Here is a 143466-nt window from a genome sequence, read left to right as displayed (position 1 = left end):
CCGATGGTGGCAGAGAAGACTGGTGTTTACCAGGGGGGTGCGGTGGGGAGTCTGTAAACATAGCCATAGTAAGCCCGTTGGGGTGATGGGACTCTTCTGTACCCCAACGGTCGTGGTCACACAGATCTACTATCTGTGTAAAGTTCACCACACATTGGGTCTCATTCTCAAAACAGCCTTAGGGTGGATTTCATTATCCTCTATACAAATGAGGAGGGCTTCCCTGGTGGCTCAGCTGGTAAAGAATCCACCTGCAATGCAGGAGACCCCTGTTTGATTCCTGGGTCAGGAAGATCCACTGGAGAAAGGATAGTCTACCCACTCCAGTATCCTTGGGCTCCCCTGGTGGCCCGGATGGTAAAGAATCCTCCTGCAATGCGGGAGATCTGGGTTCGATCCCTGGGTTGGGAAGATCCCTTGGAGGAGGGCATGGCAACCCACTCCAGTATTCTTGCCTGGAGAATCCCCATGGACAGAGGAGCCTGACGGGTTGCAGCCCATGGGGTCACAGAATCGGACACGACTGAGTGCAACATACAAATGAAGCAACCATGGTGTAGAGAGGGTAAGTCGCTGGCCCAAGGCTCCGCCCACCCATCTCTGTCCCCTTGGTCTCTGCCTGCATTCCCAGGTAGGTTCTGTATTGACAAAATGATCCATAAAACTAAAATGCAGCCAACATATACACATATTTCCATCATTTCACAGTAATTGAATACATTTATTATTGCATTTATTATTGAATACACATTTATTGAATACAATAGAAAGCATCCCTTCATACATTATTTAAACATTTGAGATGAACAGCATCCATGCTGTTTTCTGGACCTCTCTGGCTATGTCCCCAAGTGAGATCTGGGAATCTTTTGCTCCTTGTCCATAGCCCTCTTCCTTCTGACTGGACCGCCATTCTGATGGTTAGTTCCCTTGCTTGCCAGTGGTGGAGCGTCTTGGCTGTCAGTCCTTGTCACATGGGTGTTTGCTGTGTAAGTACTCCCCAGTACATGTCATGCCTCCCTCTTCCTTCATCTCTAGTGCCTTCATCTCTAGTGCCATTCAATTTTCTGAAATTGAATACCTTCTCACTGCCTCAAACTCAGTGTCAAACACAAAACTCAGCCTTCCCACTCTAGTTTCTTATTTTCCAAGCATGGCTCTTGGGGTCCCATCTGTCTTTACGGACCTTCTTTACCACACCCTTGATCTCTCTAACAGCTCAAGCTTCTGGTCCCATCCTGTGAAACCCCCCCCTGCCCTGCCACCTGGTGCCCCCTTGGGGTCTCCTCTACCCAGATGGTCCTGCAAGTACTGGCTTCCTGAGGGTGGCCTCACCTCTGCTTATCTTCCACAGCAGGTACAGCACATGTCACCCACTGTGTGCCTAATGCACACGGCTTGACCCAGAATGACAGGTGGAGAATGACCCACGGCAGGTGGAGAATAACCAGATGAACAGCACTTACAAGAGACTGGGCATGCGGGAACACCTCTGACGTAGTGGACAGTGGAGCTCGGACTCTGCAGTGCCGCCTCTTACTGGACAGTTGCAGGAGCGGCCCTTGAACCTCATGAGAGGAAGGGCAGTCCCAGGAAGGCTCTCACAGCTCCACTACCTCCTGCTGCCTAAACAGCCTGACTGTGGCACAGTTTTTGTCTTGTCCATGAAGTTGTTTCGGACAGACCAGGAAGGAACACTAGCCCCACTCCACCGTAAAGCTCTGACAGCCCTTCCAGTCACCACTCCCAGAAAGAGGTGCTAATACTCACTCAAGTCTAGAGTCAGCAATGTGATGCTAATGTTGTGAGACTGTTGCTTTTACCCACAAGGCGTCTCTGTGAACTACAAAGCCCATGAAAAGAGGCGCCCGGAGAAAGCAGCACCATGGAGGCAGCTCCTCTGCAGCCCTCACTGCCCACCTCGTCCCCTGACACCTCCCCAGCATGCATCCTTTTTCTTCAGTTGCCTTCAAGGAATTTTCTGAAATTGAATACCTTCTCACTGCCTCAAACTCAGTGTCAAACACAAAACTCAGCCTTCCCACTCAAAACTCAGACACTGCTGTCTTTAACCTCCATTTTCCTGTCTTGGACCTTCGGTAATCTGTCACTCACCTCCCCTGAGTCCCCATCTCTGCTGTGATTAGTCAGGAAGTGTTGTACTGATGAGAGGCTCCTTCATGGCAACTCTTAGACTTGCTTTTCACCGCACATCTCCTCGGCCACGAGCAAGTCCAGGCTCTCCTTTCCCGCCTGTGATTTCCCACCACCAACGTCTACTGTCAAGGCAGAGCTCAGATTTCACCTCCAGAATTTTCCTTTATTCTCTGACCCTCTGGATTCACTATATTATACATCATGAAATGCCTCTAACCTGAGCCTCATCCGCCTACAGCCCAAGACCTAGCATTTGGGTACTCACATGGAACAGTTGGGGCTTCCCCTATGGCTCAAGTGGCAAAGAATCTGCCTGCCAATGCAGAAGACCCAGGAGGCACAAGTTCGATCTCTGAGTCGGGAAGATCCCCTGGATGAGGAAATGGCAACCCACTGTACTCAACGTGTGGTTCTTAGCTGGGCAAGCTGTGGTTCTTAGCCCCCTGGGCAAGTGCCCCCAGGGCACCTGTGATGATGACTGGAGACATTTCTGGTTGTCGCAACTAGGGGGTGGATGCTGCTGGCATCTAGATGGGGGAGGGCAGGGATGTTGTGAGCTGTGCCAGGACAGCCCCACAGCAAAGAATCTTCTGGCCCCAGTGCCAGCAGATTGAGAAGGTTGAGGCGTTCTGCCTGCAGGGATCTCTCCAGCAACAGTCAATTCTGAAGCTTCTTAAGTCCCAACTGCTCCCATAACCTTTCGCAGCCCCTCGAGTCTACCAGCAACTTCCCTTCCTTAGATCCTGGCCTGCTTAACATCTCCTACCACCGCAAATCTGCACTCGACACTTACCAACATGTTACCAAATCATGCATTTGTTTTATCGCATATCCTCAAGTAGGTTGTAAGATCCTCAAGGACAGTAATATTTATGTTTCTATAGGTATGAGCATAAGGTGAGTGTGTAGTAAATACCTGCTCACCCAAGTAGTTTCCGGAAGCACTGAATGAAATAAGTAAACTGAAATTCCAAGTTGAATTAAGCCAATGCCTGAGGATGTCAGGATATGGAAGCAGAGGAATCTTGTTTAAATCTAAAAGGGAAGTTCTAGAATTTCCACAGAACTTAAACTTCTTATTCTGAGGAAAATACCTGGAAACGGAACTCAAATACCAGCTAGAGCCACAACTGGCCTTTGAAATTTAAATAAAAATTGACTCAACCCTTCAAGGATGGGGAAAATCAGCATTTTTCCCCACCCAGGGGCCCCCTGGGAGTTATGCGTTCAGAAGTCAATCTTCTCCACAGTCTACTCTGCTGATGCCCACTCGCCCCTTCCCTCCCAGGCTGCCTCTCCATCCTTCCTGGCGCTCGGCTCCTCTCCCATCTCCTAAAGCCTCCACAGGGTCCTGAATGAGCATAGAAGTCTCCAGGGAAGGTTAGACAGACAGGGTGGAAAATGAAATAGTAGAAAGTCCTATTGCTGTTTTTTTTTCGGACAGCCGTATTTTTAAAAGTCCTTCAGTAAACCCAGTCCAGGAGTTTCCCAGAGACCCACCTTTGGCCCCAAACTTCAGTCTGTCAACCTTCTCTGCCTTCTGTCCTTTTCCTAAGATCCCCCAACTCGTCTGAACCACTTCTGCAGAGCAGCCAACAATTCTGCACCCCACACGGGCTTGACTGGTCTGACCCTAGGCAAACACAACTCTCTTCCTAAAAAGCCCTCCTGCCTTCCGCCCCCGCCGCCACACAGACACAGGTAGGGGGGCAGTCGTGTGGGCTCCGCAGGAAAGGGCGGGTGTGGTGGGCTGGCCTGAGGAGCTATAGGTTGCTGGGACGGCTCTCACAGCTTCACTATGTGTCACAATGATTTTCTTTCTATCCACACCTTGGAGGGGTGCGGACACCTTTAAAGCCCCCAGGCCCCTCAGAATCAGCCAGCATGCCTGTGGCCACACCTGTGCCCCCAGGAGGGACGCAGATAGAAGCCTTGCTCACACTAAAGAAACACAGACAAGCACACCATTTGGGCAGAACTCACTTTTGCTGGTGTGCAAAAAGCGCTCAGTGATGCACAATAAGGCTCGTGATTCTTATTCTGTGATTAATAAAGCTCGCTGTACCCTCACTGGGAGAAATTACCTCTGTGAACATTTTAGTGCATTTTCTGCTCTGAAAAGGGTGCTTAGAAAATAAGAGAAACGCTTATTATGGTCACTTTTACCCAAGAAAACGGCCCTTCTTATTTTACAGGTTCAGAAAACCCATCTTCTCCTGCTCCCGGGGAGTATCACACTCCACCCTTTAAGTTAATGCTCATACATTAACTTAATGTACCGCCATGAAACTCAGAGGATTTCTCAGTCCTCCTGCCCTTTGGAATTATTTGAGTTGTTCAGTGAATATTTACTGAGTGCCAACTACTGTTGCCAGATGCCTGTCAGTGTGACAGGGACCCGAGTGGCAGGCAGGCCCTGGGGCTCTTACCTATGAGAGGAGGGAAGGAGGTGGGCACTCCCTCCATTGCTCCCAAGCAAATGAACTGGGGACGCTGGACCAGAAATTAAACCTCTTCAGATGGAAAAATCACTGAAATGCTTGTATTTTTTAATGTTTATTTATTTTTAATTGATTGATGATTAGGTTACGATATTGATTTGATTTCTGCCATACATTAACATGAATTAATCATAGGTGTACATATGTCCCCTCCTCTTGAATCAGTGAGAACAGCTCTTCAAAGTTCCTTTTTTTATCTTTAAAATTGTTACAAGCTCTGCATTTTACTTCCTGATATGTCCAAGTGTTTTAAAATATAAAAACAACATTTAAAGTGATTTATCAAGGAGTAAAAATCACGGTCTTGGAAAATATGCCTTAATTATCCAATGACTACACACCGATTCAGAAAGACACTCCACCTTGAGAAGCAGGACTCTTCCTTCTCTGGCAGAACATGGGAACAATTTCTTCTGACGTTTTCTTGACAGCCAGTGCAGTAGGCAAGATATCTGGACTCGTGGGGCTTGAGGTGGGCAGAAGAAACCACTGAGTGGGAACAAATTTTCAGAAAAGGGAAGCTAAAGACAAACTTCCCAGTTGTGCCTCAGACAGGCCCCAAAGTCTGAGCCCTGTTCCTTCAGTCCTTGACAGATGAAATGACTTAATGCATGCCTTACTGCTCCCAGACTCTTTCCAGGTCCTGATGTAATGCTCACAGTTACTCCGGGAGACAGTTGGTCCCTGTTTTACAGATCTGAAAACACAGTCAAAGAGGAAGGGCAACCTGCTTAAGGTCACGCAAGGAGGGGACTCAGACAGTGCCCCCAAGACAAAATTGGGTGCTTCTTCCCTATACTCCCTCTCTGAGACTTAAAATCCCTATCAATTACTTTGAAGGCAGACAAGCTAAAATGGTCCCAAAGTGGCTTTGCGTTCTGCTCACTGTCAGATAGCAATGACATCAAGCCAGGTGCCTAATGGAAGCCCAGAAGCCAGCTGGGAACCAGCTGACCCAATGCCTCTATGTCCCTTTGGCTTGCATCTATATGAGGAATGTGAGCCCATGTCCCACAGGCAGCGGGGGGGCCTCCACACCTGTTTCTCCCAGGCCCCCGCCTCTACCAGCAGCCTGGCTAGTTTCAGTCGACCAGGCCCTTTCCCTGAGCCCTTTTCAGAGTAAGCAGGATGTGTGAACCCTGCTGAGAATCCTCTAGGAAGAAGAAAGACTTCTTCTTAGAACTTCTTTAGAAGCTGAGCTCTAAAGAAACCTCAAGTGCTCTCCACCAGGCGAGGGCTTTTCTCTGCCTGAGTGATCAAACCACGGCTGCTGGGGTGTGGGTCGAGGGGAGGCACATCCCAGGGTCTCTAGCAGGGAGCTTGGTGGCATGCTCATAGCATCCTCGCTCCCTGTCAGCCACTGGCCCTCTGTGCCCCGTTCCCAGGTAGAAGCAGCTTTAGTTCCCTAATCTGTAAAGTGGGAACAATAATAACCTACTTCAGTGGTGTTTTCCTTTGAGTTTTGAGAACTGAGCCTAATTATCTTTAGCTTCATTCTCCTCCACTTATGTCCCTCATTTGAAATATGAATCAACAGTTCTCAGAATAATTCAGGTTCGGGTGTGTATGGTAAGGGAGGGGTGGGGAGCCTGATCAATGGTTTAGAACTTTGCAGAAAGGTTGGAGCTGTCTCATCGACTGTCAGCAGAGGTGTGTGAGAAGCGCAACCACAGAGCTGTCCTGGGAGGGCAGGGCTGGGCAAGGTGAGACTCCAGGGAGGTGGTGATGAGCAGTGACCTCAGGAACACAAGGAAAGAAGGAGAACAGGAGGGACTTTCTCTGTGGCCCACAAGGGAGCTTGTCTCTGAGGAAGGGGAAAGCACAAAACTGACCACTGAGCAAACAGCTACATCGAATTCAATTTTCACATACTGGTGAGATCAGTAAAAAGAGAAAGGGAAGGAGACCACATACATCGTGAAACTAAGCCATAAATAATGAAAGTACCAGTTACTCCCTGTTTCTAACTGACGTTTTGTTAGATGAGACAGGTAAAAGGAAAAACAGCGAGACCGAGGCAGCAGCCGCTGGGGCATGATATTAATAACTGCGTGAAAGGACGTTTCCTTCACTGGTGTGCATGGTGGGCCAGGGCCCAGTGGGCTCTCCCGGGCCTGGAGAGTTGCTTGTGGCTCCCTTCCTGCATCCCACATTCTCTGGGAGGCCGAGTGGTCCCACGGGATGCGGGGCCTCTCCTGGCCACTGCTGGGTCCCTTCCTGGCTGCTCTGAGCTCACAGTCTGCTTGGTCTCAGTTCCGCAGCCGCCCTCGTCCCTCTCCCCACACAGACCCAACGTGGAGCGTGTTCCTTTGTGAGTCCTGCACCTCCACACGTGGCCCCTGATGTCCGGCGTACTGCTCACACCACGAGCTCCGTGTGCGGGGGCCCGAGGGTCGGGGGTCCAGGCCTGGCCGCTGCTCTGGTGGCCGGCCCAGCCTGTGCCCAACCCAGCCCTCAGGCCACCCCCGCAGACGTCCCCCCACCCTCTTCTCCGCTCTCACACCTCAGACTGGTGCCCCCTGCCTCAGCCTCAGCTCAGGCCTTCCCTCTCTTCATCAGATACCCAGTCATGCCTCTGCTAAAATGAATGGTTTATCCTTCAGTAACATAGAGAGGTTGGCAGATCCTTTGAAAATTTCAGGTTTTCTTTTCTCCCCAGCCAGCTCTCTAGATGCAGGGAAAGTATAGCCATTCTCCCATTGGTGACAGCCTTTGTGCCCGGTCTTCCTAGAATGCATAAAAATAAGCATTAGTTTTGAATAGCCAATATTTTTTCTGCTTCTTCAGTAAGTGAAAATAGGTCCCGTTAAATAATGCACCATCGCATTACTTGTTCCTAAAGTGACACCTGCTGTATCACATTCACCTAAATGTTTACTTTTCCTGCCTCCTCAATACCTATTTTCCACATCTGCCCCTCCACCTCCACCCCAGGCAGTGTCTCTGCCTCTCCTTCTTCAGCCATTAGAGTCCCGTCCTGCCGACTCTGAGCTGAACACCTGGCCTCCCATGCTGGACCTGCTGTTTACTCTCCTTATAGTCTTTGTTTCATTATTTCACACAGCTTTATCTTCTCTCCTTGATTTCAAACGCACTGCAAGGCTTCACCAGTTTTAAGCCTTGAGATCATTTTCAAATATGTCCACCAGCAGCGACGTGTCCTTGGGTATGTAACTCCATTTGTGCACCTGCAGAAAGGACCTGAAAATAGTACCTTCCTCAGATGGGATGCTGTGAGGATTAAATAAGATTATGCTTCAAAGAACTATGTATGCATGGTGTTGACACATGAGATGCTCTCTCTAAACACCAGCTTATTAGGCTGTGGATGACGATCAAGACAGAAGTAGGATGTCAAGATGAGCAGGATGAAGCAGATGGAGAAAACCTGACCAAGGCCGAGAAATAACTGATCAGTCTGGCAGGGGAAGCACGTCAGCCCAGGCAGCTATCTGAATTATTGTGGGTCAGAAAGAAGCCAGGCTATTAGCTTGACTTGTTAGCTTTCCAGGCTGTGATGGCATGTTTTGCAGATGATACGGCTTCTTGAGAGATTGTCCAGTCACTGTTTAGAGCACAGTATGTCTGCTCTGCAAAGGCCACTCTTGGCCAATAGTAAGAATAGGAAGTGATGACAATGATCAGTTCACTGGCCAACTGGAATGGAAGGGGAATTCTGCCACAGATCATTGTAATTCCCCAAACTGAAAACTTGACCAAGTAGCCAGAAGGCTCAAAAGGGTCCTCTCTGCTTGTCAGCCCATGGCAGCCTAGGTGGGTGTCAGTATGAGCATTTTCAGTAGCACAGGCTGGCATGTTGCTTCTGACCTGACCTGCTCATGACCTTCTGACTCACCAGCACCCCTTCCTGCAGCTTCTCGATTCAAGACTCCCTCCCCCAAGGGCTAACCAATGATAAAACTCATAACCAACAGTTATTAAACGTGTACTAGGTGTCAAGAGCTGTGTTGTTATATCAGCACAGCAACCTTATGAGGAGCCTGCATCCGTTACTCCCTTTTATAGGAGAGAAGGCTAGGCTGTGATGTCTGGGTGAGTCGCCCCACATCACATTTGTAATGAAAGGCAGCTCTGAGCTCCAGGACTCCACAGTCCAAATTCTTAACTGTGGACAAGGAGCCTGGGCACATCTCAGCCCAATAAGTTTATGGTGAGAGTCAGTACCATGGTTAACACATTAAATGAGTGCATATCTGATATGATTTGAAAGGCAGTAAGTAGTTATTTAAAACAAGCAAGCAACAGTTGAAACATCATCTGTATGTCCTGAAACCCTTACATTCCTCACCTCTTTAGATCAACGCCTTAAGACTCCGTGCAGAGCCTTCCCTTGTGATCCAGGGGCTAAGACTCTCTGCTCCCAGTACATGGGCCCTGGGTTAGATCCCTGCTCAGGGAACTAGGTCTCACATGCTGCAATTAAGACCCAGAGCAGCCAAATAAATAAACGAATGAATATTTTTAAAAAGACTCTATGCAAACGTTACCTACAAGGGCAGGAAGGGTGTGTGTTAGACAGGCGCTACCTGTCTAGCACTTGTCAGAGCCCCTGAGTGACATGGGGGCACACTCAGGGATGAGACCCTCCGTCCTAGAATCTCTGCATCACCCAACTCCCCTGCAGATGACTCAGAACTCCCTCCGTCCTGAGCTCCACGCTCACCTTCTGGTGATCAGACAGCGTCTGCACCCAGCTCTCCCTCAGCCACTCCGTGACCTCAAAGTCAGACTTTTTTTAATCCTCTCTGACTTCTCCATTCCAGTCAGTGTTGACACCATATCTTCGCCACACAGGCTGGAAACCTCAGTCTCCCGGTTCTCCCTGTGACGTGAGACAACCAGTTGAGTCCTGTAGACTCTCCTTGGAAGCCTCTCCCCCTGTTTCCCACTCCTGTGATTTTGTCCTGGTTCAGTAGCTCTCTGCTCTCCAGCCGCCCGCCAGCCCGCTCAGGACTGTGACCCTACCCGCACCAGCGCAGCTCTGGTCACAGCACTGCTGCCCAGGCATCACCATCAGGTGCGTCACTGCAGGCTGTCCCCAGGGCGACGTCCCCTCCCACCTTCTCCAGGCCCCGGGCACATCCTCCCTGCTCTTCCTGCCCAACCACAGCTCACACAGTTCTCTTCTTTGGAATACGCTTGCCCTCTCTCCACATGAACACTCCTGAGCTTTTACTAAGACCCTTTCGAGGCACGCTTTCCCCAGGGCCTTGGCCAGTGGCTCTTGCTGCTCTGTCCCAGGAAAGAACCACAGGCCCGGGGACAGGACACCAGAGGCAGATCCAAACCCAGAGCTTAGGGTGGCCACGGAGAAGCCACTCTGCAGAATGGGAGTGAAATGGGATGGTGGGTGAAAAGTGGAATAATGGGAACCAGGTTGCTTCAGGCACCAGAAAGACAGCATTTACATCTTTATCTTCAGTTCAGTTCAGTTGCTCAGTCGTGTCTGACTGTTTGCAACCCCATGGACTGCAGCACACCAGGCCTCCCTGTCCATCATCAACTCCCAGAGTCTACTCAAACTCACGTCCATTGAGTCAGTGATGCCATCCAGCCATCTCAACCTCTGTCACCCCCTTCTCCTCCTGCCTTCAATCTTTCCCAGCATCAGGGTCTTTTCAAATGAGTCAGTTCTTCACATCAGGTGGCCAAAGTGCTGGACTTTCAGCTTTAGCATCAGTCCTTCCAAAGAAATCCCAGGGCTGATCTCCTTCAGAATGGACTTGTTGGATCTCCTTGCAGTCCAAGGGACTCTCAAGAGTCTTCTCCAACACCACAGTTCAAAAGCATCAATTCTTTGGCACTCAGCTTTCTTCACAGTCCAACTCTCACATCCATACATGACCACAGGAAAAACCATAGCCTTGACTAGATGGACCTTTGTTGGCAAAGTAATGTCTCTGCTTTTGAATATGCTATCTAGGTTGGTCATAACTTTCCTTCCAAGGAGTAAGTGTCTTTTAATTTCATGGCTGCAGTCACCATCTGCAGTGATTTTGGAGCCCAGAAAAATAAAGTCTGACACTGTTTCCACTGTTTCCCCATCTATTTCCCATGAAGTGATGGGACCAGATCCCATGATCTTAGATTTCTGAATGTTGAGCTTCAAGCCAACTTTTTCACTCTCCTTTTTCACTTTCATCAAGAAGCTTTTTAGTTCCTCTTCACTTTCTGCCATAAGGGTGGTGTCATCTGCATATCTGAGGTTATTGATATTTCTCCTGGCAATCTTGATTCCAGCTTGTGTTTCTTCCAGTCCAGCGTTTCTCATGATGTACTCTGCATATAAGTTAAATAAGCAGGGTGACAATATACAGCCTTGAAGTACTCCTTTTCCTGTTTGGAACCAGTCTGTTGTTCCATGTCCAGTTCTAACTGTTGCTTCCTGACCTGCATATAGGTTTCTCAAGAGGCAGGTCAGGTGGTCTGGTATTCCCATCTCTTTCAGAATTTTTCACAGTTTATTGTGATCCACACAGTCAAAGGCTTTGGCATAGTCAATGAAGCAGAAATAGATGTTTTTCTGGAACTCTCTTGCTTTTTTGATGATCCAGCAGATGTTGGCAATTTGACCTCTGGTTCCTCTGCCTTTTCCAAAACCAGCTTGAACATCTGGAAGTTCACGGTTCACATATTGCTGAAGCCTGGCTTGAAGAATTTTGAGCATTACTTTACTAGCATGTGAGATGAGTGCAACTGTGCGGTAGTTTGAGCATTTTTTGGCATTGCCTTTCTTTGGGATTGGAATGAAAACTGCCCTTTTCCAGTCCTGGGGCCACTGCTGAGTTTTCCAAATTTGCTGGCATATTGACTGCAGCACTTTCACAGCATCATCTTTCAGGATTTGAAGTAGCTCAACTGGAATTCCATCACCTCCACTAGCTTTGTTCATAGTGATGCTTTCTAAGGCCTGTTTGACTTCACATTCCAGGATGCCTGGCTCTAGGTGAGTGATCACACCATCGTGATTATCTTGGTTGTGAAGATCTTTTTTGTACAGTTCTTCTGTGTATTCTTGCCACCTCTTCTTAATATCTTCTGCTTCTGTTAGGTCCATACCATTTCTGTCCTTTATCGAGCCCATCTTTGCGTGAAATGTTGTCTAGGTTGGTCATAACTTTTCTTCCATCTTAGCTCCAACCATTGCTAGTTGTGTGGTCATAGTTAAATTGTCTGGACTTCAATTCTTTATAATTTGATTTTCTCATCTGCAAAAATGAGGACAAGGGTATCTCTTTTAGAGAAGTTTTAAGAGAATGAGAATTAACAAATGCGAAGTGCTGAGTACATGACTCCCAACAATGGCATTTTATTGTGTTTAGTTTGGTTCTTGTCTGATAAAGCCTCACACACAGGTACAGTGATTACTGCTCTCGGCCCTTTGCACCTCCCTTAAAGCCTTATCTTTCTCTGCCATGTTTTCTACTTATTTTAAGACTGTCTTTCCTTTGACTAAGGCCGGAAGAGGAACTACTTCTTAGTTGTCTTTGCATCTGTTGTAGAGGCTAGCAAAGTGCCTGGCACACAGACCTCAGGAATGTAGGATTTGGTTAAATTTGAGGAAGAAAAGGAGCCTCAGGCAGGCAAGGAAGGTGGGAGGGGGGTGTCTTTTGAGACAGAGCAGTGGGGACCTCAGAGCCTGAGAACAGGCACAGGGGAGGGACCCAGGGTGGCTGGGGTCATGGGTTTTCAGAATGTGGCAGCTTCACAGTTTGCCTCCTCGGGAGGATGAGAGGCTTGTGCTACAGTGCTGTGTGATGTGTGACAAGGAAGAGACACTTCAGTCACCCAGGCTTGGATTCAGATTTGGATTCTGCCCCTAATTGCTCCCTGAGGCTCAATTCGCTTTCCATACTCTGAATAAGAATACGATGACTAGCTCCAGAGAGTTTTGAGAAGATGAATTCTATGCAAAACATACAGATTTTCATCTTTGACTGTGATGACTGAGAAATGAGGGAAAATGGCCAAAGGGGAGGATTAACCTAATTGATGATCCTGTAGAAACCCCACGGCATTACACCATCTCTCTGGTTGTAGGAAACCCCCCTCTTGGTCCCTGCCCTCCCATGGGCTAGTAACACAGATGGCAAGTACTGGAAGTGATGCTGTGCTTAATGTGTCATAGCCACCTGCATGCAGGGCATGCCCATGGGGATGGGGGTGCAGGGGGCACGGGCGGTGGTCCACTGTACTAGAGCCTGAAATGAGCCGTGAAGTCCAACGGTGGTCAAGTCATTGACAGCCTAACACTGAAGGAAGCCTCAGATCCAGGCTTGTCCACCTTCAAAACCAGACTCTCTCCTCGAGGCCATGTTGTCTCGGAGATGAAGGAGACTTCAGCCCAGTGCTTGGGAAGCTCACAGTCTAATCCCAGCTCTCGGAGAAGAAAGGAACTAATTGATGTGACCAGAAGGAAGAGGCATCACACGCCCTTAATGATCAAAAGTAAAACCTCAAAAGCCCCCAGATGCCTTCCTGGTCAACTGCCTTCTCCACTTCAGCCACCCTTTTCTCTTCCCCTCTGAGCAGAGGAGCTGGGCGAGGACCAGGCAGAAGCCTTTCCTTTTGTCTGTTTTCCATTATCTTTGGAGAGAGGTCCTGCTTCTGAATTAATCAGAGCAACTTTAGAGATTTCTGAATACCATCATGTGAGGTGCCGAGTGTGTGTGGTGCTGTTTGGTATGGGTACCTGATTTTCTGAAACAAAATTCCCTTTTAGCACCAGCATGCACACCAAAGGGAGGCAGCAGCACCTTGCTGCCCTGAGGGGCTGAAAAGGGGCAGGCGAGCTGATCACAGATGCTCTTGGGGGAGGATGTCAACCTGAGAGACAGGGACGACTTTCAGTTTTGAAGATCCTTCGGCTCCTCATGGGCTTACATTCTGAGGGTTTACCTTGGAAGAAAGGACCAGGCTGGAAGAAAAAGGGGACTATGATGCCTACATGAGGTGCACACATGCTCGCTCCTTGGAAGAAAAGCTATGACAAACCTAGACAGCATATTAAAAAGGAGAGGCATCACTTTGCTGACAAAGGTCCATCCAGTCAAAGCTATAGTTTTTCCAGAAGTCATGTATGAATGTGAGAGATGGAGAGTTGGACCATAAAGAAGGCTGAGCACCAAAGAACTGATGCTTTTGAACTGTGATGTTGGAGAAGACTCTTGAGAGTCCCTTGGACTGCAAGAAGATCCAACCAGTCAATCCTAAAGAAAATCAGTCCTGAATATTCATCGGAAGGATTGATGCTAAAGCTGAAACTCCAATATTTTGGCCACCTGATGCCAAGAATTGACTCACTGGGAAAGACCCTGATGCTGGGAAAGATTGAAGGCAGAAGGGGGTGACAGAGGATCAGATGGTTGGAGGGCATCACCAACTCAATAGACATGAGTTTGAACAAACTCTGAGAGATAGTGAGGACAGGGAGCCTGGTGTGCTGCAGTCCGTGGGGTCGCAAAGACATAGGACTTGGCAACTAAACTACAATAGCGATGACAGCAATAACAACAGACCCATAAGCACCTTGGAGACTGTCAGTCCAACCTCTCACCTTCCATACAAAGAGACCAAGGCTCAGAGAGGTTAAGCAGTGTGCCTAAGGCCACACAGCCACTAAGGGCAGGAATCACGTTCGCTTAGCAGCAATTCGACACTCTCCACCACGTGGAGTCACAGAACAATGCCTCACAGCTCGGTGGGAAGTGTGGAGGCCGAAGCAGCTTGCAGACCCCAGACCCTCCGCACAGTCTGACTCTGTCCCATCCAGCCTGGAGCCAGCGCCCTCTATACCACCCACGTCTGCTCTTTCCCGGGGCTTCCCAGCCCCACTTCTCTCCTGTCAAGGCCGCACGTTGCTGGGACTGGGGGGTGGGTGCCGAGGGCACAGCCACTGTGCCGGGCCCCTTGTGGCGAGTTAACTGAGCAGATGTGAAATAAGAGAGTAAAGGAGTGAATTTTCTACATTTCCTTTTTTCAACCCAAGTTAGTATCCTTGCTAATTAACAAAAATGAATGAGTTTTAAAAATATAGACACAAGAAAAAAGTATTTCACAGCTGTTCACTCTTAGGTAGCTTTTTTCACATATTCAGATTATACATACATCCTTAAATATTATTTTATACATTTTTCACATAAGTCCTGTATTTCAGTTATATTTATTCATAAGTACTTTTCACAATTAAAAAAAGTGTCAAACACACAGAAAACACTAAGGAACACCTATTTTACCTTTCACCCTGGACCGATCGATTGTTAACAGCTTGCCATATTTGTGTTCTCCATCTCTTTCTCTGACAAACCATTTGGAAGTGAGTTGCACAAATCAGATCACTTCACCCCTGAAGACTTCTGTTTGTCCTCTCTGAGAACAAGGACATTCTCCAACATGACGACAGCAGCACTATCACACCTGAGAATTTTAACATATAAAGACATACATGCCTTTAATGTGATTTAATTTGGACCAGAATAGTGGAGAGAACACTGCACGTTTACAGCCTCATTCCAGTTTCTGAGAAACGTGATCTCACGCTGCAGCTCCCTAGTCAGGCAAAGTGTCCGCCAGCCTGGCTCTGCCACGGCCTCCACCACCTTCCCACCCAACAGATGCTGTTGGCCTTGAACACCTTAGGCACAGCGGTGCCGAAGAAACAGGCGAGAGGAGACTGCCTCCTTTCTCACATGGGGGCTGGCTTCTCGGCTCCGCAATCAAAGCCACGAAAGATTAGTACTAGGCTAGCTTGAGGATGTCTGGGAATCCCGCTGGAGAAACACGTGGCTCATTTCCATTCACGGAGCCTCCTGCTTTCCCTCTGAGCAGAGCACTGTGCTCGCGTCTTTCCCACGTGAACGAGGTGCGCTTCCTGGCTCTGCCTTCTGAGGTGGCGTTTCTACTCGAGGGTGCTAGCCAGGCGCCCAGGTTCGCGTCAGCGCCTCCGTGGCCCCACGTAGCTCCGTGTGACCTTGCAGCTGAGTGGTCAGGGCGGTGCGGTGACACACAGGAGGAAGAGCGGGCACTCCTAGAAGCACACCCAAGGGGCTCACCTTGACAAGAGCCACGAGAAACGTGAAGCAAGGACCAATCTTTCCTGAGAAAGGAGATTAGAAACTTCTAAAACAATTTAACAGAGTTGCCAAAGACACAAAGAAGCGGCTGGCGCCCTCCAGCAGGGTCCTTAGCATGCCTCCATCTCCAGGCTTCCTCAAAGGACAGCTCTGGTGAAGTCAGAGCACACAGTATCCTGCCTTTGGGAACTGAGTTGCTCAACTGAGGGATTAAGGAACAACTGACAGTGTGCCGCTGGGTCGGCCGCTAGCTTTTCTACCCACTGCATCAAAGGCCTCAATTTCAGTTATTTGTAGAGTGGCATCTGGGGAGAGAAGATGCTTTCTGATAAGAAAGGAAACCCATTTTTTCAGAAACTGGTAAAAAAATTGTCGAGTTTGTAATTCCCAGAGCTGAAAGAGCTATATTACAAAAGGAAGTGAAGACTCTGTGGTCCCATATTTGTAAGATGACTAACAATAACAAGAAAAAATGAATGAATTCACATGCACATTAACAAACATGAAACTTCCACTTGGGCTTCTTTCCTAAAAGTTGTTTTAATTTGTCCCAATATTTTCCTCAAAAGAAAAACATGTAAGTAGGTTGTAAAGAAAGATAGCTGGCTTCTGTTAGGGTGAAACTGCAGGAAACGGTGTTTTGTAATTGTCAGAACAGAATCATCAAATGACGCGTGCAAGCTGAAAACCTCGCACTGCTGCCCACCCTGCAGGCTCACTTTTTACGCAGACAAGCAAAGTTTTAAGAACCTTTAAATGCAATAGATCTGTTGAGGGTGGAAGTATAGACAGTTGTGTTTGAGCCTTGGGAGGTGGACGTGTGCTTCCAAGGCTCTCTCCGTGGGCATCAAGGGTTGACGGTCTTCCTTTTAACTAATGGTGGAAAATGTCATGATGATACGTTCAATCGAACCTCTGCTGAGTCTTTTTCTTTCTAGTATCTGGCTGAGCTCACACATTTGACTTCCCATGTCCCTGTGTGGTCCAGGGAGTGGAAATTCCGAGAGGCTTCACAGGGGGAGTCCCCTTCGCTCCTGCCACCTCACACCCAAAGGCAGAACAGGGTGCTGCCTGCAGCCTCACTGGCCTGGCTCTTGAAAGGACCTTCTATTCCATGCATTTTCTTATAAATGTGAGGGTGTCGGTTATTTTGGTGGAAAGCCTGCACAAAGTGCTTTGATAAAAAAACACATTAGAATTAAGTTGCTTATGCTTTCATGCTTGCGGTTAGGTTCCTAATTGACAGTTGTCAGAACTGAAGCTTCTGGGCTTCGCACAACAGTGACAGGGACACAGTCATCTCCCTCTTCTGTGTCGGTTTGCTCAGAATTTGGGGAAGAGGGGTTTGGCTTTGATGAGTCCTTCCATCCCAGGTGCTTTATACAACCTCTCCACAGCCAAACGCAATGTCCAGTTACCAGAACAAGCTTATGTTCCTACTCCAAACATAGACTCTCTTTGTTAATATTCATTGTAGGAGATGATGGTTCTCCTGGAAGTAATTTTGAAGGATGTCTTCCAGCCCATATGGCCCTTATTAGGCTTACTTGGGGATTAACTCGAGTAACTTTAAATGATTTTGTCACACTGCTCTGTCTCCACAGTGAGGGTTCAATTTCCTGGATCTTACTTCATCTGTCTCTCCACCTGCAGTGTGGGAAATGACCCCCTTGACCACAAGCGCAGGCTCTAGAAGGTTCATGAGGCCCCCTACGCAGTCTGGATGGGAGGGGCATGGTTGGGACTGGGTGCTGGGAGTCGGATCCCGAAGGCAGCATGTCTGCCTTGTCTTCAGGAAGCAAAGGCACTTTCTTCTGTGTGCACCCAGGCTGATCACCTGCTGTGCGGGGCAGCCATGTGTCAGGCCCAGATTAGACACTGTGGATACTGTATTCGTTAAACCTTTACAGTGAGCATAGGAGGTAGAGAAGATCACCATCCCATTCCAGAAGAGGAAAGCCAGACCAGAGAGGGTTCACGGGGGTGACCCAGTGAGAGAGGGTGAGTGGGGCTAGAACTTTCTTTGCAGGACAGCCCTGCAGGGGCTAGGTAGTGGATGCCCTCGGGAAGCCTGGCCACTGCCATGGGTGTCAGGCAAACAAAATGTCTCATTCCTGCAAGTTTGTATTTGAGTGACCTCATCACAGTTGCTTAATACTGACCCTCATCTCTTTTATATGTAAAATAGGGCTCAGAAATTTCATCCCACAATTACCAGGTGAGAGCTTCTAACTGAAGGCCAGCCGGCTCTGCCACAGGTGCTCAGCACGTGGTCACTGAGTCCTGCTCATCCCTCACCCTCCACCCCAAATGCCCAAGTGATTTCCCTCGATGTGCAAAGAGTTGTGCCAGCCACTGTGCTCCCGCAACCTCTCGTAACCCTTCTTCTGCAGCCTTGCAGCAGGGACACCACCTGCCCTCCTGCTGAGAGGGGCTGTCAAGGTGAAAAAGAGTGTTCTCTAAGGAAAGTGATGTGAAAGATTCCCAGGTGCTGATTTCTATCTTTCAGCTCATTTACCCCACTGGGAATTTAATGCTGCTGAGGGGTTTTTCCAGTGGTCATGTATGGATGTGAGAGTTGGACTGTGAAGAAAGCTGAGCGCCAAAGAATTGATGCTTTTGAACTGTGGTGTTGGAGAAGACTCTTGAGAGTCCCTTGGACTGCAAGGAGATCCAACCAGTCCATCCTAAAGGAGATCAGTCCTGGGTGTTCATTGGAAGGACTGATGCTGAAGCTGAAACTCCAGTACTTTGGCCACCTCATGAGAAGAGTTGACTCATTGGAAAAGACCCTGATGCTGGGAGGGACTGGGGGCAGGAGGAGAAGGGGACGACAGAGGATGAGATGGCTGGATGGCATCACCGACTCAGTGGACATGAGTTTGGGTGGACTCCGGGAGTTGGTAATGGACAGGGAGGCCTGGTGTGCTGCGATTCGTGGGGTCGCAGAGTCGGACATGACTGAGTGACTGAACTGAACTGAGGGGTGCTTAAGGGCTTCCCTGATGGCTCAGTGGTAAAGAATCTCCGTGCCAATGCAGGAGACTCAGGTTGGATCCCTGGGGCCCACCAGGAGTCACTTGGTCAGCATAAACTATCAGGGCTTATGGTGAACTGCAGAGTCACTCCAATCAGTGGGGAGGTTCCAAGGATTTGGGGGTCTTCCCAGGAAGCTGGACAAAGGCAAGTTGGAGGCTTTATTAGGCAGGAGTGTGTGTATCTACATGTCTGAGTGTTCACATACATGTACATGTACGTGTCCATCATCATCCAGAGGATAAACCACATCTGCCTCAAGGGCGCACAGAGTCCTTCATACCTGTGCCTCCTCCTTCCCTGCTCCTTCCTCCCTCCTCCAGGACACCGGGTCCCCCTACCTCCCACTGGGCTACTTCTCATGCTCCCTTCATCCTTCACCTCATGCCCCTGCTCCTGCCCCCACCCCCTCCCCAGAAAGTCCCTCCCTTGTTCCTTCCAGCAGGGCTGATAGTTCGATCTGCTGGAGCAAAAGCTCTCCACAATTAACACTATTACTTTTCTATTTAATTTAATAGGTTCCCCACTTGATTTCTAAGCCTGTGTACACATTAAGTGGCTTTTTGGCTACAAGTAGTAGAAAAATCTGACTTAAAGTACAAGGACGTTCTTGGTTTACTTATTAAGTCCAGAGATGTCTGGGTCCAAAGTGCTTCAGCCACAGTGATGCTGCTGAGGATGGGCTCTTGCTGTCCTCCGACATGGTCACCTCTGCTGAGTGTTCACCATTTAATATGGAAAGATAGCACCTCCCATGGTTGTAGGGGTCATATGCCTTCAAGGGAGAGGAACAAAACACTTTTTCCTCCACCATGTCTCTCCATCAGAAAGGAAAACTGTTTTGAGTAGCTCCCAGCTCACTTGCCCACAGATCTCACTGGTGAATCAGTTCAGTTCAGTTCAGTTCAGTTGCTCAGTCATGTCCAACTCTTTGTGACCCCATGAATTACAGCATGCCAGGCCTCCCTGTCCATCACCAACTCCCGGAGTTCACTCAGACTCACGTCCATCGAGTCGGTGATGCCATCCAGCCATCTCATCCTCTGTCGTCCCCTTTTCCTCCTGCCCCCAATCCCTCCCAGCATCAGGGTCTTTTCCAATGAGTCAACTCTTCGAATGAGGTGGCCAAAGTACTGGACTTTCAGCTTTAGCATCATTCCTTCCAAAGAAATCCCAGGGCTGATCTCCTTCAGAATGGACTGGTTGGATCTCCTTGCAGTCCAAGGGACTCTCAAGAGTCTTCTCCAACACCACAGTTCAAAAGCATCAATTCTTTGGCACTCAGCCTTCTTCACAGTCCAACTCTCACATCCATACATGACTACTGGAAAAACCATAGCCTTGACGAGACAGACCTTTGTTGGCAAAGTAATGTCTCTGCTTTTGAATATGCTATCTAGGTTGGTCATAACTTTCCTTCCAAGGAGTAAGTGTCTTTTAATTTCATGGCTGCAGTCACCATCTGCAGTGATTTTGGAGCCCCCCAAAATAAAGTCTGACACTGTTTCCACTGTTTCCCCATCTATTTCCCATGAAGTGATGGGACCAGATCCCATGATCTTAGTTTTCTGAATGCTGAGCTTTAAGCCAACTTTTTCACTCTCTTTCACTTTCATCAAGAGGCTTTTTAGTTCCTCTTCACTTTCTGCCATAAGGGTGGTGTCATCTGCATATCTGAGGTTATTGATATTTCTCCTGGCAATCTTGATTCCAGCTTGTGCTTCTTCCAGCCCAGCGTTTCTCATGATGCACTCTGCATATAAGTTAAATAAGCAGGGTGACAATATACAGCCTTGACGTACTCCTTTTCCTATTTGGAACCAGTCTGTTGTTCCATGTCCAGTTCTAATTGTTGCTTCCTGACCTGCATACAGGTTTCTCAAAAGGCAGGTTGGGTAGTCGGATATTCCCATCTCTTTCAGAATTTTCCACAGTTTATTGTGATTCACTGGTGAATTCTGGATCACATATTCTCTCTTACACCAGCCCCTGGCAAAGGGGTAATCTGCTACACTTTAACTAAGACGTTCCCTGGAGTGGTTATGTGTTCCATAAGCATAGCTGGGTCATTTTAGGAAGGAAGATGGTGTGAGTGACTGGGGGTCCTTTGACTTGGAGCAGATATAGAATGTGTCCTCAGACAACAGAAAGGCAGCAAGGGTATGACTAAAGGAAGGAGGGAAGCAAGGAAGGAAAAAGGAAGCAAGCAAGCAAGTCATGGTGGGAAGGGGACAGAAGGAAACAAGATAAATATTTAAACAAAACCAAAAAAGCAAGGTCCTAGCTTGTAGAAATTTTGTATACTGGATTTAGATTACAACTAAACATATCATCATGACTTAACTATGGCTTGACAGTTTTCAAACATTTTGAAGCAAGCAAACTTTTATGTCAAATAAATAAAATATCATTTTAAAAATTCTGAGTCAATATAAAACAAAGACAATCCATTTTCCATGTGGAAGCGACTTGCATCACAGCTTTTAGGGTTATTCCTGATTTGGAGAAGAGATGGAAGCCCACTCCAGTCCTCTTGCCTGGAAAATCCCATGGACAGAGGAACCTGGTAGGCTACGGTCCATGGGGTCACAAAGAGTTGGACACGACAGAGCGATTTCCCATTCATTCATTCACCTGATTTGCTCACAGGAGAGAATGTTCCTTGCCTTTCAGAGTGAAGATAAGCACTTTCCATGGAGACTGACAAGGACACAGAACAGAATTAAATAATAAATTTCTGCAAATGTAATATTTTTTAAAGGAGAGATTTCTCCCAAGCCCTCAGTGTGTGATGTGCTTGCTGAAGTCCCCCCTCAATTCTTGGGCAGTGTTGGCGGAATCTCAGCAGCCGTGCCCTGGGAAGACTGACAACCCTTCCATGATACTTGTGCTGGAAGAAGAGCAAGACAGAAGATGCACACTAGAAGTTGTTCTCCAGAAACCAAAGGACAAAGGTACCCAATCACATCCCTTCCCACAATGTCTAAAAGAAGAGAGGCTCAGCAAGGCAGTGAGAGGTGGTATGCGGACCTAGTCTTACATTCCTGGTGCCGGGTGGGTCCAAACCAGTTTCAATGGTTTTGAAGTGAAACTCACCTGGGTGTATGTGGTTCGGCCTCACTCATCGGTCAGGTTTAGACACTCCCCTAGGTCAAAATGAAACCCTCGAACTGGTGCCTTATGAGAGGCTGACCCTATAAATCATACAATGTGTGCTTCCAATTCCCGTCCCCGGAAACAGGGGGACTCTCACAGCCCAACAGGACCCCCTCCCAGCCAGCGACCTCCTGGAGTTCTGAGCTGACAAGATAACTTTGTGTTTAGTGCTAACTCAGGGGAAGGCATCTTGGACCCCAGAACAAACTCCATTTACTCTAGACCCTGCCTGCTTTAACAGATTTCCAGTATTCAAAGATGATATGCGTCCGTCAAACTTATACCCAAATGAAATCATTATAAGTGTACACATATATATGTACATACATATACACACACAGTAAATATGTCCACACACATATATATGGTTCTGAATCCTGCTTTTTCACTTAATGATATGATTTGCAGAATTTTCCATATGGTCATATTTAGATCTACCTCATTCTGTTTCAGTTCAGTTCAGTTCAGTTCAGTCACTCAGTCGTGTCCGACTCTTTGCGACCCCATGAATCACAGCATGCCAGGCCTCCCTGTCCATCACCAACTCCTGGAGTTCACTCAGACTCACGTCCATCGAGTCGGTGATGCCATCCAGCCATCTCATCCTCTGTCGTCCCCTTCTCCTCCTGCCCCCAATCCCTCCCAGCATCAGAGTCTTTTCCAGTGAGTCAACTCTTCGCATGAGGTGGCCAAAGTACTGGAGTTTCAGCTTTAGCATCATTCCTTCCAAAGAAATCCCAGGGCTGATCTCCTTCAGAATGGACTGGTTGGATCTCCTTGCAGTCCAAGGGACTCTCAAGCGTCTTCCCCAACACCACAGTTCAAAAGCATCAATTCTTCAGCGCTCAGCCTTCTTCACAGTCCAACTCTCACATCCATACATGACTACTGGAGAAACCATAGCCTTGACTAGACAGACCTTTGTTGGCAAAGTAATGTCTCTGCCTTTGAATATGCTATCTAGGTTGGTCATAACTTTCCTTCCAAGGAGTAAGCGTCTTTTAATTTCATGGCTGCAATCATCATTCTGTTTAATAGCTGCAAAATACTCCATGGTATACATATGCAGCAATTTATCTAATCTTCTATTTTAAGAAATAGGAGATTTCTTCTTCCCCTTCTTTTTTTCAGCCTTACAAATAGTGCTGCAATAAACAGTCTTAGACATAGATATCTACAGATAGAGACATAGATAGATAGATAATATTTACCTAAAAATACATATCCATGTGGTATATGGATTTGCCTTGAAAAGAACATTGCTTTTTAAATTTGGCAGGAATTGTCCACCAAAATTATCATAACAATTTACTCTCCCAGCAGCACTGCAGGAAACTTCTGGGTAACCCTCACCAAAACTGGACTTTATCAAACTTTATTTGGTGTCATTGTTGACACAGGTGACCATTTATATTGCATTGTTGTTTTGATTTATGTCTTTAATTATGTGTGTAATTGAGAAATCTCTCCCATGTTTGGTTGCTGTATACATTTTTATTATTATGAACTGGCTGTTGATATACTATTTTTCTGTAGAACTATTCACTTTTTTTTTTTTTTTACTGCTATAACAGCACTTTGCACAGTACAGAAAGAAGCCTGTGACCTACGTGTGCTGCAAAACCTCCCCAGTATATTGTTTATCTTTTGGCTTTGTGTATTTTTTAAGTAAAAGCTTAAAACATTTTTTTTTTGCAAAATTAATCAATATTTTTCTTTATTAATTCTGGCCTTCCTTTATCAAGATTACTTTTGAAATCAGCCATCTTTTCTTAGAACTCACAGTTATAACTAATTTTAACAGATCACAAAATTTTTAAAGGTGATTATATAATCTCAGTGGCTCCTGGGCAATGTTCCTATGAAAGTTTTAGCAGTTGTAAGCAAGCTTGTGTCTTAAGTGACCTTTTTTCAAGGATGACAAAGTCAAATGCCATTAGCTACCTGTCCTTCCTACCACGACTCTCCGAGGAAGCTGAATGCCAGTTAAACAGTCCTGTGAACGTTCGTGGTGACAACTAGCAGTGTTCCTAGTTTTCTTTAATTATGAAAGATTCCTGGGCTATTATGGTCCTAACTGAATGTACATGGATCTTATTCAATGGTAGTGTCACTTATTTTTAATTGGAGTGACATTTCTTTTACTGAAATACTTTGCAAGTGTCCTTAGGGGCACACTGAGCATGCTCAGGACCCGTGTCTGTGGGAAGGAAGGGGGAGGACAGGCTTGGCTGGGCAGCAGCATCTGCATTCAGCTCCTCCCTGATGCCCTGGGCCCACGCGCCCCTCCTTTGGAGCACAGCTGTGACTGTGGTGCTTTGGAGACGGTCCAGGTTGTGCTAAAGGCTGTTTGGTGGGAACACATACCACATATCAAACGGGAAATTGTTCTTCAGTCGCTCACAGCAATGCTGCGCTATTTTTTAATTTGCTTTTCCGTAATTTCAATCATTATGTAATGAACCAGTATTAATTTTACTTTTTATAAAGATAATGGATGTGGGGAAAAGTTAAATAACAATAGTGTAGAAATTTAACTCTTGTTGGATGAACAGAGAAGATTCCTGAGTTCATTCATTTTGAAGCCAATGTGGGAGGGTGAGAATACATGAGCTGACAAGGGTCCCTAAGGACCCCCAGTGGTCAGATGTCCTCATGGCCACTGAGGCGGATTCTGCAGTGTAGGCCACGGGCCGGCAGAGATGGCCAGCAATCACCAGAAGCTGGAACAGAGACATGGCCTTGCCAACACCTTGGTTTTGGACTTCTGGTTTCCAAAGTGTGGAACGATGCATTTCTGTTGCTTTAATCTACCCGATTTGTGGCAATTTGCTGTGGCAGCCCTGGAAGTTCTAACTTAAGAAACTCAGGCTCCTGAAGTGGAAAGTTTGACCAAATCCTCCCAGCCAGGATTCACACTGAGGTGTGCCTGATCCTGAAAAGACTCATGTTTTTTCTCTACTCCACTCTCCCCACAGGGCCAAACGAGTGGCGGCGGTGACTGGATGGGGCACCTGGCCTCGCCTGCACCAGTGAAGACGCCACGGAAGAGGCAGGGAGGAGAAAGCGCCTCCAGGGTGGTGCTGCTTTTCTGAGCTTGGCAATCCTGCAAGCAGGCTCTTTCTCAAAGCAATGGCTGACACACTAGAATAACTATGACTCCACAGTCTGGCTAAGAAATATTTATCTTAAGACTACAAATCAAGTCAGAAAAGGCTTAATAATAATAGTTGTGACAGAAGAATAGTTCAGGTGGAGAGCTTGCAAACAGCATGTTGTTTATTGTATCTTGTCCTCTAGCTAACCCTACTTCTCAGTGTTCCTTTTATGAGGGACCTGAGTCCCAGGGAGTAAAAGTGACTTTCCTAAAGACACACAACAGAGAGCAGGGGCTATGACTTTTAACCCTATGAACTGACTCTATACCAAGTGCTGACCTGATAGAAAGTTGTCGTAAGGGCTGAGCACAGGGGAGCGCCAAGGGTCAATAAGGCCACTTCCACAGGGGCTTCCAGACTAAGGTCTTGCTGTCAGCTCTTGGGGAAGATGCATTTGTTATTCAGACTCTTGGCCCAGGAATCTTTTTCTAATTAATTTACAGTGGAGTACAGTTGATTGGCAATGCTGTGCTAGTTTCAGGTGTACAACAAGCTGATCCACTTGTACATTTACATGAGTCTATCCCTTCTCAGTTTTTCCCATGTCAGCGACTATAAAACACTGGGCAGAGTCCCCCGTGCAACACTGTAGGTCCTGTTGGTTGTCTGTTTTATACACAGCGGTGTGTGCATGTCAGTCCCAACCTCTCCCTGGCAACCAGAATGACCAGAAGAGAGTGGCTGTGACAAGCTGGGGGCTTCCCTCAGGGCCCCAGACTTCAGGGAAGAGGGCGGGGCTGGGACTGAGGGAAGCAATGGAGGAAGGAGGCAAAGTACCCCTCCCGGGCCCCCCAGCACTCATATTAATAATAACTAGTCCCTAATATCCCCTTCTTCCACAATATCTTGGGTTTGTTGTTTGGGACCAAGTACCCCGATATTTTCTTTTCTCCTTTTCCCTCTTCCTCTAAAGCTAAATGTCACATAAATAGGTGGCACTTGGTAAGAGTGGGGTCGGGTGGGAGAGAGATTCCTGGGCAGGTGGACTAGAGCTGCTGGAGCGAGCCCGGCGGGTGGGGGAGCCGGTCCTCGCGGGGGTCCCAGGCCAGCCATCCAGTGTGCCAGAGCCTGCTGCACATGCTCATCAGATCTTACTAATACAGTGATGCAAAGCAGTGATCCTCTAACAAAAAGAAACTTTAAAAGAGAGTATTTTATTCATAAATTTTCTTTTCTTTTCCACAGTGAAACCAGGAAAGCCTAAAGAGATTTTAAACTCAGGTTTAAATCAAAACTCTCATCAGTGAATGTGAATAATTTCCCATTCAGAACAGAAAGAAAAGCGGAAGGAAGAAGCTTGGAAACTTCCTCGGTGACTCGATTTTCCCTCACCTGTTGTGCTCTCTTTCTCAAGACCTCATTTTCCATTTTTTCAGACATCACAAAGCAGAAAAGAAACTTATCTCACATAGACCCATCTAGGACGAGGAACCCACCCACACACCGAAGGCTGTAAGGGGGAATGTGGTTAATCATTTCACAGAGAGAAACCTCTTTCTGGGGAGAGCAGAGAGAGAAGAGGTTGAAATATTTACTCACTTGAGATCGACAAAATAAAATTCGAGAATCGGGGTCCATAAGACCAAGAGGCACAGAGAAATAATGAGCGAACAGCGTCGTAGACTGCCCCACCGATGAGTGCCTCTCAGCCCCACTGCCCTCTCCACGCTCCTGGGAGCCCAGGCCTCTGGGGAATTTTATCCAGGATGTTGATAAGGAAACAATAGGGTTCTGGGAAGAACTGTTAAAACAAACAATTAGAGTGTTGCACATCTGACCTCAGCCCTATGTGGACAATAAATAGAACTTACTGTAACCAGAAACAATTTCTTTTTCAAAGTCCATGCTTCTTGCCTGTTGGGAGAAACTTGTTCTCAGGCAAGACAGGCCCTCATCCCCTCCCACTCCAAGACTGATTCAGACACAAAGCAAAGCTCTGCTTCCAGCCCCGCTCACCCGGGACCCTCCACGTTCAGGCGGTCACCCTGCCTCGGCTGCTGGCGCTGCCGGCACGCAGAGACCTGCAGATTCCTGGTTTCTGTCTCCATCTTCCCAGATGCACTACTTCTATTTTTGCTTTCTTGGTGATTCCCTTTTACCCTCTCAATCTCCCTAGAAGTCACCTAGAGTTTCAGAGGAAAGTATTGTGTGCCACAAAATGCAGTGGAAACTGTACGCAAATCTAGCTTTTTGATCCTATAAAGAGAAAGAAATCTAAGTTGCTGCCAGCCTGTTTGATTTTTTTGTCTTTCATGTTACTTCAAGACTCCAAAGCATCAGCTAAAAATGAGTCTTGTCACAGAACCAATAGAAGACAACTTTCCCTATAATATGAAAAAGCTACCACACACATAGCAGCTCTCGGTGCTGAACGCTGCAGGCCTGTGAGAGTCTGTTTACTCGTGGTAGAAATATAAATGGTACACAGCCCCTGTGATGAGTAATTTGGCTGCTGCTGCTGCTGCTGTTAAGTCGCTTCAGTCGTGTCTGACTCTGTGCGACCCCTGAGATGGCAGCCCATCAGGCTCCCCCCGTCCCTGGGATTCTCCAGGCAAGAACACTGGAGTGGGTTGCCATTTCCTTCTCCAATGCATGAAAGTGAAAAGTGAAAGTGAAAGTGAAGTCGTGTCCGACTCTGAGCGACTCCATGGACTGCAGCCTACCAGGCTCCTCCATCCATGGGATTTTCCAGGTAAGAGTACTGGAGTGGGGTGCCATTGCCTTCTCCAGAGTAATTTGGCAGTAGGTGTCAAAAAAACCTTACATGTTTTGAACACTCATCAATTCTACTTGGAAAAAAATTTTAATTATATGTTAAAAATGACATGTATACCCCCAAATATGTGTGCACAATATTTATTAAGTGAAGTGAAGTGAAGTCGCTCAGTCGTGCCCAACTCTTTGCGACCCCATGGATAGTAGCCTGCACCAAGCTCCTACGTCCATGGGGTTTTCAAGGCAAGAGTACTGGAGTGGGTTACCATTTCCTTCTCCAGGGAATCTTCCCAACCCAGGGATCAAACCCAGGTCTCTCACATTGTAAACAGATGCATTACTGTCTGAGCCACCAGGGAAGTCCAATATTTATTAAAGTATTGCTTAAGTAGTGAATGATTCAAAACCATTTGAAAATCCAAAAATGGACTCACTAAATATTTTATGGTATTTTCTTACAATGAAGGAAGTATGCAATCATTAAAATTTGTTGTAGATCAATACTTAACCACATAAAAATGTCATGGCATCTGGTCCCACCACTTCATGGGAAATAGATGGGGAAACAGTGGAAACAGTGTCAGACTTTATTTTTCTGGGCTCCAAAATCACTACAGATGGTGACTGCAGCCATGAAATTAAAAGACGCTTACTCCTTGGAAGGAAAGTTATGACCAACCTAGATAGCATATTCAAAAGCAGAGACATTACTTTGCCAACAAAGGTTCGTCTAGTCAAGGCTATGGTTTTTCCTGTGGTCATGTATGGCTGTGAGGGTTGGACTGTGAAGAAGGCTGAGTGCTGAAGAATTGATGCTTTTGAACTGTGGTGTTGGAGAAGACTCTTGAGAGTCCCTTGGACTGCAAGGAGATCCAACCAGTCCATTCTGAAGGAGATCAGCCCTGGGATTTCTTTGGAGGGAATGATGCTGAAGCTGAAAGTCCAGCACTTTGGCCACCTCATGCGAAGAGTTGACTCATTGGAAAAGACTCTGATGCTGGGAGGGATTGGGGGCAGGAGGAGAAAGGGACGACAGAGGATAAGATGGCTGGATGGCATCACTGACTCGATGGACGTGAGTCTGGGTGAACTCCGGGAGTTGGTGATGGACAGGGAGGCCTGGCATGCTGTGATTCATGGGGTCGCAAAGAGTCGGACACGACTGAGCAACTGATCTGATCTGATATTGTAAAGTTCATATTACAAAATAATATTTATAATATTGTTTTTATAGAAATTTATATTATGTGATATGAATAAAGCAAAGACAAAAAAAATTCCCTTAAAAACTAAAATGTTATCACTAATATTCCTAGATTATGAGAAATTAAACTTTTCTTCCTTTTTCTAAAATGCTCACAATGTATTTTGTGTCTGTATTGTATACAATTATACCTTTTTAAAAGAAATTCACTGGAGGGCCAGTTACAATATTTTTTATTTTTAAAATAGTTTTTAGTATTTTGTTCTGCATCACAATGTTCTCTCCAACATAAAGCCTGCAGAAGGCAGCACTGTGCTCAGCTTCATTCAAGCTTGGAGAACACACTTCACAGAAATGAAAACCACTTGTGTCTCACACACCTGTTGTAAACTGGAGGCTAACGATAACAGCTCCTGCTGAATTCAAAATAAGTTCACAAAAAACAAAAACAATCTCCTTAAGAAACAAACAACCCCCCCCATCTACCACATACTCTTTCAGTGAATGTGAAATTCATTTTTTCTAGTTGATTGTCCAGTTTCTCCCATGATTCTTCCTGTAAAATGATCACTCAAACTAGACAGCTTTTATTGATCATTGGCAACATTGAAATCCAAGAATACAGAAACTGCACAAACCTAAAACCAAACCTGCATAGGGCAACTGAGAGGGCGCCAACCAGAGAGACTGCGCGCACACAGCAGTGCCATCCAGAATGCAAACTGCACGCGCTCTTTTCTTTAAGATTCTTTATAACACACGTGTACATATACGCATGGTGTACACATAAGAAAACAGCCATCGTTGGAGTGTCTTAGTGAAGTAAGAGGGAGCTCTTACTATATGTCATTACATTACTACTAATTGTTTAATTTTTGGAAGAATGCACTTCACAGAAATAAAACCACGCGATGCTACAAAATGGAAAGACCTGATGAAGCGGCATGTGTGTCTGGTCTGAGTGGCAGCGTCTCTGCTCCCTGCTCTGCCACACCCCCGCGCACCAGCGTCTCCAGGAGAGGAGCTTCTGTACGCCTGGTGACCGACTCTGTGCAGCTACCACCCAGAAGGCACCCCTGATCCCCTGGCTCTGTAGGCCAGGGTGTCTCGAGTTCCCAGGCCCCATGAGACTGTGACAACTGGAAGGGCAGTCCTTGGCAGACATTGCTCCCAGGGCACTATCAAGACCTTAGGCTGAAACACACCCCAGTCTTTCTGAGAAGGAAGCCTATTCAGCTTGAGGAGTGGGCTCTGGTTTGCAAAGGGACCTGAACAGAGGCTCCCAAGGAATGGAGACTGGTGGATATAGTCTTTGCACTCTGCCTTGCCCCAGATCACAGCATCTCACAGAGAGGAGCTTACACCTGCTCCAGAACCTTGCTTTTTGTGGCTACTGCCGGGGGACACCTGTGCTTTTCCTGGCTCTAACGTCCAGCAGGACTTTTGCTTCCAGGTGCCACAGGACTGTAACCAACAGCAGAGAATACTTAAACAGCTACCACCCCCAGGGCGCAGCAAGGGGCAACAGACCCAGGAGCTCCGTCTTTCCAGGCAGAGACCCTTTAGCTAATCCTCATAGCTGCAGCTGGAGGGGCTTCTAATTCAGCATACACACAAGGGCTGACTGTAGAGCTTTCCTGATACCTCCGAGGGTGGGCACTCGGCACGCTCGCCCTCTGTTGAATGCGAGAGAGCCAGGGAGCTTTGACACAGGTCAGGTATCCGAGGTTTTATGTCTACACCCTGGTTTTTGCAGCTGCCACTCAGGAGATGCCCTTTTGCCTTACTCTGTTGGCCGGGGCTTGCATTCGCGGGCCTCACAGGACTGCGACAATCAGAAGGAATGTTCCAAGAAGGTTACACCGCTAGTGCGCTGCACAGAGAGCAAAATGACAGAGACCTACTTCCTTGTCCTGAAGCCTCAGCTGTAGAGGCAGGCACACCTGGCTCTGTGCACATGCTCACAGGGGACCTCGGGTGCGGGGGCCATCCCTGTGCTCTCCCTCTGCCTCATGGCAGCTCAACAGGCTCCCCAGAATGGAGCTTGTGCACCCACTTGGAGCCCCAGCTTTGGCAACTGCAGCCCAAGGAGCAGCTCCAGATGGCCTGGCTCCAAGGCAAGTGGGGCTCACACGTGTGGTCGCACAGGACCATATATATTTGCATTATTTCAAAGCTGCTACCTGATGGTCTGGCTTCCAGACAGCCTGGTCTAAGTGTTGACCGAAGTCAACACTGAGCAGTCATGGCACACCTTCAACTACTTGGAGATATTAAAAATAAAATAGGTTGCGTGGACAGTCACAAAGGTTTGAAAGACACCCAAGGGCATGATTAAATGATAAGGTTCTCCTGCACAAGGCCAACCCTTTAAGACTGGGAAAAGCAGCTATTCTAACTAATGTGTAGAGACTAACAGGAGTCAAGCAAAATGAAGAAAGAGTGGAATATATCCTGAGTGAAAGAACAAGATAAAACCTTAGAGAAACACCTGAATGAGACAAACACAAATAAATTACTTGATAGTGAATTCAAAATAATGGTCACACAAATGCTCTCCAAACTTGGGAGAAAAATGGATAAACAGTGGGAATGTCAACAGAGAGACGGAAAACGTTAGAAAGTTCCAAATATACGTCACAGAACTGAAGAATGCAATAACTAAATGAAAAAAAAAAATCACCAGATGGATTCAACAATGTACTAGAGGAAGCAGAAGAAAAGATCAGTGAACTCAGAGGTAGGGCAAAGGACCTTATTCAATCAAAGAAGCAAAAAGAAAACAGAATGGAAAAAAACAGTGAAGACAACATCAAGCAAACTAACATTTGCATTACAGAGATATCGGAATGAGAAGAGGGAGAAATGAGCAGAAAACTTCTTTAAAGAAATAATGGCTGAAAACTTTCTTAACCTGAACAAAAAAAAACAGAAATCCAGACCCAGTAGCCCAGAGATTTTCAAAGAAGATTTACCTAAAGAGACCCACACCCAGACATATTATAATTGAAACGCTGAGAACCAAGGCTCAGGGGAGTAACGAAGTCCATATTTCAAGGCTAAACAGTTTAGCCAAGGCTAAACAAGGCTAACATATTTCAAGGCTCAGAGCCAGAGCCAGGGTCTGAGTCTTCTCATTTCTAGCCAAGAAACACTCACCCCCACCACCCTCTTCTAGATCACATCTCAGAATAGTGACACAGCTCCCAGTACCTGGAAATGCTCCCCTCTGCATCACCTAGGCACTTAAGGCTCTCAACTAAGTACTGCTGCCCAGGAGAGAAGTGCAGTGACTCAGGGAGCAAGCCCATTGCAGCTCAGAGTTTGGAGTGCTGAGGAATCTCAGTGGATATAATAACCTCCCTATATACCTTGAGTTACCATGTTATCATTTCAGCATCCAGTTCAGTGACTCATTTCTTTGGGCAATACTGTGAACAGCGGCTTATAACTTTCTGTTATTTTAAAATCCACCTATTGATCTCCCCTGGTTGATTTCTCTGTGGCCTTTGACCTGGAGTTTAAAAATAGTATTAAAGGACCTCTCTGGTGTCCCAGTGGATAAGAATCTGCCTGCCAACGCGGGGGACACCGGTTCAATCCCTGGTCTGGGAAGATTCCACATGCCACGGAGCAGCTAAAACCACGCACCACGACTACTGAGCTGGTGCTCCAGAGCCTGCAAGCTGCAAATGCTGAGCCTGTGTGCTGCGGGTCCTGAAGCCTGGGCACCCAGAGCCTGTCTTCCGCAACAAGAGAAGCCGCAGCAATGAGAAGCAATGAAGACCCAGCACAGCCATAAATAAATAACGCTAAAAAGAATTCTCTTCAAAACAATCTTATTAGAGAGTTATTCTTATACTTGGACCAATTCCAGAGCTGTGTTTTCCAGAACAGAGAATAGTGGGGATTGCTTTGGCCTAAGTAGAGCTGAGAGTGCAGTGGGAGTGTTAGTGGCTCGGTTGTATCCAATTCTTTCTGACCCCAATGCAACCCCATGGACTGTGGTCCATCAGTCTCCTGTGTCCATGGGATTCTCCAGGCAAGAATACTGGAATGGGTTTCCATGCCCTCCTCCAGGGGATCTTCCCAGTCCAGGGAGCGAACCTGCATCTCCTGCACTGTGGGTGGTTTCTTTACCATCTGCGCCACCAGGGAAACCCTATGTCTAGAGAAATAGCTCCTTCTATTGGCTGTGCCACTGGCCAGTGGTTTGTCTGTCATCATAGAAGGGAGACATCCGGGACAAATGCTACAGCCCAGCCTCCAGGAGAGGGGAGAAGGGGAGGGATGGAGGGAGATGCTCCCCTTGCACGTATTTTCTTCTTCTGTGCTCACGGCAGCCTGAGCAGAAAAATGATGATCATCCCCATGTTAGAAAAAAGGAAACAGGGAAAAAAGGAACAGGGGCTAATACCGCAAAGAGGAAGCCAAGGGTCAGGATCTGCCTCAGCCCACTTAATTCTGATGAGAGCCCGCTCTCCAACAGGCCCGGGAGGCCCGGGGCCCAGACCCATGATACTTTGAGGACCCACAAAAATAAAATCAGAAGAAACAATAAACAATGGTAAATGTATAACGTCGACTCCAACCTGGACTTCGTCATTGCATCAACACAACCGTAAAATAACTTTCCAAGCACTTATACATCAGGGAGCCACAAAGGCCACGGCGCCCTTCACTGCATCTCAGAGAGAGCCTGTGCTTAATCGGAGGAGGCGCTGGCCCTGGACCCAGTCCCGGGCCCTAACAGTTCCTGGGTGCCCAGTCCTGCCCCGTGGCTTCCTCGTCGTGGTATCATGAGTTCCCCAAGCCCTGTCTCCTTCTTTTCTCTAACATGGGAATGATCAACAATCTTCAGCTCGGGGCTGCTGAGGATAGAAGAAAACGCGTGTGGGAGGAGTAACGCCCGCCCCATCCCTCAGCTTCTCCCCTCTCCTGGAGGCTGATCTGCAGCATGCGTCGTGGGTTTCTCCCTTCTGTGATGACAGACAATCTGCTGGCTGATGGCGCAGCTGTTAGCAGAAGCTGCCTCTCTAGGTATCAGGTCATTTTCCTCCCTCTGCTCTTGTCAGCGCATTCAGGACATCCCTAAAACTTCCCTGTGATGATGGCCACTTCATAGAGGAATTCATGTCTCCCGGTTTTTGCATAAACACAAGCTAACCTCCTGTATAGAATAATCCACGTTGAGCATGTTTTTAAAAATTAGCTACATAACAGAGTTACTTCAACAATGAGAGACAGAGGAGAAATATATGTCCAGTTAGTGATGAAAATAATCAAGATTGATACATTCTGTAGTATCCTGAGGCCTGTCTTGCTCAGCTATTCATTTGTCATAAATATGTGTGAAATATTTCAAGTGGGGAAAAAGTAGGTGAAAATATGGTGCAAGTGATTCTTGTTCACACAAATGCAGTTTAGTTGAGCCCTTATTACAAGGCAATTGATCATTGCCCAAGAGAACAGTTATAAGACTATTTGCATTATGTACTATTCATTTTATAGTTCCTTATTTCCTCACTATCTAGTTCTTAGAATTCTCCCTTGAACTGGTTGTAACATCTTACTGGTTCCCTTATTTAATTAATGAGTACAACAAGATCTTTGGTACATGTTCATTTTATATTGTTTGAGAGTCTCATTTTACCTTTTTGTAAAATTATTGACATATTTCATCACCATTGATGAGATAACTCTTGCCTCCTTTACACAATCTTATCACATTCTGACATGGACCAAATCCTGAAACAAGGTTTTTAAATCATAGGCCCATGATAGGCCTAGACTATCTGACAGAGGGAAAAGATGTCAAATGAAACAAACATTATAAGAGGAACGACCTCACTACGAGACGTCTGGAAACCCAACCTCTGATTACTGGTTTGAGATCATCAGATACACATACTCTGCTTTGACAAATGTTAAATGTATGTATGTGTTTGGCTGAACGATGTGAAATTTCTATCTTATAGGTTGAAATGGCCAAACATAAGCACATTCACAGCATTCAGTCTCATATCTACGTGCACATATAGGTACTCACAGCACACATTTATGCAGAGTAAGCCCTGAACAGCAGTGGAATTTTCTGGGCTGACTTAGGAAAAAGCAGAGAACCACATGTCTTTGTGTTTCTCCGTTTCTTTAAGCTCTTAGTTCTGAAACTTTCAGTGAAATGTCAAGAAGAGAGGCAGGATAGTATTGTAAGAAACTTATTAATCCAGGAATTAAAAGACTTTCAGTCTAACTCTTGCTTGAAAATGTATTCATTCCATTAGTACACATCACCTTAGAAAAAATGTCTTCAATGCTGAAAGATCTTGCAGTTTCTCTAGAGTACCATTTTGATCATCTGTTTTCCCTGACGGTCTGGAATGAACAGGAAGTAAAGTAGAGCTGGAGCTTGAAATTCTGCTTGACTTTTGGTTGGTTTGCCTCGGGTTTTGAAGAAGAAGATTCTTCATGTGAACGTTTGTTCTGATTGAATTCTTTCTGCCCGAGAGGAGAGCAGCAAACACAGACGCTAACCGAGACTCCTCTTAGGGCTGCGGTGGTTCTGAGTTTGACACTCCTGTATTTTGTTTCTCAGAACACTGGCCCCATACAAACCCACGCTCGCCCACATCCATCACAGTGAGCGTGCCACTCAAAATGACAGTGACTCAGGTGGCAGGCGAGGACCGTGTCCTGCGCATGGTGCCACAAGCGGCCTTGGCTCAGTCACGGCGAAGACTCTCACTGAGTCATCTGCACCTTCTCACCTTCTCAGCAATGCGTGTGACCTTCCAGCACAGACCTTAGAGAAAGGACTAGGTCGAGGGCAAGACAAAAGAGAGAGAGTGAGCCACTTTTCTATATAATGGCTTTATTGAGATATTATTCGTATACATATAACTCAACCTTTTAGAGTGTTATATCCAGTGATTTTAGTGCATTCAAGGGGCTGTGTAATGATAGCCACTCATTTAGAACAAACCTCTCTTACTCATTAGCAGTCACTCCCTGTATTCCCCTCCCCCAGCCCTCGACAGCCGCCAATCTACTTTCTGTGTCTGTGGATTTGCCTCTTCTACATATTTTATATAAATGACTCATGCAGTACGTGGCCTTTTTTGTCTGACTTCTCTCACTTGCGGTGTTTTCAGGGTCCATCTGTGTCGCAGCATGTATAAGTACTTCATTCCTTTTCTGGCTGAATAATGATTCATTGTGCAAATAAACCACATTTTGTTTACCAATTCATCCATCGATGGACATTTGAACTGTTTCCATTCTCCAGCTATTATTTTAAAAATGCTACTACTATGAACTTTTATGTAGGTGTATGTTTTCACTTCTCTTGAGTATTTGTCTAGGAGTGGGATTTCTAGGTCGTGTGAGAACTCTGTATTTACTTTTGTGAGGAGCTGCCGACTGTCCTCCTGAGCGGCTGCATCACTGTATACTCCCATGAGTGAAGCAGGAGGGCCCACCTTCCCCACACCCTTGTCAGCATGTACTATGGTTTGCCTCCTTGACTATAGTGACGCTAACGGGTGTGACGTGCTCTCCGGTTGTGGCTTTGATTTCCATTTCCCTGAGGGCTGGTGATTCTGAGCATTTTTCCACGTGCTTGTTGGCCATTTGTAGATCTTGTTTGGAGAGCTGTCTGTTCAGATCCAATGTCCAGTTTTAAAAATTGGGTTAGTTTTCTCTTTATCGTGAAGTTATAAAAATTCTGTTTGTTGTGAACACAAGTCCCATGTAAGACATATGGTTTGTGAACAATTTTTTCATCATATGGGTGGTCTTTCCACTTTGATGGTGCCTTTTGAAGAACAAAAGTTTTAAAATTTGATCAGTTCACCTATTTTTTCTTTTTTCACTTGTGATTCAGTGTTGTGTCTAGGAAGGTTTTGCCTCATTCAAGGATATAAAAATGTACTCCTTGAATTACTTCCAAAAGTGTTATAGTTTTAGCTCTTAAATTAAGCTTTTTGACCCAAATGGAGTTAACATTTGTATATAAAGTAGGAGGCCAACTTCATTTTTTGGTATGTAGATAACCAGTTCTCTCAACGTTATTTGATGAAAAGATTTCTCCTTTAAATAATTTTGGTACCCTTGCTAAAAATCGATTGACCACAAAGTGAGGGTTTATTTGCAGACTCCAAGTTCTTTCCATTCATCCCTGTGTTTATCCTTATGCCAGGACCACACTCTCTTGCCTTCTGCTGTTATGTAATGGGCTTTTAAATCAGGAAGATGAGAGCCTCTTTCAACTTTGTTCTCGTTTTACAAGATTGTTCTGGATATTCTCTGCCACTTGATTTCCATATGAATTTTATGCCACAAAGGAAAGCCAGCTGGGATTTTGATAGGCATCACATTGAATCTGTAGATCAATTTGGGGAATATTTTCGTCCTAACAATAGATATTGGGTACTCCAACCCATGAGCATGGAATGTCTTTCCATTAACGTCGGTCTTATTTCATTTTTGGGTGATGTTTTGTAGCTCTCAGTTTGCAGGTTTTATATTTGTTGTGTTAAATTTATCCCTACGCATTTTATTCTTTTTGAGACTGCTATAAATTGAATGATTTTCTTAGTTTCATTTTCAGATTGTTAATTACTAGTGTATAAAACCAATTATCTTTTATATATTGATCTTTCACCCTATAATCTTGATGAACTCATTTATTAGCTCTAATATTTTGCTTTGTGACTTAAGATTTCTGTGTAGAAGATTATGCCATCTGCAGATAAAGATAGTTTTAATTCTCTCTTTACAATCTGGATGTCTCTCACTTCTCTTTCTCGTATGGTTGCCCTGTTGACCCTCCAGTACAAGCTGGATACATGTGGCAGGAGTGGTCACTCCTGCCTTGTTTCTAACTTGGGGGAAAGCATTCAGCCTTTTACTGTATAGTATAATGTTAATTTTGAGTGTTTATAGAAACTCTTTATAACATTGAAAATTTTCCTTTATATTCTTAGGTTTTTGGAGCTTTTCTTATGAAATGATGCTGAATTTTATAAAATTCTTTTTCTCCATCTATTGAGATGACCATGAAGTTTTGTTAGTTATTTTTTTTATTATGGTATATTACACTGATTGCTTTTACAATGTAAACCGATCTTAGGTTCCTCAGATAAACCTTATTTGAATTAATCCTTTTTATATGTTACTGGACCTAGTTTGTTAGTATTTTGTTGAGGACTTTTGTGTCCGTATCCTTGAGGAATTATTGGTCTATAGTTTTGTTTTCTTTTTTTGTGGTGTTTTTTGTACCAGTGTAATACTGGCTTCATGGAATAACTTGAAAGTTCCTTTATATTTCGTATTTTGAAAAGTTTGTGAGAAGTTGGAGATGATTATGCTTTAACACTTGGTAGAATTCATCACTGAAGCCATTAGAGTCTATGTGTTCATTGTGGGGAGGTTTTTAATCACTAATTCAACCTCTTTACTTATCACATGTATGTTCAGATTTTTTGTTCCTTTTTCTGTCAGTGTTGGTGGTTTGCTTCCGGTGCACACATGTGAAAAGAAAAAACTTAATTTGAAACCTCTTTCTCTCCCTCTCATCTATCTTGTTAATTAGGTTCATGTCCCCTACAGTGACTATAGAAAAAAGGAGAAGGAAAAAATACTACTTAAATATTGTGGATTCCTTTAGATTTTGCTGTGGTGTCTCTTCATATACACGGCCTCCTTTTAGCTACCGCTCCTTGTCTTGAAAACTACTCAACTGTAGAGGAACAAAAACCCTGGGGCGGGGGAGGGGGACCCATGGTGGGCCAGAGACGCTCCAGTGAGATCTGAGTCTATCTGCCCTGGCCACATGGGTGAAAAATGGGCACATCAGATTTCACCAGTGGGCCAGCCCATGCGGGCATTTTAAAGCTCTTACAGTGAGCAACTGTTAGGAAAGGTGTGATGATTCATAATTTCAGCAGAATTGAGAACATGAAATTCTATATTTCCTTCCTCTTTAGAATTGTCCAGAGGAAGAGAACACTGATTCTTCTATGAAAGTTAGTTGTAAGTTCCTTTCCTTTCTTTCTGAATGAAACGTCACATTTATTGATGGTGAATCAGTTTCACGAAGAACTAGGTAAAAGAAGATTACAGCTCTCATGTAATACCAAGGTAACTGAGCAAAGAGGCCTTATTAGGAGGAGATGCATTATTTTCCCCTTATTGCACCTTAAAAAACAAAAACTAACCACTACCACCACCAACAAATACTCCTTAAACTTGTGTTTAAACTGCAGTGAGAATAAACTGTGTGAGACCCTAAGATAAATATTCATTTTTAAACTCAATTCTATAGTTTCTTTTACACTTTCTTAAAGCCGCCACTCTTTTACAGTTATAAAAATAATGTTTATTATGATGTCTAAGTCTTTGAATGAAACTTTCAAATTGTCAGTCTTGTTCCTTTGGCATTCTGATGCCTATATTAAAATTTTGCCTCATTTATTTACTTATAGACATTACTTTGAAATCGGTTCAGATTTACGGAAAAGTTGCAAAAAGAGCTCAAAGGACCCCCATATTTCCTCCACCAGATGTACCCAGGTGTTATTATTTTACCAATTTATTTTGCCTACGCTCATGTGTTTTAAAAAGCAGTGAGCTCTAGGATGGATTGTGGAACAACGTTTCTCATTTCATCAAGCAACTACCAACAGAGCGTAAGGCGCTAACAAGGCCGTTGGCTGCTGCTCAGAGCTCATCTCCAGTTTTCCTAATCAGTTTTGTTTCCTTGTTTTCCTTCTTTGTTTGCTTCTTGAACGCTGTTTCAGAAAGTCTGAGAACACGTTTGCATTCATCTAACAAACATTGCAGGACCTGAAACGTCTGTCCTCGATTATTTCACAACTGAAAGCGCAAGCTGTAGCCCGTGGAGCGGACACTGAGCTACCACAGGAAGCCGCGTTTCTCGTGGAGCATACACAAGCTGTGCCACTTCTTGTATTCCACAGAATAAGGCTAACACTCACTTCTCAGCACACAGAGCTTAACTCAGACGTTAAACAAATTAAAGAGACCTTTATTTTCTACCTGACAGTGACAAAGTGGTTGTCACAACAGCTAGAATAACAATAAAGCAAAGATATTTGATATGTCATAAAATGTTTATTTTCAAGCAACTATATGCTAATAAAAATTCAAATAGTAAATATCTTTTCCTTTAGATTAAAAAAAAGATGTCTATTTCCTAGTTTGAGAGAAACAATGACCCTATTTGGAGACCATAATTACTCTTTCTTTTCCATTTTCTTTCTAGTCCATGGACGTCATCTTCGCAGAATTAGATTATTCATAACCATGAACCAAGGCTCGTGACACACTCACCGTTGGTCCCTATCTTGTTGTTGTTTAATTGCTAAGACCTGTGCGGCTCTTTGAGACCCCATGGGTTATACCCCATCAGGCTCCTCCGTCCACGGGATTCTCCAGGCAAGAATACTGGAGGGGTCAACCATTCCCTTCTCCAGGGGATCTTCCCAACCCAAGGATCGAACCTGCATCTCCTGCACTGCAGGCGGATTCTTTACCATTAAGCCACCAAGGAATCCCTGGCCCATATCTGGCCCTCTTTTATTAGCTTACTCATTTATGTACTTTTAATTATATAACAACACCCATGGTCCCGCTACCCCTCACCAGCAGTACAGAAGCCAGTACTTTGGCAATAGTATAATCCTCGTTTTCTGGCCCTCTTAGGAACTGTGCCACTATCCTAAATTCTGTGTTTATCATTCCCTTGCCTTTCCTTTTAAAGTAAACTTTTTCCTTCCTTCTCTTCATTAGCAGGTCAACTTATTTTGCTTATTTTTGAGTTCTTCCTAGGTTTCACTCAGATATGCCTTTCACATAATTGTGTGTGAGAAAATGTTTTTGTTCATCACTGTTGAAGTAATCAGTTCTTCATTTATTCTTGTGACTGACAAGGGTAGAGGAAAAATCCCATCTCACTGGACGATAAAACCAGAAAGTGCTTCTGTGAGTTGTCCTGTTACCTCATGTTGGGTCTGCTCATCACACACCAGCTTTGGGTAGCTCCTCCTCACCCACTGAACAGTATCTGTGGCTAGCCAAGCTCAGAGATGGTCAACACCATGAGTTTCCTTTTCAGGAGAGTTTCTATATGATGGCTGACTTTTGAACCCACACTGAGGAAGTTTTAAAGGGAGGCTGGTTTGGGGGCTGTTGTCTGTATCATCCACTGGGGTCAGTGGAGGTTGGCTCGGCAGGAAGGAGTGTCACAGAGCTGTGGAAAGAACACAGGCGCCAGAGCCTGGAGATGTGAGGTGTAGTTTCAGTCTTGCTGCTCACTAGCTGTGTGACCTTGGGCAAATGGTTTTTACCTCTCTGGGCCTCAGCTTCCTCTTCTGTAGAATCAACACTTATATCAGATGATTTCCTTCAGAGAAGGAACCTGGAAAAGGAATGGTTAAGTAAGCTGCCGAGAGTCTTGAGGCTCTTCTTGCAGAGTCAACATTCGGCCCCTTGAGTTCCGACAATGCACCAGGAGCACAGGGAAGAATAAAGCGCTGTGGCTCCTAACTCAGGAGTTCAGAGTCCGGCTGCATTAGAAGGTATTGTAAAATGTAGCTTCCAATCTGCATTACTGAGCAAATATCTGCTCACGGGCAGAACGTCGTGTTAAGACTGCTGAATGTGAGCAACAGAAGCACGCTGGCACCACCTTAATCAAAAGAGGGTGCTTGTGGTAAGAACACGGGGTATGGAGGGCTTCATGAAATCATTAACAGAAATACAATTCGGAGCCAGAAAAGTCCAGAGACATCAGCTTGGTTATGGGGGACACCCAGGAGACCACCTCTGTCCATCTTTATCTCCGATTCTCCTGTCAGCCGGCGTCTTTCTTCATTTTTCCAGAAGCTGCCACTTGACAGAAAATAGCTTTGACAATCACCTTGTTTTATATGGAAGGAGACAAGCCTGTTTCCTCTGGGTCTCAATTCTGAATTCTTAGGAAAGAACTGTGGTGGCCCGTTTCCATCCAATCTACTGTGGCCAAACTGGACGGGGCTTAGGGAGGTTATATCACCCAGGCGTGCCGCGAGTTCTTCCTCCACAAGGGTGGGGTATGGAGACATGCCTGGGAAAGGCCTTCTGGCGTCAGCCCTGAGATAGGCCCGTGATCAGTGCTGTCACGCACGTCTCCATGGGGCTCCAGCCCAGAACGGGTACTCACTACATGCTTTTTGAATGAATGCACAAATGAATACTGTCGACTAAAAGTAAAAACTTAAGGAAAGGCTCACCAAGAGAACCTCATTTTTTTGGCTTTAAAATGAAACTAAAAGGATATCAGCCTAAGAGAGTAAGCCATATGATTCTGAGTTAGAAGTTCCTAGAAGTTCTGGCTGCACACGTGGAATATTGTATGAATCCATGTGATGGAAAGAAAGGCTGATCATGACCCTTGGGACGAGCATGTATTGTCTTAAAGGCATCAAACAAAAAGGAAGTGGGAATAGAATGACATCATTTCTGAGATTTCAGTGATTTGGAGGTCTTTCTCAAAGCTCGTTACATTCCTTTAAAAATGCAGATACTGAAAAAAGAAGAGCCAAGGTAGACAGGGAAGCCTTGCAGCTTGTCTTCTAGTGGCTATGACCTTAAAACCTAAAGAAAGCCGCAAATGGAGACCTGTGGTGCTTTAGAGCTGAAATGAGCCCAACCCACATCTCATTCTTTGCCCTAATTTTATAGAAGAGACTCAGCTATTGGCTGCCAGCTAGTGGCAGTGGCCCAGCTTGGTTTTCTAGAGATTTAGTCTTTTGCAGCCACTGGTTTATGTGTGTACAGCACTTAACAGCTGTCCTACTACTCGGAGTAAAGAGGAGAACCAAGGGTAAATGCATAAATGAGGGCTGTTACAATTCGGTTGTTGCTGACATAGTCAATAGAAGTCTGGCCCTGACCTGGACATGCTCAGAGCTAAGCATCATGTTTGCATCAAGGTACTTGCTGTGTATCATCTATATTAGTGCTACTACGATGTAGTCGGCCACTAATCAAGTGACTTGGCACTCATACTTGAGGACTCTCATTCTCCCTGGCCTGTCTAGCAAATGCTTTGTTAAAGCCAGGCCTGAGCCCTGTGGGCCCCTGTGTAGGTGCTCAAAGAGGGTCATGGGTCAGCATTTATACAGTCAGCATACGAACACACTGTGGTAGGAGAGCTGCAATACTGTATGTAACTTTATATTTATCTTTATAGATAGATATAGATGTGTATATAGATATACACTTACATAACATATAGGTGTACATATTAAACATAGATAGAGATAGAGATATATAAATATATAGATATACAGCTTGTGGCAAGGTATCCTTTCCCTAGAATGTATCTGCTCTGTACCTCATGGGGCCTTTTAAAGGGAAGGCATATTTGGCATTTTATTTTTAAAAATTTAAAGCTAACCACCTTAAACTAATAATTTCAAAGTTAACTTGGATCTAAAATTCACTGGGGAAGGAAGCTCATGAGAAATGTCTCAGCATGAGAATACTACCTGTGTTTTTGAAGGACAATATACCCGTTTACAAAGTCGACGATGTGTTTTCCTCTAGAACACTGAAAGTGTTCGCAAAATACACATGTCCTGGAGAAGCGGTTTACTTTTGAAATTTTATTTTATTTTGCTCCGACTGACATTAGTTGACTAATGTATGAGAAATCTCCCATTGGTGAGGTAATTCTAACTCTGATGCTGTCGCCACAGGGGAGAAAACTTCTAATTTCTCTCTAGGAGGGAGGGAGGGAGCAAGTGCCCAGGACAGAGAATCACTCCCCTGAAGGAATATCATCTATTGCTCAGTTGAATTTGTTGACTTAAAAATTGATTTTTCAATGCTTCAAAGCAGAAACTATTGCTATAATTAGTAAAGTAGTTACTAAACAAAGACTGTGTTTGTGAGGTAAGCATGGAAAGCAAACTTTATGGAAATGGAAACAAAAGGCGTGGGACACATCTTTTGAAAGCAGCCCAGAAAATGTTCTATATCTCAAACTGTTATAAGAGTGTTGACATGTAAAAGGCCAACAGTATTATGTACTTGCCTGTATGTACATAGGATGTAATTTATATCATTACATAGTATGTAATTTGTATCTCATTAAAAAAGGCAGAACAAACCAGCAAGCCAGCTAGTGAGCCCTGTAGAGAGCACCTCTGCACACCTAGGATCAGCGTTAACCAAGCCCATCTCATCTCTGCTCCCAGCTCCAAACCACCCAGGCGCATAGCAACTCCACTTTGACAGTTGTCTGAAGGCAACTGGTAGGATGTGCACGGCTCTTGTTCTACTTTTATTGTTGAGCAGAAATGATTCTTACCTACTCCTGAATTGGTTCCACCCCTCAGGTGACGGAACTCAGAAGAGGACTCTGACCGTGTGCGCTGTGCCCCTTCGGCCTCCTTCCTCAGCACAAGAGGCTCCCTGGAGGCCCCTGACCCCCCATGCCCTGCCCCCACCCCTGCCCCTCCTCCCTGACTGTCCTGCAGGGACATGCCTGCCACAAGAGGGGACTCTGACACTGCCTGTGATTGAATCGGGGGTCCACACTTGCCTGCAAATACAAGCTGTTTCTTTATTAATATATCAGCTCCTCTATCTTATTTCTTAATTGGCTCAAGCCTCAGGTGGGAATGAAATGTGCCAATCGTCATATCCCTGCAGAGCCCCTGACACTTGTCTTCCAGGTGAGATGGATGAAAAGCTCCTTGCTTCTCTGAAAGGAAAGCTGGCGTGCTGGATTTGAGCCTTGCTAAAGCCTTGTAGAATTATTACTTAAAAGTACTAGCTTTTAAATATCTTTCATTTTTGAGGAAAACTGAATCCACTATTGTTTTTGATGTTTGAGAATGGTACTATATCACACTCGGTTGACAAACAGACACAGAAGCCAGATGTGGGTCAACATGTTGGCTTTGCTACTCGTAAGGTCAGATCAAAAGGATTGGCTTGCGCCCAAAGCCCAAATGGTCTTCAAGTTACCACACACCCACAGGCAGAACAGCTGTAGCCTGCCCCCGCAGGGGCAGCACCTGGCTCCTTGGGCTTGCCCCGGGAGGGGAAGGCAGGTGCATCCTGTGGCCAGGCTGTTTTAAAAAATCTTGAGAGAGAGAGAGATGGAGGGAGGGAGAGAGAGCGAGAGCACCCCAAGGGGAGGAGAGAGGGGGAGAAGAAGAGAACTATATATGTTGAACTTGATCTGTAATGGACAGCACCAGTAGTTACCATTGCTCAAGAGCTAGGAAAGGAAAACGAGGAAAGGGGGAGGGTTCTTTCCAACACTTCTGAAAAGCTGGTTTGAGAGAGGTATAGGTGGAGGGACAGGGAGATGTCTCTCTTGATTGATGATTTCAGTAGGTCACTGAGAACGTTATCGTGGGCCAAAACTGAAACTAGGCTTTGCCTAATACTCCTTTGCTCACGTTGCATCAAACACTGAGAGTCCAACAAAAGCTTTAAATAGTGATTGGTAAAGACTGTGCACGCATTTGAATCCTGCCTCCCCAGTAAACATTCTGCCACCCACACTATGGCTTCAGCAAAGGGGCCATGAATCCAGATCCACCCTTAGGCCGGCCTGGGAGCCAGCAAAGTCACAGGGCTGGAGACCAGTGTCCTTCTGTGGGCATGGAGAGTGTCCCTCTTCTCCTCTCTGTGCCTTTTCCGTGCTGCACACCCTGCCAACTCTTTTGATTTGAGGAATTTCCCTTGTTGCTTGTCTCTAGCATCAACATTGGTAGTTCAGAAGCCGAAAGGAGAAGAATTCCATTCAAATGTTAGAATTCTTTCAGCACTTACCATGTACTATTCTAGGTGCTGGATATGCTACACTAAATGAAATGGTTTACATTCTAGTACAAGAAAACAGCAGTGAACACGAGATTAATCCCTGGAGATAATTTTGCTTGTATACATTTGCTTTTTATATGCTTTCACATAAACCAGTACATTAATAAGACAGGTTTCATTTACTGTGAAGATACTCCTTGAGACAGTTCTCCGAGGAGTGATTGTTGTGAAGAGGCATGAGTGACAAATCGCAGACAGTAACACGGATACACGTGACTGAGTTATGGCCATTCAGGCTGGGCAACACACTTTCATTTTAAAGTTTATTATGTTTTGGGAAGTATATTAAAACCACAAACTGGTTCCTTTTTAATGGTGGACAAGAAAGCTTGAGCTCACATCTCTGCTTGGTTTTAATCAGATAACCAAAAGGGAATAGTAAAAGATTTTGGCTTTTTTTTTTTTTTTCAGATAAAGACAAGTTTGAGAGGAAGATGTTTCAAACTTATTTTATAACCAAGTCACTGTGTTGATCTCTGTCCAGTGACAGCTGCTTCTTGGAGCCCACTTCCTCCTGCTGCCTATGCCTTTTGCCCTTACCAGCTCTTTATAAACAACAATTTATTTTGTAATCCAAAGAAAAGACACTCATCATATAGCAGCCTGCTGTGAGTATGTAGATTTATAGATTCAACATGGGAGGAGCCTGAGACTCATGAAGTCCAATCTCACCTGCAGCACAGCTGAGAGATGGTCATCTATCATACGTGCTGGCTGCAGGTCCCCAGGGAGGAGCTGCACTTTTGAGGGGGAACGACTATTCCACTGTTGTCTAGATGTACTTGTTAGATGTTCCTCCATATGCTGTGATTAGAGTCAATGTCCATGCAGCTTCAACATGTGACCTAACTCAGACCTGTGTTCTCCTGAGCACATGGACCCTTCATAATGCAGCAGAGCTTGCAAACTGGCACTGTTGGATGTTTCATTCTTTCTGCGTAAGGTTTCAATTTTTAGAATAGTTGCCAACACGTAAAAGTTGAAAGATTTCATATAATCCAGCTGCTCTTTATAAACTAGAGAATCAGGTAACGCCAGGTCTTCAGCAAGCTAGAAGAAATGGATAAATTCCTAGAGGCATACAATCTTCCAAGACTAAATCATGAAGAATTAGAAAATCTGAATAAACCTATTATTAGTAACAGAATTGAATGGGTAATTAAAAAACAACTCCCAACACATGAAAGCCCAGGTTCAGATGGCTTCACAGGTAAATTCTACCAAACACTTAATGAAGAACTAATACCTATTATTCCCAAATTATTTAAAAGTGGAAGAAACACTTCCAAGCTCATTTTATGAGGCCAACATTGCTGCTGCTAAGCTAAGTCACTTCAGTCGTGTCTGACTCTGTGTGACCCCATAGACGGCAGCCCACCAGGCTCCCCCGTCCCTGGGATTCTCCAGGCAAGAACACTGGAGTGGGTTGCCATTTCCTTCTCCAGTGCATGAAAGTGAAAAGTAAAAGTGAAGTTGCTCAGTCGTGTCTGACTCTTCGCAACCCCATGGACTGAAGCCTACCAGGCTCCTCCATCCATGGGATTTTCCAGGTGAGAGTACTGGCGTGGGGTGCCATTGCCTTCTCCGAGGCCAACATTACCTGGTACTAAAACCAAAGAAACCACACACAAAGAAAATTACAAGCCTATATCCCTGATGAACACAGACACAAAAATTCTCAACAAAATGTTAGCAAACTAAACTTCAACAATACATTAAAAATCATATATGATCATTAAGTTGGATTCATTCCAGGGATGTAAAGACAGTTCAACATTGGCAAATCAATCAATGTGATATACCACATCAAGAAGTTGAAGAACAAAAACCATTTGATCGTCTCAATAAAGGCAGAAAAAAAGCATTTGACAAAATTCAATATCAATTTACAATAAAAACTCTCCAGAAAATGGGTTTAAAGGGAAGATACCTCAACATAATAAAAACCATGCATTATAGTTCAATTCAGTTCAGTCACTCAGTCGTGTCCGACTCTTTGAGACCCCATGAATCACAGCACGCCAGGCCTCCCTGTCCATCACCAGCTCCCGGAGTTCACTCCAACTCATGTCCAACAAGTCAGTGATGCCATCCAGCCATCTCATCCTCTGTCATCCCCTTCTCCTCCTGCCCCCAATCCCTCCCAGCATCAGAGTCTTTTCCAATGAGTCAACTCTTCGCATGAGGTGGCCAAAGTACTGGAGTTTCAGCTTTAGCATCATTCTTTCCAAAGAACACCCAGGACCGATCTCCTTTAGAATGGACTGGTTGGATCTCTTTGTGATCCAAGGGACTCTCAAGAGTCTTCTCCAACACCACAGTTCAAAAGCATCAATTCTTCGGCACTCAGCTTTCTTCACAGTCCAACTCTCACATCCATACCTGACCACTGGAAAAACCATAGCCTTGATGAGACGGACCTTTGTTGGCAAAGTAATGTCTCTGCTCTTGAATATGCTATCTAGGTTGGTCATAACTTTCCTTCCAAAGAGTAAGCGTCTTTTAATTTCATGGCTGCAGTCACCATCTGTAGTGATTTTGGAGCCCCCCAAAATAAAGTCTGACACTGTTTCCACTGTTTCCCCATCTATTTCCCATGAAGTGATGGGATCAGATGCCATTTTTCTGAATGTTGAGCTTAAGCCAACTTTTTCACTCTCCTCTTTCAGTTTCATCAAGAGGCTCTTTAGTTCCTCTTCACTTTCTGCCATAAGGGTGGTGTCATCTGCATATCTGAGGTTATTGATATTTCTCCCGGTGATCTTGATTCCAGGTTGTGCTTCTTCCAGCCCAGTGTTTCTCATGATGTACTCTGCATATAAGTTAAATAAGCAGGGTGACAATATACAGCCTTGACATACTCCTTTTCCTATTTGGAACCAGTCTGTTGTTCCATGTCCAGTTCTAACTGTTGCTTCCTGACCTACATGTAGGTTTCTCAAGGTATTCATAGAACCATTCAAATTCAGCTTCTTTGGCATTATTAGCTGAGGCATAGACTTGGATTATTGTGAAACTGAATGGTTTTCCTTGGCAATGAACAGAGATCATTCTGTCATTTTTGAGATTGCACTCAAGTACTGCATTTCAAACTCTTTTGTTGACTATGAGGGTTACTCCATTTCTTCTAAGGGATTCTTGCTTACAGGAGTAGATATAATGGTCATCTGAGTTAAATCCACCCACTCCAGTCCATTGTAGTTCTCAGATTCCTAAAGTGTCGATGTTCTCTCTTGCCACCTCCTGTTGGACTGCTTCCAATTTACCATGATTCATCGAACTGACATTCCAGGTTCCTATGCAATACTGTTCTTTACAGCATCAGACTTTACTTCCATCACCAGTCACATCCACAACAGGGCATTGTTTTTGCTTTGGCTCCATTGCTTCATTCTTTCTGGATTTATTTCTCCACTCTTCTCCAGTAGTATATTGGGCACCTACTGACCTGGGGAGTTCATCTTTCAGTGTCCTTTCTCCCTTGTTCATACTGTTCATGGGGTTCTCAAGGCAAGAATACTGAAGTAATTCACCATTCCTTTCTCTAGGGGACCCAGTTTTGTCAGAACTCTCCACCATGACCTGTCTGTCTTGGGTGGCCCTACATGGCAAGACTCATAGTTTCATTCAGTTAGAGAAGGCTGTGAGTCATGTGATCAGTTTGGCTAGTTTTCTGTGATTGTGGTTTTCATTCTGTCTGCCCTGTGATGGATAAGGATAAGAGGCTTGCGGAAGCTCCCAAGTATCCTTACCATAAAGTTACCCCTCCCTTGTCATTCTTCTCTTTGGAAGCAAGCCATCAAGCAGAGCCCATGCTAAAGAGGAGTATGGGGCAGAGAGGAAGAATTAATCTACACCTCCTGGAAGGCCAAGTGTCTACGTAATTTTTTTGTCATTCTTCTATGTATGTGTAAGATTCTCTTCCTTCTTCCCTTCATTTATTTCTTCAGTTATTCATTCATTCAACCACTTATTTATCTTAGTATGGAATCACAGATATTTATCTTACACCTTGGGTTATAGTCCAATTCTATGTTCTTTATTCTGTTGCTCAACATACTCCTTTCCTAATTTTGAGCCAGTCAGTTGTTCCATGATTGGTTTTAGCTGTTGCTTCTTGACCCGCATACAGGTTTCTCAGGAGGCAGGTAAGGTGTTCTGGTATTTCCATCTCTCAAAGAATTTCCCACAGTTTGTTGTGATCTACACAGTCAAAGGCTTTAGTGTGGTCAATGAAGCAGAAGTAGGTGTTTTTCAGGAATTCCTTTGCTTTTTCTATGACCCAGCAGATGTTGGAAATTAGAATGGAGATAAATAAAATCAAGAACAGAAAAATAGAAAGTCAACAAGATCAAAAATAGTTTTTCCAAAAAAATGACAAAATTGACACACATTTAGCTATACTGACAAAAAAAAGGGAGAAGACACATATAACTGAAATCAGAAGAAGAAGTGGGGACATATATTTTACAGAAATAACAAAACTATAAGTGAACACTCTGAACAGTGGTAACCAACAAATTAGATAACCCATACACAAAAATTAATTCAAAATAGGTCAAGATCTAAACATAAGGGTGAAAATGATACAACTTCTAGAAAGAAAACATAGGAAAAAATCTTTGTAACCTTGAATTTGTTAATGAATCCTCAGATAAGACACCAAAAATGCAAGCAACAAGAGAAAAATGGATAAATTGAATATCAAACATTTTACATTTATGCATCAAAGGACATTATCAAGAAAGTAGAAGACATGCTACAGTATGGGAGAAAAATATTTTCAAATCATTATCTGATAAGGGATAGATATACAGAATATATTAACAACTCCTACAACTCAACAACACAAAAACTGAAGAATAAATAAAATGAGTAAAAGGCTTGAATAGACATTTCTCCAAAGAAATACAATATAAAGAAATACAACTGGTCACTCAGTTCAGTTACTTCGGTCACTCAGTTGTGTCCAACTCTTGCAACTCCATGAACGGCAGCGCGCCAGGCTTCCCTGTCCATCACCAGTTCCTGGAGCTTGCTCAAACTCATGTCCAGCCAGTTGGTGATGCCACGCAACCATCTTATCCTCTGTCTTCCCCTCTTCTTCCTGCTTTCAATCTTTCCCAGCATCAGAGTCTTTTCCAATGAGTCAGTTCTTCACATCAGGTGACCAAAGTATAAAAGCAAATCAAAATGGGTTACCACTTTACACCTACCAGGATGACTATAATTTAAAAAATAGAAAATTACAAATTTCAGCAAAAATGTGGAGAAACTGGAACACTTTTACATTGCTGATGGGTAATTTTAAATGGTTCAGTCATTGTTGAAAACAGTTTGGTAGCTCTGCGAAAGGTTAACTATATAATAGAATTACCACATTATCCAGGAATTCCAGCCCTAGGTATATGCTCCGAAGAACTGAAAACAGGAACACAGATAATTTATGTCAATGTTTATTGTAGCATTATTTACAGTAGCAAAAAGGTGGAAACCATTCAAGTACCCACCAATACATGAATGGATACATAAAATGCGGTATATACATTCAGTAGAATATTATTTGGGCATAAATTGAAATAAAGCTCAGATTCATGTTACAACACAGATGAACTTGAAAACCATATGCTAAATGCAATGTCAGACACAAAAGGACCAAAAAAATCACATGGTTACTCTTATTTGCAGTATCTAGAATAGGTAAATTCACAGAGATAGAAGTAAATTAGAGGTCATCAAGGGCTGGATCAGGGTGGAAAGGGTTCTGTTTGGAGCAATTGAAAAAGCTTGGGAAATAGAGATAATGGTGGAAGAAAATTGTGAATGTAATCAATACCACCGAACTGTACACCTAAAAGTGTTTTAAATGACAAATTTTATGTGTATACTTTCCACAATAAAAAAAAAGGAGAATAAAAAGTGGCCTCAAAAAAAAAAAAAAAAAACAGTGGTTAATGTGTCATTTTTCCACTTATAATTCTCAGCTGCTATTTGTAGTAAAGGTTTCAAACAAGCAACACATTTGCTTATATGCATGCACAACTAAAGTGTGTCTGGGGCTACATACAAAATTTGAGGACATGGGTTGTGTTTTGAAGGGAAGCAAAGTAGAGACGAGAGGACTGCTTTTCATTATATACTATTTTGTTTCTCTGAATTTACTGTTTGTTTCATTTAAACACAAGTAGATCGCAGTGAAACTTCTGAAAGAGAAGACTGCCTTGTGAGCAGTAAAGCATGAGCTCAGCAGGTCTAGGTTATCCAGACTTGTACTTCTCAAAGGAAGGTCCAGCTACTGCTGGCCTCCTGGGAGTTAACTTCTAAGTCCTGTCAGTTAAGACAGCCTGAGGCCTCACCAAAGGGTTTATGTTGATATTTAGATTTATAGTTGGGGCCTTGAAACATGCAGTAATAGCTTGATCTCTGGAAGGAATGGTCATCTGAATTAAACGCACCCATTCCAGTCCATTTTAGTTCACTGATTCCTAAAGTGTCGATGTTCACTCTTTCCATCTCCTGTTTGACCACTTCCAATTTATCTTGATTCATGGACCTAACATTCCAGGTTTCTGTGCAGTATTGTTCTTTACAGCGCTGGACTTTACTATCATCATGGGTCACATCCACAACTGGGCACTGTTTTCACTTTGGCTTCGTCTAGTCATTGTTTCTGGAGTTATTTCTCCATTCTTCTCCAGTAGCGTATTGGGCACCTACCGACCTGGGGAGTTCATCTTTCAGTGTCATATCTTTTTGCCTTTTCATACTGTTTATGGGGATCTCAAGGCAAGAATACTGAAGGGGTTTGCCATTCCCTTCTCCAGTGGACCACATTTTGTCAGAACTCTCCACCATGACCCATCTGTCTTGGTGGCCCTACACGGCATGGCTCATAGTTTCATTGAGTTAGACAAGTTGGGCAAATTTAATTCCAATGACCATTATATCAACTCTTGTGGGCAAGAATCCCTTGGAAGGAATGGAGTAGCCCTATAGTCAACAAGAGTCCAAAGTGCAGTACTTGGGTGCAATCTCAAAAACAACAGAATGATCTGTTTGTTTCTAAGGAAAACCATTCAATATCACAGTAATCCAAGTCTATGCCCCAGGCACCAATGCAAAAGAAGCTGAAGTTGAACAGTTCTATGATGACCTATAAGACCTTCTAGAACTAACACCAAAAAAAGATGTTCTTTTCATCATAGGGGACTGGAATGCAAAAGTAGGAAATCAAGAGACACCTGGAGTAACAGGCAAGTTTGGCCTTGGAGTACAAAATGAAGCAGGCAAAGGCTAACAGTTTTGCCAAGAGAACACACTGGTCATAGCAAACACCCTCATCCAACAACACAAGAGATGACTCCTCACATAGACATCAGTTCAGTTCACTTCAGTCGCTCAGTTGTGTCTGAATCTTTGTGATCCCATGGACTGCAGCTCACCAGGCTTCCCTGTCCATCACCAACTCCTGGAGCTTGCTCAAACTGATGTCAATCAAGTCAGTAATGCCATCCAATAATCTTATCCTCTGTCATCCCCTTGTCTTCCCGCCTTCAATCTTTCCCAGCATCAGGGTCTTTTTCAATGAGTCAGTTTTTCACATCAGGTAGCCAAAGTATTGGAGTTTCAGCTTCAGCATCAGTCCTTCCAATGAATATTCAGGGTTGGCTTCCTTTAGGATGGACTGGTTTGATATCCTTGAAGTCCAAGTGACTCTTTTTGTGACCCCATGGACTATTATATAGTCCAAGGAATTCTCCACGCCAGAATACTGGAATGGGTAGCCTTTCCTTTCTCCAAGGGATATTCCCAACCCAGGGATCAAACTCACATCTCCCGTGTTGCAGGTGGATTCTTTACCAGCTGAGTCACAAGGGAAGCCCCACATAGAAATCAGCTGATGGTCAATGGCGAAATCAGATTGATTAAAATCTTTGCAGCTAAAGATGGAGAAGTTCTATACAGTCAGCAAAAACAAGACCCAGAGCTGACTGTGGCTCAGATCATGAACTCCTTACTGCCAAATTCAGACTTAAATTGAAGAAAGTGGGGAACACTACTGGGCCATTCAGGTACGACCTAAGTCAAATCCCTTACAATTATACAGTAGAAGTGGCAAATAGATTCAAGGGATTAGATCTGTTAGACAGAGTGCCTAAAGAATTATGGATGGAGGTTCGTGACATTGTATAGGAGGCAGGGATTAAAACGATCCCCAAGAAGAAGAAATGCAAAAAGGCAAAAGGTTGTTCTGAGGAGGCCTTGCAAATAGCCGAGAAAAGAAGAGAAGTGAAAGGCAAAGGAGAAAAGGAAATATATATCCATCTGCACGCAGAATTCCAAAGAATAGCAAGGAGAGATAAGAAAGCCTTCCTCAGCAATCAATGCAAAGAAATGGAGGAAAACAATCTAATGGGAAAGACTAGAGAATCTCCTCAAGAAAATTAGAGATACCAAGGGAACCTTTCATGCAAAGATGGGCACAATAAAGGACAGAAACAGCATGGACCTAACAGAAGAAGATATTAAGCAGATATTAAGAAGAGGTGGCAAAAATTCACAGAAGTACTCTACAAAAAAGATCTTAATGACCCAGAGAGCCACGATGGTGTGATCACCCACTTAGAGTCAGACATCCTGGAATGTGAAGTCAAGTGGGCCTTAGGAAGCATCACTTATGAGCAAAGCTAATGGAGGTGATGGAATTCCAGCTGAGCTATTTCAAATCCTAAAATGGTGCTGTTAAAATGCTCCACTCAATATGCCAGCAAATTTGGAAAACTCAGCAGTGGCCACAGAACTGGAAAAGCTCAGTTTTCATTCCAATCCCAAAGAAAGGCAATGCCAAAGAATGTTCAAACTACTGCACAATTGCACTCATCTCACACGCCAGCAAAGTAATGCTCAAAATTCTCCAAGTGAGTCTTCAGCAGTATGTGAACCAAAAACTTCCAGATGTTCAAGTTGGATTTAGAAAAGGCAGAGAAACCAGAGATCAAGTTGCCAACATATGTTGGATCATACAGAAAAACAAGAAGATTCCAGAAAAACATCCACTTTGCTTTATTTACGATGCCAAAGCCTTTGACTCTGTGGATCACAACAAACTGTGGAACATTCTGAAAGAGATGGGGATAACAGAGCACATTACCTGCCTCCTGAGAAGTCTATGTGCAGGTCAAAAAGCAACAATTAGAACCAGACATGAAACAATGGACTGGTTCCAAACTGGGAAAGGAGTACGTCAAGGCTGCATATTGTCACCCTGCTTATTTAGCTTGTATGCAGACCACATCAAGTGAGATGCCAGGCTGGATGAAACACAAGCTGGAATCACATTTTCCGGGAGAAATATCAATAACCTCAGGTATGCAGATGACACCACCCTTATGGCCGAAGCAACAAGGAACTGAAGATCCTCTTGATGAAAGTGAAAGAGAAGAGTGAAAAAACTGGCTTAAAACTCACCATTCAAAAAAGTAAGATCAGTGAGAGTGAAAAAACTGGCTTAAAACTCACCATTCAAAAAAGTAAGATCAGTGAGAGTGAAAAAACTGGCTTAAAACTCACCATTCAAAAAAGTAAGATCAGTGAGAGTGAAAAAACTGGCTTAAAACTCACCATTCAAAAAAGTAAGATCAGTGAGAGTGAAAAAACTGGCTTAAAACTCACCATTCAAAAAAGTAAGATCAGTGAGAGTGAAAAAACTGGCTTAAAACTCACCATTCAAAAAAGTAAGATCAGTGAGAGTGAAAAAACTGGCTTAAAACTCACCATTTGCCCACTGAGCTTACTTTTTTGAATGGTGAGTTTTAAGCCAGTTTTTTTCACTCTCCTCTTTCACTTTCATCAAGAGGATCTTCAGTTCCTTGTTGCTTTCGGCCATAAGGGTGGTGTCATCTGCATACCTGAGGTTATTGATATTTCTCCCGGAAAATGTGATTCCAGCTTGTGTTAGCAGATGAATGGATAAGAAAGCTGTGGTACATATACACAATGGAGTATTACTCAGCCATTAAAAAGAATACATTGGAATCAGTTCTAATGAGGTGGATGAAACTGGAGCCTATTATACAGAGTGAAGTAAGCCAGAAGGAAAAACACCAATACAGTATACTAACACATATATATGGAATTTAGAAAGATGATAACAATAACCCTGTGTACGAGACAGCAAAAGTGACGCTGATGTATAGAACAGTCTTATGGAATCTGTGGGAGAGGGAGAGGGTGGGAAGATTTGGGAGAATGGCATTGAAACATGTAAAATATCATGTATGAAACGAGATGCCAGTCCAGGTTCAATGCACGATACTGGATGCTTGGGGCTAGTGCACTGGGACGACCCAGAGGGATGGTATGGGGAGGGAGGAGGGAGGAGGGTTCAGGATGGGGAGCACATGTATACCTGTGATGGATTCATTTTGATATTTGGCAAAACTAATACAATTATGTAAATTTTAAAAATAAAATTAAAAAAAAAAGTAAGATCATACTTTTGAATGATCTTTATTTGCCATGAAGTGACCAGTCCCATCACTTCATGGCAAATAGATGGGGAAACAATGGAAACAGTGACAGACTTTATCTTTTGGGCTCCAAAATCATTGCAGATGCAATGATTTCATGCAACCATGAAATGTAAAGATGCTTGCTCCTTGAAAGAAAAGCTATGACAATCTAGACAGCACATTAAAAAGCAGAGACATTACTTTGCTGACAAAGGTCTGTCAATCAAAGCTGTGGTTTTTCCAGTGGTCATGTATGGATGTGAGAGCTGGACCATAAATAAAGCTGAGTGCCGAAGAATTGATGCTTTTGAACTGTGGTGTTGGAGAAGACTCTTGAGAGTCCCTTGGACTGCAAGGAGATCAAACCAGTCAACCCTAAAGGAAATCAGTCCTGAATATTCATTGCAAGGAGTGATGCTGAAGCTGAAACTCTAATACTTTGGCTACTTGATGGAAAAGACCCTGATGCTGGGAAAGATTGAAGGCAGGAGAAGAAGGGAACGATAGAGGATGAGATGGTTAGATGGCATCACCAACTCAATGGACCTGAGTTTGAGTAAGCTCCAGAAGTTGGTGATGGACAGCGAAGCCTGGTTTGCTGCAGTCCATGGGGTCGCAAAGAGTCAGACAAGACTGAGCGACTGAACTGAACTGAACTCATCAGCAGTCACTCCCCATTCCCAATTCCTGCTCCGCAGCCTGAGGCAACCACTAATTTATATTTGGTGTGTAGATTTGCCTGCTCTGGACATTTCATGTGAATTGATTCATGCAATATTTATCCCTTTATGTCTGATTTCTTTCACTCTACATAATGTCTTCAAATTGTTTTTCTTAATTTCCTTTTTGGATTGTTTATTGCAAGTGTGTAGAAAAGCAAATTATTTTTGTGTGTTGATTTTGTATTCTGCAACTTTGTTGGAATTATGTATTAATTCTAACAGCTTTTGCTTCTCACTCTGTATGTATGTGTAAAAATTTTAGCATTTTTGACAAAAAAAAAATCCTATCATCTGTGAATAGATGTTTTACTTCTTCCTTTCTAATTTGATTATTTTTATTCCTTTTCTTGACTAATAGCTACGATTATATTATGGAACAAATGCTCCTGCCAAATTCATATGTTGAAGCCTTAATCCTTGATCTTCTGATATTTGAGAGGTAATTTGGTCTAGAGGGTGGAGTCCTCATGAATGCAATGCATACCCTTATTTTCTACAAAAGGCACAAGAGAGATTCTCTGTCTCTTCCTCTCAGCAATGTGAGGAGGCAATCTGCAAACCAAAAATAGAGTTCTCATCAGGACGCAAATTGCCTTTGATCTTAGATTCCCCAGACTCCAGAACTGTGAGAAACAAATGTCTGTTGTTTAAGCCACTGGATTTATGGTATTCTGCTCTAGCAGCCCAAACGGAAAAGAAAAAAAATTTTAAAGGCTAGAACTTTCAATACTCTGTTGAATAGAAATGGTAAAAATTAACATTCTGGTCTTGTTTCTGATTTCAGAGGAAGAGTTCTCAGTATTTCACCACTGAGCGTGAGGTTAGCGGTACATTTTTCATATATGACCTTTATTATGTTTAGTAGTTTTCTTCTATTCCTAGTTTGCTGAGTGATCCATGAAAGAGTGCTGGATTTTGTCAAATGCTTTCTCTATGTTAATTGAGATGATAATGTAATTTCCCCACACTGTGTTAATGGGTGTACTTCAGCATATGAAAGATATTCATATGCTGAAGCATCGTTGCATTGCAGGAATAAATACCACTTGCCCACGGTGTATAATACTTTCAGCATGCTGATAAGATCAGTTTGATTCTATTTTCTAGAAGAGTTTTGGATCAATATTCATGAGGGACCTTCATCTGTAGTTTTCTTTTCTTGTAGTGTTCTGTGGCTGAGGTATCAGAGCATTGCTAACCTCTCCCTGATAGCTCAGTTGGTAAAGAATCTGCCTGCAATGCAGGAAACCCCAGTCCGATTCCTGGGATGGGAAGATCCCCTGGAGAAGGGATAGGCTACCCACTCCAGAATTCTTGGGCTTCTCTTGTGGCTCAGCTGCTAAAGAATCCACCTGCAATGTGGGAGACCTGGATTCGATCCCTGGGTTGGGAAGATCCCTGGAGAAGGGAAAGGCTATCCACTCCAGTATTCTGACCTAGAGAATTCCATGGTCTGTATCGTCCATGGGGTCGCAAAGAGTCAGACACGACTGAGAGACTTTCACTTTCATTTAGAATAAATCTGGAAGTAACTCTCTTCTAAATTCGTTGAGTTTGAGAAGGATTGGTGTTGTTTCTTCTTCAAATGCTGTCTGGTTCTGGGCTTCTCTTTGTTGGGAGATTTTTTTATTATTGATTCAGGCTCCTCGCTAGCTACATCTCTATTCAGATTTTCTATTCATGATTCAGTCTTGCTAAGTTTTGTGTCTCCAGGTTTTTGTCCATTTCATATAGGTTATCCAATTTGTTGATGTACAGCTGTTCATGTGCCCTCTTGTATTCTTTGGTGTACCTGTAGTTTGGTAGTAAAGTCCCCACTTTAATTTCTAATTCTAGTGATTTGAGTCTTTCTTTTTGACTTACTCCAACTTGCTTCAGGCTTGTCAATTTCGTTGATCTCTTTGAAGAACCAACTTCTGCTTCATTGAATTTCTCTATTGTTTTTCTATTCTCTATTTTATTTATCTCTGTTCTGATCTTTATTATTTCCTTCCTTCTGCTAGCTTTGAGGTTAGTTTGTTCTTCTTTTTCTAGTTCCTTAAAGGATAAATTTAGATTGTTGATTTGAGATCTTTCTTCTTTTTTAATATAAGCATTTACAGTTATAAATTTTACTCTTTGCAGTGCATTCACTGCATTGTATCAATTTTGACATGCTATATTTTCACCTTTATGCAAGTCTAAGTATTTTCTAATTTCTTTTGTGAGTTCTTCTTTGATCCACTTCTTATTTAAGACTATACTTTTACATTATTACATATATGTAAATTTTTTCTATTTTATTTCTATTATTAACTTCTAATTTCAACTTGTGTTTAGAAAAGGCATTGTGTGATAGCAATCTTCTAAAACCTATTGAGACTAGTTTGTGGTCCAGTGTACGGTTTGTCTTGGAGAATGTGCCATGCACGCTGGAGAAGAATATGCATTCCGGTTTTGTTGTTGTTAGGTGAAGTGTTCTGTGTATTATGTTTGTTAGATCTAGCTGGTTTATTGTGTTGTTCAAGTCTTCTGTTTCCTTACTTATCTCCTATCAGGTTGTTCTATTCATTATTGAAGATGGGAAATTAAATCCCTAACTATTATTGTAGAACTGTCTATATCTCCCTTCAGTTCTGCCAGATTTTTCTTCATATATATTTTGAGGGTCTGTTATTAGGTGTGTAAATATTTATAATTGTTATATAATCTTGCTGTATTGAAACATTATTATATAGAGATTTTTTGTCTCTTACAGGAATTTTTGATTCAAGCTTATTTTGTATGATATTAGCATATGCTCCCAAGCTCTCCTGGTTTCTATACATAGAATATCTTTTTCCATCTTTTCACTCTAAATCTTTTTATGTCTTTGAATCTAAAGTGAATCCTTGAAAGCAGCATACAGTTGGATTATTTTTAAAAATTCAATCTGCCAATATCTGTCTTTCATTTGAGAGCTTGATCCATTTACATTTAAACTATTTACTAATAAGGAGGGACTTGTTTCTGCATTTTACGTTCATTTCTGTGGGGTTTATTGTGTCTTTGTCCTTCATTTCCTGCATTACTGTATTACTTTGTGTTTGATTGAAACAGTTTCCTTCCTTTTTCAGTTTCTTTCTGTGCACACACTATAACTATTTTCTTTGTGGTTACCATGGGGATTACATTTAATATCCTAAAGTGTTAACATTCTAATTTGAGGTTATACCTGTCTGAGTTTAATACGAAGCAAAACCTCTGCTCCTACACAACTCTGTTCTGAGTTCCCGTCTAACCTCCTTTTATTTCAACCTGGCGGATTTCCTTATCATTTCTTGCAGTGAGGTCAGATGCTAATAACCCCCCTCAGCTTTTGTTTATCTGGAAACATCTTAATTTCTCCCTTATTTCTAAGGAAGTCTTCCTAAATGTAGAATTCTAAGTTGACGGTTTTCTTCTTTCAGCACATTGATTATCTGAACTCATTGCCTTCTGGTCTCCGAGGTCTCTGGCGGGAACTGTGCTAATTTTGTGGGGTGCTGGGTGTGTGATGAATAACTTCTCTTTTACTAATTTTGTGGGGTGCTGGGTGTGTGTGATGAATAACTTCTCTTCTACTTTCAAGATTCTCTCTTTCTTTTTGTCTTCCAACAGTTTGAGCCTAACTTGTCTCAGTGTGGGTCTCTCTGAATGTATCCTGCTTGGAGTCCATTGAGCTTCTTGGATTTGTAGATTCTTATCTTAGTTCAAGTTTAGGAAGTTTTATATCATTATTTCTTCAAATATCTCTCTGCCCCTTTCTTTCTTCTCCTCCTGCGATGATGCCTCTGTTCCTTTTCTTGATGATGTTCCACAGATCCCTTAGGCTCTATTCCCATTTCTTCAACCTTTTTTCTGTTCCTCAGACCTGATAATTCCGATTGTCTTTTCCTCAAGTCTACTGATTCTTTCTTTTGCCTGCTCAAATCTGCTTTTGAATCCCTGTAGTGGATCTTTCATTTCTGTTACACTTTTCAATTTCAGCATTTGTTTTTCGGTCCTTTTATGCTTTATGTTTCTTTACTGATATTTCTATTTTGTGCATACATTGCTTTTCCTGACTTGCCCACGTCTTCCTGTAACTCTCTGAGCATCTTTAAGAAAGTTGCTCTAAAGTCTTTGTCTAGTAAGTCTGGCATTTGGTCATCCTCAGGAATCATTTCTATCCATTTATTTGTCTCTCTGCATGGGTCATACTTTCCTGTTTCTTATATGCCTTCTAATTTGTTGTTATTGTTGACACCTGGATATTTGAGTCTTGTTACATGGTGACTCTGGAAAGTAGATTCTCTCCATTCCCTAACGCTTGCTGTTTTGTCTTTTTCCTACAAAGAAAAGCAGACAAACTTTTGAAATATTGGGAACACTATATGCTAAGCACTATAACCTTTACATATGACTTTTTATTGCTGAAAACTATTTGCAAAATGGAATGAGATCTTTTCCTTATGTTAAAAATGTATAGTGTAATAAATCCTTGACAGTTGCTAGATTATTTTGAGATATTTTCCATTTCCCCAGATTTGCAACTATCTTTGTATCATAGCAGTTGAATTTCTTTGGAGGTCATCTCACAAAGAACAAAGCTTTAACCTATTTATGGTGATAAGTAGAATACAACAAACTGTAAGTGAAATTTGTGTGCTCATCAGTGATAAAGCACACATATCAACTAAGTAACTTGGTTCTACACATTGTAAAGCAAAAATGATTCAGATTTCCCTCAAAAGCATTATACATGACCATGAGTTGAAGACCTTTGACATCTCTCATATTTAATCTTTAAATCCCATTGTACAAATGTTGACCATAAATAGCATTTATATTTTTTCTTTGCTCATTTTAGTTTTGTCTCTCTCCCTCCATCCCTCTGTTCTTACCTCCATCTCTCTTTCTTTCTCTCATAGTTAAAATAATCTGAGCTGCTTATTTAGGACAAATTTTATCATTTTCCTAATTTTAAAAAGTCATGGCAGCCTTAATAAATGTAATAGAATCCTTACATTCTGCACATAAAACAGCTACCAAGTACTTACCATGTGCAAGGCACTGAGTCGTTCACATGTTTCTTTGAACCTGCGTGTGCAGTGCAACCACCCAGGGAATCTTTTAAAACTCAGATGCCCAGGTCCAGGCTTAGACCCGCTGAACCAAAGGCAGGTAACCAGTGGATTCCTGAGTTCCTAGCTACACCAACCACTTTCATACACATCTCATAATTCTCACAACTGTGTGAGGTTGTATCTTGACACACACTCTGTTGAGATGACTGACTCTCTTCAGTAACTGCCCAGGGTTGCCAGGTGTCCTTTTCTTGCTCTTGATCTCAGATAAAAAGTTTTCAGCTTTTCACCACTGAGTATGATGTTAATAGAACTCCCATACAGGTAAATAGGTAACTGTAAAAGCTGCTGCTGCTGCTGCCAAGTCACTCAGTCGTGTCCAACTCTGTGCAACCCCAGAGACGGCCGCCCACCAGGCTCCGCCATCCCTGGGATTCTCCAGGCAAGAACACTGGAGTGGGTTGCCATTTCCTTCTCCAAAGCATGAAAGTGAGAAGTGAAAGTGAAGTCGCTCAGTCGTGTCCGACTCTTAGTGACTCCATGGACTGCAGCCCACCAGGCTCCTCTGTCCATGGGATTTTCCAGGCAAGAGTACTGGAGTGGGGTGCCATTGCCTTCTCCAAACTGTAAAGGTTTCCACCTCTGAAATATTAGTGTAACATGTTATTCACATCCTTCATAGTTTTGGTAGCATCATCACTATACATTTCTAGCACAGTAACTGTAGTCCTCTTAAAGTGAGTTAAAAGAGATGCAAGCATTCATGTAATTTTGAATATATTTCAATGTCATTTGGTAAAACTTTTGGTGCTGCACTGTGTTAGCCATCAATATCACATAATAAACCATGACCCAGTCATCTAGTTAGAAGTTCAAGTTTAAGTTTCATTCATGTTTACTTTTTTAATGTAACAGACAGCACTTGACTAAAGGTTCATCCCATAATTAACATTTCTCTAGAATAGTCAAAACACAAGGTTAGATTTCCAGGCATATTTCATCTACACTAAATGTCCCTGATTTCAGGGTCATAATTAATAAGCCCAGTGTACGCATCTGACCTAACATGGGCCAATCAAAGTTTTTCTCCCAGGCATTTAAAATCTGGAAATGAAAACCCAGATGTTAAGAGTTGCTGGAGGAGAGTTACATTATTGCACTATCTCAGGAAAAGTTCACCAATTCCTGTTGCTCAGGAATGCTCCTGTTCCTTGGAGACGTGCTGGATATTTCTCTCCTGACTATTGGTTGCTTCATTTTTCCTTTGAGTCTGAGATAACTCATTGTTCACTGCCTAGTCAAGAACCCTCCCTCACTCTTCTTTGCTTAAACCCCCTAGATATCTCTCATGACTGTTCATGAGATGACTTATAATTGCTCTAAGACTTTCCAGACAATGTAGTTTATCTCTACCCGATACTCTATTTTTTATCCTTTCTTGCAACAAAGGTGGCCATTTGACCCCATACTGACCAAGGATACATAATTAAGTTTGAAGGAGAGATTCTATAATAATTCTCCCTCTTTTTTATGGCCTTGAAAGCAGACACAGTGCCTGGGACAGCAGCAATAGCAGCAAGTCAAAACACTAAAGATGGTGGAGTAGAAAGATGAAAGAGACTAATTCCTTGATGGACCACCCAAATCTAATCTCACTGCCTCCAGACTCCATCTTATTGCAGAGAAATCATTTCTATTTCTTTAAATCGCTATTAGTCATGTTTTCTATTTACAGCTTCAAAATTTTTGACTGATGCTCTATGGTAGACAGAATAAATCAAATATGTGCACATCCTAACCTCTTGTGAATATGTTGCTTTTTACAGCAAAATGCACTTTGCTGCTGTGATTAAGGCTAAGAACCCTGGAATAGAGATACTATCCAGACCCAGTGAACCCTTCAAAGTGGAAAACCAAAAGAAGAGCGTCAGAGAAGCACAATGTGCCAAGGATTGATGTTACTACTGCTTGGAAGATGGAGGAAGGAATCCAGGGATCCCCAGAGAAGCACAATGTGCCAAGGATTGATGTTACTACTGCTTGGAAGATGGAGGAAGGAATCCAGGGATCCCCAGAGAAGCACAATGTGCCAAGGATTGATGTTACTACTGCTTGGAAGATGGAGGAAGGAATCCAGGGATCCCCAGAGAAGCACAATGTGCCAAGGATTGATGTTACTACTGCTTGGAAGATGGAGGAAGGAATCCAGGGATCCCCAGAGAAGCACAATGTGCCAAGGATTGATGTTACTACTGCTTGGAAGATGGAGGAAGGAATCCAGGGATCCCCAGAAGAGGAAATGGCCCTTTGCTTACAGCCAGAGGGGCTTCCCTGATAGTTCAGATGGTAAAGAATCTGCCTGCAATGCAGGAGACCCGGGTTCAATCCCTGGGTCAGGAAGATCCTCTGGAGAAGGAAATGGCAACCCACTTCAGTGTCCTTGCCTGGAAAATCCCACAGACAGAGGAGCCTGGCAGACTACAGTCCATGGGGTCGCAAAGAGTCAGACATGACTGAGCAACTTCACTTACAGCCAGAGAGAAAACATGGACATAGGTTTTACAACTGCAAGAACTGAATTCTGCCAACAAACCAATGAGAAGGAAACAGATTCTCCTCTACAGTCTCCAAAAAGGATGCCTCCTACCAACACCTTGATTTCAGCCCAGTGCAACCCAAGTCAGACCTCTAACCTATAGAACTGTATAAGTGGTAACTTGTTAAAGCAGCAGGAGAAAATTAGTACATACACATAACATCTCAGTAAATTCAATTTATCTCCCCTAGAACTAAAAGAATTTTTGTAATTCAAGAATTTAGATTCATTAAATTAAGCCTGTATGTTCTCTGAGTTAAAAGGAAAATATGCTCTCCCAATACTCTCAGATATGTGCCCAGTATAATCATGTTTTTGTTGTTGTCATTGTTAGTCTGTACTCTAAGACAAGGAAATTTCTGTACTGCTCTCTGTTATTCTTCAGAATTCTATCTGGAATTGTGGTTCCTCTTTGCTGCTTCCTCCATCAACTTAGATACACTCAGCCAATCAGAAACAAATATTTAGCAGAATTAATTAGAATCACAGTAGATGTCTAGAAATAACTGTATGAAATGAAAAACAATAAATTCTAATCTGTGATTATATTATTCAGTTCAACATATGGATAATTCATTAATATTATTAAAAATAACTTTAGTATTTTAAAATGGCTGTTTGAATTCCGTGTGGGGTTGTTCAGTGATTCTCTCTAATGAATGCAGAGTAAGCGTGCATCATGCAGAGCTCACACTGGAGTAACAGCTGGGTGCTGGCTCCCTGAAGCCACACCGCCAGATACAAACATCGCTCTTCCCACTTACTCAGCACGTGATTATACAGAGCTCGTCTCTTTTAAGGTTTCCAGGTGGTGCTAGTGCTGAAGAACACCTAACAGTGCAGGAGGCATAAGAGACGAGGGTTCAGTCCCTAGATGGGGAAGATTCCCATGGAGGACGGAATGGCAACCCACTCCAGTATTCTTGCCTGGAGAATCCCATGGACGGAACAGCCTGGCAGGCTACAGTCCATAGCGTCACAAAGAGTTGGACACAACTGAAGCAACTTAGCACTCACACACCCTCTTTTAACTTTAGTTTTGGATCAGTTAAAATGGGAGTACAGTAAGTGAATCATAGACCTGTAGGCATCAAGTTAATAACCCATACTAATGCTAAAAATTATGTATTATGTATGTAAAAACAATTTTTTTTTCTGACAACCCTACCCACACATGACCTACCAAAGATATGCAGAACAATGTGACTCCCTGGGAAGGGGGAGAAGCCCAGTCCTGGAGCCCCAGGCACACTTTCTGAGACTCACACTGAACCAGGATGACAGACCTTCCCCTGTTTTGAATCCAAAGACAGTAAGCATTAAGGAACAAGAAAGAATTGTCTACCACTGGGAGGTGGCATATTTACACAAATTTTTTATTGTTCGTGTGAAACTCAAATTTAGCTCTATTTTTATTGCTAAATCTGGTAACCCTGTGTGTTGCAGTCCCTGCCGTCTCCCAGTGGCAGGAGATCCTGGTACAGGGTCCTGGGCAGGACTGTCTTCTGTCCTTCCCCCAAAGATAGAGGGCTTTATTTCTACTTTCTTCAGACACAATGCACGTTCACTAGTGCCCCAGGGCTGACAGTGTTTCAAAGCTCTCCCCGTGACATAGAGCTTTAGTCACACAAGGAAGAAAGATCTGGATGGGGCTCACGGTTCTCCTGGAGTGGAAGCACCTCCTCCTCCATGTCTGCGCCCCCTCGGGGAGAGGGGGCTCTCTTCAATCTCCTGCCCCTCCCACCCCTGATCGCACTGATGGGAAAGTGGTGAAAGTCCGTGGGATGAGCCTGCAGAAGGGCGCAGGCGCTCCTCATGTCCTTTGGTGCCTTCTGTTACAGAAAGCATAGCTCTTACCTACTTGTCTGGTGCCTGACGTCTTTCCACTGTGTCCCCCACTGGTGGGCAAGTGCTGGTGGGCCTTGAAAGGGCCTACCTTTCCTTGGATTCGGAGCTGTTTGCGTAACCTATAACCTCAGGTCTTTGATGGGTTCAAGGCAAGTTACAACTGTACGGTTTATCTAGATCTCACTTGTTAGAGTAGGAGAAACACTCCTTGTTTTCTGGATGTTCACAACTCCTTGTCTTTCTGTTTTTATTAGGACATAGAAAAGCATACAACACTTTATTGTAATAAAGAAAATACAATATTTAGTGCCTTATCTTTCTTATTAGCCAGCTATATATTAGGGGCATGTTTGCACCAACAGTGTAACCACACAAAGGCTTCTGCCAAGGGCTTTTAGGACCACTGAAAGCCATTTCTCTCACACACTTCTTGGCTCCAAGGAGCATATGCTGACCACAACTAGGGTTGTCAGAACTACCAAACCACTGAGGTTGAGGTGGATGATAAAATAAATGATTTCAAATTAAAATCTCATAAAGCCATCCTTGAAGTCTCTTTTTTAGAACACACAGGCGTTTTTATTATCTTCACAAGTTTCAGTATTGCATAGTTCACTTCCTCGTTATGCGCTGCCTCTTTGAGCTGACTAATTTGAAACGTCACACTAGAACGAGACCTACTGCATGATGTGTACAATGCGCTCTACCCATGGGTAAGAGTTGCCTTTATCTGCCCTTTATGCCTACTGTTACTGTCTTTCTTTTTTATAAGATACTACTCCTTTGTCTTTAATTTTTTTTTTTGGCTGTGCTGGGTCTTCTCTGCTGTGTGAGGGCTCTCTCCAGCTGTGGTGAGTGGGCTTCTCACTGTGGTGGCCCCTCTAGTTGCAGAGCATGGACTCCAGGCACATGGGCTTCAGCAGTTGCAGCACACAGGCTCAGCTGCCTCATGGCATGTGGAATCATCCCGAACTAGGGATGGAACCCGTGTCTCCTGCATTGGCAGGTGGACTCAACCACTGAACCACCAAGAAGTCCCCTCACTGCTGTTTTCTGTAACAGGCGGAGTGTGGCTTCTGAGCAGCTCAGCCACCACACTGGTGTTCAGCAGGCAAACTTGAGACTCATCGTGTGCGCATTTATCCCATCCTCTCCGGGTCACTCTTTTGTTTCATTTCTGTAACTCCACCTGCTATTCCTGGAAGACTTTATTTTATTCAACTTTCACTACTATCGTCCCATCTCCCAATACCTATTTTTAGTACTTTACGTAAAATTGGAACAACAGTTTCATGTTTTAAAAGGTACTGAAATAACATGCTTATAACTATGACCTAATCATGGTGGTATTTGCTTACCTCTCAGAACAAAGGTAGGAAAAATAATCACTTTTTAGAGCAACCAAAATATTGTGATTTATAAGATGCAACAAAATTTAAGTTACCACTGGGTTTTCTGTATTTCCTGGTGTAATTTAGCTCTGTATTTTCTACCTGGATGACCCAGAGGCATGTGAAACTCAGCGTATCAGACAATTGTCACTCTCCCATCAGCCCTCATCCTCCTGTGTTCCCACCCTGAGACTGGTGCCACCACATGTGTATGTACCCAAGCTACGAACCTGGGGGCAAACCTTTGGTCTTCAATTCTTCCAATTTCCTGTATCTAGTAAGTCTTCAAGTCTTATGAATTCTCCCTCCTCCCCTTTCCCAAACCAGGCCCCACTGCCAATCTTTATTGAAGGTTCTCATTACTTGTCATCTGGCAATGGCCTTCTAAGAGAGCTCCCCGTCTTCACTCTCACTTACTAAAATGCTATCCTCCATAAAGCCCTGAAGATGCTCATTTTAAAATCCAAATCCTGCAAAGGGTCCCCAAGTTCTCTGAGAAGGAGTCGGCATTTCCTGGCATGGCATATGAAGATGTCTCTACACTGCCCTGCCCCCCTTGCACTGCTGTCTAGCTTCTCTCCACTTTGCATTCCGGTTGTCACCTTGCTAAACCTCTGCAGATCCCCAGCATGCCACTGTCTCTCTTGGCAACATGCCTTTTTGTCTATAATATCCTCTTTCAGACTGTCCTTCACCCAGGCTTCATCATCTGGCTGACGGCTACCAGGATGCAACTTGGATGGGCCGCTCTTGAGCTGGACAGGCTTGAGGCAGGTTGAGCTGTTTGCTCAGCCTCTTGTCTGTAAGAAGGGAAAGTAATGCCAGCCTTTCTGAACTGCTAGGTTGAGCTAGAAATAGTAAACACAAGGGTCTGGTGGTGAAAACAGCACCACACATAACTTATACTATGGTGTAAGAAATCTCAGTGCTCTATTCATGTTAACCCCTTTATTATTCCCATACTCAGTTCAAGAGTCACCTCCTCCATGTAGCCTTTCTCGATTTCTCAAAACTTGATGAGATGTCTCTGCTGATCATTTTCTATTTGTCCCCCTGAATCCATTCTCACCCTTCTCTGTCCTGCAAAGCCCTGGGAGAGTACAAATGTGGAGCAAGTCACTTGGGCTCCTTGGCCGGCCTCCAGGTTGCTTTTTTTAAGTGAGATCGCAGAGCCGTTGGAAAGAGAGGCTAGGGTACCTTTCCCCATGGCCTCCCTGACAGAATCGTGGTTCTGCCATGGCTGCTTCCTTCTCTGTATTAGTTTGCTAGAACTGCTGCCATATCGAAGCACCACAGCCTGGACAGGCAATAGCTGTCATCTCTTCTAACAGCAGGACATCCATGTCCCACGGTTCTGGAAGCCAGAAGTCCAAGACCAAGGTGTCAGCTGGATTGGTGCCTTCTGCATCCTCTCCTTGGCCAAGTTCTCCGTGTCCTCCCGAAGAAGTCGTCTCTGCGGTCTGTGCCCTGGTCGCCCCTTCTTATAAGGACACCAGGCATGACTGACCCCCCCACAGGACCTCATTTTACCTTCATCACCTTTGTACAGACCCTCTCTCCAAACACAGTCACATTCTGAGGTGCTGGGTTGACTTCGACATACAGCTGGGGACACGACTCAGCCCACAGCACTCCCCACCCTCAGCTCCAGTCAGGTGTCCTGGTGTCACGGCTGCAGCCTCCACTGGGCCTCTGGCGGTCTCCCCTTCAGGAGCAGATGTGGCAGCGGCTCCCCCGCGCTCTCCCCTGCTGCCAGCATCTGCTGTGGCCCTCAGCCTGGGTACACTGTCGCAAGGTAATGCCTCACTGTGGTCACGTGAGCTAGCCAACTGCATTCCATTTCCTGCTGCAACACTGATGTGGTGCTATTCCGGGGCTTCCCTCGCCTACCCCCAGCACTTAGGTTACAGTATGGCAACTGTTGACCCCCTGTCCATGTTCCCTTCGGAACTGCAAGCTCCTCGGGGATAAAAACCATTCCTTTTGCATTTTGTACCTTTGGGTCTGCACAGCAGGTGTCACAGTCTGCCGTGCAGTTAGACCATTGGCTGGCGCTCCTGCCGACTTTCCCTTATACCCTCCTGCAGCTCCTGCCGACTCTCCCTTATACCCTCTTGCAGCCTCATTTGTTTAGAACGCTAGTAAATCCCCCCAGGCTACAGAAACAGCTTGAGTGGATCTCACCCTTCCGCACCTCTTCCTCCATCAGTGCTGATGACAGGCTAAGCTTCCTAATCAGTGATGCTCAGTGATGTCTATACTGTCCTAACCTACCCTGCCCGTCACCACCACCTGCCTTGCAACCCAGAAAAAACTACTGCCAACTTTGTGCTGCTGCTCACGAACCTCTTTCCACCTGAAGCGGTTGCCTTCCTTACCTTCGGCTGGAATCTCACCCAGCCTTCTAGGGTGGACGTTCAGGACATCATGGTATCACAAGTACTGGCCCACCCAAACAAGATTAGCTTGGAGTGGGAGCAGGGCTGAAAGGCTGGGTTGTGGTGAGCTGCCCTTCTGGTCACTGGTTAGGGGGAAGGCGCGTGAGTATCTGAGGATGGGCTGGATAACAAGGGAAAGCCTGAGACAGCAGGTGTATTCTGCTACTGCGTATCTGTGTGGCCCTAAGAAACCACTGTTTATTTTGGTGCCTCAGTTGTCCAGCAGCTTAGACTAGAATCTGATGGTCTTCAAAGGCCCTTCAAGTTCTGCAATTTTATTTTCTTCAATATACACCAGATTTGATTTGCTGATTTAGCTCATAACTTTCTATCTCTCAAGGCCACATTTCCCTCAAGAAAAAGGGAAAAAGCTTTCTCTTCACAGGCTGAATATTTCCCAAACCTGTATATTGTACGCCACTTTCATTTATCTGCAGTTTCTGTAGGTCCAGTCTTGTCTTGACAATGGCACCTGTCAGTTTTGGCTCATGAGCAAGAGCACAGTCTAGGGCTGCCCTTGTTAGGTCCAGTCATGAGGGAATCGCATCATTCCGTATGTTCCAACACTCTTGAAAATAATATTTTATGAACTGAGAGTTCCTGGATGTGGCAATAAGACAAGCCCTGAATAACCAGAACCTCTGTGCTTGAAATGCACACGAGTGTATGTGTTTGATGAGAACTTGCACACGAGTGTATACATTTGAAGAGAACTCACACACAAGAAGTGGGAAATGGAAGGCCACCTACGTTCACAGAAAAGAAGAGTCACTGAGGCAGTTCTGAGCACCTCCTCTACCATAAAAGCAAGCTTTACAAGCTCAGAGTGTACCACGTTACATGGAAATCATTCATGTATTAAGTCCCTATTTCCAAACAACTTATGAATGAATGTGAATTAAGCATGGCAACAGTTTGGGTTTTATTTCTGTATCCTCAGCTTCTGGCACAATATGTAGAACATAGTAGGTTTTCAACAAATGGTAGTTGAACGAATAAAAATGCCACCTCGGTGCTTGGAAACGGGGCTGCAGAGGACATGTATGACCCTGTTCCCTGCAGAGCAGTGACTGGGCTGAGGACAGAGAGCAAGCGGTGAGGGTGTGAGAGGAGAAAGAAGAGTATGAATTAAAACACTTCTGTACTCAAACCTCCTGCTTTATGAAAATCTAACCACTTTTAGGAGTCTATTTCCCTTGAAATAAATACTCATTAAAGCATTGTGATCTCTTCGATTTAATATTTTAAGGAAAATCTATTAGGCTTTCATGGTTGCTCTGAGGCAGTTTCTATGGCAAATACTCAAGTTGAACTTAACACAACTATTGATTTGTTTTGGGAAAGATCAATATGTATTTTTCTTCAGGCAGAAATACTAACATTGACTTTTCTTTAACCAATGCTTCCCTTCTGGCAAGTGCCAGCTGCCAATGACGAGGTCAGAGGAGAGACCAGTGCCTGCTGGAAACCGCCAGACCCGTCCTGTAGTGGAGGAAGCAGGGCTCCTTTCCAACATGGCACGCCTGGAGCCATTTGTAAACAAACAGGAAGCCATTTGTAAATAAACAGGAAGCCATGTGTAAACAATTTAAACCAATTGCTTAAACAACAATTAAGTATTGTCTCTCGTTTAAAGCCAATGTACGTTTTCCCAAACACACCACAGATCAAGGGTCACCAGTTGTCCCGCGGCCAAGGAGTAAAGGGCTCCTAGGAAGCAGGACACCTATTTCAGAAAGAAAGAGACCCAGGGCACACTGGACAAAAGGGTCCGCTCGTGAAAGACACTCTACGCCGAGTGCAAGGACCCAACTTCCCCTCTTCTTTACGTGACAACTGAGCATTTTATGAATAAGAAAATGTTTACAACTAAAAGGAACAGAAAGTGACCAAGTATTTCTTTAGAAACTAGGTAAAGAGGGCTAAGGGATTATTACCTCCACTCTGTGAAACTTTATTCAATAACTAGAAGAGAGCACAGTCTGCCTCCCACAGAGGAGGCCCTTCACTCTGAGCCTATCACCGTCAGATGTGTGATTCTGGCGATGAGAACAGCACTTATACTGACTCTGAAGTTCTCGAGCTGCTGTTACTCAAGGAAAAAACCACACACGTACCTTTATAACAGAAAGAAACTTCATACATGGCTTGAATAAAACAACCACAAAGCAGAGAGCTTCCTGCCCCACTGGCTTGGTTGTTATGACTGCAATGAAAATAGTGAGATTTTAAAAGCAAAAGTTCACCTCGTATTGCACATTTTTATGATATTCAATAGTTTGTAACAGCCTGTAATGAAAATTAACCTGAAATTGTGTGTGTGTGTGTGTGTGTGTATACATATAACTGAATCACTTTGTTGTACACCTGAAACCAAAACAATATGGTAAATTCTATACTTCAGAAAACTGTGCATGTTTCTGAAAGCACTGCGTTGAGGAAAGACGTCCGCAGGTCACACTGTCTGACGGGTCAGTCATCTGTGTCCCCAACAGACAGTGCACATGTCCTTGGTCTGCCTCACAGAACTGTGACAAGCGGGAGGGGGGCTGCCATTTAAAAGTCACAAAGTTTTCTCTGTTTAGAGACAGAGATCTCATGTCCCCTTCAAAACTGTGCCCTTGATAGGGTTAAAACACCATCATGGACGCTTTAATGACAGAGTGGTAAAATCAGCACTCCCTTATACTTTGGAGCAGAATGGGAGAGAAACGGACGTCAGTATAAAGTCAAGTATAAAGACGTCAGTATAAAGTCAAGTACAGGTGTTTTTAGATGGAGAGCTGCTCCAGCCTGTGCGGTGTGCAAGTTGTGTGTTGGTGAACCAGGGCGTGCATGGCCACAGGCCCCCTGCCCTCGTTCAGGGGTTACTGGATGTGAGAGAAATACACCCTCACTTCCTGTTCACTGAGTAACCCTGTCCTCCCTGCGGCAGCTACTCCTGTGCTAGCGGTTGTGCCTGCAGCCTGGAGTGGAAGCCCTGCACAGAAAGGGCATGCAGCGTGGCAGGGCTGGCAGAGTGCGGGACACAGCACCGGACGTGTGGGCTTGGACGGCAGCTGCCGCGCTGACCGAACCCGTCCTGTCTGGGTGGAGGCAGACAGCCCCCTGCAGACCAAGAGGTGGTCAGTGAGAAGTCACCAGTGCTTGCTGTGGTAAGAAAATGATCCCGCTCTGTCATCTAGCCCGAGGAGCACTTCATGTATAATGGTCTTTCCGTAATGCGCAGGGCTTTAAAGACGAATGACTAATCAAAATACTGACAAATATTAATAAACTGTCAACAGAGTGTTGAACAGTGACGCCATTATGTAATATGAACTGGACTTCCCCCCCACAATAAGTGAGATTTCTCTTGGGACATTCCATCCTCTGAGGAAACCCCCTTCTCCCTCCAGCCCCCTACCCAGACACCTTTTAATGTCTTCAGATCCACTCAATTTCTGTTTCACATAAAAGGGGAAGAAAACAAACAAACAAAACTGACCAACATGAGCTCTTCAGTAGGAAAGAACTGCAGAGTAACATTTAGCAGATGGGGGTCAGTTTCTCTGAAGGGGAGCAGCCCTTTCCTTCTATCACTTTGGGCTGCCCCAACCCCCAAAGGCATTTGAAGAAGCAGAAGTGTGCCTCCAAGAGGGCAGCTGGATACGTAGGTGTGGTAAATGCAGACAGACGGGATCCTCTGACTAGGGACACTTAGGGACTATCCCTTTCCACTGGATTGCAGTCATGTGGTCACTTTGAATAGGATTTTATGAGGATTTGGAGATCATGAAAATAGAACTACAAAGAGCGCAACTCTCTGTGTGCCTGGATGAGCTAGAGTGAAAGGCAAGGCCCAAGCCGTCAAACATAGGCGAAAAAGACAATTATTCGACTAAATCTAAAAAGACACTGGTTGTTCAGATTTTGTCAGATACTTTGGGCTGGGATCCTCAACTGTGAAGACTTTTTTGTTTTTTTCACCATAGAAAGTTTTAAAGGACCTGTTTGTTGTCTCAGGTAGACCATCCAGATAGAAGGAAATGCAAACCATCCCAGACAAAAAAAAAAAAACCACAGCCAAGCGGCAAGATGATGTTCATAAACCAGGAATGCTTCCTAACCAATGCTCAGAGAACACAGGATGTCAAGGGCGGAACTGCAGCCTGTACTGGGCTCTGCCGACCACAGCTATGGCTGCAAATCAGGAGGAAGACTACAGCAACTCTGAAGACACTGCGGGAAATGCCTCCCCTCCCTTCATCTCCTTCCTTCGCCTCCCTACTTCTGTCTCTTTCTCTCCAGTAGACACAACATCGATTTCAAAAGAACTTCAGTCACTCCTAGATCACAGCCATCCCACTTGGAAACTGTGCTGCTGTAGAAAAGCCCCACCAGGGAGATACAGCATTGACAGAGTAGCTGGCAAATAAAGGGATAATTATTTGTGAACCTCACAGCTGGATAAATGCAACAATCTCCCAGTCGTATTTTCTCTCTTTAATCAACAAACATCTAAAAGCTTCCCCACACAGCAGGGCTTATTTCAGGTGTTGGAGAGTAAGATTGAGGACAACTTGTCCCTGCTCCCATGAAGCCTGCAATTTTGGAAACCTAGTACTACCTACACACAACATGCTATGACCGTAGGCTGACAACACTGTCACCTTCCTCCAGCGTTAGGAACCTGGGCTCTGTCTTGCTCCCCCTTGCCTGGTGCTCTGCTCTATAATTTGCTGAACAGCTCCATTCCTCCACAGCTGGCCATCCTCTGCCAACTCTGTTGGGGACTCCACGTCAACAGGCTCCCAACTATATGCATGCCAGGGTCTCTCCATTTACCTCTCCCAGGCTCTCTCTCACATCTCTCTGCCCTGTTTACCTACTTGAGTATTCATTCCTCTTGCTGTCTTCCCCTGACACCACCCTCTTCAGAAGTCAGGGCTCTGAGATCTGAGGTCTCCAAACTTCTTAAGTGGAAAGAGGAAACCAAGTGCATATTCAGGAGAGTGTGTGGAGGGCTGGAAATCAGTGACCTTTTAAAGGCTGAGGTCATTGAAGGGCCCATCCTCATGATCAAGCAGTCAACTGGATGCCCATTCTCTTTCTAGACAGTTGGAGAAGCAGAGAAAATGTTTTGTGTTTTTGCTTCAGTAGTTATAGATTCCACTTCCTTTTACTTCTGTCCACAATTCATTAGGTTCCAGCTTTTAAATAAAAAACTTTCAGTCATGTTTTTGGCTAATTAGCTCTTCATTTTAACTTCTTGTTCTTAATTTGCTCTAATCTGACAGTGTGGCCTGAGGCTTCTGCAGAGGGTTGACATTATCTATTAGTATGTATTTAAGCAGTTATCAGTGGGAGAAACAGATGGAAAGAGACACCGATAAAGACATTTCATCCCTAAAAGATATCCCTGTAACCCCACTGCACAGAGGGTAGTGGCAGGAGGCGCACCTGCTCTCTGGGGCTGGAGACTCTTCCGACAATCATCTGGTGGGGGGCGGCGCTGGCACACAGGAGCAGAGGCCAGGGACACTGCTAAAACCACAATGCGCACAGGATAACCCCACAGGAAAAAAGACGTAGCCCCAAATGTCAGCAATGCTGAGGCTGAGACACTCTGGACCACAGTATGTTCAAAAAGCCAAGGAACATTACTTAACTACTTTCTGCCCACGCCAAGGTTTATCTCAATTCTCTGAACTGTCAGTAACACCCCAAAGGGCTCGGCTGGCTCTAATGGCTGAACTTCTGCTGGTGGTCCTTTACCCACTCCCACCTTCAAGTTCAAAGTTATTGCTCACTAAACACACCACTAACTGGTTATCCTTAACCACATGTGCATGGTTCTGGTTGGCCCACATGACTAGTAACCATTCCACATTATGCACACATGAAACCTCTGTTGGAGAGTTGCTGCCAAAATCTGTGATGCTGGCTGTGCTGAGAGATAGGGAAACAGCAGCATGAAATTCCACTAGGCTTATGATGCCTTAACAATTTTATTAATAAGAGAGAACACAAATGAACAAATTCTACCTTAAATGTGACAAAAGCCAGTTTCTTCTAGGTGTCTTTGTTTCTCCCTTCTTTCCATTATCAGGGGCTTTATGGAATGAGGAGGAAGACAGGAAGGAGCCTGGAAATTGCTTGACACCAGCTCAGCATGAGAGCTGAACTTGAAAATCTCTGGTCTATGAAAATGAAGAGAGAGAACCAGGATTTGTCAAAATGGGTCAGACTTTCTCTTTTCCTTTTCTTTAGCTTGAACTGAAAGACAATGGCGATTACTAGGTGGGGTCAGGTTCAAGGAGGTGGATGCAGTACAGGGAGACTCTCTCTTATGGAAAACCTTCCCCAACACACACACACACACACACACACACACACACACACACACACTCACACACACTCATACACACTGACTCTTCTGACTTCTGATGCTAATGCTTTCACCTTTTCTCATTTAACCAAAAAGCAGAATTTGAAATGCACTCTGGGCATGTAAGTCTTGTAGGGCCATACTGAATGTAGGCCAGAGTGCCACTTCTGACGGTTAGGAGGCAGCCAGAGCTGGTTCTGAGCTTAAGAGAGATTGCTAAGCAGCTGATCTGAGCTAGAAAAATAAATTTATGAGAAATAAGAGAAAGAAAATGTTCCAAGTGAATGGCAGAAGAAAAACTGGGTGTGGATCTGTCATTTATGGGCAAAATACTAACTTATGCATTGTGATTTCACAAGTTCATCTGACTACTACAAGCTCAACAGCACAGTAGAGAAGGAAAATAAAAGTCATTCATTGATTTCGGGGTAGGATCTTTGTAAATTTTCAGGAGGAAAAAAAAAAAACACAGTTCAGAAAAGTTGATCATCTTGCCCAATAGCACTCTGAGACTTAGGATCAGAGGTTGGTCTTGGGATTCCCCAGGCAGTCCAGTAACCACGCTGTGCTGCCTACACAAGTAAGAATGGTGCAGAGCAGAGGAGGAGCTGCCCAGGTGACCGGGAGGTCAGAGGGAAAAGAGGATGTCAAGGCAGGAGGGAAGGCACACTCCAGAAGCAAGGGGCAGGGAGGGTGCTGTCTGGTCTGCGTGCCATCCTACCCACGGGGACAAGGTGGGAGCACGCTGAGGGGGCATTTCCTACACACGAGGCTCTGGTACCTGTTTGGCCCAGAAGACATCAACAAGGGGGGAAATGACTAAGGTGGAGTCTGCGGGTTCTTTGCAAAATGTCAGCACTCCTTAGAACCACACGACTGTTTTCTCAGCCCTCTGGAATTCGTTAATTTATTCAACAATATTTTCGAGCACCTGTTTTGTTCCAGGCGCTGCTCCTGGCCATATGAATAAAACCGACCCTTAAAAGACAGGCCCTTTTCCTCTGGAGGGTGTTCTAGTGAGATATAGGAAAATAAATAAACATGAGAGTGTCTAATCATGTTAAGTGCTATGAAGAAAACTGCACAGAGTAATATGGGAGTGACTGGAGGATCTGCTTTGGACTGGGTGGTTAGGAAAACCTCTTTAAGGAGGCGGCATTTGAGCTGAGACCTCGAAGAGAAGAGCCAGTGACACAGTGAGACAGCTGGTTAGAGAGCACAGGCCATGCAAAGGCTCAAGGACAAGGTCAAGTGATCATGAGACCAAGGGTGGCAGGTTCAAGGAAACACAGAAAGTCTGCGTGGCTGTGACTCTGGGAGGAAGGAGGAGCGGATGAAATGAGGTCATCCCGGTGAGCTCAGCCGTACCAGAGAGATGCATCTGTCCACTTAGCAAGTATCAAGCGTCCACTAGGCGCAGGGCACTGCTGAGGATATAAAAAAGAAAGATGAAACCCTGATTCAAGGGTTCTGTCTGCAGGGAAGAAGTCAGGAGTTTAGCAGGAGTGCAGAATACTTACACAATTGTGTTAGAGAGTACTCCACTCCGGGCAGAGACACGGTGCGGACATGACCATGTGCTGAGCAAGGGCAGGGGCTTTCCAGAAGCACCTGAACCAACACACCCATGCACCTACTCGAGCCAGTATATAATCTGAAGAAGGGAACGCACTAGCCGTCCAAAGTCACGGTATGAGGTCTCAAATCCGGACATCTGCTCTGCTGGGGTCGGGAGGTGAGGTCATCCCAGAGATGAGTCACCGAGCCCACCTTTCGCCACCGGGTGAGCCTTCTCGGTCTTCGTGGGTGGGGCAGGGCCGTAGGAATCCCCCCACCCGGCCTAAATCGGGCGCACTCAGAAAACCCAGACAGGGGAGCTGCCAAGACCAAGGCTCTGATTAGCACCTGATTCACCCAGGCAGTCAAGGCAGGGCGGTGACTGCTGGTAACAGGCCCCCAGTCTCCCCGGGGAAAGGCCTGCGGGAGTTTTGGTGACCGTGATCCCAGGGGAGCCTCCGTGACTCTCCCCACCGGGTCGGGGCGCGCCTGCGTGACCACCGGCCCCGCCCAGACTCAGAACGCGCACGCGGCTGCGGCTGGGGTGCGCGTGCGCCCTGGCCCGGGCCTCCGAGGAGCGCCAGTCCCCAGTCTCCTGGCCCGGCCGCCGAGGAGCCGTAATTCCGGAGGCCTCCGACCCCAGGAGTCTTGTCCCTGTCCCCGCCCCCCAGCGTCCCCAGGAGACAAATCCCTTTGCCCTGGCCCAGCCTCCAAGGAGTCGTGTCCACAAGTCCGGGGGTCCGGCGTGACAGGCGCCCAGCTCACTGGGGGGCGGTGGTGGGTGGGGACGTCGCGAACCCCTTCCCACAGGGGCGCTGGCGCCTCTGCCTGGCGGCCGGGAAGTCCAGGGGCGGAGGGCAGGCAGGAGCGGAGCGGTCGGACCGGCCGGGCGGCCGCGGGCTCCGCCGTGGGTCCGCGGGCGCGCGCTCCTCCTCGCCCGCCCCGCATGCCCTGACTGCGCCTGCCGCCGCGCCCCGGGCCAGACCGCGCGGCCGCCATGGGGAATGGGATGAACAAGGTAACGTGTCCGCGCGCCTCCCTCTGCCCCCCCGGCCTCCCTGCGCGGGGCTTTTGCGGCGAGGGGCGCCCCGAGCGCCCGGGCCCAGAGGGCGGGGGCCGCGAGCCAGCGCCGCGAGGCCGGGCCGCGCTTCCGGGCGGGCGGCGCTCGACCTGCGCGCCGGCCTGAGCGGGGAGGGCTGTGGTTTCTCCCTTCTCCTCCCCCCACCCCCTCTCCCCCCACCTCCCGCTTCACCCCCAGCTCAGCTCCTGAAGCATCACCGCCCACGTCATTACTAAACAGGAGGAGATAAGTGTCTCTTCTTCCGTAATGTCTTCTTCCCAGATTTTTTACCGTGTGCCGGTTAACTTTTTCTTACGGACAGAAAAGTTGATAGAAGCCTAAATCCTGGGGTGCTTGTAACTGCCCGGGTGTGGGGCACAGATTCGAAGCTGCTTTATCGCGGTCGTGCGGCTGCTCCCCGCCTCTGCTCGGCCGGCCCTCCAGCCCTCCCTGCCCAGAGCCCTCCCTGCTGTGCCTCTCCTGCCGGGGAGGGGATCGGACTCCAGCTGCCTGGGGCAAACACGGCGAAGGATTTTGTGATCTGGTACTGCCGGCTTAAAGAAAAGAATACAGAACTTTTTTTAAAAAGCCTTCATCGAAAACTGTCTGTTCTCGGGTCTTTGAAGTGGTCCCGGACCAGAGGGTGGACTGTCCTCTTCTCCTCCCCGCGCACCACACTCACCCAGGGTCCGTGCAGGTTCAGCTGTCCTGCTGGGTGGGTCCACGGCCGACTCGTGGGCCCCGGGGTTCCTTCAGTGTCCGCGGCCGAGGCAGGCAGTGAAGGTGCTGCAGGGAGTGTCCTGTCTACCTGCCCAACTGCTTACCTGCCACGTTCACCGTGTCATTGAGACTTAGTTTATCAAAGGTCGAGTGCGCGGTTTAGGCCCGCATACCAGAGGTTTTTGTTAACCAGGGTCCTATTCCTTGCGAGGGCTTTTTGGAGGGAAGGCCTGTGACAGTAATCAGGTTTGGAAAGAGACTGTTTCTTGGATAAATACTTGCATTATGTCTCCATTAGCACGGCACCATGAACTTTTTTTTTAGTGAAAGCAGAACCTTGAAGGGTCTTCGGCGAGGCAGTGGGCTCTGTTTGCCTTCCCATTAGTTGTGATTATGCCTCAGGTTTATTTTGGTGTTTTTCCTAGTTTTCTCCACTTGAGGTGTTCACTCTCCACTTTTTTCAGCATTTAATTTGTAGTATTTTTCTATTAAAACTGAAAGAACATACTTAGGGATACAGATCATTGCCTAAGTGTTCAAAATTATTTTCAGATTTTTAGCCAAAGCTGTCTTTTTCATACATGAGTTTGACCTTTCAAAGAAAGCAGTATGTTTCTTATTAATGTTATTATCATAATCCTCTTGTATTGTAAGTAGAACCAGTATCTCCAAGGTAGAGATGGGGAAACATGGGTAGAGATTTGGAGACACCATTAAATCAGTGAGTTTTTATTGTGTGCTTACTATTAGGTGCTGGTTGTGGGGACCAAGGTGGGGGGTGCAGTGGTAAATGACACAGACAGGTCTTTCATGAAACCTTCAGTAGAGACCAGCAGTTGCCCAACAGAAATATAATGTGAGCTATATGTGTAATCTAGAATTTTCCAGTAGCCACATTAAAAAAGTAAAAATAATTTTAATAATATATTTTATTTAACTGAAATATATTGTGAATATTGTCATTCAACATTTAATAGATAAAAATCACTGTTTTGTATATATATTTTTTGTACTATGTCTTCAAAGTCTGGTGTATATTTGATACTTAAATGACATCTCATTTGGGATTAGCCACGTTTTAAGTACTCAGAGTCACTGTGGCTAATGGCTACTGTATTGCATGACAGCCTGTGTGCGTGTGCATGTGTGTGTGATTTGAGAGAGAGAACAAACACACGGTCAAGAGGAGTGGAGGCCCCAGAGGATAGAGTCAGAAATAGATGTGATGAGCACAGCCTGGAAGCAGCGTTCAGTGCAGGCCAAGGATCATGTGGAGTAAAGATGTTTAAGCTGAGATCTGAAGAACTGCTCAAAGTTGCAAGATTGTTTGGTGGCAAAGTAGATTGCTGGAAGCCAGAAACTAAAAACCTTAACTAGAATGTGTTCATGTGTTATTGTGTGACTTGGAACTAGGCTTCATTTCTTCTGTAAGAACAGGAGTGGTTGATTTGCAGATCTAGTGGAAGCAGTATAAGGTGCTGGCCACAGAAATGCCTTTCTAAGAGCATTTGTAGGTTAGAACACAATGCCCTTGGAACTGAAAACTTAATTTGCAATGTGTGTGTGGGTCCTGAGGTGCCTGGCACAAGATTTATTTCCCATCTCACAAAAATCGGTCATCCTTGGCCAAGGAGAACTTATGAACCAAGCAATGCAGATTCTGTTCTTACTGTTTTGAATACAGCAGTTTTTATTTGTGATCCATGTCCCTGTGGAGGGTCTTCTCATCAACACATGCCAGTCTCCTATGTGGCAGCATATTGTGCCCATGTCAGCTAGGTGTACATAGCATTCTACACAGCTCTAGAGGGGCAGGGGAAGAGGTGTTTGCGTTCTGGGCAATTAAAGATGATGAGGAGACAAAGAAAAGAGCACAGCACTGGTGGACTTCTTTTGAGTCTCATATGATGTGCCTGCGGTTTGTCACTGTAGCCCCAGGAGGTCAGTACGCCTTATCTGACTGTTTACGCAGATGGGGAAATGGACACTCAGATTAAGTGGCATGACTGAGGTCTTAAAGCTAGGAAGTGGCGGAACTGGTTTTGAACCCAGCTGCCACTGATTTTGAGGATAGTAGAAGTCTTTACTTTAAACTAGAACGCCAGTTTAATCCAAGTGATTTCTAAAGACGCTGGAAAATAACCTGAAAAGAGCTCCCCAGAGTCCCAAATTAGTTGTAAAATAGGAAAAAGCCATCTCCTGTCTTCCTTCATGTTTGATACGGATAAAGAGGAGAGGGGAAGGTTAGGCAACCAAGACTGGCCAAGGTGTGTGCCAAGGCCTGTTTTGAACTTCACCACATAGGGTAACTCATCGAACCCCAGACCGCCATTCCATCCCTAGGCATTTACAGGTGCCCAGGCCAGAGTCACCCACTGGGTGAGTGGCAGAGCCTGGACTCAAGGCCCGGTGGCCTGGCTCTTTTCTTCATACTGACTGCCTAGCTGTGCTGCTAAAGCCCTCAAGTAGGATCAGGTTAAACTCAACAGGTTGCTGCAAGCAAACGTGTTTCTGTGGAGTCTTTGAAAATTCCTAGTTGAGTCCAAGCTTTCTCCAGGGTCTGACCACAACATCTTTTGGGGAAGGACCTGTAAAGAAAAGTCCTCATTCTCATCTTATTAGTCTTAAGTACAATAATAACTGATTAAAAACAACAATCAGATCTCTCTGGCTAAGCATCATACTAGAGAAATGTGCACGTTTTTATCTTGTCAGCCAGAACCAATGACCTAACAGTGGGCTGGAGCACTGCCATCCTGGGGCAGCTTGTGAGCACCAGGTTTGGCTCAGTTCATCAGTGTTGTTAAGGGACCTCTTTCTTCCTCACTGCCCTGTTTTCCTGGAAAGCAGCCTACCTGGTAGAAGTGAGGCTGCCCTAGTCTTTCATGGGAGACTTGCTCCTGGTAGTGGGAGGTAGATCCTTCCCTGACTGCATTGCCTTGCTATGAGAAGTGCACTGTTGTGAAAGGGGCGTAGCTGTCAGAAAGCCTAATTTGGGGTGTCCACCACTCTGCTGTTGCATGGGTGTGTTCTTGAACGAGTCCCTCAGTGTTCCTAAGCAGCACTTTCTTTATTGCCCTTGATTCGTAGGGATGGTGGTTTGCTTAGCTAGTCTCCTTATTTGTTTTAAAATGAGTACAATGTTGCCTCCCCCAATTACTACCCAGATTCTTGGAGAAACAGATGAGACCTTTTTTTGCAAATTGCAAAGTACAGATTATTGTTGTTATTTTAGTCGCTCAGTCGTGTCCTACTCTTTGTGACCCCATGGACCCACCAGATTCCTCTGTCCATGGGATTTCCCAGGCAAGAATACTGGAGTGGGTTGCCATTTCCTAGAGCAGTCATCTCAAATGAGATCTGAGTGACAAGCAGCCATCCAGGTAGACGATAGGGCGTCAACACCCTCAGCAGAGGGAAAGGACTTCCTTTAGAGCCTAGGACATTCTCACATGGCACATACAGACTTTCTTTGACCTGTCCTTACTTCTCGCCATGGGGTGATGACTTCACTCCCCCTGTGTTCTCAATTCTGGCTTGAGCCCCAACTCTCGGTGATGTCACTGATCAGCCACTTCACCCTCCATGAGCCAGGAGGAGCCTGAGCCTGCTAGAACATTGTTTCATTTCATTTTCTCTTTCTTTGTCCTTAGGGATTACCAGCACCAGTTATACTGGGGAAACCTACCAGTCAAATATTTAGAGTTTTAAGTTTGAGTTGAAGCTGACTGATGTAGATATTTAAATATTTATGGGCTTTTTATTCTCCTTGAAAACAAAAATGTAGTTTCTCTCCCTGTCAATGGCCAGTTCTCTAGCTTTCCTGGATCTTGTTTTATAACTCTATCATGGGAAGTAGATGGGGAAACAGTGGAAACAGTGTCAGACTTTATTTTTTTGGACTCCAAAATCACTGCAGATGGTGACTGCAGGCATGAAATTAAAAGACGTTTACTCCTTGGAAGGAAAGTTATGACCAACCTAGATAGCATATTCAGAAGCAGAGACATTACTTTGCCAACAAAGGTTCGTCTAGTCAAGGCTATGGTTTTTCCTGTGGTCATGTATGGATGTGAGCGTTGGACTGTGAAGAAGGCTGAGTGCCTAAGAATTGATGCTTTTGAACTGTGGTGTTGGAGAAGACTTTCGAGTCCCTTGGACTGCAAGGAGATCCAACCAGTCCATTCTGAAGGAGATCAGCCCTGGAATTTCTTTGGAAGGAATGATGCTAAAGCTGAAACTCCAGTACTTTGGCCACCTCATGCGAAGAGTTGACTCATTGGAAAAGACTCTGATGCTGGGAGGGATTGGGGGCAAGAGGCGAAGGGGACAACAGAGGATGAGATGGCTGGATGGCATCGCCGACTCGGTGGACGTGAGTCTGGGTGAACTCCGGAAGTTGGTGATGGACAGGGAGGCTTGGCGTGCTGTGATTCATGGGGTCGCAAAGAGTCAGACACGACTGAGCAACTGAACTGAACTGAACTGATGGAAGAAACTACAGAAATTGGGATTGAGCTGTTGGCTCGCATGGTAAAGAATCTGCCTGCAATGCAGGAGACCTGGGTTTGATCCATGGGTTGCGAAGATCCCCTGGAGGAGGGCATGGGAACCGACTCCAATATTCTTGCCTGGAGAATCCCCATGGACAGAGGAGACTGGCAGGCTACAGTCTATGGGGTCGCAAAGAGTCAGACACAACTGAACAACTTAGCATGCAATTTGCTTTCTATTTCCAGCCCTTGAAACTGTAATTTATTCTCCTCGTCTGGAAAATGGAGTTGAAAGTTTACTCACACAACTCTGTCCTCTTTTTACAGTTAAAATATTTAAATGCATATAAATGTGCAGCTTGCATGGTTTCGAGTGAGTTGCCTCCCTGATGTTGGTGAGGGCAGACCTCTTGTCCTTGCCGTCGTTTGGCCCTGGGCACCGACCTTCCCAGAGCAGAAAGGGGCAAAGCAGGATCTCTCAGGCCTCATCCACAGTGGTTTTCCATCTCTCTCTTCTTTGCGTGGCCCCTCCCACCTGGCTCATGTTGTTCATTCATTCATTGAAGAGACATTTACCTAAGTAGTGATCTGCCGATCATGCAGCAACCACTCAGGTTTAGAGAAAGCGTATTCACAGATATGATGCAGGCAGCGTATAGGGGTCATAGTCATTTATCACAGTATTTAAGGTTTTTAAAAATATACAGTTGACAGTGTTTGAAAATGGAGATGTTTCCCATGAGACCTAGGTGCTGGAGCTGGGGAGCCTGACTTGTGTCTCTGCCTCATCACCTCGGGCTGTGGGGCGGAGGCTAAAGGCATCGAAACCTCCATCCCTGAAGGACAGCTCTTGTTGAGGTATCTAATTTCCCAGAGCTATTTGGAGCCCTGGGAAGAGTTTAATCTGGAGTCACATGGTCAACTTGGCACCTTGAAGGCAGGTTCAGGAGCCCTTTGGGGGACAAAGCCAGAGGTAGGGGATCTCTAAGAAGTTGTGTCAGTGGATCAGATGGGAGCTGGACAAAGGCCTGCACCACGGCTTCCAGAGGAGCAGACTGGCTGGGATCCCAGGGAGGCGTGGAAGCCAGTGCTGACCAAGGCAGGAGTGATGCCCAGAGGAGGGCGGGCTCTCCTGGTGGTCCCTGCAGCGCTGGTGGGGCTGCTTTCCCAGGTGGGCAGGGCTTTGCTGCCCTGTGACTTGCTTGAAGATTTGTGCAGTTTATTTACATTTGTGCATTTTTCTGGGTTGAAAGGCCTACATCAGGATGCCTGCTGCTGCTGCTAAGTCACTTCAGTCGTGTCCGACTCTGTGCGACCCCGTAGACGGCAGCCCTCCAGGCTCCCCTGTCCCTGGGATTCTCCAGGCAAGAACACTGGAGTGGGTTGCCATTTCCTTCTCCAGTGCATGAAAGTGAAAAGTGAAAGTGAAGTCATTCAGTCGTGTCCGACTCTTAGCGACCCCATGGACTGTAGCCTACCAGCCTCCTCCGTCCTTGGGATTTGCCAGGCAAGAGTACTGGAGTGGGGTGCCATTGCCTTCTTGGATCAGGATGCCTAGTTGTAAGCAGTAGAATCCAAATGCATCTGCTTGAGCTGAAACGGCAGAAGGCCAGGAGGGCTAGAGAACCAGATTCAGGCAACTCTGCCAGGAGCCGATTCTAGGACTGACCTGGGGAGAGCGTCTCTGCAGCTGCTCCAAGGTGCTGCTGCTGCTGCCACTGCCAGTGAGCTCTGTGGGTTCTGCCAGCCCTGGGCCCCCGCTACCAGGCAGGGTGCTGGTGGGTGCTGTGCTGTCTCGGCTCCAGCCTGGAGCAGCCATGGAGGCCTGCTGCCGCTGTAGCAGGGAGCCGATGGGCTGGGGGCTGGTGCAGCCTACCAGGCTCCAAAGTAGGGGCTTCCAAGTCTTGGAAACCAGTAAACAGCTGTCAGTTGCAGGGTTTGTAACCCTTGAGCAGACTCATGGGATGAAGGACCCCAAGCAGTGAGGGTCTCTGCCCTCTCTAGTGAGAATACTGGGAGCAGAGCAGGCGATATTCCAGGGTGGAACTGGTCGGGGAGTCTGGGCTGTCTGGCTTGGTGGAGACTGAAGAGAATTGGGGTCCTTCAGGGGCAGGAGGCCACGGTGAAAGTTTCCGTTTGGCCTCCATTTTCTTGGGAAAGGGTTTGCCATTGAACATTTTGATCTAGAAGAGGACCCAACGAGAATGTGACTTTCAAAGGTTAATTTGATGAAATAGATAAGTTCAGTGGCTACTTCTGCAGCCTATGAGGTTCCAGACTGGGGTCCTTGGCCCCGTAGCCAAGGGCCAAGGGCTGCGACAGGGCTGGGGGCAGTGGAGTACAGGGGACTGAGCTTCGGGAGGAGAGCGCCAAGGGGTTCGTTCAGGAACCATAGAGTCGTGGCTCGAGGGTAGCAGAGCCCAGAGGTGAGCTATTCACACACCCCTGTTTCTTCTATTTAAAGATAATATGAAACGTATTTGCTTATGTTTAGTAGAGAAGATAGTAGAAATACAAAGAAGAGAAGGAAAAATGGGTCATAGAATCTTTTCCCCAAATAGCCCACTTGAATTTCTGAAGAAACTAAATGGAAGTAATGTGTGTGCACTATATGGAAACATGTCCTTCCTGACCTCCAGACCCCAGCACCCCGCCAGGGTGAGCACCAAGGAACACGTTCCTTCGTACTCATTTGGATGTTTCTGAGATACAGTAAATACAAATACTTCCTTCTAACAGCCCCACACACCCAGCATCTCAGTGGCATTTGATCTAGAGCCCTGGACACCTGCAGGGCTGCCCATCTCTGCACCCTCCGTGTCACCTCCTCCACGCCCGCTCCCAGGAGAGACCCACCTCTTGCAGGGCTGGCCATCTCCACCGTTCCCCTGCCCATCCTCCTGTCTCCTGGCCCACTCCTCTGGGACATCAGGGGCCCCCAAAGGCCCTTGGGGACCCCAGAGTGGCCACGGTGCCTCCTCCTTCCTGGGCGAGGGGCTCAACAAGGGAAGTGGGACATTGGCAGGGCCGAGTCTCTCTTGGTCACACTGCATCCCCATTGCCCAGAGGGTGTCCATGTGTGACCAGAGCTCAGTAAACCATCCATCCACTGGAGCCTGTTCTGCTACTCTGGGCAGGCAGACCTGCTGCTGCTGCTGCTAAGTCGCTTCAGTCGAGTCCGACTCTGTGTAACCCCATAGACGGCAGCCCACCAGGCTCCCCCATCCCTGGGATTCTCCAGGCAAGAACACTGGAGTGGGTTGCCATTTCCTTCTCCAGTACATGAAAGTGAAAAGTGAAAGTGAAGTCGCTCAGTCGTGTCCGACTCTTAGCGACCCCATGGACTGCAGCCTACCAGGCTCCTCCGTCTGTGGGATTTTCCAGGCAAGAGTACTGGAGTGGGGTGCCCTTGCCTTCTCCGGGCAGGCAGACCTGCTCTGCGACTATGGTGTGGTCTGTCGTAACTGTCAGCTGTGTGAATTGGGAGACTTTCGTGGTCAATATTATGAAAGAAAAATAATTTCAACACATTAAAAATGACAATGAAGATTTTTATTCAAGACATTACAAGTGAGAGATGGGGTTCCACTCCCAGTATAACAGGGGCAGATGAATGGATGGAAGATCACTGACGGAACTTGGTTAGATGCCAGGGGTGGAGGAAGAGGAGCTTGGCTGATACTAAGAGCAGGTGGATGCTTGACAACTGGCTTAGCAGGATTCTTTGCTAAGTGTGGCCAAGGACCAGGCCTGCAGTGGAGACTCAAAGGAGCCTGAGCAACGCTTGGTCCGGGAGGCTGTCTTTGTCCCCATCAGTGAAAAGAACTGTGCTGGTTTTGCCCTCGAATGTCTCATAAAGACAGGACAGGCCCTGGGGGACTGGAGATGGAAATGACAAAGCCCCACACAGGCAAGAGCTGCCAGGGAATGCAGTTTGAGCTGTCTCCTGGATGAGCTTGCATTGTTCTTCCATTTTAGAACAGGAATTGTGAACTATCTGTTCCACCCTTGCTCACAGGAGAATTCCACAAACTGTTTGAGGAGAGACCTGTTGAGTGCTTTATCTCCTTGGCAATGGATGCCGGGGTTTCCTCTGAGACACAGTTTTGTATTTCCTGGTTCCAGGGAGAATCCTGCCTGCCTCAGTCTGTGACTTCAGGCGGCAACAGACCCAGGCCTTCAGTCCCCTGGGGTGCTTTCCAAGCCAGTTTTGGCTCCCAGCTTGTTGAGTCAGCCAGAGTGACCACAAGGCCCAGTGCCCACGTCCCTTCTGGGTTTTGCCTCTTGTCCTGGAGTGATTATTAACAGAATCTCTTTTCACTCTCATGAGTGTCCCATCTTGGTCAATTAGTCCCACGGTTCCCAGCACAGACGCTGAGCCTGTGTCCTAGTAGGTCCCCGCAGTCACTTTTTAGCAGCAGCTGGGTGTCAGGAAAGTGCTCGAAAGAATCCACACAGCTGATGAACATTACTGCCCTTGCTCTCAGCTTTCTTACCGAGAGTGGAGAGAAGAGGGAGTGCGAAGCAGACAGGCCAAGAGGAGTGTTTGGTGGTGGCTGACGGGGGTGTCGCCAGGGCACGGGGCTTGCAGTGAAGTGTCACCACGGCCAGTGTGCTGTGCACACTTGGAAATCACAATGGCGGTGTAGCTTCCCGGGGGTTGTCTGCATTTGGATTTCAGAGTTTCCATACAGAGTATTGCAGGGCGGAGGTTGGCTTCGTATTCTGCAAGGTGGGGGGTACCTGTGACCTGCAGTCACCCATTCTCATCTCAGATCTGCTGAATCTCTGTGTCAACCCTGGGGCTTTCCAGAAATCTGATTCTGGCTTGAGAACCTTAGAAGAAGTAGATGTTTTGGAGTAAATGTGTGTTCTTCTTAACTTGCATGTTTAGACAGTTCACTCACTCATTTAGCAACTCTCTACTGAATGGTCATCATGGGCCAAGCCCTGGGCTGGGCTCTGGGTCTGCAGCCCAGCAGAGGGGACTGCCCTCCACCTGGTGATGCCCACGACAGCCTCATGTGAGGGGAGCACAGAGGATGGGGGCACTGAAGCAGGAGCCCCCTAGGCACGGGTGTCGGGCTCAGGTCAGGCCTCCCCAGGTTGTGAGTTGGAGCTGAGGCCCGAAGGATGGGGAGCAGGAGGGGAGGGACAGCAGGTGCAAGTCCTCAGATGGTGGCGGACGGGTGCTGGAGCCCGGAGCAGAGGGGCTGGGGGACAGGAGGCAGGACGGGAGGACGGGCTGTGGAGACTCTGGTTTGGGGCTGGACTCAGAATGTGGTGAACACTGTGAGGCCTGGAGACAAGGAGACCTTTTGGTCTGTCTGAGAAGCTGCTGGGAGGTTGGTGTGGTGGGCACAGGCCTTGGGAGGGCCCAGCCTCTGTGACGAATGCCATCAGACTGAAACCTGTAACACTTCTGTCTGGTCTGTCTCCCCATAGATCCTGCCTGGCCTGTATATTGGCAACTTCAAAGGTGAGTTCTCTTTTTTCATTATTGTGGTAGAATATGCAAAAACTATTAACTATGCCGTTTAACCCTTTTTAAGCGGCAGTTCAGGGGCATTAAGTACATTCTTGCTATTGTGCAGCCATCACCTGCACCCATCCCCAGCACGCTTTCCTTTCCAGCTGAGTCTCTGTCCCCACCAGACACTACTTCCTGCCCTGCACCCCGGCCCTTGGAAACCACCCTCCCGCTGCTTGTCTCCGAGTCTGACTGCGCCAGGGGCCTCGTGTGAGCAGGCTCATGTGGCCGTGGTCGTCTTGTGACGGGCTGACTTCACGGAGCTTGACGTTGTTCTTTCGTTGCTGTGCTTGTGTCGTAATTTCCTTCCTTGTTAAGACTGAATAACCGTGTGTGGATGGGCCACACTGTGTTATCCTTCATCTGTGGAAGGACACGGGTGTCTTTTGCCAGTGGTGAGCTTGCTTCTTTAAAGCTCGGCTTTAGGCTCTCATGCGTGACGGCGTCGAGGTGAGGACTCAGTGTGTGCAGTCTGGTCTGGACACCACCAGCAGCCTTATCCTTGTGCCTCGACGTCTTGGCCCATGGCTCAAAGAGTGGTGTAGAGAGCCCTGCAGGGTCTACCTTGACCTCTGACCTTCATTTAACTGTACACACATGTTGGAGTTTTACTATCAAAAGAGGATGGCTAAAAGGCACACTTAGCAGTCATATAACCTGTTTATCATCTTTATCACTTTTATTTTCTAGTTAGTAATAAACTTTCAGAGACCTATTTTTTTAGTCACCTGGGGAAAATAAGTGGCAGTTTCATCTCTAGCCGATTATTCTTGTCACACATTTCTCTGCAACTTCTTTGATATTTACTGATATGCTATTAGCTGTTGACTTTTCATTTTTAGCTTATTTGTCTCAAAATGCTCTGTAGTTGCAAAGGTGAGTAGAAAGCCACAGAGCAAAATGCGCAGGGAGGGGAGAGGAGGGGGGGGGAGGGGGAAGGGGCTGGCCCCACCCCCCGTGTGTGGGGGAGGGCAGGTGTGCTGTCATGGATGGGCCGGACACAGGCAGGAAGCAGCCTGCTGTGCTGCTGGGGAGACCCCCCTCACCCCGCCGCCCTTTCTGGGCACACGCGCTGGAACACACTCCTGTCTGTTTTCTGGTTGTGTAAATCTGCAAGTTCAGGTTCACATTGACTCTTAAAACAATCTCTGAGGTCTCTGCCCTGATATTCACGTCGTCTTCCCCGCTGGGCTCAGAGGGCAGCTAATTGACCTTAAAGAGTATTCTGAGCACACTGGACTGACAGCTGCTCATCAGTGCTAGAAGGTGTTAAAAATAGTCCTGGAGTTCCTAAATTAGTAAGCTTTTTGTTCTGAGAAAGCAGCGAGTGCTTTGTGGCAGGTAGGCGAGTTGGGCTGGAATGCATGGACATCTTTATGGTTATTTAATGAGTTGTTATTAATGGTTTCGTGGGAAGAGGGGAATGTCTTTGAGTTTGGAAACAATATGGAATTTAGGATAAATTCTTGGATGTAGAATTGCTGGGTGAATATTTTTACAAATCAAAAAACTGTAATGAAAACCAACCAAATTCAGGACTTCTGCCAGCAGTTCCAGCACACTTGCAGATGGCAGACCTTGGTTTGAGCAACAGAGGACTGAGTTCTCCTAGGACTCCCTGCTCAGGGAGAGCTTGTGCGCATGCGGGTGGGCGGGCTGAGCCCCCAAGGCCGGTTCCAGCTGCACGTGTGCTCCTTCCCACAGTGCCCGTGGCTGTAGACAGCCACCCACCAGCCGCTTCTAGTCCTGAAGAATGGATGCCGTCATCAGTAGTGCACTTACACGTGTGGACAGACACATGCTTGTGGGAAGAGCTGTCCTACGGTGTGTGTGTGCGGATGGCGCTACCGCAGAATAGAAAGGCTCGGACTGGACTGGGAATGCGAGGAGCAGAAGGAGCAGGGGCGTCTCCAGGAGCCACTTCTGTGTTCTTAAGGGCACAGCAGTCAGTTTTTCTGATGTGTGGTACCAAGTGTGGTTATGTTCAAAACAAAGTAATTTTGACTTCAAACCACCTTTTTTGTTGTTGTTTACCTTAATCTGTGTTACAAATGTATATTCATGGGGTGATGAAAATATTCTAAATTTAGGTTGTAGTGATGGTTAGACAATTCTGAATATACTGAAAACCATTGAATTGTACACTTTAAAAGGGTGAATTATCTCAGTAACACTTTTTTTTCCACTTTATTTTTTAAATTGAAGGATAATTGCTTTACAGAATTTTGTTGTTTTCGGTCATACATCAACAAGAATCAGTCATCAGTGTCCCCTCCCTCCTGTACCTCCCTTCCATCTCCCTCTCCGTCCCACCCCTCTAGATTGTCACAGAGGCCCTGTTCGGGTCTCCTGAGTCAGGCAGCTGATTCCCATAGGCTCTGTTTTGCATGAGGTGCTGTAAGTCCCCACCTCAATCTCTCCATGCATCTCTCCCTCTCCACCCCCATGTCCTTGGGCCTGTCCTCTGTGTCTGTTTATCCACTGCTGTTCTGTCTCAATAACATTGCTTTTTACAAAAAGGAAAAAAGAACATATATGTAAACAATTATTATGGACATGAGTTTGAGCAAACTCAGGGAGATAGTGATGGACAGAGAAGCCTGGTGTGCTGCAGTTCGTGGGGTCACAAAGAGTGGGACACGACTTAGCAACTGAACAATAACAAAACAATTATTGATTTTCCAACTTCGTTCCTGGGTGGAGTCAGAATCTGGAAGATCCTGGCCCACAGTGTCTCCTCCAACTGTGCAGACCCTCCCCATGCCCCTCCCAGCCCAGCGGCTCTGAACACCCCTCCTGCTGGCTGCCTCACCTTGTCTGGGAGCCTAATGCTCCAGCTTGACGTTCCACTACTTGTCCAAAATGCACAGCCTGGTGGGGATTGGAAAATCACATTTGAGTTAAAACGTGGGGGATGCCTGTCTGTGGACCCTGAATAAGTCCAGTTCCTGCCAAGTTCAAAGCTCACCTAGATCACAACTTGGTGTAGTTGGGAGCTGGGTGGCTAGATGAGTCCCCATGTAATGGATTGAGAGGCTGTTTGAGGTGGTTGGAGCAATTAAGAGAGTCAAAATAAAAGCCAACATTTTTATATTACTTTTAAAGATTATTTTTCTGACTATAAAAGTGGTATATGCTTATTGTAGAATGTTTTAGAATGGTGCTTCTTCGTTTCTACTCTTATTCACTAAGGCTTATTCGGAATGTGGCCCTGCCATAGACCCTGAACTAAGTTGGAGCCCAGGAATCTGCCTTTTTAAAAAAATCCGGGTAGTTCTTAGACATGTTGAACTCTTACAGCCATCTGTATTGAATATACACACACAAACGATAAAGAAAAAACTTAACACGCAATTCTGTCTCTTCGAGATGGTCACTGTCTAGGCCGATTCCTGACAACAGCGTCCCCTCTGTGTTTGTTGTCTTTATGTGTTTTTACAAGTTGAGTTCATATTGTATTTGTAGTTTGGTGCCTGCTTCCCCTTTCCCCTGTTTAATGCTACATCCTGAGTGTTTTCTCATGGCGTTAATATTCTCCAGAAACAGAATGATCAGACATTCGGTTTTCAATCATCTTACCCTGTATCACTTTAGAAAACGTGTCCCCGGGGGAATGGACCTCCTTGTCTCCTGCTGCACCCTGTTCTGTAGATTAGCAGAAGTTCCAGCTTGAGGGGATTCGCGTGGCTTTCTTCTCTGGGTGGGTTCATAGGAAGGGAATATAATTTGGTATCTCCTTAGTTTCACATGCAGATAATTTCATAGCCAGATGACTTATGAACTGCTTTGTCTGGACTTTCCATTAAGTACCCGTTTTTAGTTTAGCGTAAGTGGATGCATTTGTAAACCACGTCATACCTGCATCTGGTCCTATTCCTGCTGTTTGACATTAGGTCGATTAGTCTCTGGCAGGTTCCTGTATCTTAGAAGATTGTTTTGTATTTAATTTTAATTTAGATTCCTAATCATTAAGAGGTAATTAAAAATATTTGAAATATCTTTCTTTTTCCATGTTTCATGTGAGTAGCTAACGTGAGGGTCTGCAACTTAATAAGCATCAGCTACAACATGACTTAGTGGTTCATTTCCTTTAAACAGCAATAATCATCATTATACTATTTATCAGTCTACATACTTTTCAAGTTTTATATGACCACTTTGTATCAAAAGACTTGTCAGTCAGAAATAAACTGAGTTATCTGCAGAATACCTAAAAGCAATAACTCTAGATTCCCTTTATTGTTCAGTCGCTAAGTTGTATCCAACTTTTGCAACCCCATGGACTGCAGCACGCCAGGCTTCCCTGTCCTTCACTATCTCCTGGAGTTTGTTCAAACTTATGTCCATTGAGACAGTGATGCCATCCAGCCATCTCTGTTGTCCCCTTCCCCTCCTGCCCTCAATCTTTCCCAGTATCAGGGTCTTTTCCAATGAGTCGGCTCTTTGTGTTAGGTGGCCAAAGTATTGGAGCTTCAGCTTCAGCATCAGTCCTTCCAATGAATATTCAGGGTTGATTTCCTTTAGGATTGATTGAGTTGATCTCCTTGCAGTCCAAGGGACTCTCAAGAGTCTTCTCAAGCACCACAATTCAATTACGAATTTTTAAGAAAGAAATATGCAAGTAATTTTGTGTTTTTTCCTTAAGGAGTATTCACTTGCAGAAAATACTAAAATGCCCCCCCTTTCTTCTGTGACAGATGCCAGAGATGCAGAGCAGTTGAGCAAGAACAAGGTGACGCACATTCTGTCTGTGCACGACAGCGCCAGGCCAATGCTGGAGGTGAGGCTGCTGATCTGTGCACCTGTCTGTGCTGTGCTCCTGGGCGGGGCAGCTGGCCAGGCAGTCTGTGCTCTGCAGCAACAGCTCCGTGTCCTGGCTGTGCTAACCCGTGCTTGGCCACGCCTGGGCCTGGGCCTCTGGCTGGGCTGGGCCGGCAGTGGGGTGCTTCTTGTTCTCACCATCCTCCTGTTATGTCACTACCTTGGCTTTCTTGGCTGAACACCGAAGAACAGGCTGATACAGTGTTTTCCTTTAGATTTTAAGGACATTTAAAACCCATTTTCATTTCTTTCAAAATTACCTCTTGTTTTAGAATCCCAAAGAATTCAGGCTGCTCGTTTCCTGATTTTTTTTTCCATTTGAGCTCAATTGTCAATCATTTGCATTTCGGAAAACAAGGCCTCTGAGGATAAATTGTCCCTAGAGATTTTCTAGTCCTTCTCTCTGCAGACGGTCAGTGAAGAAGCTGTTGTTGTATTTCAGGTTTTAAAGTAAATAGGATGTGTCTGCCTGTACACTGATTCCAAAAACATCTTCAATTTTACTTTAATCGATGGTTTGAGCTGTTGGCTGGGAGCACAGTCTCTGTTTATTAGCCTTGACAAAGCCCAAGCTACCTCTTTTCAGAAAATAGTGTGAATATGGTTGTGAGATGTATGTGTGTGTTTGTTTCTATTTCAGGGTGGGGTACTGGAAGGGAGGTGTGGCTCATTCTGAAAGAATCGTCATTCAAGCAGTTTTCACTAAAATTCATATTATACAAGAGTAGGTAATATATTCTTATTTCAAAGTCATCAGTTTTACCTGGCCATTAGAGCTGCCGGATTTCAGTCAGTATTCAAAAAGATGAGAACTTAGAATAATAAGCAATTCAACTGACGACATCACCATAAGAGGACCACAGGAGGTGAACGGGCTCTTTCTCTGGATCCGAGCTCGCAGTTCCCTCTGCTGCTTTGTCTCATGGTTTTGTTAAGGTGCTATAATTTGTGCTGCAGCATGGTTTTATTGGAAACCACAGCAACAAAGCATCGTTGTTTCAAAGGCTGACATCTCCTTTGAAAATAGGTATCCATTTTCCATGTATCAGCAAGAGTTTGTTAAACACATGGCCAAGCTATGGCCTAGGTGATAAGTTAAATGTAAGCTGATCATGATTGACTTGCTCTTTAATCACAAGATGAGGCTTGCTGCTGGTGCTAAGTCACTTCAGTCGTGTCCGACTCTGTGCGACCCCATAGACGGCAGCCCACCAGGCTCCCCCGTCCCTGGGATTCTCCAGGCAAGAACACTGGAGTGGGTTGCCATTTCCTTCTCCAATGCATGAAAGTGAAAAGTGAAAGTGAAGTCGCTTAGTCGTGTCTGACTCTATCGACCCCATGGACTGCAGCCCACCAGGCTCCTCCGTCCATGGGATTCTCCAGGCAAGAGTACTGGAGTGGGGTGCCATTGCCTTCTCCGAGATGAGGCTTAGGTTTCCTTTATTTTAATCAACTGCAGCGATGTCCTGCCTACCCTGACCCTCCAGGCTGCCTCGTGGCGTTGTACCCCGCTGCCCACAGCCGCCGTCACGTAGGAAGCCGGCTGGGAGTCTGTGCCACCGCCACTTCTGCCCACAGAGCTGGCCTTCAAGTCTCGGAGGAAAGAGCCCCGCCCTCGCCTGTCCCACCCCCCCCCCCCCCACTTTACACACAAGAATGAGGGCTGGAGGGCTGGCGAGTGGAGCCCATGCGATTGCAGCCTGGTGTAAACAGAACACTGTTGATGTAAAAGTCTCAGTGCTCTGGGCAAACTGTGTTCCCTCACCAGCCGTGACTGCGTATCCTCTTTATTCCCTGTGAGAAACAAGGGACCCTGTGCCTTTTCCCCATGAGACTGCCTCTTTGATTTGGAGATGTCCTGTTTCAGGCTTTGGGTGCTGTTACTATCTCACTCAGTAAGTACTTTCCTGTGATTTCATGTTTACTTCAAGTTGGACCTCTGTTTTATAGCATAGCATAGTTTATCACTGCCCTTCTTATTTTATTCATTTTTAACTTCACGAGTGATTCATGAGTATGTTCTTATTTTAAACATGAAAGCAATAGATTCTCTGATTGCACAAGTGGGGAAAACAGGCATTAAAGTGATGTGAATGGGCCTGCTCGCCCTCAGGGAGTGGACAGAGGGAGTCCGCCAGGGTCCTGAGAGTGCTAGACCTTGGCTGAGCCCTCTGCCTGATGCATAAATGTAGTCGTCTCTCTTAAATTTCAAACTCAGTTCCAGAAGCCATAGTCTCACCAGGCTGAGATGAATCTGGGAAGTTATCTCTGTGCTGCGCTGGTCCTGACCCTTGGAGGAGAGCAGGACCAGGATGGGGTGAGAGGGAAGAGCGTGTGCCGTGCTGAGAGCCAGCCTGGAGAGGGCAAGTGGGACAGGACACAGGAGATGACAGAGCCGCCGCCTCCTTCCCTGTCTGGGGTTTCCAAAGCCCAGAGTGTTTATGGAATGCACCCCAGCTTTCTCTGGGCAGACCCGGGCTGAGGCGGGCTAGACGTGGGGAGGCAGTTACTGTCTAAAATTGAGAGGTTTTAGTCCTGTCACATCCTAGTGGAAGTTCTAAGGATCTGGAGACTCTGGCTGGGGGAGTGCCAAGTCATGCCTCCTGGCATGGCCCTGCCTCCACGGGACCACCTGCTCATCCCCAGGGCCCGGGAGCCCAGCCTGCACGATGGCAGCATCCTAGCTGCTGTGGTGTAACCAGACCTGGGGCCTAGCACGTCACCTCTAGCAAGTGGCAGAGCTGGGGAAGGGCCGTTGCCTCGTAGCTTAATTTCAAATAGGAATTAAGCCCAAACCGTAATTATAACATTGAAGGAGGAACATCCCTTCCTCTGATTCCACGTTGAGGGCCGGGCCTTCTGCTAAAAACGTTTCCCTTTTTTGTGAGCTGTGTCTTCAGCGCCTACTGGTTGCTCCAGATTTGAGGGGGTGGTGAAAACTGCTGTCAGAAAGACAGCGCTCTTTCAAATCAGAAACCCTGTGTTGTTTGTAGGTGCTGAGGAAGTAATATTGAGCAATGAAAGGTTTCTCCCTTCCCCTGAGAAAAGAACCAGAGGCCTGTCTCTCTAATGTAAGAATTTCAGAGTTTGTTTCATTTTTCATGTTGGTATTTAACCAGAGCACCTGCAGGAAACAACTATTTTTCACTATTAACAAAAATACTTTTAAAGTATTCTCATTCCTTCAGTGGGCTAATGACACAAAGAATTTAATTTTAAAGTGATTTCTATTTTCAGATTAAATAGAAAAAAAATAGTTTGCATACACATATTCACAACAGGGCACTGTGTGCATGCCAGACAGGTCTTCTGAGCTTGAGTTCAGCCTGGATATTCTTCCCATTTTGAGCTGTGACTTGTATTTTGAACCGTTTATGCATTTGTTTTTGCTTTCCAGATTAGGATGTTTTTATAGGCCAGCATTTATTCCTGGTGATTCTGTTTTATATTTTCTTTAACATGAAAAACATTTTTTTTGAGGTGTCCAGGCTCAGAATTTAACGCTGTTGGTTCTGTTTGCAGCTGACCACTTCTGCTGGCTCTGACCCTTCCCGTGTCTGTGTGTCTGTACATACAGGTGCGTGTCTCCCAGAGACGCCGGTCTGTGTGGACGGTGGTCCCGAGCGCCTGAGGGGCTCCTGGAGGGGCCTGGTCCCCCGCCACCTGTCTGTCTGGTGGCCCCCTCCGTTTCTCGCCCTCAGAAGCTTTGCTGCCTTCCCAGATGTAAACAAGCCCATCCAAGGTGTGCAGTGGCACTTGAAGTTTAAGAGACTTGCTTCTTTGTCCACGTCTCTCTCTCTCCCTCCTCTTGCCCCCGCTCCTGACGAGTCCTCCCATCCCTCAGAGCTGGGCCCAGCTCTTGGTCTGAGAAGGACACTGCAGTGCCTGCCAGGCTCAGGCCTGCTGCCCTTTCCCTGTAATGTCTGTGGTCATCAAATGGCTGTCTAACCTCTGTCCTCCTGGGCTGGTCCTAGGCCACTGCAGGCAGTGGGTTTCTTGGTCTCCCCAGCACTCAGCCCGGCTCTGGCTTCTGAGTGTGCTTCTGACAGACTCCATGCCGAGTGCTTTTCAGCTTCACCGCCAGGTGAGAAGCCGTGTCTCTGGGGGTATGTGCCGGACTTCAGGGTGTGGAAGAAGAGTGGAGTCTCACTGGCCACAGCGCTCTGTGAGGTCAGAGGTCAGGTGGTGCAGGGCTGCCTCCCCGGCACCCCCACAGTCAGGGAGCCCGGTGTGCAGATGCTCAGCACGCGCAGTTGGTGTGGCCTGCAGTCCAGAAGAGCCTGTTGCTAAGCTCCCGCCACTGAGTGACGCTCCTGTAACTCCCTGACAGGTCTCAGTGGTCTTTCGGCTGCCTTGGGTCTGCATCAGAAGTCTGGTCCTACAAGGACAGTGCAGTCTCAGATACGGACAGTGGGTGATTAGTTAAAAGAAGACTTCCCACATCAAGGCAGGTGAGGTGGGGGCAGAGTTCGCTGAGACCTCGTCTCAGGCTCCGGGGGCTTGGAGGCAGACCGTGGGAAGCTGAGGCCCACATTCCGATTCACAGGGAGACCTGTGCCCACTTGTCTTCCTCAGAGGCTTCCTAGGCAGAGCCAGCTCTGCCCTCCTCCCGACCTGGTGACCTGGCCAGCTTGGCTCTTAGGACCCCGAGCCCCGTCCTGTCCCTTCAAGTCACAGGAACTATTGCCATGAGCAAGAGCCTGTTGGACAGCACACACCTCGTGCCGGGCACACAGGTGTGGGCAGGAGGCTCCCTGCAGGTCTGCTTGTAATCAGGAAACTGGAGCTGACCTGCACACCCAGCCTCTGTAGAAAAGAAATACTCTGCAGCCATTGAAAAAGAAGAGGAGGGCTTATGCGTATGCAGAGGAAACAGTTAACTGCTGAGCAAAAGAAGCAAGTTGTAGAATAATACCCACACTATGACCCCACTTATGTGAATTACATTAATAATGGACTCCAGTACATACACATACGGGGCTTCCCAGGTGCTGCTAGTGGTTAAGACCCGCCTGCCAATGCAGGGGACTTGGGTTTGATCCCTGGGTCGGGAAGATCCCCTAGAGAAAGGCATGGAAACCCTCTTCAGTATTCTTGCCTGGAGAATCCCATGGACAGAGGAACCTGGCGGGCTACAGTCCCTAGGGTCGCAGAGTTGGACAAACTGAAGTGACCTAGCACACATACACGTACATATATGTGTGTAAAGGCACAGATAAGAGTTTGCAAGGACCATGTCATACTCCTAGGATTGACAAAAGGGAGTCAGTTAAGAGAAGAGGGTGGGAACACAGAGTGTCACTTTTTTCTTACTTATTTTCCTCAATGGGAGGGTCCTCATAGTATCTTTTTGGATGGCGGGATCATGAAAGGAAGATAAACAGGTGGCCACCTCTTGGAGTCTAGAGCAGTGACAGGCAGGCTGCACTTGGATGTCTCGGCATGGCTGGAACGGGTTCTGTGTTTGGTAACAATGTCCCCCATGGATTCACATGTAAACGTGTGACCTCAGACATGCTGCGTGCTTGTCATCCGTGGTCAGTGCCCACAAAGCGCCTCTCTCAGCCATCCTGATCTTCAGGGGGGAGACGGCCGAGACACACTTTCTGACTATATACATTTTATTTGCAGCATCAGCTGTGTTTTTCCTCTGATTGTTTCAGTTGAGTGAGTTTATACCCTTGTAGAGTTCACAGATCCCCTGGTGATACAAGTTGAACACTGGGCAAGAAATCCTGATCGGAGTGGCTGGAGTGGATGCGTTCTGTCACTGTGCTGGCATCACCAACCGCCGCACTCTCGTCACTGCTGTTGTTCAGGGCCTTGAAAGCTGCTCGCTGTCGGCCCTGGGGCAGTTCTCAGCCTGACAGCTGTTGCCATCTCTCCACTAAAGTCTCTGAGCTTCGGTGGCACGTCCTGTACCAAAGGTTTGCAGCTTTCATGTGTTGAGGTAAATTTGTTTGAAGCCAACCCCAGACTTAAATAGAAATGACTCAAATAGAAATGATTATGGTAGGTATCGAAAACTGTCTAGTAATCTCTCTTTCTTAAATCCAGCTGTGTCTGAGTTCCATGTGTGGGGGCAGTCAAGTGCAAAGACGGTGCCCCCCCCCCCATGCCGGCCCCTGGCTGCTGGTCCTCTGTGTCAAGTGGAGGTCTGGAGCTGGAATCCCAGCTTGGGTGGCCCAGAGGGGCAGAAATCGTCGGGGGCCACTGGTTCTAGAGAGGAAAGCGGCCTTCTCGTCTCTGAGTGAGCATGCTGTGCTAAGTGCCTGGCTCCCTGGAGCCCCTGCCCTTCAGCTGTGGGTGGTCTCTTGACTTTGCACACTTACCGATTAGCCTCTCCACTCAAGTGAAGACTTTCGCACAGCACTCTCCTTCCTAGACTTCCCTCTCAAGTCCCAGTTTCATGAGCGTTTCCTGCTGAGCCCCCCTGTGTGCTCAGGCCCTCAGATTAGTGCCAAGCGCTGCTCCTCATGCAGGGGTTGGGGGTGCTCCTGGGTCGGACCCCTCCCAGTCCTCAGTGAGGGATATGACAGGGGTAGGGTCTGCCGGGACTCGCAAACCAAGGGCTCAGGAGAGGTGAGGACCATGTCCTCTCCCCGCTGCTCCAGCTGGAACGGCAGCCTGGACACACTGCAACAGGATGGCCCGCGAGAGCCAGAGCAGGTGGCCAGGGCACTAGCTGGTCTGTTCGTGAAGAGCCTCGCTCCATGGGCTGGAGGTTGGGAAGACTTTGTGAAGAGGAGTGATGAGGCAGCCTGGCAGGACTGGTATGTCCGGTTCCGGGGGAGGTGTGTCTCAAGTGGGACCAGCCCTTCCTGAATGGTCAGGAAGGGGGAAATGAGCCCTGGGGACGTAGGACACGTGTGGATGGCGGCTGGGTGCCGAGTGGCTAGGGTGGTCAGCACGGTGGGACGAGGGTGGTGCCATCTTCGGTTCTCTTTTTGGCTAAATTGGGCGTTATTCCTTCACATTCAGCAAATGCTGGTTGAGTACATACCTCGTAGCAGGGATTGGGTGTAAGACAGTGAGAAGTAAGGTGCGGCCCAGCACCAGGAGATAGGCATGGAAATCCTAAAAACATGCAGACTTGTGCCTTCGCCGCAGAGCTGAGGGGCTGGGGCCACCTCCCTGCCGGGTCCTGCAGGCCTCGCCATGGGGCCGGCACCATGGAGCGCCCCTGGAGGATGCAGGGGCAGCTGGGGAGGGGCAGGACCTGCGGGGGGCCCAGGTGTGCAGGCACAGGCAGGCTCTGGGACGCTGCAGGGCTCAGCTGAGCAGGTCTGCAGGGAGCCAGGCTGTAGGGGGCACAGGGATGATCAGGGGAAGTTTCATTTGTCAAGCTGAGGAGTCTGAGCTTCATCTTATGTGAAGCAGTCAGTAAAGGTTCATGAACAAGTCAGGTGACACACTCATGTTTCCTTCCCGGGAGGTGGGAGTCAGTAGAGCTGAAGGACTGTCAGCAATGAGACGGCGGGCACGCTGCGGCTGCACTCACGCCTTAAGTTGATGGAGCACACGCTCTTGTCTTAGAAAGGCCACAGCCTGACGGGACTCACTTTCGTGGGGCCTCAGAGTCAGCATGTTTCTGGGTCCAGGTCAGGACAGTGCAGCAGACCAGTGGGAGTCCCGTGTGTTGTGGCGGCCGGCGGCGGGCCCGTGGGTGTTGCGGGTGTCACAGGCTCCTTGGGAGAAGGGCCTTCAACTCTACAGTCAAAAGTTTGAACGAGCAGTTAAAGGTGGTTAGTTGGTTAAGACCCAAAGCAGAGTTAAACGGCTCTATGGGGGCCGTTGTTGTTTTTAGCCACAGGAAAAATACTAATTTAAATGTAGCCTGGTATACTGAAGACTGGTTTAAGCAAATCTGCTACCTGCAGGTGCTCCTATAATTCATTCTTTGGTAGCTGCTGCCCGTGGGCCCTGAGCCTGCCAGGCCTGCAAGGGAAGCGGGCCCACCTGGCCCGAAGCTTGGGGGAAGCAGCGGCCCCAGACGGTAGGCTGCCTCGCTGTGGCCGAGGTCCTGCCATCCCCTCTCTTGCTCTGACTCCTGGGATGGTTTGGAGCCTGTGTGTGCCCCGAGGCAGAGGCTGGTGTCAGGCCCCAGGTCTGGATTGAGAAACTGTTTCTCTCCTTTCAGTTGTCACCACAAGGAGCACAGATGTCATTTCAGCATTCGTAACTGGGCAGGGTGTCTCCACCAGCTCTGCCCTCTCGTTCAAGGGAAGACCAGTGAATGCGTGGTGAGGGGGCGGCAAGCCGTGGTTGCTGCAGCCCTGGCTGCCGGAGTGGACACTGTGCATCTGGGTCTGAGTGGGAGCCTCCTCTGGAGGGCCAGCTGTGGACCTTGTCCCAACTACAGGAACCACGGCTGGAGCCTGAGAAAGGAGAGGCCATCCAGTGTTACTCCCCTAGCCGGGAGGGATGCTCCCCCGACCCATGTGGTCACCTGGGATCCAGGGCAGCAGAGTGGAGCCCAGAGCTCAGCTTCGGCCTTCTGGTCTGGGGAATTGTCCTTAAGCCAAGACATTTAAAGGTCATTCCAGACTGTGCTGGCCCTCAGAGTGGTCGGGGCCTGGCGATGGTGGGCCTGGTCCCACCTGAATTTACCTGTTCAACCAGACCAGTCCCCCAGCCTCTAGGTGGAAGCCACACCCAGATCCACAGATGGACCTGAAGTGACTGAAGTCAGGCTGCGTTCATACAGACGCCCTGACACACTCACGCTCCCGACTCATGCGCCTGAACCGGCCCCTCCCCAAGCACCTGCTGTGGCCCCTGCGCTCGCTGGGGCTTCTTGACCAGTGCTTTCTGCCAGGCATTTCTAGGTCCTGCCCATCCCAGGGACTGCTGGCCTCCCCACACTGTTCTCCCCTCTGTGCCCACTGCGAGAGGATGCAGCTGTCAAAATAAAAATAGCTGTCAGATTGCTTTCAGTGGCAGCTGGTGGGGAGAGAGGGAGGGCTTGGTGAAGACTGCGCTTCAAGGAAGGCCTGGGACGCTGATCAGCCTTAGAGCCAAGTGAAGAGAAGCCCCCGGTCCTGTTGGGGGCTGGGCACCCACACTGCAGTGTGACCCATGCGCCAGGGAGCTCAGTGGTCTCTGACCCCCACACGTCCCTCCCTCAGAGAGAGAGGACGCGCTTCCTGACGCCCAGGGGAGGCGGGAGTCATGGGCTCATGCACTGGCGGGCACCACGTTTGTGTGTCCTGATCTGACCCCACCCCCACAGGACTGGCCAGCTGCCAGGCTAGGGACAATGCCCTGCTCTGGGTCCGTGTTTGCTAACCCTTTTGGGGGTCTAATCCCATTTGGAGGATGCAACGTCATGCCCAAGGGACCTGGAATGCTGCTTAGGAAAAGCTGCTCAAGTTCTGAGGCTCGGTATTGCGCTGGAGGACGTGTTGGCAGCCTGCGGGAAGGTCTCGTCCCACTGCGAGGGGTGGAGTCCGGACTCAGGTGCGGGAGCACGGACAGCATCCCAAACGCTCTGGTCCTCCCCGAGGCAGCATCCAGCACCGTCCTTCCTGCAGAAGGTGAGGATGGTGGGCCTCGTATAGTCCAGGCGGCTGGCACACGATCCTCCAGGCCCCGCGACCTCTCTGTAGCCTGGTCTGTGGTGGCAACAACGCATGCCTTGTTCCTTCACTAGCACTTCCAGCCACTCAGTGTGCCACACATTGAATCTCATCTCCTTGTTTAAAAGAATCCTGTGCTGGAAGGAAACCCCTCAGCCCCTCTCTCTAGGGAGCAAGGCGCGGGGCTGAGCACGAGCAGTGGTTTAGAGTCGGGCAACCCCGCCGTGTCCCCACGCCTCCCGCACGAGAGACGCGCTCCTGGTCGTCACGGAACTATGGGAAGCGTCTCCATCTGAGCAGGGCTCGGCACACGTCCGTCAAGGGCCAGGTGGTGAGTGCGTCAGGGTGCTGTCTTCCTCTCCTCTCATCCATGTCGTGACAGGAGCCGTGGGTGACACGCAGATGGCAGGCGAGGCTGTGTCCCGATGCACATGGGCCTGTGTGTCAGCTCCTGTCCTCATGGCTGGGTGGCAGGGTTCGCAGCCAGGCGTACCTCAGTGACAGAGCCTGCATGTTCCTGGAGCCCACATCAGGCCTGAAGCTTGGGGCTACTGCGTCCCCAGTGCAATGCACACCTGAAAAGTCCTGAGCACCCGGCCTGCCTCCACCGCAGGGATGGCTTTCCACGGTTAGTGGGTCCGGCCCATGCGTCCCACGGAGCCATTCAGAGCACACAGGACATGCACATGGAGGCTGTTGGGTTGCCCGGCCGGGGCTGTGCATCCTGCCAGCCACAGGGGCGCTGGCTCCCTGGACATAGGCTCTCAAGGCACGCAGGAGTTTAAGATTCTAAAAATGGATCCCCTCCCTTCTTTCAGTGACCCATTATTGATGGCTAGAGAGAGAGGAGCTAGGCTGCAGCAAGAACTGAGCGAGGACCCAACTCGACGGGGACAGTCTGACGGGGAGCCCGATCCTCCCACGCCAAAACTGTCCTGTCCTGGCAGCAGTTAGGGCAGTCGTCTCTAGAGTCCACCTGGGGCAGGGAGACAAGGTGGGGACAGCTTTCTGAGGAAGCACCCCCGCCCCCGAGACTCCTGAGGGAGAGAAGGTTCCATGGGACCTGGGGGGCACAGGGCGCCTGAGACACGGCAGCCAGGTGGTGGGCTAGGCGAGCTGTTGGCAGAGGGGCGGGGTGGCGTTGTGATAGAACGCGGGGCTTGGGAGGGTCTTCTTCACTTTGCTGACGGGCTGTTTGACCAGCTGAGATGGGCAATTAGATGAAGCTCCACCTTTGTGTCTCTTACAGCCGGACCATCCACTGATCACTCCCAGAGTGCTTCATCCACAGTGACTTTCAGCGTGGTCGTGTAGCATTAGCACCTGTTAGGTGACCCTGTAGAATTGCTCGGTTGGGGAGATTTTGCCTAAAATGCTCCGTTTTCATGAGTCCCGTCAGGCACACCCCCAGCAGGAAGAACCTGGAAGAGGGTTGGTGGTGTGGCTGGCGTGGCCTCCCCATCGCCCACCCGTGAGGCCCAAGGAGCTCGGACACACTGACTGTGCCCACTTGAGCAAAAGGAGTTTGAGCAAAAATAAGCACTTGGTTTCTCCATCTGTGGACCTGACAAGTCAAATGCATGTCATCTTTTGACTAACCTGAAAGAAGCCAACAGGTGCTGGAGGGCTCTCATTTGCATTTTTTCTCACAAAATCAAACTGAAGGCTAAATCTTGTCTCTCCACTCTGACCTTCCCACCCCTCCCCACCCACCGGGCACCACAGAGTTCTTGGAAGTTGTTATTTGTGGTAGAGTTTCCTAAATTTAGCTGGTGCAGAACAATCAGTGGCCAACGGGGACGTTAAGAAAATGCATCGTCAGTTTAGAGCCTGGACTTCGGACGTTTTATGTGCAGCTAAGGGAGGATTGCCTTCTGCGTGGTTTTCTACAGTAGTTTCTTTGAGACTTTTGCTGGGGTATCAACAGCTAAACAGAGAGGTCATGGGACCCCACCCTCTGGACCTTCCCTGCTCAGGGTTTTACGCTGATGTCCAGATGCAGTCTCTGTGCATATAATTTGTACTATTTCTCCTTAAAACACTAACTGGTGACAGTTCTTAAACTGAGGAGAAATACTGATCAACGTGCCAGGACGTGGGCTTTCTCCACAGTGAGGCTCTGCCGGGGGCGGGGGCGGGTGAGCAGTAACAGACGCGAGGCCGTCAACCCTGACCCATTTGTAAGCAACTTCAGGTCAGCAGTTGCCATCCTTTGGGTCTGTGACCTTTAAGAGTGTGCCCAGACTGATGTTTTCAGGGTTTACCTACCTTTAGGTTTATATTAAAGTTCAGAAGCTGTCAAATTCGTAGAGAAAGTAGAAGGTTCTGAGGGGCTGAGGCAGGGTCGGAGTTAGTGTTTAGTGGGGAAAGTTTCTTTTTGGGGAGATGAAAATGTTCTAGAGACAGATGGCGGGAATGTGAATGTGAACACATGTAACGCCAGTGAGCTGTACGCTTACAATGGTTAATCCTATGTTATGTATATTACACCACACAACAACTGGAGAGCGTGTCTCAAGGAGACAGACTTTTTTTAAATTGGTGGGCTTGTTTCTGATCAGGTGTGAGACAGTTCAAGCTGAATTCTTTTTAATTTTCTGTTTCTGTTCTGGACTCAGCATTTTGGGAGTGTGGTGAAACTAGCTCTCCTGGGGTCTCAGCTTATTTTCTCAGACTCTGCAGTGCAGCCCCCAAACGAGCAGTCGAAGGAAACCTGGTCTTTTCAGGGGACCCCCGTGCACACCCATTCTGCTGCTGACACTGAATGGGAGAAATGAGAAAACGAGGCTTGTGATTATATCGTTTCGCCTGTATTTCCTGATATCCATCCCATAGGAGCCCCCTCGCCTCCCACCGACGTTTCCTCATAGGTTGTAGGCAGGCACAAAGGAGTGTTCTCTAAGGGGTCTCCGTTAGCCTTCCTGGGAGAGAGAAGACAGCTCTGCAGGGCTTGACTTTCCTTTGAAAAGTAAAATGTCAGCAAGGTTCTTCAGAAGACTCTTACTTATGATGTTTCAGAAAGAAAAAAGCAGTGAGTTTTAGAAATTGTACTTGAAACAAGCGAGAGTTTGATCCCTTTACGAGTCCTGAAATCAGACCCTTGGCCCTGCTTTTCAAGTACTTGCCTATGTATCATTTTAAGTGTCATCTTTAGTTTCAGGCCCCAAGAAAGGCGAAAACCCTACTCTTGGTGGTTACTATGCTTGTTGAAACAGAAAACTGAAAAGTATTAGAACTTTTGAGAATATAGTTAGAAAGCTCTAACCTTTTGTTCAAGACGAGCCTCTGGAATGCTTTCTGAACTTTCTTCTCACTCAAGTGCTAATTCCTGCTTCCTTTAAAACCTAATCAGAAGCTTCATCTAAAAGGCTGTCCTTGGCAGCCCTGCCTCACTCTCCCTTCTCTCCTGTGTCTCCCTACATTGTGTCGCGCTAACTGGTGGTACTTGGCCTTGTGAACACTCAGCACATATGCTTTTTGCCTTTTCTTCCCTCTGGTTCCCATTTTGTCAGTATTGATGCCATTCTCAGGACATGTGAGGACATTCAAAGTGTCATGGAGCCCGAAGAAATCTGTCTTTGCACTTCAGGGCCAGCCCTCTACACTAATAGTCTGTAACTTGACATTTATCAGTTCCAAAAAAGCTTAATGTTAATTGCCTTTCCACCAATCACTTTTTGGAAATACTGAATTTTTATTTATTTAGTAAGAATTTTATTTCAAAAAACATAATTGATTTTAGGGGTTTTAAAATAATAGGGGTAATATGAGGGAGGAAATGCCACTAAACGGATGCTATAGTAATGGAAACATTGGTGCTATTTGTATTACTTACGAATTTTTCAGATTGCTGTAGAATTTTGCCCTACAATAAGATATCCTTTCTTTTTTGCTAAACTTTGCATAGCTTAGCTAAACACACCATGGCCCTTATTCCTGTCTCTGTGAACTCCAGCACTACAGAGTGGGCCTTTGTTTCGGTCCAAGCAGATGAATCTATTCCACATCATCCTGAAACATTTGCAGAGCCCTGTCCTCTAATATTGGATGATCTCAAGTGTGTCCAGCTTTCTTGTTGGCGCTGAGGCCCTTCAGGCTGCCGGCACCCTGGCTGCTTTCTGAATTAGTAACTAACTGAACTGTACACATGTGCAGGCATCACAAGCCTTCTCTCAGGCACCTCATGTTCTGCACTCTGGCCTCCAAGGAGATGCTTTGTGCTTTGTTAATGACTAAGCCAGGATAAGTAGACGTCCTGGGTGGTGAGCAACTGAGCCTTTTTGGCAATTTTGACTCCTTTCTTCACTGCATTTGCATAGTTTGTTCCCTTCCTATTGTAGGTCACAGTGAGCCGCTGGGGCAGGCGGGCTGGAGGCTGACACCTGGAGCGTGTGTGTGTGGTGTGCCCCCCACGTGGTGTGGCTGTAGGTATCGTGGTCACCAGAATAAGGCTTGCATTTCACAATAGCTTTCTTTCCTTCTACTATGCTTCTAATATGGTCTGCACGTTAACTGGTCTTCACCGTGTTCTCATCATTCCCCAGACATTAGTAAGTACCTGCTGTGTGCCAGGCATCATTCCAGGGAAGGCTATTATTGTTGTTATTGCCTTTGAAAGAACAAGGTCTTATATTTCATATTTTCTGTGCCTTTCTTTGAAGCAGAGGGTCCCCAGATTTGTGGCCGGGGCTGCTTGTTCCTCCGCAGATGCGTCACAGACGGGATGCTGTAGCGGCCACACACCCGTCCCAGCTGGCCCGGCCGAGGGCCCCGCGGGGCCAGGAGCAGTCTCCTCAGCCTCTGTGGGGCCAGAGAGGGTGCCCCTGGCCATGTTGCCTGGTTTTCTCCTGCCGTGTGGGGCCGGCCCCTTTCCCTTTGTGCCTCGGGCACCCCCAAAGGGAAGGAGACCCCGTCAGGAAACCCTGAAGAAGCAGAGTGCGTCCGGCACACCACGCTGGCGTCGAGCGTGGACGCCGGCGTCGAGGGTGGGCTGAGAGCTGTTTACCCTCCTCCTTCTCTTCCTCCACTCCATTTCTCTCTCTCCGCCAGACGCGTGGGCTGGGCTGGCCCTGGATTCTGCTGGAATCGAGGGGCTGTTGGTTGGAACATGTAGCGGGAGCTGTCGCCCCACGGAGGGACCCTCCGCGTGTGGCTGGGTGGCCAGCCGCCCAGAGCAGCGGCGCCAGGAGCAGGGCAAGTGGAGGCTCAGGAGGACCGGTCGGCAGGGAGCGGGGACGCGTGTGGGAGGGGGCATCTCACAAGCTTCTGGGCCCAATCCACAGCCAACCCTCCCTCGGGAACAAAAGGCAAAGAGTGAGCGAGTCATTTCAACGGAGAATTATGAGCTGATCAGCGAGTGTATCTACACCACCTCTTGTGTGGCCTCCGTGAGGGAAGGTGTGAAATGACTCCTCCAACAGTATCGTTTCCTTTTCCCTTTTCCTTCTCTTTACATCGGGCTCGCAGACCTCTGTGGTCAGGAGGTGTGTTAGAACTTTAGGCAGTTGCCTCGCTTTTTCCAGTCGAGCAGAGGAGCCCAGGGCCAGGGGACAGAGAGGCAGGAGACAGTGGGCCACGAGGCGAAGCTCGAGCGGGCGTTGGGGGGAGGTGGGCAACCTGTGGCTCAGGTTCTTCCCTGCAGCTGACCTTGCATTTCCCGTTCGCCTGTGGGACGTTTGGCCCCATGTGATGAGCTGCTCTGTGGATGAGTAGCAATAAAACTCATCTTCTTTAAAACCCAGAGGGGCCTTTGTTAGAAGATGTAATGATTGACTCAAAATTAAAAATGTGTGTATGTGAGAGAGAGAGAGAAGCAGGAAAAATGTTGTTTATGGCCTCTCTAATGGTGGGAGACAAGCAGGGGAATTGTGTCCCCTAACCCTGGTGACTCATTTGAAAAGACCCTGATGCTGGGAAAGATTGAAGGTGGGAGGAGAAGGGGACAACAGAAGATGAGATGGTTGGGTGGCATCACTGACTCAATGGACATGAATTTGAGTAAACTCCGGGAGTTGGTGATGGACAGGGAGGCTTGGCGTGCTGCAGTCCGTGGGGTCGCAGAGAGTCGGACACGACTGAGTGACTGGACTGAACTGAACTGATAGGTCAGTTGGTAAAGAATCCACCTGCAATGCAGGAGACCCTGGTTCAATTCCTGGGTCTGGAAGATCCCCTGGAGAAGGGAAAGGCTCCCCACTCCAACATTCTGGCCTGGAGAATTCCATGGGCTGTGCAGTCCATGGGGTCGCAGAGTCGGACACGACCGAGTGACTGAACTGAACTGAACTGAAGCCTGCTCTTAGTTGCAGACAACAGCTTCCACTCTGAGCCCTGTCAGCAGAAGGGGGCCTTTTAAGAAAAAGTCCAGGCTTGTGGTCTCCTCAGAAGAGCTGGACAGACAGGCTGTCTTCTGAAGCTCCAGGGGCAACACGCAGACCACAGTACACAACTGCCCATTGAGACCTGCTGCCACGCCCACCCAGCACTCCCCGCCCGGCCGCCACCTGCACCTGCTGGGCAGGTGCTCCTCACCTGCTTGACTCTTCCCGTGTCCCGTTTCCAGATCTGCCTCAGGCAGGTGCGTCAGACGACGAAGCCAGGTCCCAGGTCCGCACCCAGCAGCAGAGCTTGAGAAACAGTCCATGTAGCTTCCATGTTGGAGTGTGGGATCGACAGCACAGAGGACCCCGTGCTCCTTACAAGGCAGCACTAGCAAATGCAACACAAAATTCCTAGGCATGTGAACTGACACTGTAACTGTGTCCAACTGCAAAAAATGCAAATAACTTAGAAATAATAGTTTGATGGCTTCAGATGCTAAGGGACTTGTGGTTGGCGGCAGCATGATTCCACATGTTTCTCCTGCATTTACTCTCAGGTCGGTTATTTTTCTAGTTTTTGGTATGTCCCCCCCCATTGATTTTTTATGACATGGTGGCTATATTCTGTTTGATTAGGCTATCACGAGAAAAAGGTTTAAAAGTGGTTTATTCATTAATAAGTCTTCATGGAGCCATATTGCTTTGAAAAGTTTGCTGAGATTTCTGAACTCTGTATTTTCACCTGACACTGTAGAGTTTGGGAACTGTACCTTAAGTCCCTTCAAAGAAGAGGTTTTAATAAAATTCGAGTTCAGCATGATTCTTATAGCATGAATTTGCATAAACATTTTTATAGATGTTTATAGTGAACAATATGAAGTTCATTTTTTTCCAAACTGAGTCATTCTTGTAAAAAAATTAGCTTGGTATATAAACTTTTACTGTCCTGAAAACTAAGCAAAACAAATCATTTCCAGTGTGTGCAGGTCCAAGCACTTCTTCAGTGGACTTACGGCTCTCCCTGTCCTGGGACTGACACACAGCATGTCTTCTTGACAAGGCTTCTGTTCTCAGTGCTGCCTTTCTGGCCATTCAGGGTCTTAAGTGAAATAGATTTAAAAGGGAGAATATGAATGTGCATCGGAGGTGGTAGTTTTGAAACTCGGTAAGTGGACACTTACTGAGAAGTACTCTAATTATTTCGCTTTTCGTGTGCATATGGTCATGGAAAGTAACCAGGAACCTTAATTAAAGTTTCCCCCCAGTTCCTTGGCAACAAAGGATGAGTGAAAAACTTCTCCTTTTTATTTTTTATATTTTGAGCTGAGTAAATAGTTCCTTTAAATTTTTTTCTCCACTGAGTATCATCTTTTTATTTTATATATGTTTTTATCATTCCACAGGGGGTTAAATACCTGTGCATTCCAGCAGCGGATTCACCATCTCAAAACCTGTAAGTTGGTTTCTTTCTGTATTATCTGGACATGTTAAAGGGAAAGGACGTGCAGTCACCAGAGCAGAGGGACCTCAGTGCCTGGCAGCTGCCCTCCTGGGAACCAGAGGCCCTCCGTCTGTGCTCCAGGTGGCTGGTCCTTCCACTGAGCAGCTCGGGTGGTGTGTGTGTCAGGGACTGACTTTGTAAAGGGTGTCTCAAACCATGCTTCAGCATGTTCACATTTCCCTGTAAACTGTTGCATTTTGTGCAATAGAAACAGAATATGAGCCACAAATGCAAGCTACACATGTAATTTTAAATTTTCTAGGTGCCACATTAAAAAGTAAGACAGAGAGAGGTCACAACAATTTGAATAATACGTTGTATTCAACTCAGTATACCCACAAGTACTACCAGTGCAACATGTGCTCAGCATTTTAAGGATGAGGCATTTTACATCATTTTATTCATACTAAGTCTTCAAAACCTGGGGTGCTATTTACACTTACAGCACCTTCCATCTGGACCAGCTCTGTCTCAAATGTCCAGCAGCCCCACGTGGCCAGTGGCTACCCCAGGGGCCAGAGTACTTGGGAAGCTTGTCTGAGTTGAGAGACCAGGCTTTTCTGGTTAGGAAGGTCCTGCCCTCTCTTTCCCACAGCTGGAAGCATCTCCATCCAAGGAGAGAGTCATAATCGCCCTCCTTTCCAGATCCCCATCCTCACGGTCATATGAGGCCCGTTGAACTGGGCTTGGGTGGACGGGGGACAGGGATTGGAGACCCACGAGGTAACAGCTGGGACACCACTCTGCTTGGTGTCTGGAGGTTATGTGGACTAACTGACCTTTTCCTGAGCCTGGATTTGAGCCAGACAGCTGAGAGGCTCAGGAGCTGAGACATGGCTGTCCCAGACGTCCATCAACCAACTCGTTTTTGCTGCCTGTTTTCAGTCAGACACAAGGACCCTTCCCGACGACACACAGCTATGTTTCAACAGGAAGAGCCTGTGTAGTTTGAGGATTTGGGAGTCCAAGAGCTTGTCAGCATTCAGCTTTCATGGCTTTCAAGCTCTATTGCCTATAAGTTCTACATTACAGAAATGTAGACTATAAAAATCTTACCCCCTGAAGGTTGTCCACTGCTGAACATCAGCCAGCCTTGGTTTTCCACTGCTGGAGAGCAGAGACATCTCAGGTTATCCAAGAATTTTGTGAGATCCTACCTGTTTGGAGAAAAGGGGAGCATCGTCAGATAAGCCGATGTGGGGAAGACCAGGGGTTGGGGCAGGGCGGATGGTGCAGGTCTGACCAGGAAGGGGCAGGGGGGCCTGGGTGAGGGGCAGCAGTTCCCACCCAAGGTCGTGTTTCCACACTGACTCTCCATGTTTCATAGGAAAATCCATCTTTAACATTGAAGATGATAGAGGAAAGACTTTACAGGGTCACTAGGAAAACAGTAGTAGCCTGGATATGGGAGGAGGAGAAGTATCAGAGAACTTCCTTGGTTACTAGTCGTGTCGAGAAACAGAAGTGGTTGGGGGGCATGGTGTGTACGGAAGGAAGTGAGCCACTGCCTTTCTCTCGAGACCACAGCGATCTTCTGCCCATGTTTTGGTGGCTATTTTTAGAATGGTTGCTCTGGTCTTATCTCAAACCGAGATTCTGACATGCTGTTGAACTTGTCAATACTTGATTGGCATTCTGTTTGGAGCATGTGATTGCCGCACCCCTTGGCATCTGTAGTCAGGGCAGATGGCCGCTGTACTTGGACCACGCTGCCTGCCGGGACGCTCCAGCTTTGGTGCTTTGGAGGGGGCAGCACTGGGCTTGATGTCCAGGGGTGAGGACCCCGACCCTGCCCTGTGCAGACATTAGAAATCTCAGGTTCAAGGCCAGCTCCATCAGCCTTGGGCAGGTCATTCTAAGGCCCCTGAGCCCCAGTTCTCTCGTCTGCAAGGGCCTGCCTTTGGCATTTATGGAGATGAGGCCATGTGTGGAAGTCTTCTTTGTGACCTCCAAGCACTTTTGAAAACAAGAGTGTGTTTTTGTTCAGAGTGCATTGGTGTGGCCTGAGAGTCACAGGAAGGGCCATTCTGGTGCTCAGGAGGATGTGCCCCAGGAAGGCCGGGGACTGAGGCTGCCGTAGCCCGTCCCCTGACTTCTGGCATCTCCTAGGTCTGCTCAAATCTGGCAAAACCAGCCCAGCGACAGTCAACCTGGGCCCAGAGGACTAGCTCATAAGATTTGAACTAGTTCTCCCCTGTCCCAGACATGTACAGAGGTCTTGTAAGATGTGTGATTTGCCTTATTTTAACTCTTTGCTGTATCTGGATGAGAGGGTGGTTGACAGGTGGGTGCTGCAGTTGGGAAAGGGGGTCCAGACCATAATTCATCGGAGACGGAGTTATGCTCATAGGCTCGTAGGCATGTGGGTGAGTCTTTGGGGAAATGTTTATTTTTGATCCATTGGTAATAGCAGAGCTTACACACAAGTAAGGCTTTGGGTACATAAGTGTCCATGGCTCTGTAAACGTGTCTTGCTTTAGTGAAGTTCTATGAAGATAGTGAAGCTAGGCTTGGAATTCGAGTGTAGTTCATATCTTAAGAGACAGCCTATGAAACACCTTGAGTTTCTCCTTGCCTGTCACAGGTGTTTCATTGGAAAGCACAGCCTGCAATTTAATGGTAAGCATGAGTTCATGATACAGAAAGTCTACTGACGCTGACAGGCAGAACCCTTGACTGTGTGACCTCCTCCCTGAGCTCATTACTCACCAGATAGGGGAGTATGTGAAGGCTGACCATAAGCCTTCAGTTTCTGTATCCCCAGCCAGTGTAGACAGTCAGGACACAAAGCCTCCTCAGGCTCTGGGACCTGGCTAGAACCAGGGTCCTTCAGGTGAGCAGTTTCTTCTCGGTGCCTAAGAGTTCTTATATGTGGGGACAAAATACATTCTAGAAAACTGTATTGCTTATTCAAACAGATTTAAAAAGTTGTTTCCAACTTAGGATAGGATTTAAGGTTAGTATCCTAAATCTTTCCCCACACATCCCTGTAGGAATTCTTCTTGCTACTTACGTCAGTCAGAAGGCCATGACCTTTGGAGAATAACTGCTTTCAGTCACTGCAGAGGCTCCAAAAAGGTCAGTTTTCTGGCTTGGCCATCTCCTCACAAACTCCCCCTCTGATCTTCCAGGAACTTAAATTGCAGAAACCTGGTTTGAGATGACAGTTAACACATCAGAATTTTAGCTCGGTTCCCCCAACCACCCTGCCTCACAAAGTCAGGAAACGGGAAAGTTCAAGCTTTCATAGTGGCAACAGTCCCAACCCAGGCCAGTGTGTTCTGCTTGATTTGCAGAATTAGAGGCACCGTAGGCTTTGTCTCAGACACACACACCTCCTGCCAGTGGCCGGCGTGCGGTGGTTGAGTGAACCGAGGCTTCTGGGAGTGTTTGCTTTTGCTTTCTCTGTGTACTTCCTCGGGCGAGTCATTGTAACCTCATTCTCTCCTCTGTGAAATGTCTATCTCACACAATTTCTGTAGCTTTAGGTGAGGTGGTGAAAGTGTTTACTGACCCTAAGTGTCTCCAAAGAATTAGCTTCCATTTTCCGCTTATTCAGGAAAGGAGTGTTCACGTGTCTTGAAAGTGAGTGGTTGGAGGTATCGCTGCTTATTCATTCTTGTTTTAATATTTTTCAAATTGGTGCCTGTATTTAGACACCATAAGAGAAGGGTTATCATTTTGTCTTCTTTGAGGAGCTGGCAGGTTTGCATCTTCACAGCAGAGCCTTGATGACAACAGAGGCTTGAGAGTCAAGCAGGGTCTAAATTTCTTGGGGTTTTTGTGGAGAGAAGAGGTGTCAGCGATGCAGACAGCTTGTAATAAACAGCAGTAGACCCTCCTTATCTGTCCCACCTCCTGTCTTTTTGTGTGTGTCTTCTTTAGTTTATGTCTCTTGTACTTCCAGCTCTCTTTTTCTCTCATTTACATTTTTCTTTAATGTTAAAAAGCAGTTCTGCAAGATCAGAGGTAGGTGGGCCCTGGAGTACTGTCCTATTTCCAGACAGAAATGCACATACGTAACTCCTGAGGACTTCGTAGCAGAAGGGAGAAATGTGTAGAAAATGTGTGTTGCTTTCTAAGATTTCACCTATTCAACTTAGAAACCTAGTTTTTAGTCTTAGACTATGTTTCTTTCTTTTTGGAGGTGAAACTGTTCTTTGTGAAATGAAGAGATAGTAGGTGGTAGAGAGGGTTTTGTTTAATTCTTTTTACAATGACCTCGTCTGGCACAGTGAAGTGTGCACTACGCACACCTCGCCTGACTCTTCTCGTGCTGGCGGTGCAGGAAATGCAGGACTTGGGGAATCCTTGACAGAAGCACGTTGAAGGCCGTGAGGTCTGCCGAGTGGGGAAGTGTCTCTGTCCTGCTCACCTCAGCTGCGGTGAGAGCTGCACGGTCAGTGCAGGGTCCCGGGGGTGGCGCCAGGGCTGGACGGCTCTAAGGAGGAGGAGCTCGCTGACCTGAGCCCGCCCTCCAGAGCTGGCGCCCAGGAGAATGCACCACACGCGTACTTTGTTTTCAGCATCTTTTCTGAGGAAAAACCCCTGAGGATGCTGGCCTTTCCTGGGCTTTTTCTCCTTCGCTTTCCTATATACATACTGCACACACTTGTATACACTCTTATACACACAGGTGCACACATGTACACACACTGTGCACACACATGTGTGGGCTCTGACGAGGGTCAGGAGAAGCAGCCTGGTCTGTCTCTGCTGGCTTTGGGGGAGCCCAGCTGCCCACATGGTGCTGAGCCAGACCTCCCCCAGGCAGAGTTCTTCCCGCCACAGACCCCTCAGTGGGGACCACAGCCCACAGGTCCTGCCATCTTGGAGTGAGAAGTGACTGTTCAGGCTCAGAGGATGCACTTGGCACGGCGTGGCATGACTCTGCTGGACCCACGAAGGTCAGGAAGACCCTGCTGGCTCTGCTCTCGGCCTCTGGGTGGATGCCCTGGCCATGAGGAGGGCCGGCACTGGCCACAGAGGAGGAGCCGGGGGTGGTGGCCGCTGCTGGGCTGTTTGCCAGCCGCACGGAGGACAGCGCTCGCCAGGCTCACAGGTCTGCTGTGCTGGCTGCACACTCACGTGGGCGTGCGGGGCTGCACACTCACGGGGGCGTGCTTCTTGTGGGCGCACCCCACCAGCTCTCCCCCGACAGAGCGCACCCCACGTCTCTGCGTGGAAGTAAAGGGACATCGCGGAGACCAGGAATAGGGAACCTGCCGCCTGTGGGGGTGTGCTTCCAGCTGGGCTTCTGCTTTGATCTGGGGTTGAGCAACGCGAGGCCTGAGCCCTGGGGATTTCCCACGATGGGGGAGGGGCTGCAGTGACCAGGCCTGGGCTCCTGTCATGAGCTTCCTTGGAAATGACCCACCCTGGGGGCCCTGAGAATGCCTGCCTCCTGGCTTTCCTCGGAAGAGGCGCTTCTAGGAATGTCTGTCTGGCGCGGCCTCATGCCTGGTCCTGTCCGTGAGTCAGGTTTCACGGCTGGGCTCTGAGCAGGCCCTCCATCAGCGTCCTGACTCTCCTGCCCTTGTTCTGACACCGTGGTGGGCAGGAGCCGTCCGTGGGCTTTTCCTGGACTTGATGCCTGATGCGGACAGAGGTGACGGAGGAAAGGCCTGTGGGACCCTCCTCTCACTTCCTCGTCTGGGGCCCCTCACACGCTTGCTCTGGGCTCAGGTCAGTCTGCACATCACCCTGCTGACCACACCCCTGCCCTAGGGGTTCAGGAAGGGGGCTCAGCTGTCACCTGTGCAAGACGTCGGTGAGCTCACAGGGCCGACACATCCCCAGGACAAGCCTCTGGCCTGGCATGGCCTTCACGGCGTATTCTGAGGCCACCCATGTCCTTCACAAGCTCAGGCTACTGTGTCTCGTCTCCTGACTCCCTCTTCCTTTGCTGGTAGGAGGTCTGTCCCGCCTGTGGAGGACCACAGAGTGTGGGCTTCAGTGTGGCGAGTCCTCTCGGGAACCCTGGTGCCGCAGCATGGCTGGCCTGGGAGACAGGCGCCTGCCCTCAGCCGCCAGCTACAGCGGGCATGAGCCTGGGGTCCGGGCACATGGCCCAGCTGTGGACCTACAGTCAGAGCTGCCCGTCTGCTGGCTTGTCTGCAGGGGAGACCATGGTAGGCGGAGCCGCTCCTCGGCCACAGGAGAGGCTCAGTGTCCTTAAATTGTTGCACCTTTGATGTCAGGTTAGGCTGTAAATAGTAGGATTGACAGTGTTTTAAGTTATAAAGACATTGATTTACTTCACTCCCTGCCCAAGACGCCCAGGACAAGTGCTCCAGGTCTGGGCAGTAGCTCCCAGAGCCCCCGTTGCAGCCCGAGGCCTGTTGCCTGTGGTGACAGGGCAGCTGGCTCAGCTTTGGGCACCAGCTGGCCACCCAGCGCCCTGCAGGAAGCCTGAGGTAGAGACCCTTCTTTTGTCAGGAAGGGAGTCCTCCTGGAGCCCAGTCCCAGCCTCCCCTCTGCCTCTCTGTGGCTGGAACTGCAGGGAAGATGGGAGCTTCTGACAGCCTGGGAGGGTGCGGACGGATGAGCCTCTCCCCTCCCCACGCCCCGCCCCCCGCCACCCCCACCCTCAGCACTTGCCATCAGAAGAGCTCATGCTCAAGGCGGGTTTTACCTGAGATATGGGATGGACGCACCCCACCGTGGACGCTGTGCTCAGCACTGGGCAACCTGACCCCTAGGGCCACCGCACCCCTCCCTGCCCTCTGCCCAGCCTCTGCTCCGAGGTCTTTGCATGTCGGGGTCACCACAGCGTCTTCCCTTGTCTGTCTTACACCACGTCAGTTTAGGGGTGGCGCTTTAGTGCCCGAGGTTGCCATGTGCACTCACCCTGGGAGCACATGTGCCCGGGGAGGTCAGCAGAAACACCCCTCACCTCACCCTGCCTTGTGGTCTAGTTGGCTCTCTGCTCAGAGTCTGGAGTCTGTGGCTGGGACCCTGGCCCCTCTGCGCACAGTAGCCTCAGGCCGTGTGAGAGATGCCTGCACCAAAGTCCTCTGTGTCTGCTGCCCAGATCCAGGACATGCAGCTTGCTAAGTTTCTTCTGCAGTCCACACCTGGCTGCGTCTGTGTGCCCCACCTGAATCCCCTGTTCCTCTGAGGTTTGTTCACCCGGTCAGCCTTCATGGAACCGCAGGCCTACGTGTGGCTGCGAGCCACGTTCTATTCCTCTCTGATCTCCAGGCTTAGCAGAGTCCCTGCTGCACACTCAGTGCTCAGTAGCCGCTGTGCTTTCAGGCCACGGGCAAAATCCACTTCAAAGCAGGAGACTTGGGAAAGCACAGGCTCTGTGGTTCCCCTCAGAGTTTTCCTCGACCCATCGCACGGTCTGGATGACGCTGCTGGGCGTGAACCGGGGCGGGAGAAGAGAGCTGCTGACAAGGGAAGTGGCTCCGTCGTGTCTGACTCTGCGACCCCACGGACTGCAGCCCACCAGGCTCCTCTGTCCATGGGATTCTCCAGGCAAGAACACTGGAGTGGGTTGCCATTTCCTTCTCCAGGGATCTTCCCGACCCAGGGATCGAACCTGGGTCTCCTGTGTTGCAGGCAGATTCTTTACCGTCTGAGCCACCAGGGAAGCCATAAAAGCTAAGGATCAGGAGAAAAGATCGCAGTCTCATGGTCACATGGGACCTCAGAGTCCGCGAAGCCCGTTGCTGTGTGTTTCTCTGTCCCGGCCTGTGAAGCCCAGTTCCCATTTCCCAGTGAGGCTAAGGGAAGGCAGCTGACGTTCCCACGGCCACACGTTCAGTCAGACCCCTCGGGCTTGGGGGCTGCAGTTCTCCTGCCCCAGCCTGGAGGATGGGCAGTCAGGACCTCCTCCAAGATGGTCAGATGTGAACTGGAGAGCCCACACTGGGTGGGTACCTCCCTCACCTGGTGGGTGGTAAGCAGGTCACTGTGGGGATCGCTGCCCTGCTGGGTGTTGAGGGGCCCAGACTGACCGTGGGGCTGGGCCGGACCTGCCCCCAACGTCCATGTGGCCCTGCGTGTTTCAGGGGTTCCTTGCAGAGAACTTCCAAAAATCCCAGTGGATGGGCCATCCCCTCCCAGCCTCAGCACTGTGGGTCAGATTCAAAGCCCTGGACAGTGACTGGGATCTGGACCTGCGGACTCAAGACCTTTTCAAGAAACCTCAGCGGGTTTTTCTTTTCCTCATACGTTGAGTAAAGTAGAGAGATGTCACTTCTCTCTTTTTTTCCTCCCCACAGGACGCGACACTTCAAAGAAAGTATTAAATTCATCCATGAGTGCCGTCTCCAGGGCGAGGGCTGCCTGGTTCACTGGTACGTGTGCCCCTGCCCGACAGCGAGGGCCTGCTCTGCCCTGCTCACGGTCTCCCTGAACGCCCAGCACCCACCCACCTCACCCCGGCTGCGTGTCAGCCATGGTTGGCTTTTGTGCAAAGTGAGCCAAACAGTTGTTCCTTCCTCGTCACTTAGCATTTTCGCATTTTGTTAGGTTTTTGCAGGGACTGTCAAGGTTACTGGAAAAAAGGAGCCCCTTTTCCATCCTCTCCCAACATCCTTTCAGAACTTGGCTCTGCTCAGTAGCCATTCAAAGCACTGTTTCTTGCTGGAGGGTTTTGGCTGCATATGTGGGTGTTCAGCATTGCGTTACTGTCACACCAGAACAAGCATCTCTCCTCCATTTACAGGTTGGGGCTTTTCTGTGTTTGGAGCTTGTACTTGGCTCTAAGCAGAGCTGAACAGACTTTTAAAATTCAGCAGGTCTATGCAGCTGTTGCCTCCATTCACACACCGTGTGTGTGGTATAAACACATACACCTGTGTACACGTTCTGTGGCGAAGGCTGCTGCTGGGTGCAGACCCCAAGGACAGTGCCCCCAGCCTGGCACAGCCAAGCACTCAGGGGCCTGCGGGCCCTCATTGCATCACTGCCAGTGCTCATGCCGAAGACATGGCTAACAGTGAAAACATAAGCTGCTATTCATAATGGTGACACATCCAGGGGCCCAGAGGCCGGTGTTCTGGGGCAGAAGCTGCTGTCATTAGAGCACGGATCGGACAGGCCCCCTCGCTCCTGAGTGAGGTTCGGTCTGGGTTCACGAGAGAATCTCAGTCATCTGAGTTCCCCCAAGGAAGCTGCCGTTGCAGGGGAGGCTCTGTGGAGTCACACGGCCCACCCTGGGGGTGCTGCTGCCCCACGGAGGGCTGAGGGGCCCGCCGTGTGGACCAGGGGAGCCTCCTGGAACCCCCAGTCGGGCAGGGGCACTGGGTAGACTGCCTGTTTTAGCAGTGTTGTTCTGCAGTTTTATGCGCTTGAAACTGGATTTCCATTTTACTTTAAAAAAGAGCAGGATGTGTAATAAACATGAAGTGCGGGTTTGTGAAGCTCGCTTGCATTTGCTCCAGCGCGCTCTGCAGTGCAGCCAGAGCTGTTTCGGGGGGTGAGCATCTCCCCAGCTGCGCCCCAAGAGGATGTGAGTTTTTTAAAAGATTTATCAGTATTTCTGATACACAGCCCAAGGGAAGAACCACTACTTGAGAGTGGTTTTTATTGTTATTTATATTTGAATAAGTGCAGGGCTGATGTTCTAGGAATTCGTGTTTCATTTGGTTGTGTCAATCTGAAGATAAGCTTTTCTAAAAATGAGAAATTTGCTGAACTTCCCCATCTTAAACCGTTGCTGAGCACTCCAAGTCTGACGTAGCACAACCTCTCTGTGACCACCTTAATTTGCATGCACATTTAAAATTGGTCGCCTTATTCAGCCTGCTGGAGAAAACTGGCCATTATCACCTGCAGAACGTCCCCACCCCCACCCCCCAGAGCACGTGGAGTGTGCCACGCGGGTACTCTGCTTGGGTCTGTGGAGGAGATCAGAGAATGTTGGCTAAGGGCATCTGTATTTAATGAGTTTTTTAAGTGATAGACTTTACCCTTATGTACCTAAGAAAGTGTTAGTCATGTCTGACTCTTTGCGATCTCATGAACTGTTGCCCACGAGGCTTCTCTGTCCATGGGATTTCCCAGGCAAGGATATTGGAGTGGGTTACATTTCCTCCTCTAGGGGATCTTCCCAACCCAGGGATCAAACCTGGTTCTCTTCCATTGCAGACAGATTCTTTACTGTCTGAGCCACCAGGGAAGAGGTACCTAAGAAAATCAGACTTTAAAAGTGTGAAGCTGTCTGAATGCCTGAGGTCATAACTGACTATTCCTGGGCTCCTGGACCCTTCAAGTGCCCAGATGTCCTTTCACAACTTTTCTGTCCAGGGAATGGGGACTATCTGAAGGGGAGGTCAGGAGAAAAAGAATCATAGCACCAAGTGTCTGGAGCCATAGCCAGTAGACAACCAACCGAGACGGAGGCCGCGTGGGTGAGGAGTGCCCAAGACCCTAGTGTGGTAAAGCAGAGAGAGCTGGTATGCTTCTGAGTGATTTCCGAGGACGCACTGGCTAGCTGTCCACTCATAACCAAGGACAGGCAGCTTCCTACATGAGTCTGCTGACCGCCCCTTGCCATGTGGCTCTCAACCTGCAGCCTGGCGGGCGTCTCCAGGAGCGTGACCCTGGTGGTCGCCTACATCATGACGGTCACCGACTTTGGCTGGGAGGACGCCCTGCACACCGTGCGTGCAGGCAGGTCGTGTGCCAACCCCAACCTGGGCTTCCAGAGGCAGCTGCAGGAGTTCGAGGAGCTCCAGGTCCACCAGGTAACTGCGCGCCACCTTCACCCCCAGGCCGGATGGCTCACGGGCTCCCTCCAGCCCCTCGCAGCCGTCCACCTTCCGCAGGCCCCAGGTGAGCTTCTGCCTCTCTGCCTGGGGGTCAAGTGCTGTCATCTTGACGAGGCTGGCTTTCACATCCTCAGGCCAAAGCCTGGAAGAAGTCATTGTGTCGCTCGGCGCCCACTGGCCGGCGTCAGAGCTGACTGGGTGAGGGCACCGGGCGGGCAGGGTGAGGGCGCGGGGGTGTGACGCCCCGCTGTCTCACTTCCCCAGTTCCGCCAGTGGCTGAGAGAGGAGTATGGCGAGAGCCCGCTGCGGGACGCCGAGGAGGCCAGGAGCATCCTGGGTAAATACAAGGAGCAGGGGCGCGCGGAGCCCCCGCCAGGTGCGCGGCGCTGGGCCGGCCTGCGGGCCCCGCCCCCCCTGGCCTACGGCAGCTACACCCCAGAGACTTAGCCGGCGCCAGGGACACCTTCCGCTGGCTTCTCGTCGCTGCCTGGCCTGAGGACTGGAAGGGGGTGTCCAGTGGATCCAGGCTCCTCTCGAGACCCCCCCAGCCGCCCCCCAGCTTCTGTGCTGCCAGACACTGCTGACTGTTATGCCCACGGGCGAGCCGGGGTGTGTGTGACACGGGTGTGTGTATGACATGGGCGTGGTGTGTGACACAGGTGTGTGTGTACACAGGTGTGGGGTATGAGTGTGTGACATGGGTGTGGTGTGTGTGTGACACACGTGTGTGTGTGTAACACGGGTGTGTGTGACACAGGTGTGTGTGTAACACGGGTGTGTGTGTGACACAGGTGTGTGTGTAACACGGGTGTGTGTGTGACACAGGTGTGTGTGTACACAGGGGTGGGGTATGAGTGTGACATGGTTGTGTGTGACACGGGTGTGTGTGTGTGACAGGTGTGGGCTGTGACACAGGTGTGTATGTACACAGGTGTGGGATATGTGTGTAAGACATGGGTGTGTTATTGGTGTGACAGGCACATTTGCACACAGGTGTGGGTGTGACACAGGTGTGTGTACATGGATGTGTGTGACACGGGTGTGGTGTGTGTGAGACATGGGTGTGTGTGCACACAGGTGTGTATGCATGGATGTGTGTGACACGGGTGTGTGTGTGTTGGGGTATCATCGTGAAGGCCACAGTGCCCAGACTGATCTCGTGGCCTCTCCTCGTCTGAGACCCACTGGGCCGCGTTGGGAGGTGACTGTGAAGAAGCTTTTCTCCAGAGCATCCTGGGCTTGCCCTGTGGCCATGGGGGCAGCCTCCTGAGTGTGGTTTTGGGGTGTCGGCCCTACTCAGCCCTGCCCTTCTCGGAGTCCTGCTTGGCTCTGTCCGCCTGCACTGGTGTTGGGTGGGGAGCACCCCGGATGCCCTCCCTCAGCTCCCGTCCAGCTCCTCCCTCCCGGCCTGCTGCCGCTGTCTCCCTGGGCCTCTTTGCAAGGCATGCATGCACCTTTGGGATTTGGGAAGAAAGAGCAGTTATCAGGCACGGTCACAGTTTGCGTTTACGAATATGTTTAAATGCCTGTGAACTCATTAAGCACCTCTGTCTGCCGTGGATGTGAGATGATCTCAGCTACCTCATTAAATGGTTTCTGAAAAGCTGTTTTTCATTTTTCCAGTTGTCTCTGCAGCTTTGCGCTGAAAGTGTGTGGTCACAGTTGCTTTGGAAGCCAGAGGGAGAGGAGTGCATCTCCGGGCTGCTCGAAGCTTCTTACTCAGGCTTTGGGAGCGCCTGGTGGTGGGGACGCTGGCGTCGGGCTCTGCTGGCTGTGCTGGGCGAGGCCCACAGTGTGGCCTTGGGTGTGGCCCTTTTTTGTCGACCCACGTGGTCTAAGCACTCAGAGCTGTGCGAAAAAACATGCTCGGCCTCTCCCTGTACAGCCTTCTCTGAACCCCACCACGGAAGGAACCCTGAGTAAGAACAGCTTTCCCTGCCTTCAAAGGGTGGGCCCAGATGAACCCCTGGGCCCCACACGTGTGCAGAGGGCAAGCCCAGTGAGAACCTGGGGCCCCACACATATGCAGAGATCAGGCCCAGATGAAGTCCTGGGCCCCACACGTGTGCAGACAGCAGGTCCAGATGAAGCCCTAGGGCCCCACGTGTGTGCAGAGGGCAAGCCCAGTGAGAACCTGGGCCCCCACATGTATGCAGAGATCAGGCCCAGATGAAGCCCTGGGGCCCCACACGTGTGCAGAGGGTGAGCCCAGATGAAGCCCTGGGGCCCCACACGTGTGCAGAGGGCAGGCCCAGTAAGACCCTGGGGCCCCACACGTGTGCAGAGATCAGGCCCAGATGAAGCCCTGGGGCCCCACACATGTGCAGAGGGCGGGCCCAGATGAAGCCCTGGGGTCCCACATGTTGCAGAGAGCAGGCCCAGATGAACCCCTGGGGCCCTACCTGTGTGCAGAGAACGGGCCCAGTGAGCCCCGGGGGCCCCACGCGTGTGCAAACCCCAGCTGGACAGCAGGGAAGGGAAGCCTGGCTGCAAGTTCCCCACCAATAGCTGAGAGTTTGCTCTAAAGTAATTTTTTCCTTAAACCAAAAAGGAATGTGAATACGTGAACAGGAGTATTTAGGAATCAGCGTGAACATTCAGTGCCTGCGTGGTGTGAATGCCCAGATGCATTCTTGCACTTGAATGCTGTTTCAATGCTTGTCACCTGTGACGTTCTCTCTCCACAGCCGCCCCAGGCATTCTGAAGCTCTGGCCCTTTCTCAGAAGACCATAATGCTCCTGAAACATGACCAGAGTTCAGGTGCTGCCGGAAGAGAAGCAACCAGAGTTCAGTTTAAGTGTCCAGACGTGTGTGTGAATGTGCACTTGTGTTGCTGCACGTTGGGAGCTACGCACTCTCTTTGACAAGAGAACGATTTTGGCCTAATTCCTTCTTTGCTGAAAGCTGTGCTGCCCCCAGGCTGTCTCAGGGCCCTGCCGGGTGCACCCTGCTCCTCGGGACTGTCTCCCGGGCTGTGTGGCCCCGTGCACCTCCCCATCCTCAGCCCAGGTATGGAGCCCACATGCTCCTGCCACGGGCACCACGAGGCGGGTTCGGGGGCTGCCCTGCTGTATTTTAAGGCCACTGCCCTCCTCCAGAAGGAGATGTACTGACAACAGGAGATGAGAACTCCCTTCCCTGAGACAGTGGGTGCCCAGCGAGCAGAGAGACATCGGAGACGGGGGTGCGCCAGGCTCCCCAGGGACTTCTCATTCCAAGCTCAGCTTAAAGCCAAAAATGTTAACTGGTGTGGACAGCAGTTTAAGATGGTTTCCCAGTGTTTTCTCATCTAACTAGCGGGGGGTGGGGGGCGCAGGGATTGGGTGAAGGGGGATGGAAATGTGATTTTTGCTTAAAGGAAAGGTTTGGCTAAATGCAGGGAGTCAAGGGCTCATTGGCTGAGGGAGGCTTGGCCCGTGCCCTCAGTGTCCAACGCCAGCACGCTCCTGCCACGGTCTCGGAGAGCACCCTGTGCTGGCGCAGGCCTGACAGGTGTGGAGTGATGGTGTTAAAACGCCAATCCTGATTCAACAGGCCTGCTTGGGGGATGCACAAGTAGTCCGTGTGTAGGTGCTGGGCCCCGAGGCCTGAGGGTCCACCTGTGGGTAAGTGCAGGGGCAGAGCCTCGGAAGACCCAGGCTGAGCACAGGGCATGAGCAAACGGCAGCAGGAAGGCTCCTGTTGGGGCCCCGCTGCTCATGGCACCAACGGCAGCCGCCCGGTGACTGGTGCTCTGCAGGTCACACTGCCCCGTGAAGCTTGTAAACCACAGAGCAGATATTTCATTCACACAAGGCTCAGAGAGGCCAAGGAACTCACCAGAAACTACAGATGTTAGTGCGCTTTGCCTGAGCCTGGTCTTCTGGTCCCGACTCAGTGTAAGGGTGAGAGAGAGGAGGGGGCGGTGCCCTGACCCTTGGTCTCAGGGGCTTGTGAGGCTGGCCCAGGCCCAGGGGAGCTGGCAGCGCCATGTTCATTCTGTCTGAGCACAGCTTCCTACCTGCTCCCCCAGCCTCTCGGGGGTGGTTTGGGGCATGGTGGCTGGCAGGCAATTCCTGTCCTCATCAAAATCTCATGGACGTTTCCATTGGGATGGTGTTGACCACACTTAAATGTTAGAGGTAGAAGCCCTTCTCCGTTGAAGCCCAGACAGGTGTTTAGTTTACATGGACGGGGGACAGTGACCCACCTGCCTCGAGGCGGAGTGGGTCGTGGCCCTGGCAGCTTCCTCAGGCTCTCTTTTCTGTGATGTCCTCCAAACGCAGGTCTGTCCAGCCTGGTCTCGGAATTGTGGCCGATGGTGGAGGAGACCTGCACTGCTTCTCTTTGTTCAGTCACTTGCTGGTTCGCTTGAGAAATGCTTGTTCATCTCAGTAGGCGCTCTGGGACCCAGGCAGGACGCACAGACCCGCCCTGAGTCTCAGAAATGCTAGTTGGTGGTGTTGACAGTTGGGAAATCGGCCATAAGCACTAGCGTGGGTGCTCATGGTGCTACGTTTGGGGAGGAAACAGGCCCTTCCGGTGAGGGGTGAGGGTCATGTCCTGGGAAGGTGTCCCAGAGACGGATGCAGAAGCCCAGGTGCGGGGGTTGCTGCATGCGGGGAGGGGAGTCTGGCAGGGCCAGCACATGTACAGGAGAGAAGGCACAGCCGCTGTGTGACCGGGGCAAGCGTGGCACGCGCTGCAGTGAGGGGGGCAGACAGAGCTGCAGACGCAGGCCCGGGCTGTCCGTCCGCTTGGTGCTGCCGTACAGCGACTGGTTGGCTCAACTAGCCCTGGAGCTGCTGGGCTGGTCCCAACATGGAGCATTGCAAGCATGTGGATGCCATCCTGTGGACTCCATCCTGTGGACGTGGCGGGGGTCTCGCCAGGTGTTCTGGGCGAGCAGTGATGGGTGTCGGGGAGGGTGGACAGGCCATGGTGGGGGCTGCTCAGGGGGCTGCCATCGTGGCCGTCCAGGTGATCGTCATAGCCTGGGGCGTGGCTGTGGGTGGAGATGAACAGGCCCAAGGGAGCAAGGGGGCTTAGGGAGGCTGGGGATGGGCAGCTGCTCCAGGGTTGGGCCCCCAAGGGCTTGCTCTCTGGGTCGGCCTCTTCCGCAGTGGGCTCTACCACGTTGAAGGCAGACTGAACAGGGCTGGCCCTGCTGGGACCCAGCTTTGCAGACGAGGTGCTCAAGTCTGTCCATGAACTCGGAACTGACTCCCAGGAACTAGACTTGTGATGATTAACATCCAATTTAGATATCCAATTTATTAATTTATTGTGAAAGAGAAAATACTAGGTTAATAGAGACTAATTTTATCCCCTAACCAGGCTGTCTTTCATTACCGGATTTTTGGGAGCCTTAATGGACACAATGCTCTGAGTCAAATATATCTCAATAAAGCTGAGAAAAAGAGTGAAGCATCTTGTGAACTGGTCCTGAGGCATCACCCTGCCCTCCTGACGTGGGACTGGGGTCTGGGGGCGGGGGTGGTGGTCCTGACAGATGCTGTTGCTGTAGCGCCCAGGAGCATCTGCGCAGCCTGCAGCCACGGAGGTCTCTATTTGGCCCCCGGCAGCCACCCCGGTGTGTGCTCCTCTGCCCACACTGGCTCTCTTAGGGTGCATTTGTTAACCTTTGTTAATCAGGCTTCTCCCTGGCGATGGTTCCTGCAGGGCTTTATTATTTATGGCGTGCTGGCTCCCCAGGTCTGTCCCAGCAGGGACCCCCACTCCAACTTGTGCTCCTGTTGCTGCTGCTTAGAGACAGACCGTGAATCCCAGTGTCTGGGCACTGCTGTGTCTTGTTAAAGTTTAGAGGATTCCTCAGCCTTCAGGGGAGTCACGTGTGCAAAGCCAAGGGGCGTGTCGAGCACAGGTGGCTTGGGCATCAAGGGAGATCAGAGCTGTTGATGACCTGACGCCCTGCACACCAGCATCTAGTCTTGAAAACAGGGAAACACTAAGACACAAAATCCTGTGATCCCACGTTAGGTGACCCCTCCCATGCTGACACTGAGTTATTAATAATTTTATCAAGAATGTGCTTTCAACATGCCTGTATTTATAGATGTGCTTAACAAGAAATCACCGAGACCTCGGAGGGAAGTTCCTCTTCCCTTTCCTTTTTATGGCCCAGAGGAAGGGAGAAAAAAAAACAGCGGTCTCTGACTTGTCCCTGAGGCTTGAGAACATTCACTGTCCCTTCTGAGGATATATTGGGGTCTCCTTGGGCTGTCAGGGGCTTGAATTCAGGGATGCCGGCTGCATTTCTGGGGTACGTTTGCCCTCTTGTTTCCTCCCAGCTGCAGTGATGGCCTGTGACAATTCGGCCAGGAGCGGGGTTAGCATTCTCTCCCGCCCCCGAGGCCCCCACCTCGACAAGGGCTACAGGGCTGGGCTGGGCTCGCTGTCGATGGCTGAACACCTGCAGGTATGGGGTATTTTGGCCCCAGGTGAGGTCGATTACCAGGAGATAGCCGTCTGCAGTTCCCTTTCCTGAAGCCTCTGGTTCAGTTTGAGAGGATGTGAGGGGCGGCATCAACTGGCAAGGGAGCCAGGTTGCCTGTGTGTGGGTGGAGCCTGACAGCGTCCTTCGTACCAGGCCTGTTTAGGAGACCCGGGCATGGCGGGGGGCTGAATCTGGGGGAGCAGCCCCTCCCGGGGTGGCAGAATGGTTCTGGAGACAGTGCGGGTCAAGCCAGGGGCAGTTGATGAGCTGAATCCAGGCAGGCGCCCAGCTCAGGTGCTCTGTGCACACAGCTCTGCGCTTCCCTCAGAGTCCACTCGCCCCCAGACGCGGCCAGGCTGGCACAAAGAGGAACCATGCTCCCTGGCGAGCGGGCCTGCTCTGTCCTCTGCCAGTCACTCTGGGTTTCCCCAGGGCACTGATGGCAGCGTGTTTAGAACATAAGAATCAAGAGGCCTCCACGTGTGCCCCAGAGAAATGCCACCTTCTGCTTTGCAAAGGGTGCGCCCTTCATGGCAAGAGGCCGCAGGCACCCAGCTTCCTCAGAAGGGCGTCCAGAGAGGCCCCTCCTGTGGGATGTTCCGTTCCCCCGGTGTGTGTGCAGCACGCAGCGGCTGTGACAGGCCGGCAGGCAGGAAGGCTTGAGGCCAGCTCCGTGTTGGGGGCACAGGGGGCGTCCTGGTTCCCACGGCACAGTGTCCCCTCCTGCCACGTCCACCGCCGGGAGCTCGGAGCTGCGGGTGCAGATGTGTAGTCAGGGTGGCGGTGGTGCGGGGTAGGGAGAGTGCGGCATGGGCTGGAAACCAAGCAGCCGGCGGGGTCCTGGAGTCTCTGGAACACCTGGGGAAGCCCCAAGGAGGCAGCTCCCTCCTGTGGAGAGCCTCTCCGTGGAGAGACTGGCGTGAAGGAAGCGCCCCTGGAGAGCTGGGGTGGGGCTGGCTGGCGCCCTGCTGCCCTAGGGACCCCCTTGTGCACCCCGCCTCCTGTCTGGAGGACAGCATGGCCAGCCTCTGGATGGTCAGCGGTCACTGAGCACTTTGTGTCTGATGCTTTCCTGAAGTCACACCCTCTCAGCAGTCTCATCACATGGATTTTACTATTATCCCCAGTTTTTGGATGAAGAGGCCAGATTCTAGGGAACTTGAGTGTTGCCCAGTCTCAGGTCAGAAAGTGGCCATGTGAGCCTGGGGCCCTGCAGCCTGACCAGCCGCTCCAGGGTCGCCTCCCTTCTGAACACCAGCATCCCTGGAGGCGCAGGCATCCCTGCTGACACGCTCTTAGGAGGCCATGTGGGGAGCGGCCAGCACCTGGTGAGACCAGAAGTACAGAGGGCTGCATCCCGTCCTGACTCCCAAACCCGAAGTGCAGCCACCTGGCGGGCATCCTGCTCGCTGTGGGCCAGACTCTGTCCCCCCGGCCAGGCCCTCCACAGGGGAGGGCCAGAGACCCCGTGACAGGACGGAGGACGCGCACCCAGCTTCCAAGAAGTGTAAGTGTGGGCAGTTGGTGCTGAAAGTGGATCCCAGAGAGAGGAGCCTGGTCGCCTGCACGCTCTGCCCCAGCAGCGTGGTGCTGGGAACCGGCCTGTGACTCACCGCCCTCATCTTTAGAAACTGTCCCTGAAGCGTCCGTGCCTCCTGGTGGGACCCCAACCTGTACTTTCCCGAGGCCCACCTGGACGAATGACCCCCTCCGAGGGAAGGCCAGCGGGGTCAGGAGTCATCTGACGTCTGCTGGGAACCATGCCCTGCCCCATGAAGGTGGGGCAGGACCTCGGTCAGGCCCCGGTGCCCACCTGCACAGGTGCCTGGGACTGCCTGGGGGAGGGGAGGAGCGCAGCTTGGCAGCCCTGCCTTCAGAGGCTTTTCGGTTGATCTGGGGACATATCACTCCAGAATGTTCTGTGAACAAACACGCTTAGAAGCACAAGTGCAGGCCAAGAGGGCCCCCAGTGCAGGGTATGCTGGCTGTGGATGGAAGCCGAGGGAGGGGGCAATGAAGAGCATGCAGGGCGGGGGTGGGGGGACAGGGGCTCGGGCACAGCTGGGCGACCTGGAGGCAGACGTGTGGAGGCTGTGACTCACGAGCAGGGTGGGCTGGAGGCGGGGACAAGAGCTGTTGTGGGGGTGGGTGTCCCATGGGACGCCCACAGCCCCTTCCCAAAGACCAATCTACCAGGAAAGGTGGCGTGCGCAGGTAGGTTCCTGGAACCTTGACCTGGTGGTGGGCAGTGCTGGTTTGGCTTCCCCAGAGCAGAAAGTGTCAGGTGCCAGAGGTGACTGGCGGGGCAGCCCCTGCAGACAGAGGGCTGTTGGGCCGCAGAGGTTCGGGTGGGGGACGCCCAGGAGAGAGTGTGGGGCACCCTGGCGTCACCTGGTGCTGAGGTATGACCCTAGGAGGAACTTCTGCACAAAGTGAGTCCCCGTCAGGGCTTCCGGGACTCCTCACCCAAACTCCAGGCTCCAGTCCTGGGGCTTCCGGGCCGTGTGGTCACTGGGTGCCCCTGGTGACCTGAGTGCCCGCCCCTCCCCCAGTACCGGGACTTGGGTCCAGGGTCCTTGGGCCCCGCCCACAACCCCGCCACTCCCGATAGAGGGGGAGACACACTGGCTACAGAGCAGTGATGACACGTGCCTCGTAGTAATGAACAACCACAGTTCATCTGTCTTTCGTTACCACCGGGAGCCAGCAATCCTAAACCATACAGGTGCTAAAATACTCCTCCTCCCAAATTTCTGTGGTTGATCTAAGTCTCAGTAACCACTGTGTGTGCTGTAGTTTTAATAATATAATGGCAACCTCAGACATGGTTGTTTTAAGTACATATCCTTTAATTAACAATGTCTTCTACATGGACGTGAACATGGAGAACTTCCACCTAACAGCCAGCACGCGCAGAGAGAATACGCTGCCTTCGTCTTGTCCTTTTCTTTTTCAGTGAATTCAGAAAAAGGCTCCCCTAGTGGCTCAGACACTAAAGAATCCACCTGCAATGTGGGAGACCTGCGTTCAATTCCTGGGTTGGGAAGGTCCCCTGGAGGAGGGCATGGCAACCCACTCCAGTGTTCTTGCCTGGAGAATCCCATGGACAGGGGAGCCTGGTGGGCTACAGTCCATGGGGTTGCAAAGAGTCAGACACAACTGAGCCACTAACACTTCTCATTCAGAAAGACTTGGGATGTGAGCCCCATGGGGACAGTTTGGTCTCTAACATGCAGAGTAGATTTGAAGTAATCAAGGGCAGCCCCGCTGCACAGTTACCTACCTAAACAACATTGGGACTGGGGGGCATTTGAAAGCCACCAGAATTGCTCCCAAAGAAGCACAGTAGCTGCTGTGCTCGGTCATGGCCGACTATTTGTGACCGTTTGGACTGTAGCCCACCAGGCTCCGCTGCCCACAGGTTCTCCAGGCAAGAGCACTAGAGTGGGTTGCCATGTCCTCCTCCAGGGGGTCTTCCCAACCCAGGAATCGAACCCAGGTCTCCCACATTGCAGGTGGATTCTTTACTGTTTGAGCCTCCAGGAGAGAAGTGTGGACTTGCTATTAATGGAATTTGACATCAAATGGGATTTCTATGAATCTCTCCCAATCTTATCCTTTTAACACTTTTCCTATTTGTTACTTAACATGAAAGAAAAATTTCAAAATTAAAGAACGAGTGGTCTGTGATCAACGATGCGTAAAGACAGGCTGAAAACCTGACATGAAGAGAAATTTAGCTTTGACACAATCACCTACAAATTTGCCAAAGTTAAGACTTTAAAACAAATTATGATTACTCATTAATGTGACAGACCAACACAGAGATATATATACGCATTTTCCCATTTTTCAAAATACATTTTTATTGCAATTGAAAGTATTAGTCCATGGCTTTTTCTATCCTTTTTACTGTGACGTTTATTTTAATTTTGTTCCCGTTTACTTATTGGTATGACGATAAATATAAAATTCAATAAGAAGTTTTTTACAGCACGTGTTTCTCTCCTGTCCCGTATTCTTTTTTGTTTCATTTCGTGACCGTTACTGGCTATCACGTGGAGACTCCTGGTCGTCTGTGCTGTGTTGGGATCCTAGGCCGAGACTGTCAGGGTTACTGGGGCCTGTGGTGGTGGGGGGAGGGGGCCAGTCCCATTCTGATCTGTCTTTTTCATATTTCCTAATAACTGGGGTGTGGCCAACGTGCTTCCATTTCACTCTCTGTAGAGGCTCCAGTGAAAAGACTGAACAGTCTCTGACTTCTCCCATGTCTGTTTTTTCTGGCCCTTTCTTCAAAGACAGTTGCAGTGCACTGTTGCTCTCTGAGGGCCCTGGAGAGAAAGCTCTCTGTTTCCTGAGCAGCGTTCTCCTGTGGTGTCCCTTCCACTCAGAGACTCGGGTACAAAAACGTGCATTTCACAAGAGGCTCAAGTGCAAAAACCTACGTTTCACAAGAGGCTCAGGTACAGAAACGTTCATTTCACAAGAGGCTCAAGTACAAAAATGTTCATTTCACAAGAGGCTCAAGTACAAAAACGTTCATTTCACAAGAGGCTCAAGTACAAAAACGTGCATCTCACAAGAGGCTCAAGTGCAAAAACCTACGTTTCACAAGAGGCTCAGGTACAGAAACGTTCATTTCACAAGAGGCTCAAGTACAAAAACGTTCATTTCACAAGAGGCTCAAGTACAAAAACGTGCATCTCACAAGAGGATCAAGTGCAAAAACCTACGTTTCACAAGAGGCTCAGGTACAGAAACGTTCATTTCACAAGAGGCTCAAGTACAAAAACGTTCATTTCACAAGAGGCTCAAGTACAAAAACGTGCATCTCACAAGAGGCTCAAGTGCAAAAACCTACGTTTCACAAGAGGCTCAGGTACAGAAACGTTCATTTCACAAGAGGCTCAAGTACAAAAACGTTCATTTCACAAGAGGCTCAAGTACAAAAACGTGCATCTCACAAGAGGATCAAGTGCAAAAACCTACGTTTCACAAGAGGCTCAGGTACAGAAACGTTCATTTCACAAGAGGCTCAAGTACAAAAACGTTCATTTCACAAGAGGCTCAAGTACAAAAACGTGCATCTCACAAGAGGATCAAGTGCAAAAACCTACGTTTCACAAGAGGCTCAGGTACAGAAACGTTCATTTCACAAGAGGCTCAAGTACAAAAATGTTCATTTCACAAGAGGCTCAAGTACAAAAACGTTCATTTCACAAGAGGCTCAAGTACAAAAACGTGCATCTCACAAGAGGCTCAAGTGCAAAAACCTACATTTCACAAGAGGCTCAGGTACAGAAACGTTCATTTCACAAGAGGCTCAAGTACAAAAACGTTCATTTCACAAGAGACTCAAGTACAAAAACACACATTTCACAAGAGACTCAGGTACAAAAACGTTCGTTTCACAAGAGGCTCATGTACAAAAGCACATTTCACAAGAGGTGAACAGAGGCTGAAGGACCCCCTCTCTGCTATCAGTGCATCTTCAAATTGCCACCTCTCCCAGTGCATTTCAGAGACTCAGATATATAATCATTCTACATACATACAACTTCCTATCTCCTCTACTGCAAAAATCACAAAGCCCTTCTGTTTGCTGTTGGAACCTAATTTAAGTGTTTATGAGGCTTTGATGAATACCAGCCATAAAGCATGCCTTTCCTGGGACTTCCCTGGTGATCCAGAAATAAAAATAAATATCTTTAAAAAAATTTTAAAAGCATGCCTTTCCTCTTGGTCAGAAATTATCAAATGCATTTCTTCTTTTTTTAATTGAAGTTTAGTTGATTTACAATATTGTGTTGGTTTCAAGTATACAGCAGAGTGACTCAATTTTATATATTGATGCTTTTAAAAATTTATTTTCCGTTATAGGTTATTACAAGATACTGAGTAGAGATCTCTGTGCTGTTTGGTAAATCCTTGTCCCTTACCGGTGCGTTTCTAAGGAAGTGGGTACAGCCTAGGCCAGGGGACCCTCAGCTCCTTGGGGGTGGGGCCTGGCCCATAGTAGGAGCTTGAGTCCACCCCCTCCCCACCCCGAACCCCTCCTTGGGTGCCCCTCGGGTCAGCAAGCCCCCAGGCCCCAGCTCCTGCCCCCCTTGTCCCCAGACCCCAGGGGACAGTCTGTCCTTTGCCCTGCTCCTGGAGTGTGGGCTGAGCCATCATCGGAGGACAGGACCCCCTGCTCCTGCCCACTCGCCCAGTCCCAGAACTGTGCTCAGGGCCTTGTTTGCATGCAGCTAGCACCGTGGGAACTGCGGGAATCTGAGCAGGACCCAGTTCAGCCCACCCGGAGCACCAAGCCCGCCGTGTGCCCACATCGTTCATTTCTGAGCCCTTTCTTTAAGAAATAAATACGTAAAAGTCAAATGTTTTGAGAATTGAATTTTAGCCTCTTTCTTCTTATCAAGGCCTCACAAAAAGGCAATGGCAACCCACTCCAGTACTCTTGCCTGGAAAATCCCATGGACGGTGGAGCCTGGTGGGCTGCAGTCCATGGGGTCGCTAAGAGTCAGACACGACTGAGCGACTTCACTTTCACTTTTCACCTTCATGCATTGGAGAAGGAAATGGCAACCCACTCCAGTGTTCTTGCCTGGAGAATCCCAGGGACGGGGGAGCCTGGTGGGCTGCCGTCTATGGGGTCGCACAGAGTCAGACACGGCTGAAGCGACTTAGCAGCAGCAGCAGCAGCAGCAGCAGCAACACCACTAGCACCTGAGTCTTGTTTTATTTTGCTTCTCAAGCTAAAAGTATAATTCTGCTGACATGTTTCACGTTTATATCTTCTCTGTAAGTCAATCAGTCAAAACCACTAGTGGCCCCAGTGTGCCCGCAGCCCTGGGCCAGGCCCCCGCCCAGCCAAGCCCACGGGTCTGCCGAGGGCACAGGCTGCTCTGTGCACAGAAAGGCCTGTGCTAGGGTCTCCTCTGGGATTCCTTCTGCAGCCAAAGCCCAGCTCCACTTCTCCGACTGCAGACGCGTTCTTGTGGCTGGGATTTTTACACACAGCTACGTATTTCTTACAATGTCACTGACCTTCGTCTTGTCCCCTTTCACTCTGATCCATGCACTTGCTATCTGATAGCCCTGTTCTGTTTCCTGGATTTCTTCATTCATTGCCTTTCTCACAATTTATATTCATTTCTCAGAAAAGGGTGATGCTGATTGTTTGCTGTGAAACTAGCTCTGGACAAAGTTCATGGAACGAGCTGAAACGGTTGCTTAAAGCCACGTTTCTTCTCTCCGGAGAAGCACGGCTGGTCCGGGCACTGCACACCTCTCTGGAAAAGACGCGGACAGTGTCAGCGGCGGGAATGCTGAGCGTGCCCCAGGCTCGGCGCCAGGTGCTCTGCTGCGTCACTGCGTGCAGACGTGCCTGCTTTATGGTGGCACCCCTTTTCTCCAGGTTTCTCAGGGAAAAGTCTACACTCTAGGTTGTCTCTCAACAGGTTCTTCCTGAGATTATGAAAATTTATCCACCCCCCACCCCGCCCATAAAAGGCATCTACAATGGCATTCAGAAAAGTACTTTGGCTTGGTCAATTCATTTTGCTTCGCAAAATGCTCCCATGCAGAGAGCACCTGCAGGCTCACCTATTCGTCTTCCCAGCAGAGCTGCGTAGTGGCCAGCACCGGCGTTCAGGCAACCTGGAACTCAGGTCCGACTCCTAGTCCAGTGCTCTTTGCTCTACAGCACGTCAGAACCAACGGGCTCTCCGTGTGAGCAAAACAAAGATGACCGCCAAAATAATTTGGGCACAAAGGTTGAAGCAGTGTTGCCATGTGACACAGCCAGGTCCCAGCGGATTGATTTATGACTTAATAAAGCAGAATTGAATCGCAGAATCGCAGGCTGCAGTTACCTGGTCTCCACATGATCCACTCACATAGGAAAGTGTCATTCCTGGAGGAATGTGGCTCTGAAACTGTCTTGAGGCTTGTAGACTGGAGCTGGTTGTGTCACTGACGAGGCCCAGAGAAGCCAGTGGGTAGAAGGGCAGCAGGTAGAGAGGGGTCTGCTGGGGGCACTGCGGGAAGAACTGAGGCAGAGGTGCAGACAGTAAGCTAGAGGGGAGCGGCAGCGGGCAGGCGGCCTGGGAGCCAGAAAGACAGGGAGGGGGAGTTGGTCTAGCAGAGGGACGGACCAGGAGCGGGGCCCGCGGTCCTGGGGGCTGCCCAGGAGGAGTGCAGTGTGCTGCTATCGTGCTGGACAGGTCAGCGTGAGTCACACATTCTCCAGCGCAACTCTAGACCAGTGGCGGCTCCTCAGTCTCCACCGAGGCATCAGACATACCTCAACATACCTTTAAGACCAGAGACTTGGTCTCCTCTTATCCAAAATTCTTTTACCCTAAAACTTAAAAAAAATAGATCTCAGGTCCATGGAAAAGAACTGACTTTTTCAAGAGAAAATTTGAGTAGGAAAGGAAACCATGGGGCAGTTGAAAAGTAGTTACAACAACCTATCTGAAGCGGCAATGGCAACTATTTTCATGGACAAGGGTTAAGTATGGTGGTGACAAGGGTTAAGTATGGTGGTGACTACATCTCTGATTCTCTTCACTAGAATAAACCTAGCTGAGTTGTTGAACCAGTAACCCTGCCTCCCGCTTTGGTTTCTGTAAGTTTATAACTTGAAGCGTAGAAAGCGAGTCACCTAGCTTGCATCACTTGGGCGGTGAGGACCATGCTGCTCACTCTGGTCATGGCACTCGACAACTGTCAACATTTGGAAAGAGAACTTTCAAAATTACTCCTGAAGCTTATCTTTATGTATCTGTCCAAAAGAAGTAGGCAAGGAAGCCCCAACTCTGGGTCTGCTCTGGCAACGTCGCCTTCTCCCCCAGCGTTAGAACGTGCTTGTTTTTGCGTGTTCGTTGCCCGGACCCTACTCGGCAAAGCCCCCTGTGACGCTGTGTGTATTTCACAGGACACGCGTGAGGCAGCCTCTGTCTTTCACCATCCGTTGTTGTGGCTGATCCGCAAGTCAAAGAGAACACTCTACATGACACTTTCTAGGAAAGCAGTGGGGTTTAATCGGTAGGTCAGCATCCTTCCTGCCCTCAGCTCACTTTGGAGGTTAGGCCTAATCAGAATTATTGATCATTCATTCAGTTGCTTTTCCTGAGACGTTGGCAGGCGTTGTTGGGTGAACCTCCTCCTAGCGCCTTCCATCGGGGCTGGTGTGAGTTCCCATGTCCTCAGTTTGCTGGCCTTCAAGTAGGGACAGGACTTCTCAGAATTTCACTGTCTTGTAACATATCAGATGTAGAATCATTAAAACAGAAAGTTGTCTTTTTGCGTGAGAGGCCTTGGGGGAAATTTAAATTGTTAAATTTAAATTGAAAATGAAATCATCTCTTCTCTTCCACAAAGTCCCCACAGCTTCCAGCGAAAGGAGGTGGGGGATGAATTCAGTATCAGCACCTTTATCCAACACTTGGCCACAATGAAGTGTTGGGATAATTTACCCAACAGCCTCCATCTCTAACCCGCTGTTCACATTTCACAGGTCCATTAGAGCTGAAGATTCTAGAAATGTCAAGTGCTGCCTCATGGAGGGTTGAATATGTATTGGGTATTTATGGTAGGCAATTATAACTTCACCAGGAAGGCTCCAAACCCCTGGGAATAACCAGGATTCCAGGTAAGGGAGAGTATTTCTGTTCCCCAAGAAGAGGCCCCAGAATTGTTTGAATAGCAACAGTAGCTGTTGTTTAACACATAGCAAAGGAGATAGGCTTCTTTTTTCTTTTTTTTTCACTGTGGCAGAGCTTTGAGTCTGCCATGGGGGATTCTGGGGGGTTTCAGGCCTTTTTCCCCTTTGCATCTCATGTCACAGTGGGCATGCTCCATCACGAATGCCCCCCCACCCCGTGAAGAATGCACAAGGTCCTCCAGGGCAGACCCCGCTGGCCGCCTGTCTTCTTCGTGGCCAGGTTGGACATGGGTGGCCATGCGTGCACGTTGTTTTCCATAGAAGACGCACATAAGCACTGACTACACAGCCCGTTGAGTTGCATCAGGTGCTAACAGACGGTGCAGCTGTTTGACCGGCAAAAACATCTTGCTCGCTCTAACGGTCACTGTGGTCAGCGGCATGCTGGGGACTGGCCTCGGTTTGGGGGGACCACGGCCCAGAGCCCAGGGAAGTCCCTGGGACGGGGCTGCCATCCTTCTGCGGTGCGTTTACCCTCCTATTGTTTTGTGTTTTTTTCCATTTTTTAAAAACAGCTTTATTGAGGTCAGATTTACATACTGCAGACGTCGCTTGTCTGGAGCGTTCATCTCAGTGAGGCTGAGAACCCAACCTGGCTGTGCAGCCGTCACCTAAAGCAGATGCGCCGTTCCCACCAGCCCGCAGCCCCCACCCACCCCGCTGCCCACCTGTGCACTGGCGTTCCCTGTGAACTGCCTTGCAGAATGTGCCACATAAACAGGCCCATGCAGTGTGTGACCTCTGGGTCTGGTGTCCTTCCTGGCATAAAGTTTTGAGAGTCATACATGGTGTAGCATGTGCTGCTGTTTCTTCCCTTTTTATTAAACAGCCTTTGTTTTAGTTTAGTTTTGTTTTGCTTTTTACCAGAGTTAAGGATTCACCGATAGTTCTCCACTGGGATGTCTGGGGGCACAGTGCTGTCACGTGTGGAGGCAGGCTGCTCCCAGCATCTGGTGGAGAGGCTGGCGATGCTGATAAACAAGCCCAACAGCGAACGTGACCTGTGCCAACATGCCAGCGGTGCTGAAGCTGAGACTCCCTGAGCTGAGCCTCAGGAAGCATCCTCTCACCCTCGAGGCACACGTTCAAAGCCAAGCATCGCCTGCGTACCACGTATCACTGACGTTCTGTTTGTCTAATTTACATGTATGTTTAAAACACAAACTCATTTGTAAAACTGATACTCTTTTTTACCATTTGGGAAAATTTTGCAATCTCCAAAAATATTATTCGACAGGCTGCATTGTCCACCAGGGAGAAAGAGGAGGAAGAGGAGTACACAGTTCTCGTTTCCTGGTTGAGGTCTCAGTAGAACTTGGTTCTGAAAATTTATTGACAGAAAAGGGGCAAATGGTGTGGCTTGTATAGCTTAAATTCTAGGAGCTTCAAGAATCGTTGAGGGCTTATAATAAAGGAATTTAATAAAGGACATTAAGTTTACTTAGGGAAACATTGCACCATAATTTCTGTGGCATAACAGCGTTATCTACTCTGGTTATACTTTTCCATTTCATCTCCAGACCTTTGAATCTCAATGTTATTCTTAACATTAATGAATAAAGTTTACAAGGAGTTAGACAGATCCAAAAAACAAAACTGAAGACTTTCTTATCACCCAGCCTAACACCTCTCTTGAGAAAAGGAAATCAACCAGAATGGAAATACTTTGTTTTCCCTGAGACTAGGGTCCTTGCTGGACTTTCCCTCTCAAGCAGTTGAGGTGCCAAGAGATGGGACTGTCTCTGGGTCCCTTTGAGCTTCGTGTGGTGATGAGTAAGAAACAAGGTTCTCTGGAGCTTAGTAACGCAAGAGGGGACCCAAGTGCTGCGACTGGAAAAGCCGCCCCAGCAGGGGCACCTCTGGGTATCTGGCAAATAAGCAGTGTGCTCCCGCCACGCTGGGTGGCTTCTCGCTCAGACCTCAGACCACTCCTGTGTCCCCGCAGGCGAGGCAGGGCGCGGGGCAGGCTGGGTGGGGTCTCCTGGAAGCTCGCCTGCTTTCTGACCTCCCGTATTGCCCCTGGGTCTCATCAGCTCCTCCTGCCTTCACGTCAGAACTACGTGGTGGAGGTAAACTGAGGGCAGATGCAAACATACACGTGCTGCTGTGCACACATGTATGCACACGGGCGCGTGTGTGGCCACATGACACACACGACACACACATGTGCGTGTGCACAGTACACGTGGTCACGGCACAGGTGCACACATGTGTGCACACATGTGTGCACACGGGCACATGTACAGACACATGACACATGACACATGACACACACGTGCGTGCGCACACAGTACGCATGGGCACGGCACAGGTGCACACATGTATGCACACGGGCACGTGTACAGACACATGACACATGACACACGCGTGTGCGCGCACACAGTACGCGTGGGCACAGCACAGGTGCACACACATTCCTCAGAATGACCATAAGCACTGTGGAGACACAGGCATCACCCTCAGGTAGTTATTTTGTGTCTGTGTTACAGTTGAGGACCCAGGCTCAGAGAGGTCGAGTGATTTTAACAGGGCCACACAGCTGGTAAGTAGTGGAGATTAGAATGGAGTTTTCTCTAAATACAAATTCCCAAAAGAGAAGCAGTACTAAAGGAGATCTGGCCTTTAAAATCTGTACCCAACAGAAACAGACCAGATGATGACAAGCATTTATATCTCCCGGTTCTAGAGGCAGAAGTCCAGGGTCAAGGCGTCAGCAGATGTGGCATCTGGGGAGGCCCCTTCCCGGTTCACAGATCTCCGTCCTCGCTTGTGTCCTCTTGCGGCGGAAAGGCCGAGGCAGCTGCCTGGTCCCCTCTGCTGCTGCTGCTGCTAAGTCCCTTCAGTTGTGTCCGACTCTGTGCGACCCCATAGATGGCAGCCCACCAGGCTCCCCTGTCCCTGGGATTCTCCAGACAAGAATACTGGAGTGGGTTGCCATTTCCTTCTCCAATGCATGAAAGTGGAAAGTGAAAGTGAAAAGTGAAAGTGATCTGTGGGGATGCTAATCCCATTCCTGAGGCTCCATCCTCAGGACCGATCACTCGAACTCCCAAGTCCCAGCCTCCTAACACCTTCACCTTGGGGGCCAGGGCTGCAGACGCGAATGCCTGTGGCACCGATGCTTCAAACAGCCGTCTGGGCAGCTCACCCTTGGGCACCGACCCTTCAAACGGCCGTTCTGGGCAGCTTACCTGTGGGCACCCACGCTTCAAACGGCCGTTCTGGGCACCTCACCCGTGGGCACTGACTTCCTGTAAGGTTAGCACTGCACGTTCCTCACCTGGAAAGGCGGCGGACACAAGGCTTGTGTTTAGAGTGAGGAGGCTCTGCCACTTCTATCCGCTTGCTCTTCATTCCTGCCGCCTTCAGTCACAGTTTCTTGCTAATGGTTCTTTGGGGGCCTGTCTGCTCAAATCCACACACAGGGCTCTGCAGTGCCCATGCTGGTCACCTCTAGGAGGGGCCACTATCACTCTCTTGGCTAAGCGAGGCGTCGGCTCATTTGTTTAAAGTGAAGTCGCTCAGTCATGTCCGACTCTTTGTGACCCCATGGACTGTAGCCCACCAGGCTCCTCCATCCATGGAATTTTCCAGGTCAGAGTACTGGAGTGGGCTGTCATTTCCTTCTCCAGGGGATCTTCCTGACCCAAGGATGGAACCCAGGTCTCCCACATTCCAGGCAAACACTTTACCGTCTGAGCCACCAGGGAAGCCTTTGTTTAGACTTTGCGTTAAAACAGACAGAAGTTCTGGCATACCCATCTGGAGATCTGCTAAGAACACACAGCTGGCCTGCGGTGCTCTGGCCCCTAGAAGGGAGCTGTGCAGTGGCGGGTGCTGACACAGGCTCACTGGGAGAGAGAAGGAATTTGGACAGAAGTCACCTTCCTGTCAAAGACTAACAGGACCAGGTGATAAACCTTCGGGTGGAGCTAAGCCTCGGAGCTCCGTCTAGTCTAGGGGGCGGGGTGCTCAGGCAGCTTTCCAGACTCCCACATGTGCCTCATGGAGTCTGAGCCGTGAAGTGGTGCTCCTGGATGGGCAGGGAGTAATGGGGGGCCAGGGGGAGACTCGGGGTGTAAACTCTGCTTTCTGTGCTCTCACCTCCCAAAGTGAATCGGGGGCCAG

General features: G+C 47.9%; 1 protein-coding gene and 1 long non-coding RNA gene across 5 annotated transcripts; one reads left to right on the top strand and one right to left on the bottom strand.

Moving 5' to 3' along the window:
* Nucleotides 1-71400: 71400 nt before the first annotated feature.
* Nucleotides 71401-78475, bottom strand: LOC132343667 (uncharacterized). The gene is made up of 2 exons (XR_009492621.1): nucleotides 78388-78475; nucleotides 71401-78294 (listed from the first exon to the last, which is right to left on the bottom strand). It is a non-coding gene; the product is annotated as an uncharacterized lncRNA (long non-coding RNA).
* Nucleotides 78288-128578, top strand: DUSP22 (dual specificity phosphatase 22). Of its 4 annotated transcripts, XM_005223918.5 has the most exons (8): nucleotides 78979-79442; nucleotides 90143-90176; nucleotides 94925-95007; nucleotides 112350-112399; nucleotides 120679-120753; nucleotides 122976-123147; nucleotides 123436-123508; nucleotides 125859-128578. In XM_005223918.5, exons 1-8 carry the CDS (start codon nucleotides 79422-79424, stop codon nucleotides 125903-125905), a joined length of 555 nt encoding a protein of 184 aa, XP_005223975.1. In that variant the 5' UTR covers nucleotides 78979-79421; the 3' UTR covers nucleotides 125906-128578. The 4 variants fall into 4 exon arrangements, 3 of the variants coding, with proteins under 3 accessions (XP_015315509.1, XP_005223975.1, XP_002697658.2); XM_015460023.3 differs by lacking the exons at nucleotides 78979-79442; nucleotides 125859-128578 and adding an exon at nucleotides 78288-78650 and having other exon boundaries at nucleotides 123436-124774; XM_002697612.6 differs by lacking the exon at nucleotides 125859-128578 and having other exon boundaries at nucleotides 123436-124774.
* Nucleotides 128579-143466: the final 14888 nt, after the last annotated feature.

The sequence above is a fragment of the Bos taurus genome, chromosome 23 (assembly GCF_002263795.3).
Source record: "Bos taurus isolate L1 Dominette 01449 registration number 42190680 breed Hereford chromosome 23, ARS-UCD2.0, whole genome shotgun sequence".
Lineage (NCBI taxonomy): Eukaryota > Metazoa > Chordata > Mammalia > Artiodactyla > Bovidae > Bos > Bos taurus.
Note: the sequence above shows the minus strand (reverse complement) of the source record. Positions and strands in the feature narration are given on the sequence as shown.

Coding starts and splice junctions, on each gene's coding strand:
- DUSP22 (XM_002697612.6), top strand. CDS start 79,422: ATGGGGAATGGGATGAACAAG. Junction 79,443..90,142: donor TGGGGAATGGGATGAACAAG/GTAACGTGTCCG, acceptor GTCTCCCCATAG/ATCCTGCCTGGCCTGTATAT. Junction 112,400..120,678: donor GATTCACCATCTCAAAACCT/GTAAGTTGGTTT, acceptor TCCTCCCCACAG/GACGCGACACTTCAAAGAAA.